The sequence below is a fragment of the Sinohyriopsis cumingii genome, unplaced genomic scaffold (assembly GCF_028554795.1).
Source record: "Sinohyriopsis cumingii isolate HCF-2022 unplaced genomic scaffold, ASM2855479v2 utg000695l, whole genome shotgun sequence".
Classification (NCBI taxonomy): Eukaryota; Metazoa; Mollusca; class Bivalvia; order Unionida; family Unionidae; genus Sinohyriopsis; species Sinohyriopsis cumingii.
In genome coordinates, this window is record NW_028315924.1 from 5,691,790 (window position 1) to 5,835,968 (window position 144,179).

Consider the following 144,179-nt stretch of genomic DNA (forward strand, 5'->3'; position numbering starts at 1 on the left):
TGGTGTAAAGTTCTGTTATACCGTTCCACCATCCCATTGTATTGTGAATGATACGGAGACGTTCTTGATCCCTAATATTGCACAGAGCTCTTTGAATAAAGCACATTCAAATTGTCTGTTTGGTCAGATAATAGTACACGTGGCATTCCAAATCTAGAAATAAATTATCCAGCCTCGCTCTTGCAACCTTATTAAGCAGAGGCACTGCATCAATCCACTTAGTTAAATGATTGCCAGTTACAAGGATGTATGCACTGCCTTCCTCCGTCTTCGTAAGAGGTCCCAAAATATCGAGGGCACCAGCTCTCCTGCTTCCCCAGCCGTTTTGCCCTGAAGTTTCGCTCGGCGCTTCTGCTTAGGAGTTTTGTACTGAGCGCAAACGAAGCACGTCGAACAGTAGTCACGAATATTATCGCTCATACCGGGCCAATAGAAACGTTGGCGCACTTTGCTGAGGGTTTTGTCGACACCTAAATGTTCCCCGGTGACTCCATCATGGCATTGTGTTAGGACTTCTAACCACCAGCTAATTTGTACGATGATGCATCTTTTAACTGGCCTGCCGGAACGATCTAGCCAAACATCTCGTCTGACATGTCTGAAATGTTGTATGTCAACCATAACGCCTTAATATCTGTATTATTCCCAGATACGTCGTCCCAAGCACGGTGTTGCTGTGCCTCAACCCAACTAATAATTCGTGATAAAGTAGCATCTTGTTTCTGTATCTCTCTAAAATGTATTCAACTGTCTAGCCGTATAGCAGAGAACTCCAGAGTACGTTTGCTACAGTGTGTGCAACCATTGCAAGTTAAGCGACTAAAACCATCAGCATTGGCATGTCGAGTTCCAGGGCGAAATTCTATCACAAAATCATATTCTGACAACTGCTCCAACCAACAGGCCAACTGTCCCTTGGGCTCTTTGAAGTTCATGAACACCACAGGCTATTGTGATCAGTTAGTACCTTGAAATTTCTTCCATATAGCTTGGTCTTAAAATAGCGAATAAAATGAACAACGGCCAACAGCTCACGACAAGTGACTGACACAGTAATGGCGTCCTATCCTGTCCAGACATCAACTAGCGGAAGCTAATACTCTTTCTTTCCCATCTATGTTCTGAGACTGGACAGCTTCCATGGCTTCACCACTCGCATGTGTGTCCAGTATAAAGGGGCGATTGATGTCCGGTATAGAGAACCCTGGTGCAGAGGCAAGCGTTTTGCATAGTTTTTCGAATGCCTCCTAATGTTCTTCTGTCCAGCGAAAAAAAAGAGTTCTTTGCCATTAGCTGGTGTAAGGGTGCTGCGGTTTCAGCAAGGTGTCCTGCATACCGCCAATAATAACTACAAAACATAAGGAATCACTACAGTAACTGATTTTGGAGTGGGCCAGTTCATAACAGCAGCTACTTTTTCAGGATAAGTGTTAACTCTAGCCGCTGTATTATTATGACCAAGATACTGAACCTCTCGCGCACAGAATGTACATTTGCTGGGTTTCAATTTTGACCAGCCCCTAGCAGACAGTTAAAGACACGTGCTTGTATTTCAAGAAACTGCTCAAAGGTGCTTCGGAACACTATCACGCCGTCGAGATAAATCAGGCAAACTTTATATTGCAACCCCGCTAGAACGGTTTTAATTATTCGTTCAAAGGTCCCTGGTGCGTTGCATAAACCGAACGACATGACTATAAATTGATAGATACCCCTTCTCGTTGCAATCGCTGTGTTAGGCATATCAGCCTGCTCAATTTCTACTTGCCAGTACCCCGACATCAAATCTAATGTCGAGAACCAGTTCATGCCAGACAGTGACTTGAGACTATCATCAATTCTAGGAAGAGGGTACGCATAATTCTGTAACTGCATTTAGCACCCTATAGTCCAGGCAAAACCTCTTCTTTCCATCTTTTTTAGCCACTAATACTTCTGCGGCAGCCCAAGAGCTTACGGACGATTCTATGACATCCTTTTTCAGCATGTCGTCTACTTGTATGTCAATCTTCTGTTGGAGCTGGAACGGTAATCTTCTGGGTGGGACTCAAATTGGCGCAGCATTCACTGTCTTGACAGTATGCTTGATAAAGTTTGTTCTTCCCATGTCGTCATTATCTTTAGCAAATACTATGCAAAATTCACATAACTGTTTATTTGGAGCGCTGCTTGATCAGTAGTCAAATGGACGCTTGATCTCTCAAATAATTCAGACAAATATAAAGGTAGACAGCTGTTCAAACCCTGTCTGGAACGGTCGAAATGTTGTGTCGATATGACTGCACTGGCCTTAGCACAACAAACACCAACCTGCAAGTTTACGACCTCTTTAGTCGGGCTTAGCAACCGTATGATGACTCGCATGACAAGGATTTTTGTTTCATGTCTAAACAATGATAGGGGCTTGGTAGCTAGCTTCCTACAACCAGCATTCGCCATCCAACCGCGTGTGATAACTTCCGTTTCTGCCGGAACAATGATGTTTTCAGCCAAGGTGATATGATGACAGCCCTAAGACGCCACAAAGTAGCAACGGAGCTTTAGTCCATGCATTTGCAGCATACACTGTCTAATACTAATGTCGCACTTATGCAGAGGGAAAAAATATAACCCAAGTATTCCCTCGGGCCTAATGTCAGCTATGACGAAAACATTTCGCCTTCTGACGCCTTCCCAAGCAATACAAAATTCAGCCTGGCCATAAATTTCAATTTTGTTACTGGAGGCACAGATTAGTTGGCTATCCACAGTGCTGACTTTTGGCTTTCGATGATGAAGTGGTTCATACCGCCTCTTACTGATAATAGAAACATCAGCATCTGTGTCTACTAGTAAAGCGAGTTCCACTCCATTAACAAGACATTGCGTGTACAGTCCCAGATCTTTGTTTACATAATGTACAGGTTTGGGATTTTCTGTACTTCTTATATCTTGTTAGAGACTCCCTTTCACTGATCTCTTTTTCTCCAATGTTAATTGTATTTGTTTAAAGGCTTGGTGTATTCGCTTTGCTAATGATCCCAGCCATTACAATTCCGACTGGTGCCAATGATCTAATCTTTCCTGACGTTCTTCATTCAGCGTAGTATTTCGTTCCATTATTTGTTCTACCTTTGCTTCAACCTGTTCGATTAATGTTTTATCTGTTCTCTCCTCACACTTATCTGCAGCCTCCTCATAATCTTTACAAGTAGAACATATTGGTTTCTGCCTTACATCAGTACGCATAAAAGCCTCCCACCTGACCCCTATTCTGATAGATTCTTCCAAACTGTTAGGGCGATGACGACAACGGCGGGAGTAATGTCAAATAAGATTTGTTTATCAATGGTCGCAATTCACAAGTATGCAGACCAATGAATGAATTTTCCAGCTCGCTGAGAAAGGAACAGTTCTGTAAAACCCGAGATTATGAGACTTTAATAAAATGAAAATATAACGAGATGAACGATTATCTTGGTCAAATCTGTGTCTATATAAGTTATGCTATTTTCGGGGGGGGGGGGGGAAGGACGTTGTTAAACACACAATCTTTATTATCTGTTTTTCTTTTGTTAATTAAAAAATATGCATCCAAATTCATGAATATCTCAGGACTTCATGGCCAATAATTCTGATATTGTTACATCGTTCCAGCTTAGTTATCTTAGGGTTCGAGTTAATTAACAAAGACCAACCAGTGTTCAAATATCAAAACTATTTAGTTGAACGGCTGTTTGGTGAGCATTACATACTCATAGCAGCAGTACGCACTTCAGATGTTGTCTTGCATGGTGCAATAGAGTACATATCCTATAACCTGCTGTTAACATAAGGAATTTGACATGTCATGGAAGATACACTGGCCTTGTTTCATCAAGATCGGACTATCGGACTATTGCTATATGTATTTGATAACATGAGGTCAATAACTAAGCCAATCCTGCTTATTATGTTGAGTTATGGGCCAGCTTACATTGATCAATATCCTGTATGTCTTCCAGACATCAGTGAATTGGCACTCATACGGCTTAATCCACCCATAGTGACAGAGCTCATTCAATGGATAGTTATGCCATAGTAGCTTAGTTTTTGTGCTTCTGGGAGGAACAGTCCTGAAAATTCATTACAAGTTAAAAGCCAAAGTGCTCAAAAATCAATGTGGATTAGAGCAAAGAGAAGGGGATTGTTCTACCCTTATTTGTCTTCGTGTCATCAGATACAGATCACTGATGATTAACATCAAAACCCAATCCGTATCATGATATTATGTATAGCAGCAGAGAGGGCGAACAGGCCCTTATTGGTTCACTCTCCATTTCGCAAAATAAGCCTTCCTGGAAAATCGCAACAACAAAAAATTCGCGATTGTCTCAGAACCCGGTATGAGACAACCTTGTCAACGAACTTAATAAGCTCTAATTGACTTACCCGGCCTATCACTGATAAGTTTTTCTGATCGCGAAAAATCGCAGCGATCGCGTCGGTGTCAAGTTGGAGGCAGCGCCCTCTCTGCTGATATAAATTAAATCCTTATTATTTCAATAATGGCAAACATCGGAGAACATGTTCCGCTAGATTAGCACGAGAGCGACTAGAATCAATCAAAAAATTTCTTCCTGTTCGTGATTCTGTAAGACAAAAACTTTAAGAACATCAATAAGCACAAGTTGAATTTGCTACCGGTACAGAACAGTTATTTAAACCCATTACAGCGGTTACTGAAAAAGCTATATGCGGAGCAATTAAGGATGAGGAGGAGAGGAAGAAGGGTATTCTTCCAGTATTAAAACAAACCACTGCGCACACTAAAAAAATAGCAGAGAGAACTAAAAAAACAAAACAAAAATGATTTTACGAGAACTTCCAACTGATATAGCTGCAACTCAACTCCACCCGTCGGCGAAGAAATACTTGAAGGTATTGGACAAATTTGTACTCAAGTTGCCGCCGTGAAAAAAGAACTTGCATCTAAATCAATAAGAGAAAATATTGAACTGATTGCAAGATTTAGGGAAGGTTTTGTCGAAGTTGTTAGAAATACTAAAAGAGAAAAATTACCTGAAAAGATAATAATTAGTATAGATAATAAATCTAGTATTTCAAACCCCAGTTCTGAAAAAAGTAAATGATGATAATTTTATCAAATGGATATAATAATAATAATAATAATAATAATAATAATAATAATAATGATAATAATAATAATAATAATAATGAAGACTTTGTATAGCTTCTAATCTTTAGAAGCTCTAAGCGCTTTGCAACATTACACAATACCTATAAGATAAAAAATATATAATAATATTATTACAAAAACAAACTCCATGAAGTTAGAAAAACATTAAAAAATAAAAAATATGCTTAGCATATTTCAGGTAGGAAACATTATTAGGTCTTTAAGTTTGTTCTTGCAGTCGAAATAAGTGAGTTTTGAGAACCCTCTTGAATGTGATCACTGTGTCTTTGCGTCTAAGTTCAGTGAGCAATTCATTCCACGTTTCTGGGCTCTGGTATGCAAAATAACGCTGTCCATATGACATTGTTTTCATAGTGGGAATAATGAGTATACGATTGTCAGAAGAGGAGCGTAAGTTTCTTGCTGGTGTGTATACATGGGTGAGGTCGAATAGGTATGTTGGACTAGAGTCCGACAGTGAAAAGTAGCACAGAGAACAAATGTTGCGCTTGATTCTGGATCGAATGGATAGCCAGTGTAGGGTACAGAGCAGTGGGGATGTGTACTCTGATCGTGGTACTTTAAGTATGATCAGAGCAGCTGTGATTTGAACTTTTTGAAGTTTCTGGAGTAGATATTGAGATGAACCAGACAGAATTGAGTTACAATAGTCCAGTCTTGAAAGTACTAATGAACACACAAGTGTTTTAGTGGCATCAACTGAAAGATATTTGCGAATTGAGCTGATGCGTCTCAGCTCAAGATATGCAGCCTTGCATATGTTCATGACATGTTGGTGCAATGTGAGAGTACTGTCCAGAGAACCACGTAGGTTTCGTACTGATTGTGTGAATTTAATGTTGGCGTTGCTGATATTTATTGTTTGAGGTAAAGGATGTGAATGAGAAAGTCTTTGTGTTGTGATCAGAATAGCCTCATTTTTTATCATCATTCATCTGCAGCTTGTTACATGTCATCCATGATTTCACATCAGAAATGCACCTCTCTACACCTTGGATGGTAGCATCAATTTCAGTTGGGTGGCTAGATTTGAATATTTGGGTGTCATCAGCGTACAGTTGGTGAGACACTGGATGATGATCTATGACACTTGAGAGCGACTGAGTGTACAGAATGAAGAGAACAGGTCCAAGAACAGACCCCTGTGGAACACCACAACATAGATCAACTGGGCTGGAGTGTATTCCATTTGCAGATACAATTTGTGTCCTGTTGACCAAGTAGGACTTGAACTACAGTAAGGGTGTATCATGAATGCCAAATACATGCTGAAGATGGTGAAGTAATATATCATGGTCTATTGTGTCAAATGCTGCAGACAAATCAAGGAGGGTGAGGACTGTAATCTTTCCGCTATCCAACGCAGAGAGAATGTCATTAACTACTTTTAGAAGAGTAGTTTTAGTACTGTGGCAAGGGCGATATGCAGATTGTTCATTGCTATAAAGACTGTTTGAATTTAGATGAGATACAAGCTGGGATAGAACAACCTTTTCTAAAATTTTTATATGAATGGAAGATTAGAATATATCGCATATATAAAAATAAAAATCAAGCCAGAGATGATGATTTGGAATACAGAAGCCTTTTTGAAGAAGTACAGGTACTTTATAAAGAGACACCGAAACAAATAGTCCAACAACAATCTTCTCCACCACATCAACAGATAGAACAAGAACAATCTTCTCCACCGCAGCAAAGGTTGATGTCGGGTCATAAAAGGTCTGAGGAGCTACTTATAAAAGCAAAAGAAGAAAGATCACCTTTAAGATTATTTAAGAAAAACTCGGAAACAACAGAAGAAGGAACAAGCGGAAGTGGTTTGGGAAGTGGTCTTATTTGTTCTAACAATATCCTCGATGACGTGCAATGGTTAGAAGTTCTCATAGGAGGAAAACGAGCTGGAAATAACTCACCAGAAATAATCAATGAAGGAGCTGATATCTGTCGACGATTATTTCAAGGCGATATCATGGATACTGATATTTACCGAGAACTTATTGATGAGCTCGTTGATGATTATGGAAGTGACTAATTGTCATAGTGATTAGATAAATAAATAATTAAATAAAAATGATTGTACACAATTCTCATCGTAGACCCATCATGGTCAGGGTGGTAAATTCACGATTACCAGTTTATGGGATGACTTACGGAAACGGGCTTGGTGATGTTGTTCAGGTTTTTTTTTATGAGGATAGCCCCCAAAGCAATTGCAATTGCAAAACAATTATCGATGAAAGCCATGGACATTATTCGTGATAAAGCTCCTGGTGCTATTGGTAACGTTGCCAGTAAAGCGTTCTTGGCAATCAAGGACAAACTAGCACGATTAATACGCAGACCAAAAGCGGTTCAACCACAACCAGTCAAATTAACCAGTACTGAAGTTATGCCCGCAAATGTCAGCAAAATAATAAATCAAGCCACAAATCAAAAACTAGTAGCCTTGATGAATCAGGGTACTGAACAAATAAATACAAGTCTGATATCAGGAAGTGGTCTTCGTTTTAGAAGATAACAAATTATAATAAAATGTTTAAACGTGAATCCGACACGGCATTTGACATAGATGAACCAGTTCTTAAAAATGAATCAGTGCGTGATTTTTAGTTTTATTCTGATGACGCCCGAAGTCTAGAACAATTTGGACGAATTGAATTACAAGTTCATGATACAAGCATATAGTTTTTACCCGCTGAAGCATTTATTGAAGTAGAAGGTGAAATTGTAAAAATAGATGGTACAGAATATGGATATAATGTTAAAGTCGGTTTTGTTAATAATGAAGTTATGGCCTTGTTTGAAAGTGCTACATTTATGATTGACGGAAGTAAAATATTGAATCAGTTGAAAACAATGTTGATGTAGCTATAACAATAATAGGTTTGGCAAGATATTCCGATGATTATACAAGATCAGCTGGTCCATCAATGATATTTGCTAAAGACACTTCTGATTTTCCTAACAATGATCAATACAATAGAAGACGGCCAAGAAACAATGCCAAATACGCTGACGATGATGTATGGCGGGTGGTTCATGGTGCTAATATGTTGAGTGGTGATCGTAGAAGATTTTCATGTGCATTTCCGTTATCACATATATTTGGATTTTGTAGAGATGCTAGAAGAGTAATGTTTGGAGCAAAACATACAGTTGTATTTTTTAAAAATCTGATGACAGTGATGCTTTATTGCGACCTGTGGATGATGTTGGTAAAGTCATACTAACAAAACTTTCATTATGGATACTGGTAATGACTCCGGCAGTTGCTGTAGAACAGCGATTACTTTATTTTATGAATCAAGGTGGTAAATCGTTGTTATCACGTCTTAAAGTAACCACAGATAGTGCTCAAAGTGGAATTAATGGTTTATTTACATGGCATATAGCATCGCAGCAGGGAGTTTCTGCACCACGACATATTTTCATTGCTTTTCAAGATATTACACGATTAAACTCACAAACACGGAGTCATATGATATTTGATAAACTCGACGTTTCTGAAGTTTCCTTAAGAATAAACGGACATAAAGAACCATCCGAGAATATACTGTTAGATTTTAATACTAATCATGTTGCACGTGTATACCATCGTTTTACGAAATATCTAGGACATGATTTAGATATAGATATTGGCTTACAAATATCACAATTAGATTTTACAACATATAATCCAATCTATTAATTTTCACTGGAACATCTTGATTTAGCTAGACAATATGTCGTTGATATACACTTTCGAGCTGGTGTGATAAAATGAGCTATAGATAATTACAGAGCAATCGCAGTTATCCTCAGCGATAAAGTAATGTTACTTGAAAGTGTTAGTGGGCGAATGAGAGTTATTGATGTACCAGTGGAAAACATGTAATGCTTTCAAAAACATGTAGACAATTAGAGGAACCGTGTTATTATAAAAATGTCATATAGTCATGTTAATGTCACTCTGACTCCCGGTCAGGTGAAAAAAATACAATCGAAGAATGCGAGTGCATGCAGGACAAAAATAACATTGAAGCGAGATCAAATTGCTAGTGGTGGTCCAAACAAGTTATCATTGACTAATACTCAACTAAAACATTTCAATAAAGCGCAAAAAGCAAAAACCGGAGTTCAACTTGATTTCGCTCCAAGTGCCATCAAAAGCATGATTTAAACCGGTGGTATATTTCCACTTCTCGCAGCAATACCAGCATTAATTGCTGCTGCTGCCCCAGCTGTTGCAAAAGCAGCCGCGTTAGGTGCTGTTGGAACCACTGCTGGAATGGCATTAAAGAAAGCAACTGGAAAACTATATAAAAAAAGGAGCAGGTCTAACACTTTCAGGAACTCCTTCTTCATGGTATCCAAAACGTTTTTAACGAAAACACTGAGTGTTTCACCGATGTCAAATTTTGATTTACTCGATGCTGCTAAGCAGCTTAAAATAACAATTTTAGAGGTGTTTTTATGCGAGATCAGTTAACTAGCCAACTAAGTACCCAAGAAGCAGGAATTATTAATGTTGATAACAGCGATGGTCCAGGAACTCACTGGGTTGCTTACCCGATTGATCCACGTGGAATTGTTTATTTCGATTCGTATGGGTTAGCACCGTCTGTTAAATTTCTAAAATACTTACAAAGTACCCCCACGAAAATTCCAGTTTGGTACTCAACGCTACCAACACAAACGTTAACCGATCCACCAATATGCGGCCGTGAAGTAATTACTGTACTTGACGTGTTATCAAAATCAACCAAACCACCTTACAAAGTCGTGCATGAATATACCACGGATAAATTTAACATTTTAAACAATCCCTAGGATAATGATGGTTGATATCTCAGCACAAGTAAAAGCGAAAAACGCGATGATATTGATTTATCAAAATATGCGACCAAAGATGAAATCGATAATCTTTTAACGTTGTCCGGGATAGACCCCGATGAGGTTGTTATTTTTCAGGACCGATATGGCAAGCTAAAAACCGACATGGAATATATTAACCAGCAAGCAATTCAAGCAATAATTAATACTCAAATGATGGACCACAAACAACGATTTTTAAACGCGTATTCGATAACAGAAGCCGATCTACCAAATTTTAAACTTCCCGGGTATAACGCAACTGAATTCAGTATTAATTTTCCAACAGCGATTCCGGTAAGCGAGATCGCGCTGGCGCAGTTGCGAGTATATCACAGCTGGCCAAATATTAGATCAAAATAATTGGTGGATTACCAGCGAATAATTCGTTTGTGTTTGCAAATAAAACTAAGCCAGATGGTACACCCGACTGGAACGTTGTTGGAATACCAACTGGGTGCTATCAAATCGAAGAAATTAATGAGGAGTTAGCGTGCAGAATAAAAAATATCACCGGGAAGGAATCCAAAATAGCAATAACCGCTCATGAACCAACTCTGTCTTCCGCGATCGAGATAAACTGTCCCTATTACGCCGTGGATATATCTCAGTCATCGATCAGAACAATATTAGAATGGCCTGATATTCCATCCAAGGCATCACCGCTGACTCTTCCACTACTTGAACCAAAAAAGTCATCACAGACAAACAATCATACCACGATGTTACTCCATCATACATACGACAGTTAATTAATATAAAAAATGCAACATTGAGTAGTGACTTTATCTTCATAAGTAAAGACGATATGAGGTGGCATTTTGATTATGAACTACCCGCAGCTGAACGTGTTATTATGCTTATTCTCCTAAATGAAATTTTTGAAATTTTTGAAACCATTAATCGAGAACATAAAACACAACTACAGCGAATACAGCAAAGTTTTCAGGAATATGATTACAGCAAAATCATTAAACAAATTGAGATATTAAATCAGCTTGTATCCGACATGGAATATATTAACCAACAAATAATTCAGGCCATAATTAATCCTAAAAGATATAGGCCACAAACAATTATTTTTAACTCCATATTCGATAACAGAGGCGGATCTATCAAATTTTAAATTTCCCGGGCATGAACCAACCGAGTTAAAAAAATCAGTCATTGATGCAATCGATGAAAACGTTTCTGATATACTTACACAGTACAAAGAAACAACCGTTACCAACTATTCTCCGGCAAAACAATAATTCACAAGGGCAAGGACGACATGTATCCCAGGAAATCGTAAATATAACCCCGGTGGTCGCGGTCAATCTTGTGTGTGATGTAATTCATGGAAGTTGCAGCACGGACACAACAATGTCAAATCAAGCGCAGCAAGGATTTATTCTTTATTCATTCACACCGATAGAACCACCCAGATTTCTGATTGTACAAGAAATGATCAATCCGGTCTATACATGATGTCATAATCCACTGTTATCAAGAATAAATTTCAAACTAACTGACCAATCCGGCTACTTGCTGGGTTTGAGGAATGGGACTGTAAATATTAATTTACTTGTAAAATCCTAAGGATTTCCAAGAGTAAAAATCTACGATTCCAATCATGAAAATTCTAGCAAATTTCAGTAAAAAATAAGTCCCCATTCTTGATAAAGTCAACAGGTGGATTGACAATAACACTTCAACTTTCACAAATATTATAAGAAAATTATTTTTACTGAAATTTGCTAGATTTACACGATTTTGACTAGCTACTACCCTATCAGAATTGAAAAATCAGTCGATCTACACGATTTTGACTAGCTGCTACCCTATCAGAATTGAGAAATCAGTCAATCTACACGACTTTGTCTACCTTTGTACTTTCCGAATTGAAAAATTCAACAGATTTTCAGTAAAAAATAAATTTCTTATAATATTTTACTGAAATCTGTAAGTAGTGAAGGACAAGGAAACAAAAAATCCTCCTGACAAAGTCAGGGACATGCTTTCACTTTTATTTCCACGAATGTGTCTACGTGATGAGAGAGATGTACATGAATTTGTTTTCATTAGACAGAATTTTTCTCAGTTGCTTCACGCGAGAATTAATTATCTTCTTTGCTTCATATTCAAGAGATAATTCTGATCTAAATTTTTCGATTGCACGAGAGAGACTGACACATTCCCTTACTAGCTCTTCTTCTGTTGTAGCCAGCGATTAACACAGCCGTCTGAATATTCTTTATAAATCTATACTGAGATGGCAGCGTATATGCTTCTCCCTGGTTTCGCTATTACAGTGCTTCAAAATCAGAAATAATATTTTCAGGATTTCATTCATTGGATATACGTATATATTTGTCCCATGTGGTTAGAGGCCATTAGAATTAGAACCCCTGTATTACAGTGACGTGATTGTATTAAGTGGTTAAATGTGTATGAATGCTTACACCAGCTGCGGAATTCCAGCATGTGTGATGGTTTGGGTATTTTATTTCATATTTTTATATTCATGTGCATAAGATATGAAACCAGAATATGTGATCCTCTTTGTCACCGTGACATGGAATAAGGCAAGAAAATAATTCAGTTTTGCATTAAACGATGACAATGTATATTTGACTTTGTCGACGCGTACATCATTAACTAGATTAGCTTGCTTTTTAGTTACTGAATGAGTACATCTCGTTGTAGGTCTCTAGTAGCGTGATGCCCATGTTTCTGGACATGCACGGGTACTTTACCTTTGGGTCTTGAACGTCTTTTTTTTGCATAGTATAAATAGTAAGGTTTTACTGCAAGCGGTACATCATTGCTTGGATCTTGTCCCGGAGTGTCGGTTTGGAACCACGAAACTACAGCCATGGCGTAAGTGACAACTGTTAAAATAATTTTGATTCCCTTGTACATTCATGCTTTTCAATGTGTTCGTGACATACCTATATTATTATTATCGTAAATTTGATAAAGTTTCGATAGATAAAATAACCACGTTTAACAGACAATTCCTTGTTAGAATTTATTCCCTTTCAAGTGTAGGACGCGGAGTAGAATGTCACACGTAGAGTGCGGGTTTAGTGTATGTTTTGTATGTACCATTAGAGACCTTGATATTATGTAATGGACTATAGGCATTTGTTGAGTGGATATTTATTCATATTTTGAATAATTTTTTTGTGATAGCGTATTTCGCATTATACGCTACCATTTTCATATGTTTGTTGCTGGAACTAGTGGAGGGGGAGGTGTAGGTGAACCAGACTGGAACTGGTGGGAGGTGTAGGTGAACCAGACTGGAACTGGTGGGAGGTGTTGTTGCGCCAGACTGAAACTGGTGTGAGGTGTAGTTGCAACAGACTGAAACTGGTGGAGGGTGAAGTTGAGCCAGTATGAATCTGGAAAGTTGAGCCAAAGTGGAACTGTCTTGTTGTTGTTTTCATTCAAAGTGGGAAGCTGAACCAGAGTGCACCCGGCGTGGGTCGGAACTATATTTTGTTTTGTTATATTTTATATAGCATATATGTTATATGAACCGTTGTCATCGGTATCATAGATATATAGATTATTTATTTCTTGTTGTAAAATTTAACACCATTTTTCAGCACACGATAGGCTATACATGGCGGTGAATATTAATGGTGGATGAAGAACCAGGGAAAACCCCCGGAAAGAACCACCGACCCACGAGAAGCTACTGGCAGGCTTTCTCACATACCCACATTGGCTGAATCCGAGACTCGAACCCACGCAGACAGAGGTGAGATGGCAGTGATACGTAACGGAGAGCGCTTTCGACCACTTGGCGACTCGGGGCCTCTAGATAGATAGAGAAAGAGAAATAGATAGATATATAAAGACAAATATGTAGATAGAAAAAGAGAAATAGATAGATAAAGAAAAATAGATGGATCGATAAAGAGAAATAGATAGAGAGATAAAGAAAAAAGATATAGAAATAGAGAAATATATAGAGATAGAGAAATAGGTAGATAGAGAAATAGATTTATGAAGATATATATTTTGTGAATGTGTTTAGGGTGTGTGCGAGAATCAGGTATTGCATAAATTGTTTCATTTATTATTTTTGTGCCATCATCTTATCGTACAATACAAAAGTCTTCATTCACTCACATTGTATTTGTGTAATTCATTTAGTCCGAAGCACACTCGGTTTCAGTTCTGTTACACACCATGTTACCTGGGCTGACATGGTACACTGTAAAGGCCATATAAATCAACATTAAGTAAATTGTGAAGTAAATTTCTTGACTTGTTAATTGTTGTGGTAATGACAAACATTATTTATTTTAATAAACTGCAAAAATAAGTTCTGAATAAATCTAAAATCTAAAGTGCACAATCAAAACAGATGGAGTCTATTTTATAGCTAAACAATGACCTAAGTCTACATTTCTGAGCTATGTACAAGCTAAACAATTACTAAGTTATTTCCAAGAATTTTCTGAGCCAAAAATAAAACTAAGTTCTTATGTCCAAGGCGTTTTCCAAGGTATTTACTAGTTTTTTTTAATTACGAGATAATGTCCTAGGGTTGCTTATAAATCTTTTGACAACATATTAGCATTATCCGAGGCTTCCCAGGTTTTCCTACGAAAACCATTGAAAATCCTGTTTTAGGTAAAACTTCCAAGTATAACCTCAGACACTTTCTAACTGGGAATCTTTGAGTTGATAGTGTAAGGAAGCAAGCACAATTTGTGGGGTGCATGTCTTCTTCCATCGTTCTATGAGACTAGTGGGGAGTGCATCACTCAGGATCATATATTACATATCAATATTTTATATATTAGAGCTATATGGAAAGCATTCTGTTGGTGGTAGGAGAATCTATACAAAAGGGCATTCTCACAATGGTACCTCCACTGTGGTAATTCAGAAGTAAAGGGGGAATGAAGTTCGCAGACCTTTGCGTTCTTCTTTGCGAATTTTTTTAACAACAAATCAATGAACAGGTTCGTCATATTCCAGGTCAGTTACAGGTATTATCAGATTTGCAGTTCCAGAAGAATCAAATAATAATAGCAAAATGAACACTTCATCCCTTGTTTTTCACTCGTTTATGTGCCTGCTGGAATTGACCAATCTGGTGAATCTGTTGGTGACTAGGGGATTCCAACATTCCCATATCTCTTTCCAGTTTCTTATTTGAAGGCATCTGCAGTTGATGCTCTTCAAATAGTTTAGAACAGTTTCGATTCATAGCCTCATCCTCCAAAACACCTGTTTCCAGACATGATGTAGAAAGCTTCATGTTGTTTGCTTCGCATAATTAGGAACAATCATGAATTCATGATCTCTTCAATATAGTGGGCAAAATCAAAAAGCCTCATAAAGAAACAGTTCTCTCAGCTAATGGTATGACTTTGAACATATTGCATCACAATTCACATCAATAGCTCAGTAGCTAACTTCCTACATTTAGCACGAATCATCATAAAAAGCTACCATTACACAATCGCAGACATAATGAAACATTATGGAATATGAATATCAAATAAGACCTCTCCGATTTCTGTCAAATGTGAGTTCACATGTGCAAAGGCGTCGTCTTTGGGCCCATAATGGATCTATTATTGGTGATATTAGATGGTTGAATAAAACAGCTGAAGCTGCTCTCGATGAGCATCAGAGGTGGCGAACAGACCTTTTTCTGAAACGTCATTTATGAAAACTAAAACCTCATCAGAAAATGTCTTTAAAAAATAACGTCACTGACGCTAAAACAAAGCCTCTAACTTTATGAGAGTTTCTCTAATTGGGTTACTTTTTTTGTCGAAATTTGTATGTATTTTTGTTTACCCACCGGACGTCTCATTGAGGTCGCGCCTCCTCTGATGCTATAATTAGATCATTGTTATATCATACATATATTTTATCAAGACCTACTAGATATAGTGTTCTAGGAGCATGTAAATTTATTGTTATAGATCCGTGTTGAACAAAGTGTGCTTTTGAAAAGGTTTTTTTGAGCTTAATCATGTCCATATCCCCACTACTCCAAGTCTGATGAAAAATTCGCAGAGAATGTGTATCAGCTCCGTTAAATACAACTAAAATATTAAGTTATCTCTGATCACTTTAGGTATTTGTGTATATCGTTGAGTGACATAAATTATATCTGTATTTTTATGTATGCCTCTGGAAAATATTCGAGCTGGATTTTATTTTTTATTCAGTATCACATCATCGTATACTAAGAGATTATTAATAAATCTATCTAATTCATCTACGGCCGGTGCTTCATCAATATCAGTTATACAATTAATAATATCATCGCCATCTTCATTTAACAATTTTGCATTTTCATTAAAAATTGTAAGTACTTCGTAGCATCTCTAATCATCAGCTGATGGTGCAACTAAATATAACTTGTCCCACTTGAGCCATCTCATTATCAAATTAAGTAATAATTGCATTTTACCGTACCCAGATGGACCAATTATAATCATTCTGATAGAATTCGGTAGCCTTGGATAATGTTTTACTGTCTCTTGCTTTCGTATTGCTGAGAAATCAATTACATTCATATTATGGATATACTTGAATCTATATTGTTTCCTTTGCGGAGTAAAAACTCAAATTACTGATTTAGCCACGGTTACAACACAAAATGGAAAAATGGCATATGGTGAAAAATGTGCAATATGTAACATACTTTTTTGTCGTTTTTGCCTAAAATTTAACGTAAGGATTGTGGTGATATTGCTACAATAATGTCAAAATTTCCAGGAACACCATGGGCTAAATACCCAGGAGAAAAAATATTCCTGTTTGTAATTATTGTGGTCCTGGTGCCCGACTTGATATCCGACTTGATAACAGAGATCAACCTAAACCTGTAGAATATCTGATAAATATAATTGATAAAGCGTTTCATATTCATATGTTGCGTATAAAAGCAATGATTTACAAAAGCGACGTATTGCAGACGTGGAATTATTTCGTGCCTTAAATTCCATAAAATATTTATCTTTAAAAGAGAAATTAGCTAGATTGATAATACAATCTTCAAGGAAAAGTAAACTAGTATTTGGAGCCGGTAATTAATCAATTATTAAAATAATGGAATCAATTTATTATAGCCCAAGGGGATATTGGAGAGGTAGATCAGCAATTAGCAAACTTGCTAATGCCACAAATGTTACACGTTCTGCTGCTGAAAAATGGTTAGCACGACAGACAATATGGCAAATTAACTACCACCACCTAAACAAATTCAGTATGCACATTCTGATGTCAGCATTCCTAATGAAGTTCATCAGGCTGATATTTTATTTTTACCACATGACTTTATCAAAATTGGTAGATGTCAAATAGCATGCATATAAACGTTGACTGTCGCAGTATTTTTTGTTTATGTTTCTAACGACACTGTACATATTTCATCTCAAACGATAATCTTTGGAATTTATTTTTCGCCCATTCGATCAGGAGTTCATTTCTCTCCTTTCCATCGGAAGAATTTATGATAAGTACATGATTTAATATTTCTTTCTCTCATTTCTCTTGCCAGTCCGTGTGTAGGGTTTAAAACGACCGTATCAAAATTCGTAAATAGTTCAATCACACGAGTTTTTACCAGACCCCCTGGTTCATTAAGATAAATTGTTTTATGTCTAGCTACGGGATCATACACTGATGGTGCTGATGACAATTTTTATATTTGATTATTTTTACGATAAATATATTTGATTTCAATGTCGTCGGTTTCAGAATAATCAAATATATTTTCTTGTTTTATTTTCGATTCGCCCCATGATGCATAAGTGCCGATATTTAATTTTTCCAACAATCCTGAATATTTCGCATTGATATAAAACGAATCCGTAGCGACTCTGACAGCAAACTTAGAAACCCTATTCATCATGATAATAGATTTATCGAAACCTACGCAAGCATTGCAGATATACTGCGGTGACTCGCCATCCATATAACCCACAATTATACCTAATTTGATCCCGTCAGAGAAGTTAACATTGCTTCGACTTATAAATCTATTTTTTTGTTGTTGTCGTATTAGCAATTATAAAATCTAACTCAGCATCCATCCATCTATAATCAATCATGTACAATATTGTTTATGGTCATATGATCCTCACTGGGTGAATTTACCAATTATTTTTCTGCCGAGATCTTTTCGAATTTGTTTTCGTAATCGGCTATATCAGGATTTTCATCATCAGAATATGTCTTTTGTTGTGGTAACCAAACCGCTTTCTGAGGACGATATGATATAATTACTTCATTTACTATCAGAAATATCAGTATGTTTACATCGAACATATATCGTAATAATACTGTTGGTACCCACATGTTTTCTGAAAAATGTTTGCCAAACCAGACATAACAAATTGGGTGAAGATTTTCGGCAAACTTAAATGACTTGATACAAGCGAATCCAGTCAGGTCCAAATCCGGTAATGGTCCGTTTATCGATACTCTGGTCATTTCGTGGGTGGGGTGACCAAATCTTTTAAAATATACAGAAAACTATCCTATTCCAAGAAAACTTCCAGGATAACATGCAACCATATCAACTGAAATAACATCTCTGTGATCGTATTTACTATTCCACAATCCACCCTGTTCATATTCGACACAACTCGATATTATATCATTTGTTTCCACGAATTTTTCTCTCAAGCAGAATGAGCTTCAACTGACGGAACAATAAAATAATTACTGTGCAATTGCTCAGCATCATCGGTATATGTCAACGCAAGATCTTTCATGTCTTTGTGGAGAGATTCTGTGCGATAAATAACACCATTAGGTCGTACAAACTGGACATAGCTTCCATTATCTGAACTCTGAAATTACCATACTGATACAGGATCGTTTTTAGTTATTTCGTTAATAAAATCAAATATATCATCGTTATAGAATTTAACAGTTTGATTTTGTGGAAATATTGTTACTGCATTAGTCCGCGCATGCACATTATGATCAATAATTTCAATCGAAGCTCCTTTTGATTTATATTTTGATTCATACAGAATCTCTTCGGTTCCCCTGTCTACTATTATTGGGAATTTTAGTTTCTTTCATAGCTAAGCGACATCTTTGACAGACGCACTTGTATCTTAAACTATTTCTCCCTCCCAATTCTCCATACTCATTTATTATTTTATGCTTTTATCCATTAGACCGTTTCCACAAATCGAAACGGTAAAATGTTCCGTTACTCGTTTGGCTACACAATTCAGTCTTGAAAATTTAATTGGTTTCAGATTATTAATGCTGGGTTTATCAGTTATCGGATAAATTCCATAAATAACCATGCTTACAGGATATGTTATTTCATAATACGGTTTGTCAGTCAACATCCCTGGTTTGGAAACTTTACTCAGTATGCCATTTGTTTCGTTATGAAGCTAGGATCATATATGTTATGGATAATCCAGGTACTGTCTGTTTCTGCTAATATAAAAATCTTTACTCTGAAAAAATATTTTCGATTGTCGAGTTTATTAATGATGGTCGCTGCTCGTTCCTTGTTCATCGTAGCATCGACACCTTCGGTGATTTTGAATGTTGACCACACATGAGTTGTGCCATCTTTGTTAATTTCTTTCTTGATGTCGTGATGATTATTAATCAAGGTTTTATTCTTCGGATCAACCGAAGCTTTTTTGATAAGTCAGGGGATATTCTGTCAAGATTAAATTTATGTTCAGAAGGCTTAATTATAGATAATCTTTCGAATTCATCCATATTATAATTATAGGTTCTACGAATCCTTGTAACAAAGCCTGCGTAAACGAATTATGCGGCCATCATTTGCAAAGCGTTCGTAATGGAAGTCAAGGACCAAAACCGTGTTTGAAATGCGGTGTTGGGGTTAGAGGGGAAATGTAATTGTGTGTGCAATGTGGTGGTAAAAAAAGCAGAGAAATGAAAAGATATTATGTTTAAAAAATAATGACAGAGAGAAAGTTATGAAAGGTGTGGAGGATTATCTGACAAGATTTTCAAAGCAATGATTTAGACAATCAATTTAAACATATGATATTATATCTAAATGAGCCAAGAATTTTTAAGACATCCCATTATCATAAATTATGAAGCAAATCGCGATGGTGTAATCAGACACTGTCGACTAAAAAACTATATGTTTTTGTATGGGTATCTCATATTTGATGGCAGGGAAAATAAAATGAAAACATCATTGCCATATGTTCATATTTGAATGTTTCAATGGATTAATCGAAGACGGTCTTGTGATCGATTATATCAACAGTATAAAAAACAATAATAATTTATCTAATGTGAGGGCTTAAACACATAGCCAGAATTCTGCTTGTGGTGTTACTGTTAAATATGAAAGAACAATTGCAAAGAGATTGGTTATATCTATAAATACAGTGAATGGCGTATAAATCAATTAATGCAGCAGCAAAATATTTCGATATTCAGTAAAACTCAGTTCATATTGTCACAGAAAATATTACCAGATCTTCTGTCTCTAAGAAATATTATCAAAAAATCATTTTCCATTATTGCTAAGAGAGATAACTGTCAAGCTAAAATCTCTGGTAGAGTAATCAAGTTGTTATCGTATTATATATTACTGACTATTTATTTAATTGATTTAATTTTTTTGCCATCGTTCAGTCATTAATTAATTATACAAAATTTATCTTATTACTATGAAACCTTCAGTATGGGGAGTGATCTAATGCGCTGTCCGTTACGGATCACTACCATCTCACCTCTGTCTGCGTGGGTTCCAGTCTGGGATTCGGCTAATATGGGTATGTGAGAAAGCTTCCAATGAGCTTATCATGGGTCGGTGGTTCTTTCCAGGGTTTTCCCGGGTTTTTCCTCCACCATTAATGCTGGCGACCATGTATGGCATATCGTGTGCTGAAAAATGGTGTTAAACCCTACAACAACAACAACCTTCGGCACGATAAGGCAATCAAAACCCCCATTTATATACTACTGCTTCCTTTCTTAAGGTCAGTGACCTGAAGGAAGAAAGATAATTATGTAGTATATATTTCGGCGTAGATCGTAATTTGTTTTGTCCTAGTGATTAATTAATTAACCATCTGTGTCATAATTAATATCATTGAAGAAACATAATTGAATAATAGTTCAAATTAGTAGAAGGATAATTTATCGTTTCTAACTTACAAACAAAATCAAGGCAGAAGAACACACGGTACATGTAATAGATCTTTTATGTATACATAAACCTTATATATATATATATATATATATATATATATATATATATATATATATATATATATATATATACAATTATTTTATGAGGCGAGTTTCTAAACGGAAATAAATTCACGTGTACTTTTTGTCATTACTGTAGCATAGGTAACTTTAATATGTAAAATTGGAACTGGTCGCAATGCTAAAGCATAGAAATGTGATACTCAAGGTCTGGCGATCGAATCCCATGACTGACAACTGTTGATGGTGGTGAATATTGCGCGACTTTTCTATATACAATTGGGGACCCATCCTCACCTCAAACTTCAACAGAAAAACACACACACCCCACCATGTCACCACGTGTTGGCTGATCTTTTGCACTCTTTTGGAGTTGATCATTAGGTGGGTGTATGCAAAAATCTGTTAAACGTAGAGAAGGCCCCCATATATGTACTGTCTATGCTAGAATGTTGTTTGGCATTCAAGGGATTCAAATGGTTGATTTGTTGTGTAATTTCGTGGCCTATGAATGTGATAGAATGTCGTTTGACAATATGGGGTGAAAATGGGTTTTGTTATGCAATTTCGTCACTCTGAGTATGATATAATGTCGTTTGGCAATCTAGACTTCCAAATGGTTGTTGTTTTGTGTAATTTCTTGTCCCCTGCATCTGCTAGAATAACGTTTGGCAATCTAAGGATTCAAATGGGAGTTGTTTTGTGTAATTTCCTGCCCTCTGTAACTGCTAGAATGTCATTTGGCTGTCTAAAGATTAATATGGGGGTTGTGTTGTGTAATGTTGCGTAAATATTGTTTTATTTTAAATGAAAGATAAACTATTTACGAAAATATTAATAATATTATTTCTGCAATAAATGTTTTTAAAAAAGATGGCATAAAAATTCAAGTTGATCCATAGAAAATTAATTCTGAATTTGAATCTTTACAAAATCGTTAATTTGAAGATAAATATACGCAACCAGCTGAATATAGGTTCATGAAAATAATACAGCAGGCTATGTTCCGATCTTTGGCTAGTGTAAAAGATACGGAAGTAAAAAGTTCGTATTCCTCTCAATCGTGATAGAAAAAATTAGATCAGAATGAGCTCACGAATACGAAACGAAGACAAGTATTGACACGCGCGTGAGACAGTTAAGAAAGATTGTCAGATCGTGAAAGCAAAGATAGTAAGAAGAATTTTAAAATTGAAAGTGAAAACAGTGAAAGTGAGAACGTCACTGATGAAAATGAAAGTTATGGCGATGTCATGGTTAATTATCCCCTGACGTTTATTCTGTCCGAGAATCAGGAAAAAGTATTCTGTTATAATGTACTTATTTTTATTATTTTGTAATTTTTTAGAATAAATGGAATTAGATTGTATATTCCGAAACAGACAATATTTTTTTTAAGCTGATCGAGTTTAATGCATCAATGTTTATAATTCAGAATCTGATCTCTATCACAAGTAATCATAAATATATGTTCTCGCCACAGTTGATGCAATTGTTCCTGCGTCAATAAAACGTTTTCGTTGCCGTATTCATCAATAATTATATCAGCACTAAATTGTTCTGTGTTGACTGGAGACTGTCATTATTGTTCTAATGTCGTTTTCAAGTACCTCGTCCTTGTCTTGTATAAAACCCCTCATATGCTGGTACATTATATAATATACCTCCTGATTTTAATTAATTGTATACCACTCTGCATAAATGTCTTCATGATCGAAAAAATCTATGGTCATTATTTGTATTATAATATTTCTTTTATTATTTCTGAAAAAAAATTTCTTCTGAATTTTGTTAAATTTCTTATTTTTGCATTTTTTCATCCCTTTTGGGCATTTGGTCAAGCAAAATCTATCATATTTCATAATTCTTGAGGGTGAAAACCCCAGCGATTCTCTAACTGGTTTTGACTAATTTTATTTAATAAATTCTCGTCTTTCACTCAAAAACCAGTGAAAACACTGGCAAAAAACACATGAAAAACATCATTTTTAGGTGTGTTATACAATAATTTATCGATTTATCAATAAATCAAGTAGAGATTCGCTGTTTTTTTACCAATAAGATTTACGAAAACTGATAGATTTTCCTCGACAATTTTATACAGAAAAATAATTTTGTCATCAGAATAAAATGAATCTGATATCACGCAAAGGTTGAAAATCGTTTAGATTTTACATATACATTTATATTTAAAAATTCTCCACGCAGGTCACTTAAGTGTCATCTTTGGTTAATAAGTATGAAATTTGTTCTTCATAATAAGTTATTTTGACATCGTAGGATTAATAGGTTCTTGTGCAATCAAATATCCATAAGGTACTTGCTGTGTAAATGAATGAAAAATATATCCTTGTTGAGCCTATTCTATTTTTCAAGATATATTTGATTGCTGCCATCAGATACATCACATACAAGATTGACTGCAATCGTTGAGGTTATATTTACAATTCCTTGTGAAATAATACGCCCGCCACCATATGGATCATTGTTATGTCTTAGAAGAGATGTTGGTGGAGATATTTTTCTCCATGACTTGAGCATTTTGGGAACATTTTCATTAATATTTTTTTTAGCTCCTCTTTATTAAATGTTGGTACTACAAATGTAAAATCACCTTGATTAGTAAATAGTTTTCTAGGGCAGGAGAAAGAAATAGCATAGTTAAATACTTCTTTAACGAAAATGTCATTAACATGATAATAACCTGATTCTAATTGATTTAGATGTACTATTTCAATGATTTGTTGTTTTATATCATCATTATAATGTTATGATAACAATAAAGACAGATTTTGTATTTTGTTGATTGATTGTTTGACCTCAGAATTAATGGGGTCGGAATACATTTTATAAACATCCAAGTATCTTAGTTCGCCACAAAAAGCATAAATATTATATGCACCATCAGTTCCATTCCACTGAAAAATATTTTGATATTTTGGAGTTATAATTTTTGTCTCATCTGTGATAAAATAAATGAGTGTTGGTTCTGGTGGTCCATGATACTCTGGTGTAATTTCTGGCCAACCTAAAACAGATCTGATTAATGATTGATACATATGTACAACATAAGCTGTCGAATATATTTCAATTGCAACTCATAACGTTGGTTCGTGAACTGAAATAGTTACTTTTGCTACCTTTTCGGTTATATATTTTATTTTGCGCTGAAATCATCATTGATTTGTTCGATCTGATAACTTGCTGTAGGAGTAGAAACAATTTGCCAATCAGGTGTTCCATCATCTTTATTTTTATTAGCAAATACAAGCGAATTATTCGCCTGTAATCCAACAAATGATTTTTATCTGACATTTGGCCAGCTGTAATATACTTGCAATTGTGCAAGAGCTATTTATGTCACTGGAATTGCAGTTGGAAAGTTAACACTAAATCCTGGATTAGTTGAGCTTACCGATATCATCCTAGATTTTGATGGAGTCATGTTCGTTACGATTTGTTGAAGTAGCTCGCCTGATGACATCAGTGGAGTTGACATTGTTATTTAAATCCTGATTTTCTTAATTTTTTTAAAATTTTGTTTGCCATTCACGTGCTCGATTATATTTATAATGTTGTGTGAATATTCATTATAATTTAATCAGGTGGGAACTTAGCTACTATTTTGAAGACACCAATAATAAATCAAGCCAAGTTTTTTTTCTTCAGATACCCTATTAAATGTTACCTCGTCGTTTTGATCTAACATCACTGACATGGATCCACCTGACGAAAAACGCCGTGAAATCGTGGTAGATATAGACGTTACAACAACAATTACTGAGAGCCTTTATATACCGGCAACCTCAGCCCGATGTTTAATGGTTGTATTGAGTGTTGACCATAATGCTTGGTCATACGCTACTGTATATACGATGTTGTTAATTTGATTGTGAGGAATTTTAATCACATTAATTTGTTCAACGATATCAGGAGTTCCACTTATAACATCTTCTAGTTTTTCTTTCTAACCATTTCAATAGCTGATATAGCTGTATTAATATTACCAAGTTTTGTGTTAATATCAACGACTTTTACGTCAGCAGTCGATGGGGTGCCAAAGAAATAGTCTGCGATTTCAAATTTTTGAAAGTTTATACGAAGTCTTGTAAACGCGCTTACGTGAGAATCATACTCAGCTCGTGGCGTGGGTAACTTAGTTACTACTATGTGTGTATACATAATCTTTGCTGCAGCATCCTCATCAAATGATGGATCTCTTAAAACAACTATCGTATTGTCATTCACGTTAAGTTCACCTGTCGTATCGCCCGGTTTCCGCAAACGATTAGCAACACTTTTTGTAATTTCATTTCTAATATTTGCGATTGATATACTCAAGTCTCTGATTTTACCCTCATTGGTAAATACTGGACTATTTTCTGTAGTAGCACTGAGAACGATAAAAACTACGTCATTCCAGTTGATATTACTCGTCTTTAAAACACCGTGTTTATCTTGAAAAATAATAAATTCATCTTGGTCAACTCCAGAGAGTTTCATAATATCAGCGAGATCATCTTTAGTCGCGTTATTTTACAGATCAATGTCATCTTTGTTCTTGTCCTTAGTGGTACAACTAAGAGAAGATCTTCCATAAATATCAACCATTATACTTTAAGATCTGTTTAAAACGATGCGGTTACTTGTATAATCATGCACAATCTTATGAGGTGGTAATGCTGATTTTGATATAGTACTGAGCACATTAATAACTTCACGACCACATATTGGTGGATCAGTTAGTGTATGTGTTGGCAATGATGAATACCAAAGTGGAATGTTTCTGGCGTATTTTAAACATTATATTGGCAGAGGAAGCCTGTATGAATCAAAATAGAAAGAACCACGTGGATCAAATGCGTATGCAACCCAATTAGTTCCTGGATCAGAATTATCATCAAGATTTATAATTCCCGTCTCAGTATCATGCGATTGTTTTAGTAATTTATCGCGCAGAAAACACCTCTGAAATTTTGTATATTTAATTTTTTAGCAGCATCAAGTAAATCAAAATTTGACACAGGCATAATTAGCGAAGTGTTCCTGAAAGTCTCAAAACTTTTCCGTACCGATAAGGGGTTCCTGGTAATCTTAGCCCCATTCCCGTTTTTTTATATCCCTGTCCTGTTGCTTTCTTTAATGCCATTCAAGCGGCAGTTACAACAGCACCAATTGCAACTGATTTTGCTACAGCTGGAGTTTCAGCGATTATTTACGCTGGTATAGCCGCAAGAAGTGGAAATATACCGCCTGTTTTAATCGAGTAATTAATGGAACTCGGGCAAAGATGAAGTTGAATTCTGATTTTTAATTATAAAGCCTTATTAAAGTGTTTAAGCTCAGTCCTGGTTAATGATAGTTTATTTAGACTACCACTAGAAATTTGATCTTTTTTAGTGATATTTTTTGTTCCGCATTTACTTGCAAGTTTTGAATGTAATTGTTTCACCTGACTGGAAGTCAGAGTGATATTAATGTGACTGTACAACATTTTTGTAATATAACATATTTGATTACATATTTTCTACTGGAGCGTCAACAACGCTCATTTTCCACCAGCACCTTCAAGTAACATTGATTTGTCTGGAAGAATAACTGTGATTGCTCTGTTACCACCAGCTCCAAATATAACGTTTCTAATATTTCAATAAAATCCAAAGATATGTGATAATTGAATCGCACATGAAAAATTGTCTTTGTCATTTAACATTGATCTGCATGCTGCGAATCTAAGTGTGTAATTGTCGTTCATTGATGCAACTGCGTCCCCAGTTGCATTTAGCGTTACGTTTCTATCCCCAGGCTGATCAACGGTATCCTTTGCAAACATAAATGACGGACCAGCTGACATAGAATAATCATCTGAATATCTTGTAAGACCCAATAACTTCATAGCAATATCAACATTTTCGAGACACGATTCAAAATTTTTTCCGTCAATCATGTATATATTTAATATATTAAATAATGCCATAATATCATTGTTAACAAAACCAGGCCGATCTAAAATACTGTATCATCTGCCTTTAAAAGTCTATCTTCTACTTCGATAAATGCTCCAGCAGGTAAGAAATATCTGCTTGTATCTTAAACTTGTAATTCAATTCAACCACGCTGAGTTGCTACACGTGCGTCATAAGAATACAGTTGATAATCGCGTATAGATTCATCTTTAAGAACCGGTGCGTCCAAATCGAGCGCTGGGTCGGATATACGATTGAACATCTTTTATTATAATTGTTATTGTCTAACACGAAGACCACTTCCTGCTATTAAACTTGCCGTAATATTATTCTCTTTACTTTTTCTGATATGGGAACACCAGCCAACTCTAATAGATTTTGTTTTACAGCTTGATTTATTATTTTAATGATATCGGCATGCATAACTTCAGTACTGGGCAATTTTACTGATTGTGGTTTTCTTCGTACTAATCGAGCTAGTCTATCCTTGATTGTATTAAACGCTTTACTGGCAAGATTACCAATAAAACTGATGCTTTTATCATGAACAACCCCAATAGCCTGCATTCCTAATTGTTTTGCAATCGTCATTGCTTTTGTAGCCATCCTTTTGAATAAACCCATAACAACATCACAGAGTCCATCTCCGTAAATCGCTTTTTAAGTTGGTAATCGTGAGTTTACAACCCTGACCATTACGGGTCCACGTTGTGCATTGTGCATAATCATTTTTTTAATTTACATGATGATTAATTGTTTAGTCGCTGTGATAATCATCAGCTATTTATTTAATGAGAGAACGATGAACATTGATATCCATAATACCGCCAGTAAATAATCTCCAACAAATATCAGAGATTTCATTAATTATTTCCGGCAAACTATTTCCAGCACATTTTCCTCAAATCAAAACTTATAATATATCCACGTCAGAAAGCATACTGTCAGGACAGGTAATAAGACCGCTTCCTCTCCGGGAGAATCTTCTGGATCATTAAATTCCTCTTCTTCCTATTCTTCAGCTTCCATTTGTTTTCTATTATTCACAGCCCGTCCAAAACTCTTAAAATTGTTGTCATCATCCCTAATATAATCAATACCTCTTTTAACAAGACAAACATCTTTTATCCATGTATCTTCACTCTTCCAAGAGTTCACATATCTAGGACTTGAAAATTTTCCACGTTGTGGAAATCTGTGTGCAGCAATATCTACATGTTTCGCTAATTCTATAATTTCTTTAATAGACTTGGAGGAACATTTTTTCGCAATATTCGAAAATTGTGCTTGTTTAGGAGACTGTGGTTTCTGTTGAGGAGGTTGTGGTTGTGGTTCTTCTTGTGACCGAGGAATTCGTGACCTGTGGTTGTTTTTGTTGTCGTTCTATTTGTTGCTGCAGTGGAGGAAGTCAAAAAGTAGGTTCTTGCTGAGGAGGTTGCGGAAGTTAAAGTTTTTGTTGGGGAAATTGTTTTAGTGTATTATAGTCTTTTTATTTCACTAACAAAACTTACATATTTTAGCTCATCATCTCTTGTTTTTTTTGCAATAATATATGTCATATACCCACTTGATGCAATTATCATCATTTACAGTATCATAATCAGGTTTTACATGTGTAGACTTTTCAAAAATACCATCCAATGTTACACGAGGTAAATCTATCTCTTTAATATTGTTAAGTTCTTCAACAACACTTTATCTAAACTTTTAATCAGTTCAATATGTTCTTTGTTTACTTTAGGTTTAAGTCAAGATCTTTATTATTTCACTAATAACCTCAAGCATTTCTTCACCCACAGAGGGAGCATGAGCAGCAGCTATATCAGTTGGAAGATTTTTCAAAATCCTTTTTGGTTTTTTTTAGTTCTTTCTGCAATGTTTCTAGTATCTGCAGCATTCTGTTCTAAAGTTGGGCAAAGACCTTCAGTTTCTTCTGCAACTCTGTCAGTAAACTTTGTAATAGGTTTGAATAGTTTGCATGTTCCTTCTGCATGTTCAACCTGAGATTCTTGACGTTCTTGAAATATTTATTTAAGAGACTCACGAACAGGCAATACTGTTTGATTGCTTCAAATCTTTCTCTCGCTAATCTGAATGTATAAAATTGCGTACCCGGAGTCATTATTGATATATAAATAATGATCTAATTATAGCAACAGAGCAGGTGTGACCCCAAAATGAGACGTCCGGTGGGTAAACGAAAACACATACAAATTTCGACAAAAATAAGTTAACCTAGTTAGAGAAACTCTCGGTAATGTTAAAGGCTTTGGTTTAGTGTCAGTGACTTTTTTTTATTCGTACGAGGTTTTAATTTTTATAAATGACGTTACAGCACAATGTCTGTTCGCCTCCTCTACTGCTCGATGACTTAATTGGTTCAACTCTCATATAAGACCTGCTTCATATTCGAACTAGTGACACATGCATTTTTAGTTGTTGTGAACTACTTTTAGTTCTGACAGGATGGGATAGTTTGTCTCGTGACAGCCAAAATGATTTCCTTGCCAACATCTGGCCCCAGTTTATGGGGATCATTTTTGTAGTGAAATACCTGTCTACTCTGGATACTTCATCTCAAGATCATTTATAGCACCCTGTCTGAGATCTGAAGTGATACTTAAAAACAAATGTATCATGCATCACATGTCAACAATTGCTTGTTACTATTCTGGAGTCTATGTTTCTCATCTGATTTAATTGAGGCTTGAATATGGGTTTTACAGCATACACAGTAATGAGGTGATCTTGCATTTGATTGGGCAGCCTTGCTAACACTACGGAAACCATATTTCTGATCTGATTTGTATCAAACTCTGAATATTTGCGTTTATTATTAGAGTCCTAAATGGTTGCAGTAGTGTGCAAAATCCACCATTATGCTTCATTGGATTTGTTGGGCTAGTAACGACTTTGGAACCCATATTTCTGATCCACAAAACATGTAATACGAGTTTATACTGATAATCGTATACTCATTAATCCCAAGATGAAAACGAAGTCATATGGATAAAGTTCGTTTGCATACCAGGGCCCAGCCACGTGGAACGAATTGCCCACTGATCTTAGACACAAAGGCAATGATATCATTCAAGAGTGCTCGTAAAATGCACCTATTTCGACTGCAAGAACAAACTTAAAGACCTAATATTGTTTCCTACCTTAAATATTTTCAGCACATTTTATATTTTCTAATTTCTTGGTGTTTGTTTTCTGAATTATATCATTATATATTTTTTTGTGTATTTTATGTGTTGTCTTATGTCGTAAAATGCTTAGAGCTTCTAAATATTAGGCCCCATACAAAGTCATTATTATTATCATCATTGTTATTGTTGTTATTTTTATCATAAAGCAGGGCTCAGGAAAAACACTTGCCTTCTCATCTTGATAGCAATCAACTTGGTTGGCCCAAATAAAAGTTCAATATGTACGCATGCATGATTTTTGAGAATTAATCTGAATGCATTTTCTAGCCACATTAGGTATACCAGTGAAAGAGGATATGCAATCAGACAGTCTTTTCCCTTGATGTGCCTAATATCAGTGTTGTATATCTGCAGAATCAAACTTCATCATAACAGTCTCTGATTTTTAGTTTTCATTTTGTTGATGAAAGTAAACGTAGAGATCTTTTCACAAAAAAGGTTCTTTTCGAAATGGATGGAAACATTAGAATGAAGTCATTGAAAGCTTTTATAGCCAGTAACTATTATTCATGCTGACCAGTAAATATGTACCCATATTAATCCAAATCAACTCGGGTTAAGTACACAAGTACTGAATAAAAGATCTCTATGAGCAGTTTGTACAGTATTCATATCATTTTTAAAATGTATTCACTTTTATTTATCTGTCACAGTAATGTGAGGAAGTTTGTATAATGCATTTTCCTGTACATTTCATGATTATAATGGCATGGCATGGAAATGTCATAAACATTTTCAAAATAGATTCTTTAGTGTTGCATCAAAGTACTTAAATTATTCATGAACCAAGATCATGACACTGGAACTTTTAAGTTTTAAGTTATTATAATAGTTTATAAATGTTCATCAGTGTGTTCATGAACTTCATGTAAGATGCATCAAAATTCATGAAGTGTTCACGAACTTTTGTTGTGGAACTTACACGAACATTTGTTATTGAATCAAATGATGAACTGATCACGAACATTTGAAGAACAGTTCATGCACATTCATGAATTCGTTCTCGAAGGAATCTTGCATGCTGACCTTTTTCCTGCTGCCTTGTTCAACTTCCTGAAGGAGGAGTCTTCTTCATCAATGTCTCTCCTCTGTTGGTACGATGCAGTGGTAACAACATCTTGTCATGCATCATCTTTGCCCATGGTTTTGTCAGCAGAGCTCCACCACTGCAGGGATGTGGCACCGTATACGTTCAGGGTCCTACTAGAGACCATCAAGAACCTTCTGAGGGCTTCTCTATCAATCCTCAGAAGACTGATTCTCTCTTCACAGGGCTCATCCCCTCTGTGGCAACTCAGGATCTGGCAGACCATCAACACCAGTCCCTTCCATTCACTTCTCGATTTTTGAACCAGGCAAGAAGCGGAATCATACTGACCACTCTCAGGGCTCACCCAGTACTTGCTTAAAAACCATGCAGCCCCAGTCAAAACAGCAGCCCCATTTCATAACTTCCACTTTGCAGGCGGGTCCTATAAAGGTGTGCTGCAAAGGGCCAGTGAAGAAGTTCGCAGGCCTTTCCCCTTTATGGACAAGGTCAGAAAGCCCAAGGTACTCGCTCCCTCACCAGTATACCATACCTCTATACTCGCTTCTTGTTAGTAGTAACATGGACGATATAGGATCATATGAGTTATATAAGGAAAAAGTGGCCCAGCACTATGGGATGAACATTTGTTGGGTCAATATGTATTGGGACTGTATATGGTCAAATAAATATTTATGGAGTCTATATTGGGTTAATGGTTGCATAGGGACAAACAAAATACAGCATATATATACATATACATGTACACAGACAAACCAAGAAATATGCGAAGAAACAAACAAACAAAACATGGTAAGAGAGTAGAATCTTTTCGAGGCAATGGAATGGTCCTGAAAAGTGCTGAGAGGGGTGTGTTAACACCACTGAGTTAACAGCGCACTGGTATCCTTGCCTTTCCACAATGGCCATATATTTGAACCTCGAGATAACCCATGATCATTTAACATAAGAGGGTTAGTCCGGGTTGAACAGCTTCCCCTATACAACGGCAGACGACTCTACGTTAGTACACATCTTGTCGTGAGAAAAGGTGAATGAAATGATGCCAGTGATGGATATTTATAGCAGATGAGCGGATATTAACTGATCAAACCAATCCAAATGCGCCTTACAAAATTTAGTCAAGAGTGCGGAATCTCTCTTCCAATCAGAAGAGCTACATGTAATGTCACATTCCCTAGATAGGTGCACTTGCGTCTGTGCCCTGTGAATCAATCCGACAGTTTGAATATGACGGAAACTAAGAAGTAGATGTATTGCGGTGCAACTGCCATGGAAAAATGGAGTGATGGTATAGCAGCGGCTACCAAAGCAAATACAGTTAAGCCTCCAGAAGAGAATGACTTTAATTGGGATTTAGTGTATTTTCTCTCCTCTTTGGAGGAATTTGTACCAGTATCTTTGACACAGTATCATTGCATACCTTAAGTCTTGACTTTAAAGAGATCTAGAAAGAAGAATTGGATAAATGTTTGCTACAGCAGAGAGAAGCAGATTAAGCCTTTCTCATACATTAGCAACAGCGAGAAGAAGAGGCAAGAAGAAAATAAGAGGAAGAAGAAGCAGAGAAGTTAAGATGGATGGTTAAAGTCAAACGGATGCGGTACAGACTTCTTTAACTCGATCCAAAAGACAAAGATCTTCCCGATCCAAAAGTTCCAACCCACTCAATACCCCCACTACTCGTGAGATACTAAAAGTAGTGATCTCTACGAAAGTATCGACAGTGGCTGTAGATGATGTAGGCCTTGGCCGTGGTAAAGGTATAAGGGATGTAAAGCTCATTACCTCCCATTACTGAGTTTGGTAAACAAAACACTCAACGGTCCTTTTCAGGGTCACCCACCTCTCTTAAAAAGAGTGACTAACAAAGATTGCCAAATTAAGTAAAACTTAAATCCCTTTTTTCCCGATGATGTATGTGAGTCCATGAATGTAGGTCCTTATTATTATCAAAAATCAAAACCAAGAAACATTTTTAATTTTTTCTTTCTGGTATATTCTCTTATTGAAGTGACAATGACATTTCACAACACATCACCACAACTATTCATCTGCTTTTTTCTCTTTTTTTTCACTTTCTCCATTTGAATTTCTTCACAGTCACAGCTTTTCCTCATCTTCTTCCTTACTTTCTTCTTGGTTCGAGTCAAAGGCTCTATGTGGGTTGGTGGTTCTTCCCTGTGTTTTCCAGGTTCTTCCTCCACCAGTTATATTGGCCACCATGTATAGCCTATCTTGTGCTGCAAAATGGCGTTAAACCCTAGAACAACAATAACAACAACTTTCTTGTCTTCTTTTATTATGTTTGTTGACTGTTATGAGATCTTCTTCCTTTTGGGAGGGTACATCTTCATGTTCGGAATTCCTCTCGTCCTCATGTATTTTTGATCAGTTGCCCGTTTTCTTAGGACAATCTGAATACCACTGTCTTTTCTCCTCACAATGATAACAGGTATGTTGACATTTGTCTCTCTTGACGCCCGTTATAATTTCAAGTTGTGGACATTCTGAGGACCAATATCTTTTCTTCTGACAGATATGGCAAGTGTCTCTACTTTTATCTTGTAAGGAGGGGGAGTAGTCTGTTGCCTTTTCTGGATTAAACCTTCGTATGATGCCTCTCAAAGCTTTGATCAGAAGTTCAATCTATATTGGCTCTTTCATTGTCTTGAATGATTGAGAGTGAAATGAATACTCTGAGGGAAGACACTCCCCCATATATATATAGTCACCCTCTACACTTAAAATCTATTCATTTGACAATTTGCAATCAGTATGAAACAATCATACGATTAGAAAAAAGCAACAGGCAGAGAGATGATACATCGCCTCACACACAAGCTGAAGTCTTGGCTCAAATTCAAGCCAGCAATTCTAAAGATGATGATTGAGCCTGAAAACACATATTCCACATCTGAGACCAAACTGAGAGAGTCTATGTCTACCTAAGTCCACCACCACTATCAACCGAAAAGTATTACCAAACTCCAGAAAAAGGATAAATGCTCCTCCAGAAAATGTATAACTATGGCCTACACGTAAGCAATGAACTTGAAAGATTTTAAATCAGATGTACCACTGGAGAAAGTGGAAGGGTTCATCACCGATTTGTGGAATTCTTTGTTATCCACACTGAAAAGACAATATGAAGCCAAAGAAGACAATCAATTGCCAGTCTCCGTTTATCACGAGTTTGAAGTCACCTGCTTTGATCAAGTTATGTAGACCGACAAAAATGACACTATCCAAAGTCATCGACAATATTCAACACATGTAGCAATCCAACGACAAGTTTCAAATCACCGATGAATAGCGACACTGTACATGGCTCACATTTCTCTTACCGAAGGGATGGGACAATGCAAACAAGTCTTATTGGTGGACAACTTTCATAACAAAAAAACATTCATTTGTATCATAAGGATGAACATTTCAACGCCATTACTTGCATCACAGCATTCTTCGGATATGGTTATTACTTAGATAAATGTGACTATGGGTAAAACAGTCAAGAGCAACACAAGTAATACGGATCGAAATGTCAGTGATGTTTGACCTATAAACCCTGTCTTGTCGAAGGACAAGAACTAGTGCATTGCCCTGCTTGTCAGCCCTACCTGTTACCAACAACATCTGAAGATGCATGGTTCACAATAGAAACGTGCTTATCAACTGACGAGATTATGCACTACATGGAGATAAGTTATCATACCAGTTGTGCCAAGGCACGTTTTTGTTCAGGAAAGAAAAGATATATCATTTGGTGCCAAATCTTGGACTTGGAACATGAATGATACATTCAAAAAAAACAATCCATTCATGTGAAGGAGGAGGAAGACACAAATGAGAACGGTAATATCATCTCTTTTGATTGCGAATGCATACAAGAGACTGTCATTCGCATTCCTAATTTATGCATGGGTCATCATGCATACAAAATTTGCATCCAAGAACCGATATTTTGTCACTGCCCCGCACTGTCGCAAGATTCCTGGAGGACGTGAATAGATCATTTGGGAACCTAACATGTTGGCTAATTTTGCTCGATGGATCTTAAAGTCTATTGCTATGCTACGATGATGGCTACAATATCTCAGGGTACAATGGACAACGTTTTCTACCTTGGTTAAGGTGAAGGAGGTGTTACTTAAAGTGGATGACGACATCAGTCACTCTTTGAGTTGAACGACCATCAAGTATCCTATACGAGTGGATGTGAATACCATCATCATTGCCGCTGGTCTCTCCAAGATCGAAGATCGTCTGTTCGAAGGACATTTACTCAAACATTTAATCATTGGTATCGTCAGCAATGAAGGTCTCAATGGAGCCATCACTGCCAATCATTTCCAGTTTAAACATTACAAAGTGTCCACGATCGAAGTCAATCGAGATATAAAGAATATATGTACCTTACCCTTCAAACCTAAGTTTGCAATGAAGAATTACTGGAGATCAGACTTCTCCCTGTGCGAAGCTATGGGACAGATATGGATCAACACCAGCCGTGGCATTTCACACAACGAGTATGCATGAAGTTGCGTTTTGTGGGTTTTCTATTTCACTCCAGAACCAAAGCAGCGATAAAGGACATTTCTACCCTATAAATCCGGCCAGATTCGTGTGGAACTTCAGTTTGCAGAAGCTCTACTCAACATGCTGAACATCATTTTGTATGTAGAATTCAACAATACTCTAGAAGTCAACAGTTTGAGAGAAGTGATTCCTGATTAGTAGAAGCTATGGAAGACTTATCCCTCTTTGGACTCTGGAGCATCTTTGGAGGTGAGAGACGATGATGTCTTTGAAGCAAAACCAAAGGACAATGTCAAAGAGGACATGGATGATGTCGACAGTGCTAGTACATAAAGAACATTTAGTCTCCTGTTGTGCTAAGCACCTGGTGGAAAAATTACAGGGTTGGCCCACAGTCGTCATTACAAATGTCAAAATAATCACCCCAGTAATGTTCAACATTATAAATGCCTGATTAGCCAAGAAAAGAAATTGGACTAGTATCTGGATGATGCTTGTGTGTGTGTGTGTGGGGGGGGGGGGGGCTCATTTCAGAAGAATAATTGTTGCATCAGTAGTACAAAGATTTGCATGACAATTCCTCCACTCCATTGTCCTCTCTAGGTATATGTACTATCCAAGGTCTTTCTGCTTAGGATGGAGACGAAGCCAAGAACCGTTTACTTTACCAACATTATATATATAACTCATTAGACCATGTATCGTCCCCTACTACTACTCCAATTGGAGCCAGACTAAACCTCTTTTTGAAGGCTTGGTAAGGCATGACAGTTGATATCTGTGTCCTTCCTATCATAATAGATAGTGTACAGGCACCATGCCAAGAAGCTGAACCATTTATATACATCATACCTGAGGAAACTGATGAGGATAAGATGGCAGGACAGGATCCCAGACAAAGAGATTGTCAAACGGGCAGGCATTTTAAGCATCTACACTGTGCTGATGAAATCCGAGGAAACGAGTGCACCATGTTTCCTGGATGTCAGAATAGTGACTACCAAGAAAGATCTTTTGTGGCAAGCTGAAGGAGGGAAAGCTGTCTCAGAGTGGACAGAAGGAATGTTTCAAAGATTCCCTCAGGCCATCAGTAAAACACTTCAGCATTGTCCTTTTCACTTGGAAAGATCTTGCGAAGAATAATTCCACCTAACTCTGAAGATCCCTATTGGAGCTACATACTGTGAACTGAGGAGAATTGCAAAGCCTAAGTGGCAGCTCCTGTCTTTGACCAAAACATACATCTGAAATTTGTAATTGTTCGTTTTGTTGTGGAATCAATTACCTGGTTGTCAGCTATAGTTCAATCAGTTATTAATACATATATTATTTCTAAGCAAAATATTTGCAGTGAGAAGGCAGTTGGAACCTCAAGAAGATTTATAAAACCTTACATAGCCTCAATACTATTGTTCCAATTAAAAGTATCATATGCCTGATGAGAATTATCTTTACAGTTCAGAAAGGTAATGTGTCAGATGAACAATATTAAGTGATATATCAGGTCGATTGGACCTCTTGTTAAGGTGTATGATTTCCTTTGTACATTTGAATAACGATACATATCAATCATTTAACTAATAATGAATAATAATAATAATAATAATAATAATAATAATTATTATTATTATTATTATTATTATTATTATTATTATTATTATTATCATTATTTTTATTATAATGATTCCAATTTTACGTACTGACCACACTTTCTACAGTTTGATCGGATTTAGGCGGTCACATGATAATAATCAACAATTTTTTACACATAAATAAATTGTGTGCACTACTTTTGGTTTCTTGTTTCCATGTAATTAATTGTATGTGAAGTTTTATCTATATCAGTGCCTTACACCATGATAATAACAACAAGAACCCCCCAACCACCGAACCCTCAGATTTCCGATCAAATTTACAAACCCCAGATTAAAATTGCCCATTTGAATTTTAAAAAAAATACCTTCCACATACCTTCCTGCACCTCAATACTCTCTCCTTTTCCTGAAGAAGGTATACAGCATGCTTTACAAGCTATTCGTGAGAATGTATTGCATTTCGCTTCAATAACATGCTCCAGCAGTTCTTACAGGTCAGGGTGATATGACAAGCAAGGGATATACTAAAATGGACACGAGTTTGCTTTTGGAAGATCACAATGGGCAGAGAGCAGGAGCAACGTATGATATACCAGCATGTGCGATACACAAACATAATATTGACAACATGAATAGCCTGGTTTAAATAGCATCAACCATTTTTTTTTTTTAAGTTACGAAAAATCATTACAAACGTCTTAATAACTGCCATGACCCACTCTGACACTCCTCCCTATATTGTAACTTAACAATTGACCAGTTGTGGCTAATGAAAATGGGGCTATTTATTCTGTCACAGTTAAGAGGCTAATGAAAGAAAACTTCACACAACCTGAAAGTAAATGCTTTGTTAATAAAATCTGCTGATATGATGTCAGAAAGTAAATTGGAATTATTAGGATTAAATGATGGTGGTTGGGCATTTATTGATTTGTAAATTGTTATCTAATCACTCAAACAGTTAACTTAAAGTTATTCGAGTTTATTTGCTTTGTGAATGATTATGAAACATTTACTCATCGATACATACCCAGCCATGATCATTTAATCTTATACTGAATGCTTGACTAATAACGAATATTTAATGCTTTTCAGATGCACAGTCCATAACTTTGGTGAACGACACAGTTCTGCCCCTGAAGGGTTCTAGCTTTGGAATGTCATGCATATTGTCAGTGCCATTCACCTCCAATGGAATTGCTTTGCTTAGGAATGGCATTTCTCTGGTCAGTTGTGTACCAAGGGGTTGTTCCTTCATCGAAGGGTACACATTTAAGATAAACCAGACTGGTGTCTTTATGACCATCAGCAGCCTAGACAGAGACAGTCATGAAGGAAGTTGGACTTGTTTATATAATGGGCGTACAGCTAGTAAGCCTGTAAATCTTATCGTGTACAGTAAGTAAAGCATTGTATCTTGAAGTTATATTTTTATACTAGACTTGTGAATGAAAGTTATTGTGTATTAAAATAATATTTGTATGCAGTTTCTGTTCTGAGATGTGGTGCTATAGTTCATTATATTTCTAGTACAGTGTGAAAAATAAGACAAGACTATTTAGATACTTTCCAGCTCATAGTATTCAAAATCAATATGTTGTATGCTAACTAGATGTAATGAAGGAAATTAAGTTTGTATTAAAATTATATGAATTCATTACATAGTGACACCTGATGACCAAAACCTCACTAAGCCAATATCCTCTTGAAACCAAACTTGTTTACATGGTAACTCAGGGTTTCATTCTTGAAGGTTTCATTATACCTACCACACCAATATTATTGTAATTTTGTGGACTTAATTCCTATGGGACATAAGGTGTCTAGATTTATGGCATACTGTCATTAAAGTGGCATGGTTGTTGCTCTCTAAATGCCTCCGGCAGAACAAGTTCATTCCTGCAACTTTCTTGCAGAAAGAACTGCTCTTTTCTGTGCTTAGTTTTAAGTGATTCCAAAGAATTATGGCAAAATATAGACAATGGAAAATATATACATTTTAAGCCTTAATCTGACAAAGGCATCAGTTTAGTTTGGTTTTGTTCGGTGCTACCTGACACATCAAAACAAGTAGGTTGTTTAATACCAAGTTAATTGGAGTAAAGTGCCATGCCCAATGATATGGTAGCTCTTCTAGACAGATCTGATTTTTGGATTTGAACCCACACCCTTTCATCATGAGTCTGATATACTAACCAGCTCTTGAATACTTTACTCCCTTCTTACAACATGCAGTAGGCCATTTTGGTTGGATTCTACATTCCAGTGAAAAACAAATCCCTGAGAATGTTGAACAAGGAGCAGTTGGTATTAATGACATTCTTGTTAAACCCGACTCAAGCATGACTTGCAGAGAGGTATGCCAAGTAAGATTTGTCCTGTTAAGTAAAAATGTATCTGTTATATAACTTATTCTCTGCGGCAAGAACTAGAAAATAAGTCCCGGTTATGTAGTAATAATTTATCGTGTTTATTATGCAAAAGGTTCATGATATCATATAAAAATGACTAATGACAATGTTTATTTCTCTTGCATAATTTTAGCCTTATCATATGGGATAAAGGTCAAGGTCATTTTTCCTGAAAATAGATCAGACAATCTTCTCACTGTGATCCTAGCAAGCACAAATAAGAAACGATAAATCATTCAGACTGTTTATCACTAACATGCTGCTCATACCTTATTGCTTATGCTAAAATTTTGTAAACTGATGAATATGAATGTTACTTATTACTTGTTCTATAATTAGAACAAAACAGCATGAATTGTAATCATGGTAGGCAAGGTGCTCAGAGTAAACAAAACATGAAAAGCTAATCCTGGATCATGGTTGCCTAATTGACTAAAGTATGCAATATTTGGTGATAAGATATTATAACACAATATAAGAAAACTGGTAATTTTAATTTAGCTAGCAATGAATAGTAATTATATAAAATGATAAAATATCTAATGCTGCCATATGAAAATACGAATATTATATAAAAATCTAAAATATATGATTCTGTCACCACAGCTGCCATCTTGAAATTTTGTTTTGTCTTCGCCTTTGGAAGATATGGTCGTATGAACATCGGGTTTTCAATAAATTACTTCTTAATCATCTAATTGGTCCTAAATGAAAACATTACCTGTCTGACAACCATTATGACTGACATAGTAGCCACTTTGGACATCTTGTTATCACTACTTCAAAATGGAAAGCCACATTGGTATATTGGTTTTCACAAGAAGATTTCGTATTTTGTTTAGTTGGGTCAGTATAAAAACGGTTTTGCTTAGATTTCTGATATGGACTACACATTTGTCAACTTGAAAATCTTGTGATTGCTACTTCTCGGGAATGGATGTTTATATCAGGATGGTGGTTTGACTAAAAGACTTTATGATGCCAGCTTGGTCAATAATGCAGATAGTGCCAATATGGTGTCTAATATAGCTGATATGGAGGCCATCTTGCAAATCTTGTTCCTGAGATTGTCACACAGACCCGTCAAATGAACAGTTCGAGCATAACATTTTAACTCAAAAGTGCAAATAGGATATACTTAATGAGCAAGACTGACATTGTGATTTTAAAGAATATCATTTGTACCTGCACAAATACCCATGCTGCATGGAAAGAAAACTGTCTTTCATACATTGATGTGTTTTGGGAATATAAGGCAGTCAAGATAAAGAAGTTGGGGAGTTCGCGAGTTGCATCATTGAGTATATGGAACATTGAATAATGTTCAGTCGTGGCGATAGATGTTTTTTTTAAAGAATACATTATATATATATATATATATATATATATATATATATATATATATATATATATATATATATATATATATATATATATATATATATATATATATATATATATATATATACATACATACATACATACATACATACATACATGTATGAGTGAATGCCTAACCATATAACAGTGTCAAAGTCAGCAAGGTATTGAGCCTGCATTCCACTGAGGAACTTTTTTGTGGACAGTTGTTCATAATGTGTGACATGATCCAAAGAGCACCACAAATACAGGAAGAACCAGTTTACTGTCCCCATTTGAAAAGGATGACTGCACAACGACCTTGATTTGTCTGGAAACAGTTCATCGTGGTTCACATATGTTGTGGAAGGTTGAAGCTACAAGGGCAAAAAGTTGGCTAAGCTGCGAGGGAGTGGTTTACAACATAAGTTGAAGACCACTCATATTTCCATGCTGAAATAGCTGTCATATCCTCTGGCAATGGACCTAATCAGATTGGATGTCTCAAAACGAAGCAGACTGCTGGATGTGAAGTGATGTCCATGTACAATGGAAGTTTCTCACTGGCATAAACCTTATCCAGTAGTTTTGTAGTGGCTTCCTGACGACATAAACGTGGAGGAGGAATGTTGTTGCTTACCGGCAGCCGTGTTAAAGGAGCAGAATACAGTGTTCGAGAGTTTATGGGCATTGTTGCATTGAGCTGGCCGTCAGTTAGTTTGGTATGGGACAATTGAGCCATGACAGGAGCGCAATACTCAGCTGTTGAATTGCAGAATGCCAGTTTGATGTCTTGAGTGTCTGAGTACTAGTGCCCCAGGTTGAACCAGCCAGTTTGTGTACAAGGTTGTTTTGAGTGCTCAGTTTTGCTGCAGTTTTCTTCAGGTGGTTATATAAAGTCAGTGATCTGTCCAGAGTCACACCAAGGTATGTTGGTGTCGGGTCGTTTTTATGTGCTGTCCATAAAGGAGGGTGCAAAGTTAATGGTTTGCATTTGCACTATTAAGGTGGCAGGCACTGGAAACTGTTTTTGTGCTTGGCTGTAGGCACCATTTGTTGATTAGGTCCGTTATTTAATCCAGGTCTTTGTTCAGTACCTCCCCAACCTCAGTAAACGAGTCTTGGTAATGGCACGTAATCCGGGATTCAGTTCACAAGAAGAAAATGCTACCAATTTGGCAAATTATCGTCACAATGGCAGCCAGCTTGAAAATCTTGCTATTGCTATAATTTTACCGAATGTACATATTGAAAGCCGTTTCACTAATTCTCCTGAATAGATGTTCATATCAACAAGGGGATTTGCCTAAAGTCTTCTGAAGGTGTCTCGTTTTGTTGTAAATGAAATAATACCAATCCTACTATAAATATGGCTGCCAGACAGAGAAATAAGCTCCGTAACTTTAAAAAGTTTGACTAGTGTCCAGTAAAATTCAAACGCCGAATGAACTTTGTCGAACAGGTTACGTATTAGAAAACGTATTATCGAGGTTTCACCCCTCCCCCATTTCCAATGAGTACGTACATTATCAGTAGACCCCCCATATGCAAGAGAATGCATTTGATGTTTACTTGTATTAAAATATTTATCATGTAAACCAGAGTTCAGTACCTAACATCTGGAATAACTCTATTACCCCCTCATACACATGTGTATGTGTGGAGTATACAGAGATATTCCTGTTGTTATTGTACTCAGTTCTGGTTTATATGTTAAATATTTGTTGTTGTTTTTAAATTTGTACCTTTCATTAAAATAAAATTAAGAATATTTTGTTCATTCGAGATCTTTAATTCAAGACTATTAAACACCAATTTTATTTCAACAAAAATCTTTCTTTCTTGAAAGATCGTATGCATTTTCCTTGGCACAACGTTTCAAAATATTTCATTGGCAGAGCCTGATTTATAGTCTTTGTTTATTTTATAACGCAGCTTACATTTCACAAAGTAGAACAACAATATACTTTGTGGTTAGCTTCCTCTTGTGTAATAAAGAACCATACTGATTATGGGGCTAAAGGTCAAACATCAGGGTCATTACTGAAAGAAGACCAGTATTTTCTGTACATTATAGAGCCTGATCAGACATTATTGATGGCTTGCACTTTGGGAATATCGTGGTAAAACATTAAAGGTTAAGGTCACTTGCTTGGAGAAACAAATGTTCTCCGCAAAAAATTAATTTTTTGTACATGTACAACTGCAAGTGTTTGTGGCTAACTTGTATTCGTTGTAAGAAAAAGCCTTTTGGATTTTGTTCAGAGGTCAAGTCAAGGACCCTATGACTGAAGAAAGAAATTTGTTTTCATTATTCATAATAATTTCATTTACGGATAAGCTATTTGACCAAAGTTAGTGGAATGCTTGCACCCAAGGCATGGGGATGGCCTGTTTAAGATATGACATCAGAAAGGCACATTCATTGTCATTGTTACTCTCAGTGAAATTGTTCTTTTAGAATGACAGTAAGTTCCTTGACTTAACTATTTTGATGACTTGCACTTGGGGTAATAAAGAAACAAATGGATTTAATGGTCTCAAGGTAAGAGGTCAATCATAGTAATGGTTTCAAGAGTTAAATTTAAGACCATATACCTTGACAAAAGGTCATGATCATTGAAACACAATGAATAATCTTGCAAATAGCCATACCCAAGCAGTGCTTATTTAGACGACTATTAAAGATGGGGATGGCTTATAAAGTAATGTTGCTAAACCTCGAGTGATAAAGAAACATATGGATTCTGAGTTCTAAAGGATAGAGCTTTTGATTACAGTTTCTAGTGTTAATTTACTCTAAGACCAAAAGTTTAAGTCATCAAGGTGTGTTGAATAATCTTGTTATTTTGTTCTTTTTTATTTATACACTCAATTAGAAGTTGAACACACTATTTTGCTTCTTTTCAGCTTTGCCCACAGGAATCCGCTTCACACAGGAACCAAGTGAAAATGTTGATCTAAGCATGATATCAGCCACATTCCAGTGTAGTACAGTTGGTTGTAGCTACCCAGATCCTGTCATACAGTGGATGTATGAGGTATGCTATGACGTTAATATCACACTGTTTTGTAGTGTTATTGGTTCATACAAGTAAGTGTTCTGTCAATAATCCCCTACTGTTTTGAATTAAACCATGCAAGTTAAATATTCTAGAAAGATTTTCAGCACACTCAGTTGTATGCTAAACCTGGTACCCTCAGTCATTTGCAATACTCACTTTATTGTGAAAAGCATATGACAGTCTTCATATCCCATCTCACCTGCCATTTGTCGGTGTATCCACATTTCTTTATGTTCTGACATCCATCATCAATCTACACTTCCATCTATACTGCCATCCATCATCTATCCACACTCAGGGTTCACATGGACATTAAAAGTCATTGTGAAATGAACACCTCAATTAAAAGCCCTGAAAGTCATTGATATTTCACTTAGGTCATTGAAAGTCATCAACTTTTAGAGCTTTTGCTTAAGAGCTGTTCGATTAAAACATATATAGAACCTGGGAACGGCACTTTTAAAAAACATATATGCCAGGGTGGTTTGGATTCAACATTGCTTTTGTCCCAAGTTGTTTATTCAATTTCGATGTGTGCTGCCAAAAGAACCGAATGTAGCCATATTGTGGCCGTAATGGCGGTGAAACATGTTTTCAGCAGGGGAAGAAGTCGGTATTTATTTGAGAAAGCAATGCATTAAGAAGTAATTGACAACCGTAGAGGTAAGTTCTGTTATTTTTTCAGCAGTCTAATCTCAAAGTGTGAAAAGAGTTTGTGAAATTCCGTTTATTCAGTCGTTACAAACATTGCTGTCATAGACTCGTTTCTGACAGTCAAAAGCTTTTGTAACACATACTTATCTTCATCCAATTAACTCAAGACGACAGACATGCACAGAATCAACGAGGTTCAGATTTCACGTTAGTTACCTTGTGTTAATTTGATTGAAGATCAGAAATGATTTCTTGTGTGTATTGGAGTCTCCATTGGAGATTTTAATTCCAACATGTAATCAATCAAGGTCACGTTCCAATAGCTAATTCCAATATTTTAGAATACAGCTTCACAAAAAGTGACTATTTAACGGTTCTCATAGGAAAGATCTGATTGATGGCACTTTAAAGTTGGAATGAAAGAAGTGTATAGCATAATACCATTGGCATTACTGTTGTATGCTTGTAAGAGTTATCTTATGTGACACTTTAAATAACTAGTTTCATGGATTTTGTTTAATTGCTGTGACGGTTTAAAAGAAACATTGCAACTATTGTAATAAATGGCAATATATGGAAAGAAAGTTGTTGCTGTAGGGTGTAACGCCATTTGTCAGCGCAAGATAGTCTATACATGGCAGCCAGTATTATTGGTGGGGGAAGAACCTGGGAAAGTCATGGAAAGAACCATCAAGCCACGAGAAGCTACTGGCAAGCTTTCTCACATACCCACGTTAGCTGAATCTGAGACTTGAACCCACGCAGACAGATGTGAGATGGCAGTCATCAGTAACGGATAACACTTTAGACCACTCAGCCACTCGGGACTCCCCTGGAAAGGAAGTTAAAGTTTTAAACAAATATGAGAAACTTATCTTGAAACCAATGAGTTGGTGAGTAATAGATCATTATTCACCCAATCTTCCAGTTATTTTGCATAGATATGATACTATCTGTACCTAATTAAAATATAACTTTTGGTAATCTAAGTCAAAATGTGTTTGTGGTTTTCATTGATACTTCAGATTTTTAATAGATATTTCACTCCACCTTAAAAGTGCCTCATGATCCCATGAAATGTCACATGGATGTGTACAGTTTGAGAGAAAATTAAAGAAGAAAACATGAAAAAGTAACAGCTTAATTTTCAACTTCGGTAGAAATTTTTGCAGTCATCGATTTTTTGCATTTCAGAGCACTAATTTCCACAAATTGGGTTTTACCTTTGCAGAGGCATTGTGTTGCAGATAATTTCCCAAGTTTTGCAAGTTGTCACTGAACTTCATCTTCAGTAATGGAGGGTGTGAACCACCTAAGACAGATCCCAGAGGGGACAGGGTTAATGAGTGAAATACTCAGAAATTGTTGAAAACGCAAAGGAAACATCACAGATGATGTAAGTGCGGTTTCCAGAACGATTTTTGATTTGCAACATGTGCATTTGCCATCCAGAGATGTGAGGTCTGGCGATCCACAGGGAAAGCTACATTACATGGACCATTGCAACAAGAAGATGTGACATCATTGTCTGCTACTGGCACAAGTAATATCCTCTCTGGTCAATCAATCAATATGGCTACCCTGGATAAAGAATTAGCTATACAGTGTCAGTTGTGGACACAAAACGTATATGTTGTATTCAAAATACATGTGCACATGACAAAAATGGAAGATTTATTGGTTATTTGTGCTAGTAAAACCCAAATGCCAAGGACATCAGCTGCGGTTTCTGCAGGATCGGCACACATTGGTCATTTTGAAAAGGGTTTGGACACTATGCACATAAAAGGGGACGTCGACTCGGATGTGGATGTTGCAGGGCTAATTATGCCAGATACAGATTCCGCCAAGGTCAATGTAAATTTGATGATTATTTGTTTGCTGCGTTGGAAAGATTTGTGCTGGAATACCAAAATGCGGACCCAAATGTGAATGAAAAATTAGCGTTAGTTCTCAGTAAAGGACTTCTTTAGTGTTAAAGGTTACACCATTACAGAACAAATCTCAGACCAGGAAATTGTGACAATTTAAAGGTGCCAGAGTCAATATTGAGGTCAAATGTCAAAACAGCCATGGAGTATTGATATATTGCTGCAAAAGTTTTAACTCAGTTGTGGCAAATGTTGGTTCCTACCTTAATGGTAATGGAATTGTTTAAGAAGCATATAAACAATGTGCGAGAATTACTGCTGGATTCAAAAGGGACTTAAGATCTGTTCAGGCTATTAGTATACAGATTCATGTAAGTACATACGTCTGACAATTTTGTTGCTGGGAAAATTTGAGACTGATTTGAAGAATGGCAGAATATTACTTCTGATCCTTGGATTCTGAATACTGTGAAATGTTGTGAAATTGAGTTTGAACAGCGACCGGTGGAAACATATACCAAACCAAATTAAATTCTCAATTACTGAAGAGAGACAGATAAACGCTGAAATTAAACATTTTCTTGCAAAAGGTGTTATTTGTAAAGCTATTTCAAGACCCTAGACAATATTTTTCAAACATTTTCATTTGATCTAAAACATGGGTCTGTGAGACTTATTTTGAAGTTAAAACAATTGAATACAAATGTTGAGAATAAACACTATAAAATAGAAACTTTGAAAACAGCTGTTAATGCAATGAGAAAGAAATTGTTTATTGCATCTGTTAACTTGAAGGATGCTTGCAGTTATGTTCCTGTGGCTAAGATACTTAGGAAGTATTTGCGTTTTCTGTGGCTTGGGAATATATATGAATGTACCTGTTTGCCAAATGGTTTGGCATCTGCACCATGCGCTTTCACTAAGCTATTGAAGTTAGATTTTGCATTATTGAGACAAAAAGGAACACAAATGTGGCATACCTTGACGATAGTTGTTTGTTGGGGGAATCTTATGATCATTGTAGGCAAAATGTGAAGGAAACAGTTCGTACATTTCATGGATTGGGCTTATTTTCATTGGTGGTGGTCAGAACCATGCAATTATTTATTAACAATTGGTCGGTTGTGGATTTTATACAATTAGATGATTATTACAACTTTCTGCATAGTATCCGGTAATCTCATTTTCTCAAAAAAGTTAAGCACAATAATACCATAGTTGCAAGTTGAATTAAACATTGTTGACTTTATGTTTAGATTTTGCTATGTGCATGTCTAGTTGTTAAACATTTGGACAGTACACCATTTTTGGTATGTTTATCTTCTCCAAAAGATACATAGTATATTACATAACTGCTGCTTTACACTCCATGCCTATTTTTTATTCACTTTAATAATTTCATAATGCACTAGTGGTCATTTGTGAGTGTAAACGTGTTAGTTTCAATGTGAATCTTTTACTTTTGGGGGTCAAAACATACTTATCTCCCTTTGATTTTCTGTCAGTGAACTACATTTTCCTTATGTAGTGGTTGTTTTCTTATTAATAATCCCTGTCTGTTATCCTTGAACCTTGTAGTTTGTTATTCTGGAAATATAATTTTGATCAATCTGATGTGGAACTAATTTTGTGCGCAGGTACACATAGCACAGGATAACATGTATGGTAAACAGCCGACATTTCCATAAGAAATCTGCTAATTCGCTGTGTCACAAACTTTATGTAGCCAACTTATGTGAGAATAAAATAAAAAGAATATTTTCTTGAAACGAATGAATAACGGATATGTTTCATCTCATGGGTTAAAATCTCTAGTATTTTCAATCGTGGTTTGACCACTCGTGAAAATACTGAGTTTTTCATCCACTCGACGAAATATATCCGTTATTCACTCGTTTAAAGCAAATATCCTCTATCTCTTGCTTGAAAACATGGACTTGATCATGCAAATATGGAGACAGTGCTACTAAAGAAACTCCCGTGTGCCTCGCATATTTAAAAACCTTGTTCACTTCTGCTGAAATGTTGGGTCACATTTTGGTATCACAACATGAAACATAGTTACACCACTGGTAACCATTACAGACCACTGACTGATTATGTTCAGGATTTAAGTATGTGTGTCTGTTAGGGGTCATCTCATATATTTCACATTTTTAATAGTGCTTATTAATTCTTTTCTTATTTTACAGGCATCTATAATTGTGAGCCCAATGCATTAAGATGTATGAAAGAGATTTCCTGAAACATTTGCCAGTTTTAAAAAGATCTTACTTTCTATTTAGAAACAATAAAGTCCTTAAGGTTGTCAAGATAAAAATGTTGAAAGAGAAAAGGTTTCCTGGTTCTCTTCTTATTTAAGTTATTTTTGTTTCAGCAGTTTAAATTACAAGAGTACATGTTCAGAGATGAAATTATGCCATTTATAGATGCTGTTTATTGATATTTAAGGAATTTCAGATTGAACATTTGTCATTGTTATACATATTAATGTCAAATATGTAACTGAAGTACCAACATGTCAGTTATCCTGACCATTCACTTTTCTAACTCACATTTGCTGTCATGAGCCTGTTGCTATGATCTGGGTAGATGTACTTGTAGTTGTCATCTGTAAATTTGGATTTAGATACAAGGGTTAGGATTAACACTGCTTGCGTTAACTTTGTTTCAGATGGAGTTGTCTTGAACTGCATCATTTGTTCAAAGTTTGTTGGTTAACTTTACTGGGTCTCAAATTGCAACTGGTCATTCATATTCTTAACAAAATTGAATTTCTTAAGTGAAGTTTGGTGGCTGGATGACCTATCCATAAGTATTGATGTACTTGGGACATCATCTATTGACAAATTCGAAAGTTTTTTGCAAGAAGATATCTCAAAACAACACAATGCTTTAGATATTTCAGTGGCAGATGAATGTGTCACTTTGCAAGATGATAACATAGCCAAGAAAGATAATGATGATGCATTGGAGTATCAATAACTCCTATGATGACAGCTGATTCAAGCAGTTGCTTTCTGGATATAAAATCAATAGAGATGGTATGTGTGTCTGTGTATCTTTTGGCTTTTTAATTTAGCTTCAACGATTTGTCAGTCATATCGCTATGATGCCTGCAGTGGGTCAGTTTATGGTGATGTCAAGTACTGGGGTATGATGCTGCATATCTGTAACATCATGTCCCACCCGGTCACATTATCCTGACATCAGATCAATCAGTCTTAACATAAACCTCCTTTGTGCTGAGCATCAAGCAAGGCAGCTGCATGTACCATTTTTATAAGTCTTTGGTATGACTTGGCGAGTGTTCAAATCCGCGACCTTCTGCATCCGAGGCAGATGCTCTAACCACTAGGCCACGAAAGACATCCATTACAGATGGAAAATCTGCCATTGATAAAAATGATCAAGGTTCTGTATCTGCACACTTATAAGTCGAGTGAATCTGCAAACAACAATTATCTTGGTATGCCATATAATAATGCACCTGCATATCGGGGTCTTTGATGTTTGTTCCATTGATTACTCCTAGCAAACTGCACAAAGATCTGCTGGTACATTGTATTATAGTTCATCAGAGTCTGTGCAGTAAACATTGGGACTCATAAGTGAAAATATATGGTGCATATTATGACCAAAAAATGTCGAAACCTTAAATGCCGTGCATGTTGAGAATTCTGTCTTTTCTAATTGTAATTAATTGTAATATATCTAATACTTGATTTCATCTGTAGCAATTCTATTATTTATCATGACTCTATGATATCATACCTCTGATTCAAATTTGTTAGCATTTGCTATTTGACCAGGATGATGAACTCAAAGGTCATGTGAAATAATGAGTTTTATTTATATAGGTGTGTGTGGATTGTTTAAGGTTCTTCTTGTATCAATATTTTCTGCACCAAATCGCAGAGAGACATCAAAACTAATCAGATTTTTTTATAATAGTTTGTACGTTTCAATTCTAGCATTCATTTTAACCCTTAAAAATGAGTAGTATGGACACAACATAATGCACATGATACATTTTTACCAGACTTAGAAGGCCAGAAGAAATAGTAATAACAATAATAATAATAATAATAATAATAATAATAATACTGGTAATGTGGATTTAGTACAGTGCCTACTATTTTTAAGATTTAGACTAATAGATAGCACATAAAGGTGTATACAACAAACTTCTTACCAAAAAATGCCATAAATGTACAATAAAAAACATGCTGATGATAATTAAGGAAGTAAATATTAAGTCTTCAGGTCTGTTTTAGTAGTCAAAATATGTGAGTTTTAAGAACACGTATGAACAAGAACACAGTGTTCTTATGTATAAGGTCTATGGGAAATTCGTTTCACATAGCATGGCACTGGTACACAAAAGAACATTGTCTATATCACTTCATTTTACGAAGGGGGAACAATGGGGATGCAATTGTACGATAGAAACCCCATGTCGCAGAGTGGTCTAAACCATTCACCATTACGGATCACTGCCATCTCACCTCTGTGTTCATGATTTCGATCTCCGGGTTCAGCCAATGTGGGTATGTGAGAAAGCTTGCAGGTAGAATATCATGGGATGGTGGTTCTTTATGGGTTTTCTCGGGTTCTACCTTCACCATTTATACTGTCCCGTGAGTGATTTTGAGTCTAAAATTGATGTCGACCAGGAGTCTGATGCAAATGACAGCTGGACAAGAAAAGATGTCCTGCCTGACAGTCACCCCTACCCACCACCATTCAATGGTATTTCCTAATCGATTATAGATATGGCAAATTCCAAACCTATTTAAGGCTTTTTAAGGCTTTTTATGATGAGTCATTGTAAATCAAACCAATCATTATGTAGATCAGATAGTAAATGGGGCAGACTTGAATGAGAATACTGAGATGAAAACCAACAGCTGACCAGATGAAACTCTATTTTACATTGCTTATTGCCGTGCATATAGTACATACATTTGACATAGATTCTTACTGGTTAACTGGTGATCTGATATCAGCCCTATAATTAAAAAAGTGAGTAGGTATACATTTCTTGCTTTTATAAGCAATTTATACCTGTCATTTATTGAGAACACTCAAGGTGTACCTTTGCACGAGCTCCAGCCAATGATTATAAAAAGAAACATTTGCTGAGGTTTATTCAGCTGATATCAACCTCCGTTTTGACGAGGCTTCCTGCCCATGGAAATTGTGTCTGAAATTAAAGGTTTTAACCCTGCCAAACCTAAGGACTGTTTCAGTAAAACATACGTGGGGACTGACAACGGTTAGTGTTATATTTCCATTCTGCTCAGCTATTTAGCATTTTTAGTGGCTTTGGCTCTCATAGTTTCAAAATCTGTTGCAACTGCATTGGGGATGATTGTGAACAAATAGTGGTGGGAGGCAGTGCAACTTGAGACCACATAAAAATGAAAAGGTCTTGCATTATCAAAGCTCAGAAGCCAAAATGTCCTAAGCAGATGTGATTTTCAGTTTTGGCTTTGCTGTTGACATTTTGATATACCTGCAATGACAAGGTCAGCCAAAACCTTTCCAGGTGATTTTATGTGGGATGAATTTGTAGTGATGATTCCATGCACAAAGGAAACTGTCATGATCAGGGTGTAATTGACAACAGAACCTTGAATGCATTGGGTGATATACAGTATAGCCCCTTGACATCAATTGTATCTAGTCTCATGTGGGCTTGCATTGTCACTTAAAACAACCAAATTTATTCACCTCTGCCAGTGCAACTTTGGCTGAATCGGGACATCTTGTTTCTAAAGCACTTCATGCACTTACACGTTCTCCAGCCCTACAAATATGTATTGATTTTATATTATCTTGTAAGAAGTACACTTATACAAATTGCCTATTAACATTTGTGGACACTCAGCCACCGTGTGATGCACCATTGTTGATCTAACAAGTTTTGCAACCAAATTGGATTTGAATGAGTGTACAAGCTGGGTTGTTGTTGACGTTGACATGGGCTATCATGTGATTTTCCAAGCTCAAACTGGAACACGTAATATGTCTAACATCGACATTCAAAATGTTGTTATCAAGCTGCAGGGTGCAATAGAAAAACCTGCGGGAAAAATCAATAATATTAGGAAAATCAAAAACGCATATTTGTCTGATTTGTTTACCAAAGACTGTAAGACTGTGTCATTACAAATGTGATATTGGCAGTTAAAATGTGTGATGATGAAATGAACAGAGAACATTATCAATGAAAATAGAATTCAGCTGATTTGTAATCCCATTGTTGAAAATCGAAATAATCTTGAAGATGATGTGTCATACAGTAAAATATGTTTTAATTAATTCTCACTGGTAGTTATTGCTTGTTCCGATCCAGGTAAAACAATAACCACCGATTAGAAATTAATGAAGCTTATTCACTGAGTGACAAACCTGATGAATCGGCAAAGTAGCAAATAAACTTCACTCAGAAGTCATTGATTGATATGTAAAGTAGGAAAGATAATGACTGTTTGGATGTGGAGGCATGGTCATATTTCACTGTGTGTGACACTCGTAGTGTAGCTTTTAAATAAATCCAAGTAGACAGTTGTTATTAAACGATGAGTAATGTATAGCATTGTACGTTATGGAACATGCTTCGAATGTATAGTATATGATGAAGATGCTGATGGGTTATGATAATTAGCATGGAATGGGGGGAATTACAAAATACGTCACTTTGTGTTAATTTATCAATGGCAAGCGAATTTTCTCATTAGTCCTTTTAGATTTTTATTAATAAATATAGTGCGCGTGACTGCAGATGATATTACTAATGAATTATAATTTTAAAGAATAATAAAGCAAACTTATAATAATTATTCATGATTCCTGAGGGGTAAAATAAATTGCATATGGTAAGTATATTTTTGTATCGATTCTCCATCTCTTAAATCGATTTGTGTCGTTACAGGAAAATAGAAGGGAAAATAATGCCTGTTTAAACATAAATGCTCTCAGTGTGTGCGATTGCGTGAAGCATGCAATATTCGTACCAATTTGTGAACATCAATACACGAGAAGACCCTCATATCAAAATGTGCACAGAGAAGTTTAAATTTGTTTTACGTTAACCGTTTTTATAGCAAAATGTTTTTTGGGTTGGCAACAGTTTACACAGCTGGGTCCTTGAAACATGACATAAATGGTAGTTAGCTAAATTTGATTGACACATGGTGCCCAGGAATAAGTATTAGTATGGTATAGTTTGAACCTTCCATGAAATAAGTTTTACAAATATATTTTTAAAGTATCTAGAACTCACAAAATGTTTGATTCCTGGCGTTGTTCTTGATGATTTCGTTGATAATTATCCAATACCTCTTTCTGCACAACCAGAATAAGGCACTTATATCTATAGACTAAAGCCGCAATACAATATTACGGAACAAATAAGAAATATGGCATAGTAGTCAGTACACAACTGATTCAACAAAGTTTATATTAGTGAAACATCATATGTTGGAGCAGATTTATCCTAAAGATAATATCTGTGAGCTCTGGAAACAAATATACATAACAATCATAAAGATCAGTTCCCCAGCATATTCAAGCTATGTATATGCCCTTTAAGAAGGAAGCGCAAAACAATATTTATACACAGATAAGGAATAGAGTATGCTCAAAAATAATTAACAGATTAATACATATGCAATAGAGGTGACATTTTGTAAAGATGTTGTAACCAGCAGAGCTCTAAGAAAGTGCAGCATGAAGAGGAACTGATATTCAAGTGTTAGGTAAATAATTAACTATGGCCATTTCTTCTCTTCTCCTCCTTTTTTCCCGCTCCCCCTTTTTTTTGTTGGTGACTAAGGGGAAGGTCCTCCCTGTCATAAAATCCTGACAGCATCTCTCCATAAATTGTACATTGGGAGCACAGTTGGAATTTCTCTTTGTATGCAGAGATATTTAACCTGTGAATGAAGGTGCTGATGGAATAAATACAATTAGCACAGAATCAGCATTGGAACATATTTGAAACCGCTCAAGTTTATCAACTTGTGTAAGTTTAAAAAAGTATAGAATAGGATTTGATGTTGTCAGTAGTTTTCTTCTTCACCAACAAATGCATGTCTACAGCAGTCTGTTACATAAATATGAAGTACAATGTGATATATTTAGCTAGTATTCATCTTAAACCCCATTCTTAGTGATGAGCTTCTTTTTGCACGAGGAAATTACTTTATTTCTTTTGTTTTGAAGATAACATCGTAATGTCTTCTAAGTTGAAGTGAGACATGATATTGCTAATATGTTTCCAAAGCATTCAAGCTTTGCAACACAAAGGGCCTGGTGGTTAAAGTGAGTTGAATGGAGTCACTATTAAATGGCTGAAACCGTTGAATGAAACTCACTGACAATCAGCAGGTTGTGTGAATGAAAGTACATTTGTTATCTTGCCAATATGTAATATGCATATTGGAAATAAAACCAAGAATGTCAACATACATACAAGGACACCACCAACATTCCAAAGATGGAAAGACATCAAGTTTGTATGTGTATCGCCATGTATCATATCACAAGCTGAATCAGGAATCGTATTCATACATGGCACACCCTTACACCCCTATAAGTCACTTAACACGTTTATGGTTTCAGACTATTTTGAGATCCATAAGGACGAAATAATATAGGTACATTGGTTAAATATTGTGGATACAGTGGTATTAAACATATTTGGTGTATGAAATTAATATTTCTTATTACATACAAGTGATGGATTCTGACTGCTGTGATGATGTTGAGGAGTTTCCTTGCCAGGTGTTGGACAGACTAGCCAGTGATACCAACATTGATAATGATTTTGTTCCACTTCTTTGATTAGATCTGCATGACAATCATGTTAACAAGCCCTCTCATATATTGAAATATAATATTGCTACGTGCCAAAATAGAAATCAAAAGTTTGTGTACCAGTGTCCACTCAACGCCAGTGTCCAGAACAAATCTAGTTTCAGAAATGTATTGTTCTATGAGAAGTCCATCTCACTGTTATGTATATTTAATTTGCATTGCTTGTTGACTTTTCTCCGTGATTATATGTTATGTATATCTGCATGTTTTAATTGACCTTTGTCCAAAATCAAGATAAGGGTCTACCTGACAAGTGATATTTATTTTGTAAGCAAAATAATACATAGCTAATATTCTCTAGAGACTAGATATTTAGATTATTAAATGGAGGTAAACATATTTATTTATATTTGAGTCAAGGACACCAGTTTTGCACTTCAAAATTCCTAAACATTTTGACAACTTAGAATGTTTTAGAAAGGAAACTTACTTAAATCTATTATGTCTTGGCTTTTTATGTTAATGTTATTTACTTCCAATTTACTCATCTCTACCTTAAAATCCAAACTGGAATCACTCTTATTGTGTTCAGTATTTAAATTGGGGTTGATTTATTTATTTAAATTGTTTGCTGGAAGTATAAAGGACTCTTTAATACTTCTTGGACTAAATCATTTTTTCAATTTTAAATATTAACTTGTTATTTCTTGCTCTTTCTCTGTCTTAGCAGCAGGGAGGGCGAATCGGACATTTTGTCCAATCGTCATTTGGCTTAATTAATACTTTCTGCACTCAGCGGATCCGGCATCGTCAGCGCCTGGTAAAAAAAAAACGACGTCGTTGTCGGGGGGGGGGGGGGGGATCGTCCAATCGTCATTTGGTTTAATTAATACCTTCTGCGCGCCGATCCCAGCGTCGTCAGCGTCCGGTAAAAAAGCGCGACGACCGCGTCGATGTCATCGCCCTCCCTGCTGCTAAGTGGCTACTTACAATTTAACCGAATATTTGGTCAAGTCCGATACGATATCGTGTCCGAGGATCATGTAAATTTATCGTTACAAATCCATGTGGGGTCGACTGAGCATGACTAAAAAAGTTTCGAAAAACATTGAAGTCCATGTCACCGCCGCACCATGTCTGCCAAATATTTCGTAGCGTGTGTGTATCAACGCCGTTGAATACAGCAAGAATATTACAGTTGTCTCTGATTACTTTTGGAATCTGAGTGTATCGTCGAGTGACATATATCACGTCAGTGTTTTTATGCCTGCCTCTGGAAAATATCCTAGCTGGGTTTTTTGATTGTCTAACATAACATCATCGTACACGACTAAATTGTTAACGTCGCCATCAATATCATCGATACCTGGTGCATCATTGATATCTGTAATAAACTCAATAACATTTTTTTCAGCGATCGCTGATGCATTCTCGTTGAAATCTTTTAACACCTCGTAGCATCGTTGATCATCTACGCTAGGGGCGATTAAATACAACTTATCCCACTTCATCCATCTCATTATTAAATTAAGTAACAATTGCGTCTTGCCGGATCCAGATGGTCCGATGATAATCATCCGGATCGAGTTTGGTAACGCTGCAACATGCTTAACTGGTTCTCTTGTTTTAGTCGCCGAAAAATCAATTATATTCATATCTCTATACATAAATTATGGATCTATATTGTGTAAAGTGTAGAGTGCGTACTGGCACAAATGATATGACAACCGTTGCAACAAGAACTAATAGATCGGCACTTACTGGTAAGTGTGTACAATGCGGTATAAAGAAATTTAGATTTATTTCTATTAAACCCGGGGACGCTTTAAAAAAAAGCGAGGAGGTGATATTGCAGCCAAGTTATCAAAACTCCCCGGAACCCCGTGGGCAAAGTATCCAGGAGAAAAGCACCTTCCAGGATATAGCTACTGTGGCCCCGGAACACGATTAGATATCAGACTCGATGATCAAAATCAGCCCAAACCCGGTGAGTATCCAATAAATGCTATCGATAAGGCGTGTCATGCTCATGATGTTGCTTACTACAAAAGTAGCGATCTGCAACAGCGTCATATCGCGGACGTAAAATTAATTCACGCGTTAAATGCTATTCCTGATAAATCCTTCAAAGAAAAATTGGCCTCATGGTTGGTAAAATCGGCTATGAAAGGTAAATTAATGATGGGCGCTGGTAATTAATAACAACATGGAATCCATCTATTATTCTCCGAGAGGATACTGGAAGGGGAAGGCCGCAATTGGTAAGCTTGCAAGCGCTGCAAAAGTAACGAGGGCCACTGCGGCTAATTGGTTATCCAAACAGGCTATATGGCAAATCTATCTACCACCGCCTAAACAAATCAACTTCTCGCGCTTTGATGTCAGCGTACTTAATGAAGTTCATCAGGCTGATATACTATTGTTGCCGCATGACAACGGTTACAAATACGCGCTAACCGTAGTTGATGCTGCGAGTCGATACAAACAAGCGGAGCCGTTAAAAACAAAGTCAGCAACTGAAGTAGCCGATGCGTTTGAGCGGATTTATCGAAGAGGTCCTCTGCGCTGGCCAAATCTATTACAAGTTGATCCTGGTAGTGAATTTCGCGGCGCTGTTTTATCAACGCTGAAACATCATAGCGTCGCGGTACGACGAGGTCATACTGCGCTACATCGTGATCAGGCAATTGTTGAACGATTCAATCGGACTCTTGCTGAACGGTTATTTTGATATCAATACGCGAAGGAATTCATCCAAGAAAAACGATCTCGTGAATGGGTCAAAAGGTTGCCAGGCGTAATTTCCGCGTTAAATAACGAAATTACCCGAGCAATCGACATGAAGCCCAGCGACGCGATTAAATACGAGTATATACCCGGAAGATCAAAAATAGATAGCGTTTCCAAGCCGATTCTCGGCGATGTCACTGTTAGATATCTGTATGAACCAGGAGAGCTTGAAGGCGGTAAAAAAAGAGCTACTGATCCTATTTGGAGTGTTACCACACATAACATATCAACGATAACACGATCAACTAATAGACCACCGATCTATAGACTGGATTCAACTGCCCCACAGCGGGGGTTTACACGCGAGCAACTACAAGTGATACCTGACGATCCTCAATTGCCCCCGCGTGGTCTTAACTAGCGCCGTTGCGTCTATTGCACTCAAGACAGGTCAACCTCACATTGTTTTTGACATGACCGAGACTGTTATCGATCCTGTCCACGGTAAATTGGCGAGCGTCTTTATCCGAATAACGCCAACGCATTACACAATTACAACTCGCGCAGTGATTATTCTGTTGTTGTCGTAACGCAATTATTAATTCGGCATCAATATCAAAACGCCGCTGTTTTTTTTTATCCTGTTGGCGGTAACCCGAGAGTTTTCTATCAATGACGCTTGCATCGATGATGTCGTTGTCGTTGGTGACTCCGTCACTGACTCCGTCAATAACAATTCTTCGAAGCTGATTTATCCTCCGTACTCTGGACACTGCAAGATAGACTAGATTTGACCATTCGATGCGATTATCAACCATCCAAACAATTGTTTCCGTGATAGTCAGTCCCTGCGAGGAATGTTTTGTCGTTGCGTATCCTAGCGTCCACGGGGATTTATCAGCACGTAGCGCGTCCTCGACGACGCTGATATCAACGAGCACGATATCATTCAGCACGAGAATTTGTTTTTTTGTCCCTGACGCTGTCGGGCCTGGAATCTCAACTTCAATGTTCTGCCGCCGTGTGTCCGCGGGTCTATAACATAACGGCACTGGACGCGTTGGAAACTTTTCCTTATGCAACGTAAACAACCTACGCTGAAGTGTGTCTCTGACTATCTTTCTGCTCGCTACAATCAAATCGTTTGGTCTCCATGTTTCCCAGAATTCATTTAACGGCGTTTCCGGAATCACCTCGCGGATTATTTCACACTGAATTCTATCCGGCTGTAATCTGATTAATTTTTTAACCTCGCGCAGTTGTTCATCAAGTGCTCGGTAATCAGTATCGGTTTCTTCATAATAGTCCACAAAACCCTTTAACCAATCATGTGGGCCCTCGCCGACAAATGGTGGTGGTTGACCATGATCTCCGCACATTATCACCGCTGTATTCGCGAGCAGCAACCAATCAAGAAACATTTGTAAAACATCTAACGAAACAGTACATATCTCATCCCAGATGATAACCTCAGGAATAAATTTTTCGCCCATTCGATAAGGAGTCCACTCACCGACGCTGTATCGAAAAAAGCTGTGATAAGTAACGGCGTCAACATTTCGTTGTTTTATCTCTCGCGCTAGTCTATGGGTCGGTGTAAGCACGATTATACTTGCCCGCGTTCGAAATAATTCAATTGCCCGAGTCGTCTTTCCTGACCCGCCACAGCCGCTTAAATAAACTGTTTTGTGTCTACAAATTGGATCAGAACACGGTGGTGCATTAGACCATTCTGATAGATTATCACCGCATAAGTAGTTGTTTTCAACGGTGACATCTGCTGACGGGGAATGATCGCGTCGTATTTCTTTTTTAATTCTCCATGTACCCCAACTCTCGTCCGGACTAGTAAACTCGGCTACGTTTTCCTTATACTTTACGTCTATGTAAAATGAATCAATCGCAACTCTAACCGCGGTGTCGGGAAATCTATTTATCATTGAGAATAAATTGATGCAAGCATAACCCAGCATAGACGCCCTCAAATGCGGGTATGCTGGGCTGTCTCCATCGCTGTAAGTAACAACTGTACCCAACTTTGTTCCATTGGACAAGAAAGCTGTTTTACAGTTCACGTATTTATTTTTCGCCACTGCGTCCTTCATTACGAAATCATATTCTGCGTCATCTATAATCAGCCGTGAGCAATATCGTTTGTAGTCGCAGTTTTTTCCACCTTGTGTGAACTTACCAATTATTCTTCTACCGAGATCTTTTGCCTCTCTGTTTCGTTGGTTGAATATCTTTTTGGACCATTCGACGATATATTCCTCGTCGGCATCAATGTGTTTTTTGGACTCGTCAATTATGCTATCTAGACGCTCCGGTTCTGGTAACCAGACTTCAGTCTGCGCCCGGTATGATATAATGGCGTCACTGACAATCAACGAAACTAGCATTTTACAATCAATCATATACCGTAGCAGCGCTATTGGCAGCCACTTCTTTTCAGACATGTGTCTACTGATCCAAATATAGCAACAGCGATGAAGTCCTGCCGCGAACTCAAATGATACTATGCGAGCGAATCCGGTTAAATCAAAATCAGGCAGTGGTCCATTAATAGCAACACAAGTCATTTCATGTCTGGGGTGTCCAAATCGTTTAAAGTACTCAGCGGCGGATCCATACCCGAGAAAACTCGCTGGATAACAGGCAACCATATCAACGGAAATCATAGCGTCGCGGTTGTATCCAGTGTTCCATAGTCCACCGTGATAGTATTCCAAACAACTGGATTGTACATCCGGTAGAAATTCCTTGCGTGTTGGACTCCACGCATTTTTCCTTGCTGCAACATGAGCCGCAACCGATGGAATCGTAAAACAATTTGTTAGCAGTTGTTCATCATGCTCCTCAAATTCCATGGCGGTTTTTTTCATCTTGTTGTGAAACGCTTCAGTGCGATATAATTCACCGTTTGGTCTTACAAACTGATCAAAGGTATCCGCATCGTTTTCAGCGCTGCGAAGTAACCACACTGATACAGGGTCGTTTTTACACAAACAAGCAATAGCATCAAATAGTTTCCTCTCCGCGAGAAAACCATCCCGGGAGAATTCTTCTCCCAAAAATTCTCCCGGGATATACTTTACTGTTCTATCCCGTGGAAATATTGTGATCGCGGGCGTCCACGCGTGTTCGTTATGATCAATAATTTTAATTGGGGCTCCCTTCGATTTGTACTTTGATTCGTGTAATACTTCACCGGTTATCGTTGTAACGGTTATTGGAAATCTCAGCGATGTTTCTAATCTCGCTATGTCGCTGATGGTTGCTCCTCGCTCGCGCACTGTCTCCTCCCACTGGTTGATTTTGCTACGTCGTAAATCAGTCAATTTGTTTCCTCGACACGCATTTGTAAAATGCTCTATTATTCGTTCTGCTACACAATTTATCCCCGTTGACTGTTTCATCGGCGCTAGTTTTCCGATATCAGGTTTCTTATTTAACGGGTATATTCCATAAACAACTGCTGTTTCAGGATACGCTCGTTCATAGTATGGTCTGTCAATTCCGGTTAACAACCCCGGCTTGGAGACGTGGCTAACAATAACTGTTTTTTTGTCACTGAGAACTGGTTCAAATTTATCACGTATGATCCAATTACCTGATTCCACCCGGACAATGAATTTGACTCTGAATAAATACTTTTTACCGTCAAGTTGTGATATTATCGTTGCTGCGCGGTTGTCGTTCATGGTAGCATCAACAACGCCATCAATTCGAAATGTTGACCAACTATGAGATGCACCATCACGCTTGAATTCATTGATACAATCGCGTATTTTATTCAACAGGGTTCTATCGTTTATTAACGCTTTTGGTGTGTCCTTGAGGGCTCTATCGAGATTGAACTTAATATTTTTTCCAGGGCTTAATTGCTGCTAATTTCTTGAACTCCTCCTCCATATAATTAAAACAAGTATTTAAATGAAAGAATATAGTATAATGAATAAATGCAAATGGTTGATGATTGGGTCGACAACCCCGTGCAATAAATCATGTAGAGGTGAATTCTGCGGGTAGCATTTACAAAGCGTTCGTAATGGTTCTCTTGGCCCCCTCCCGTGCTTGGTTTGCCACGTTGGTGTAAGAGGAAAATCGCAGTTGTGTATCAATTGTGGCGGAAAGCGATACAGAGAGTTAAAGCGTTATTACGATAAACGAATAAAAAACGCCGTCATTGACCCCACCGCTGACTCCGTCAAGGACAAAATCATCAAAACTCCTCAAGACTACATTGAAAGGTTTATAATTAAACCAAATAATGAATTAGACAAGTAGTATTATTATACAAATGGACCAAGAGTTCAGACCTCACCCTGTGTTTGTTAATTACGAGGCATCTCGCGACGGCGTTGTTAGAAACCGCAGACTGAAGAAGCCGGTTGGTACCGTAAATAATCACGGATACTTGCGATTTAATGCTGGGAAAAAAATCTTCTTATTCACATGATGGTATATGAAGCGTTTAACGGACTGATCAACGACGGTCTCGTTATTGATCACATTGATGGATGTCCTCAAAATAACAGACTGTGTAATCTAAGAGCTGTTACACCGAGTCAAAATTCCAAATTTGGAAAGACAGGAGGGATGAGAAAGGCAAAACCCGTAAAGTCATTTGATACAATAACGCACGAAGAAAAAATATTTCGCTCTATGAATGCGGCTGGTAAATACTTCGATATTTGTAGTAAATCAGTTCGAGATGTTGCAGAGAATATAACTAAAACAGCGATCTCAAAAAAGACCGGACACAAAATTCGATTTTCATATTATCTGAATGGGCATCAAGGGAGATAACTCGTTTTGTGATAGCGTCGCATGACAAGAGTTACGTCCCTTGAAGTCCAATTAATGTTACGATTAATTAATCATTTTACGATGAAAACTAATGAAATACACGCTGTTATCTAACAGCTGTATTCTTTTTTTTAATGTTTTATTCAAATATTTGGTTTCATTTAAACGCTGTGAAACACCATTAATAAGTATTTAAGGATTTAACGATTCAAGGGAATTCAAATTAACACACACCTTGTGACTGACGCGGTTGTACTAGTCACCTTATATATAGGATGACTCGTTATAAGCCTGGGGCTTTCTAAAGCCAATTCAACTAATCAAAACTAACCCACGCTCTTGACCCGGGCGTGTGGTTGTCTTTTGTTCACAATCATGCAACCGGGTTAATTTAATTGGGTTGCTTTTGATTGGTTGAATTGGCCGTAGAGTTCCGCCCCGCCGTTTTATGTTTGTGCTGTCTTGTGCCGTCCCATCATCCATCAATCATTTCATTGTAAATATATCCATCCTTAATTAAGTACATGTAGTGATGTCCCCCAAGCATATCTTCTGGGCGGTCTACGATGACGTTTGTCACCCTAGGCCTCCCTCCCGGAGATGTATGTTTTGGGGTTCCCTTGGGCTCAGATGGATGCGAAGGCACCCAAGGGGTTCCAAGATGTGTTCTTGATGAATGTCCTTAATTAAGTAACCGATGGGCCTCTCTGACGTCATAGGGCGCCAGCGGGGTTGCCAAACGGGTCTTTTATGTATTTGCCGTCCAATCATAATACTCTCTGTTAACACGAAGATGCGGTGGCAACTTTATGTTATACAAGTCCATAATCACGCACATATTTCTCTAGGCAGTAAAGATGTTAACAGCACCTTTATGTGCCTAGAGTTCATTTTGTAAAACATTTTTTTTATATTAGAAATAAAGATGTTTATAAGAATATGAACATCGAAGACATCAATAACATTTTAACCGAGATTTCAAAATTAAAAAATCAAGGAATTGAATTATCTGATGGTCTCAACAGCGAAAGAATATTATCCGATTATGAGATTATTAACGAACAATCGAAACGGGGGCGTTTTACCCTGGCCCGCGAGTACTTTTTTATAAAACGATTACAACATACGATTAATGAGAACCTGTACCACAATGACGTAAATGCATTCATTGGACTATTTACTGACGTTGAAATAATACGAAAAAAACTTGGACGTGTTTATGAACGACGCCGGGAGATTTCTAGTAAGATCAAAAACATTAGAAGGATTATAGACGAAAACTCCGTGGAGCCCCCGATGGCACATTAAATGTATACATACCCCCCCCCCCATTCCTGCCACACTCGGCGGGAAATTAGAAATTGCGGAGCAATTGCAATAATGGTAGGCGAATCACTTGCTACTCGGCTAGCCAGAGAGCGGCTAGCAGCGCTTAAAAAGTTCATACCGTTACGAGACAGGGTCCGAGAACAACTTCAAACGCGGCAGCAACTACAAACTGATTTTACCGTTGGAAGCGAACAACTGTTTGCCCCGGTAACTAAAGCGACTAGGGATGTTACAGCGGCAACAGAACGAGCAAGATATGGAGATATTCCTAAGGAAGGCGAACGGAAAGAGGCGCCTCTTCTTCCTGTACTTGAAAAGATAGCAGCAGAGACAGAACAAACACAGCAACGGATAAAACAACTTTCCAGTGATATAAAAACCCAACGAGAGTATCAACGATTAGCTGATATTGATGATTCTGAACCCGTTGTTGAACAGGGTGATGTTGGTGAACTTCAAAAAATTTCCACTCAAAGAGGGGTTTCCTTTATAGATAAACTCACTAAAACGGCTATAACACAAATAAAACGATTTCAATTACTGAAATCCGGCGATTATAAGATTTTTGGTAGGTTTGCCGCTCAAAGCTATCATTCAAGAAAAGACCTTTTAAAAGACGAGTATAAAAATAGTAATATAAAACGAGATGACTGGGTTAATTGGTTGTATAAAACGAATAAAGGGATTGATCGCTTGGATACAAAAGAATTGAGATATAAAGAATTTAAAAAAGGAATTGATGATTATGATATACAACAACAACAAGAAATACTATAACAGCAAGAACAGCGAAAAGGAGAAGTCCAAAAAAAAGCTGGTTCTAAAAAAACAAGCGGAGAGGGGTATCCAAGTGGTAGTGGCCTAGTTGAAAACGCTTGTCCTGGTAGTGTTCTCAGTGATATATCACGGCTGGAAGTACTAATCGGAGGAAAACGAGCCGGAAATAACTCTCCGGAAATAATCAATGAGGCCGCTGATATTTGCAGGCGTTTATTCGCATGCGGTATCATGGACATTAATGCATATCGAACGCTCATAGACGAGCTCGTGGATGATTAATTGGAAAACTGGTGTTTTTATAATAAAGATGATCATACACTACAACCATGATAAACCAGTACTCGTCTACGTGGTAAACTCGCGATTGCCTGTTTACCGCGCGTACTATGGAGATGGTCTCGGTAGCACCATTGCGGGGTTATTTACAAGAATGGCTCCAAAAGTGGCGCCGTTAGCCAAACAATTAGGAATGAAGGCTATTGATGTTATTCATGATAAGGGAATCAGCGCTATTGGAGATGTTGCCGGAAAGGCGTTTTCTGCAGCAAAGGACAAACTAATGTCGTTGGTGAGAAGAAAAAAACAGAAACCACCGGTGATGCCATCAACGACAGTGATGCCTGCAAATGTCAGTAAAGTAATAAATAACGCCGTGGAAGAAAAATTAGAGTCGTTGGCGGCTCAGTCATTGATGACGAATCCGTCGTTGGCGGCTCAGTCATCCGCCGATGCGGCAACCAACGCGCTCATGAACGCGATAGCGGGAAGTGGCCTTAAACAGAATTCAAAGAATTTACGACGAAAACGACGTTGATGGATTTCAATTGAAAACACCAACATGAATAATAATAAAAATGTTTGCGCGAACCGCTGATCCCGCGTTTGATATGGATGCCCCAGTGCGCAGGGATGATTCTGTCCGTGATTATCAATTTTATTCCTATCAACCACCACAAGCCGACCTACGATCGCGAATTGAACTTCAAGTCCAAGATACCAGTAAATACTTTTTGCCGTGTGAAGCGTTTATCGAAATCGAGGGAGAACTCGTAACAAATGTTGCCGCTAATACACCGTACGCAAATGACAATCGTGTTCGAGTTGGTTTCGTCAACAACGGTATCATGGCGTTATTTGAGAGTGCCAGATATCTTATTGACGGGCGAGAAATTGAATCAATAGAACGCGAGGTTGATGTTGCAACAACGATAATTGGGTTAGCGAGATACTCGGATGATTATACAAGATCGGCGGGCCCATCTATGATGTTCGCAAAGGACACCACTAATAACGCTGATCATCTTCAGTACATTAACGTGCTGACACCACAAGATACTTCAGCTGCTAATCAAGCTGAAGCAGCTAACCCAGACCGCAGGACAAGACCAGGCGCTGATTTCACTGTTATAAAAAGTACTAACGATAATTACAATATGGGCTTTGCAACACGAGTAGGGATGTAGCAAGGACAACACCGACAGTTTTCATGCGCGATTCCACTCCATCACATATTCGGATTTTGCAGAAATGTCAGAAAAGTTATCTATGGGGCTAAGCATACAATCGCGCTAACGCGAAGGGGCGATGATAACAATGCAATATGGCGTGCTGCTGGCGTCGATAACGGTAAAGTCGTTTTAACTAAAATAGCATTGTGGATGCCGGTGTTGACTCCATCAGTTACCACGGAAGCACGATTGCTATCATTTATGGAACGGGGAGGGAAATCGTTGTTGAGTTGGCTAGCGGTAACAACTGATGCTAAAGAGGATAATGTCGCTGATACATTTACATGGCACTTGGCATCAAAACAGGGTGTTTCAGCCCCGCGTCATATATTCATAGCGCTACAGAATAGCGAACGATTGGGTAATCAAGAACGCAGCCATATGATATTTGTTCAATTAGGAGTCAGGGATGTTTCGCTGAGAATAAACGGACAACAGGAACCATCCGAGGATATACAGCTTAATTACGGCGACAATCATATCGCACGTGTGTATCATCGATTGCTGTCATATATGGGTCGTGATCAAAACGTCGACACTGGTTTGCAAATATCACAACTTGATTTTAAAAAACTGTATCCGATTTATTATTTTTCATTGGAACATCTTGATTTAACGAGACAATCCGTCGTTGATATACACTTCCGAGCTCGTATAGCCCCGGGTGGTGCCGATTATAGAGCGGTTGCTGTCATTCTCAGCGATAAATCAATGCTGCTAGAAGGTGTTGGTGGACGAATGAGAATCGTTGATGCGCCAGTGGAAAACATGTAATTGAAAACACAAACGCGTTTACAATAAAATGTCGTATAGTGTTGTCAGTGTAGAGTTGACTGATGGTCAAGTCAAGAAATTACGATCAAAGTCGGCTAAACAATGCGGAACCACAATAACGCTGAAGCCGTCGCAGATGGCGGGTGGTAATCATAAGATATCGTTGACGGCGCGTCAAATAAAACATTTCAGTGATGCGATGAAGAATAAAAAGGGTATTCAAATAGATTTCTCGGCCGCAGCGATTAAAAACATGGAAAAGACCGGTGGGATATTTCCGCTGTTAGCTGCGATTCCGGCATTGATTGCCGCGGCCGCACCAGCAGTGGCTAAGGCGGCGGCGTTAGGAGCCGTTGGTACCGCGGCGGGGATGGCATTGAAGAAAGCAACCGGGAAAGGCTATAAAAAAAAACGATCCGTAGCCGGAAAGGGTCTAAGACTACCGGGAACCCCGTATTCATGGTATTCGGGAAAGGGTCTAAGACTACCGTGAACCGTTTAATGACTCCTATGTCTAATTTTGATTTAATAGATGCCGCCGACGCGTTAGCGATAAAAAACTTCAGGGGTGTTTTTATGAGGGATCAATTACCGGCGGCACCAAGGAATATTGAAACCGGCATAATTAACCTCGATGGGTCCTCCGGAGCGGGTACTCATTGGGTTGCGTACGCGATTGATCCGCGTGCGATCGTCTATTTTGATTCATACGGGTTAGCCCCGCCGAACGAGTTCATGCGGTATATCCGGGCGTGTTCAGCCCCGGTTTTTTATTCCACGCTGCCAACACAGCAATTAAGTGACCCACCGATATGTGGCCGTGAGGTATTGAACGTACTCGCGGCGATTTCATCATCGCGAAAACCACCTCATGTGGTTGTAAACGAATACACTAGTGGGGTCGTAGAGGCCCGGCGGGTTAATTAAAAACACCGTTTTTTTTACAATAACGATGATTGATATTTGGGGACGACCCATTTCGGCGCTGAAATCCACGGAAACGTCCGCCACCGATAACATAAAAAAACTAATCGAGGATGAAATCGCCGATACGTTAAACCTAACCAGTGTTGACCCAGGTGAAATAGTTGTATTTCAAGACCGCCAGGGTAAATTGAAATCCAGTAATGTGTCGCTGGATGACGTTTTAACACGACAGCGTGACGCCGCCGAGAACGCTATCGCGCTGTATACCGGCGACGGACGACTCAAACCGGGTGAACATCTATCGACGATAACATTAATCCAAGACGGTTTTATAAGGTTGGATAGATCGGTGACCGAACTTGACGCGCAGGTGAATAAATCTGTCACCGAGGTGAAAAAATCTGTCACCGATATACAACTCACTACCGCTAGTTTTTTTGGGACCCCGACGGTAACCGAACCGAATATGACAGCAATAAAAAATACTATTTCGGAGTTTACAACGCTGTCGGGCCAATTTTACACGTTACGAAAAAATGTTAACAGGATCGATGACAACTTTGATAAATTCTTTGGTAAAAAAAATACCAAGCTGGATGAGATTACAACAACTATAAATGATATCACTGCGCATGGACAGGAAATAAAAACAATCAAAGCTGATGTTACAGCGAACAAGAATAATGTAGACGCGAATGGACAGGAAATAAAAACAATCAAAACTGATGTTGAAGCGAACAAAAAAAATGTAGACGCGAATGGACAGGAAATAGTAACGCTCAAAACTGATGTTGAAGCGAACAAAAAAAAAATGTAGACGCGTATGGAGGGGAAATAAGAACAATCAAAACTGATGTTGCAGCAAACAAAAAAAGTATGGACGCGTATGGAGGGGAAATAAAAACAATCAAAACTGATGTTGAAGCGAGCAAAAAAAATGTAGACGCGTATAGAGGGGAAATAAGAACAATCAAAACTGATGTTGCAGCGAACAAAAAAAGTATAGACGCGTATGGAGGGGAAATAGGAACGATCAAAACTGATATTACAGCGAACAAAAAGAGTATAGACGCGTATGGAGGGGAAATAGGAACGATCAAAACTGATATTACAGCGATCAGAACTAGTATAGACGTGCATGAACGGAGAATAGGAACGATCAAAACTGATATTGTAGCGAACAAGAATAATATAGACGCGCATGGATGGAGAATAGAAACAATCAAAACTGATGTTGCAGCGAACAAAAAAAGTATAGACGCGTATGGAGGGGAAATAGGAACGATCAAAACTGATATTACAGCGATCAGAACTAGTATAGACGTGCATGGAGGGGAAATAGGAACGATCAAAACTGATATTGCAGCGAACAAAAGGAATATAGACGCGCATGGAGGGGAAATAGGAACGATCAAAACTGATGTTGCAGCGAACAAAAAAAGTATAGACGCGAATGGACGGGAAATAAAAACAATCAAAACTGATGTTGCAGCGAACAAAAAAAGTATAGACGCGTATGGAGGGGAATTAAAAGCAGTCGACAATAATATTACAGCTATCAGGACTAATATGGACGTGCATGAACGGGGAATAAAAGCGGTCAAAACTGATGTTGCAGCGATTAAAGACAAACTACCGGGAATAACAGAGCAACTCGAAAAAATGAAAACACCTCATGGGAGCATCGGCAATAGCGTATACACGGTTCAACACGGATCATTCGATTGGACTCCTACGCATGATACAGTAAATATCACCGCAACTGTTAAGGGCATTTATCGATTGACATTGATTTCAGCGATGCAGTTTAATATATCATCGTCGAGTTCATCCGGGGTTAACAATACAATATCAACAATCGTTGACAAGAATGCAACCGAACGGTTTATAATTAGAGCCGTTGATAACAGTCTATTTTGGACAAACATTACATGGTATGTGGAATTTGTAGTGGATCTAAGTAAGTAATTGAAAACACTAACTCTCTTAAAATAAAAATGACCACCAAGGCAATTGAATCAGAGGTATCACCGACGTCACATCAATATCGATTCGATACCGCAAAAGAATTCTCCGCGAGCTTAAAAACGCTTTCCGAACAATACCGCGCAAAAATAAAAAAAATACCGTCGTAAAATAACCGCCATCGACGTGGCCGTGTACTCGGTGTCCGGTATAGTAGCCGGTACCGGTGTCATTTTATCCACGGTGACCATGATAGCCCCGATCGCCGTTCCAATCGCTATCTCCGCGGCGACAACAATTGCTGGAGTCGCCAACGCAATCACTAAAAAGATATCATCGTGTTCTCAGAAAAAACTCAACGAGTATACAGTAAAACATCAAATAGTATCCGACGCGTACTCGAAATTATCCGGGTTGATCTCGTTGTCGATTGATAATTCGTTCATATCCGATGTTGAATTCTCCACGATAGTCCAGTTGTATGGCTCCGCGATGTCAAAAATCGAAAATTTTCAACTGGAAGCCGGAAACCACTTCAATGGGCTTAAAACACCCCCCTGAAAACAAGCAGGTTGTTAATATTCGGTGTCGAAATTAAACACTAAAAACAGCAAATAATAATAATGTCGCTGAACCCCGAAGGGTTTCAATTACTTCAACGGATCGCGGAGAACACCACTCCGGTACAAACAAGTATGATATCGATAACGTCAACGAAACCCGAATTCAGTGTGAACTTCCCATCACCGGTTCCAGTGAAGGAAATAGCGCTGGCAAAATTGCGAGTATATCACAGTTGGCCTAATATCCGAGCGGACGCATTTAACGGACAACAACCTAATAACTCGCTGGTTTTTGCATGGACAAATAAACCCGATGAAACCCCAGACTGGAAGGAGGTTACAATACCAACTGGGTCATGCCAAATAGAACAAATCAATAAAGAATTTCAACGCAGGATAAAATCGATCACAGGAAAAGAATCAAAAATCGCTATTACGGTTCATGAACCCACGTTATCGTCGACGATTGAAATAAGCACACCGGGGTATATGGTTGATATTTATAACAGTTCAATAAGAACCATACTAGGATGGCCCAAGAATCCACCTCATGAAATCTCCGCGGACTTGCACACGAGTGCGCAATCGTATCACGAGATTACCCCCCAGTATCGAGATGATTTGTCTATTATAGAAAGCACGTTATTACCCAGTAGGTTTATATTTCAAAACAGGATTACCATGCAATGGTATTTTCCGTATAAGGAAACTCCTGAATCATCCGCCGTGGTCACAGTTAGTTTAAATGATATCACTGATGCTTTTATCGAGATTAATCGTAATTACCAATTACAACTAGAACAGCTACGGAAAACAAAAGCACGAAAACACGTTGAGGTGTTAAATCAACTTATATCAGACATGGACTATATTAATAAACGAATCGTTAAAACAATATCCGCTAACAGCGATGATAATAAACAAAAATTCCTAACCGAGTATAATATCACAGAAGCCAATTTACCCGATTTCAAGTTTCCAGGATACAACGCACCAGAACTAAGAAAATCTCTTAATGATTTTCTCGCCCCATCAACTATCCTCAGACACGATAACGGAGAGGATGGTAGGCATATTGCTCCATACAACGTAAATATTACGTCTGTGATAGCAATCAATCTAGTGTGTGATGTTATCGAAGGGAGTTACCAGGTGAATACCAAGCAATCAAATCAGGCTCAACAGGGGTATATCCTTTATTCATTTTCACCAACAGCCCCTCCGGGATTTTTAATCGTTGAGAGTCCGATTAATCCGGTCTATATGCGATGCCATAATCGGTTTTTAACGAGAATTAATTTTAAACTTACCGATCAGTCAAATAACCTAATTGATCTACAAGAGGAGGAGTTAGTGATCACTCTGTTTGTAAGATCATTGTAAGTAGCCACTTAGCAGCAGGGAGGGCGATGACATCGACGCGGTCGTCGCGCTTTTTTACCGGACGCTGACGACGCTGGGATCGGCGCGCAGAAGGTATTAATTAAACCAAATGACGATTGGACGATCCCCCCCGACGACGACGTCGTTTTTTTTTTACCAGGCGCTGACGATGCCGGATCCGCTGAGTGCAGAAAGTATTAATTAAGCCAAATGACGATTGGACAAAATGTCCGATTCGCCCTCCCTGCTGCTGTCTTAGTTTAAGACCATAGAGACATAGCGTCAGTGAGTCTGTTAAATTACATTAAATACAAGACTTTTTCCTGACATCATGAAAGTCGAGTTAAGGACTTGGTCTTGGTATATTTACACTACTGATTAGGAAATAATTGGACATTTATCCTTAGTGATGACCTCCTGTATAACTAATCCTTCAAGCATCTGTATCTTTTTCCTTTTAAAAAGTTGATTGTAAAAAGATGAAAGTAAAGCATTCATTATGAAATTAGTGTATTTAAATTTCAGAATCAGGACATTGCAACTGGTGTCCTGACATCTACATCAGATGGTTGCACATCAACAGAAAAGATCTATATCAGCACCTTGTTTCTCCAGAGAAACAGCATACTGAGCGACAACAGTGATAAGACAGTTATCTTCTCCTGTAAGATTGGCTCTCCTGATCCCCTTATAAACATCAGAGCAAGTGCAACAAAGTCTGTCAGGTTTGCTGGTAAGGATAAAAAATTTCAGTATACAAAGTATTGCTTTGCATAAACTTGTGGCATGCCTCTTTTGCTACAGTATGCACATCGTGAATTATGGATTGTCCACACAGTTTGATGGCTGTGGTCAGAGAGGGAAGGGATTAATTGCCCACTATGAACAGTGAATTCCACTCAGTGTATTAGAAATCTATCACTGATTTCATTGCAGCCGTAGTGGGTTTTATAGCACCACATGTTGACTCTGTTGTAGGTCAGGTGCACATTTTATACCTTTATATGTACAAATTATACAGTGGTAACATTTCCTCTGGTGTTTGTTTGTGGCCTAGCTAAGGAAACATAAAGATGTATGTGTTAATGTAGAAAAAAAATATGAGGTTTTCATTTCTTGGCTATCGTCCCACAATTGTCCATGGCAGATCACATATCAGAAATATTGTATGAGTACAACATACGTTGCTGTTGATTATGTGTGGATGTACATATTAAGATATGGCAGAAATTTATATGCTGTTCTGCGTCCATTGAAAACTTCATTGTTCTTTCTGAAAGATATTACATAAAAGAGCTGTGTACTTGGTTTTACTTTGTCATAGCTTTCCTTTTATTTCCATAATATTTCCAAGCTGATTCTCTTTCCAAAATATGTTTGTTTAAAGCTGTATCCCATCCATTCCATCTCCTTCCAAGCGTACATCAGCATAGCTGGATAAACATATAGGGTAGCAGTCTTCAATGGTTTAAATTAGGACAGTTTTGCAGTTCAGTATTTCCATATAAACACTGTTGAATTAAAATGTTTCTTCTTGTCACAAACCAAACATAATAATTATAAAAGTATATTAGTTTGTGAAATGCAAATTTAGTTAAAGAGATACATAGCCATATGTTATATGTGATGCAATTATCATCATTTTGGAATTCAGGTACTGCCAAAAATTTAGAAATAAAATTTTAATTTCATTCCTTATTCAAAATAAGTAAATAAATACATTGCTAGCTAGGGAATTCATTTTGCATCAACGAGAATGTATACATAGAGGTGAAATGATTCGTCAGTATATCAAAGCATGACTACTTTTGCTGTACTGATACAGATATTGATATGAGACGTGGAAAATTGTAATAAAATGATTCTTACTGAATGTCAGTTATTTTAATCTTCTGCAGTCATGAATAATTATTAGTCATTTGTCATGTTATTCATTAAATTGAGAATTCATCTGAGACAGCTGTTGCAGGCACAGGTGCTCATTTTTGTTAGTTAAAAACTTGTCATACCCACCCACCCCACAACACTGCCAATTCCATGCTAATTATTTTATCCCAATAGCATGTCCAGCAGAGAAACTTTGCACAGAAGTGTTTAATAATTGTTTGGTAAAATACTTAAAATGCTTAAAAAGAGATGCTGCCATGGTGCATGATGGTTGGAATTGTGCAACACTGGTATGAATTGGCACACTTTGAGACCAATTATGTGCGAGAACTACCACATAGTTGTTGAAAGTGGGGCATATGAAAATGCAGTCTGTACATTATACAAAATTTATGTAACTTTTCTATTTTAAAGTGCTTGTTTTGACATAAGTCACGCCAGTAGAGCTATCATAGCACTTTTCACAACGTATTTCAGGTAGGCAACTGTTATATGTCTGGGTTCTATGGTTGTTAAAGTAAATTTGATTGTCACATTGTGCCCTGGAACAAGCATTATGTCATAGTTTGGACCTTGCATTAATGAAATTTTACAAATACGCGTTGAAAATATGGAATACTTAGGAAAACATATGTCTGATTCACAATGTTGTTTATCTTCGCATGATTTCTTTCAGCAAAACTGGCAGATGACAGTGATACTTTTTTAAACATAAAGAGGTGTATCATATTACTGGATCTGGGAAAATGTTAATGGAGATATCACTGAGCGGATTTGAGACCACAAATGGTGTTATATACAAGTCCGATGTACATGCTCAATGGACAAAAATGGATCACACTCTGGTCAGTCTCCATTTCGGTTTAAAATGAAATAATACGAATGAAAAAAAAAATGAAATTAATAGGTAATGATCTGTATTTGTTCAAAATACATCTTTCTGAACAAGCAGAATAAGGTATTTATGGACTTAAAACCCAATACAGCATTTTGAAACAGACAATACGTCTGATTCTAAAAAGTGAAAATCCTTTTTGGATCAGACGTATCCAAAAGATAATACATGTGAGCTCTGGAAAAACCATAAAGCACTATTCAAGAACGTGATACTTAGGCAGAGCATATATTAGTGAAAAATCCCATTTGGAGCAGAAGTATCCAAAATATAATATATGTGAGCTCTGGAAAATTGTAATAACAACCATTAAGAACAGTTTCCCGGTTTGCTCAAGTTGACTAAGCTAGGTAAGTATATACATCTACAGAGAGAAACACAGAGAACAGTATTCATACACAGATAAGGCACAGAGTACACTCAGAAAAAAATCAACATACTAATTCTTATGCTACCGGAAATGACATGGTTTAAAAATTTCGATTTCAATGGAGATCTAATGGAGCTGAGCAAAAAATAGTTTTATTACAGAGGAGTGATCAAAATGAAGCTGGAGATGACATTCAGATAACATTATACATTTTCTTTCACGTTAAATCCTATTGTCATGTATACTTGGTCATGTGATTGCATTAACCAATACACATGAAGCAATGGTGCTAATGTTAATGAAGAGTGAAGGAGCACAACTCCATTGGAATGGTACATTATCATAGTTTTCTAGCTGTATAGAGAAGCAATTATACAGTGTTGATGCTTCCCGCAACATCGAAGAAGAGGCTTGTTTCTCACACAGCTTGAACAGTATGGATTTAACAGTTAGTAATGTGATGTAGGCTTCTGCAGCTGCATAGACTAAAATAGTTGTTGTTTTTGTTGTTGGAGTTCTTTGTTTCTGTTGATATAGGCTTTGACACCATTTTTCAGCACACGATGGGCTATACATGGCGGCCAGTATTAATGGCGGAGGAAGAACCCGGGAAACCCCTGGAAATAACCACTGACCTACAATAAGTTACTGGCAAGCTTTCTCACATACCTACATTGGCTGAATCCGAGACTAGATCCCACGCAGACAGAGGTGAGATGGCATTGATCTGTAACAAAGAGCGCTTTAGACTACTCGGCCACTCAGGGCCCCAGTCTAAAATAGTAACAGTTCTAATATTGATAGGGGAGTGTGATGGAGGTTTGCTAAGTTGGTGTTGCTGTGGTCATTCACCACAAGTTTTGTTAAAACTGAACTTTTGTGGAAATCACTTTGAGTGATTATTACTAATTAAGATTTATATCCATAAGACAAGTTTTTCTGTGCAAATGTTTTCATGCAGATGTCACATGTTAACAGTATCCGTATTAGTATACTAATAATGAGATGTGCAGTTCTTGTCTGTACCAGTTGTAGAAATAAGACATTTTCTGTATCACTACAGTGAGAGTCACAGAGGTAGTTCTACAACAGAACAATCAGAACATCACCGATATACTGACTGTAAACTTAGGTGAACCAGTGGCCTTGACCTGCATAACAGGATTAAGTCGACCTGACCCCAATATAGATTGGTACATTGGATCACAGAAGAGAGGCAGTGGACCAAGTCTGAATTTCACCCCAAGTAATCCAGACAACAATGAGATACTCTACTGCCAAGCTTTCAACACTGATCCTAATAGAATAGTTTATTCCTTAAAACCAATTCTGTTGGTACAAGGTGAGTTTAGTCAGTTTGATAACATTAGTATTCAAGCTGTTTTACTTTTTTAATTAAATGGGTAAGTAAACTTAACGTAATGTAGTCTTAGATTTGCACATCCAAGCATCTAAGCATGTTCTTTATAACATACTTCTCTTAGGTGGATGCAGCATTACGACCTCACTGGAAGAGAGTAAAACCTTGCTGCACGACTTCACCAATCATATATATCTAGACCACAAAGTTTCAATAAAATCGTCAAAGCAGTGTGATGATGGGTTGAATTGTCATATTACCGTCTGTTTTTATACATTTTCAATGAAGTTCTGCACATGTTGGTCAGAGCAGAAAAGTAAAATCTTATTATATATGAAGCACCGTCTACATATATTGACTGCAAAGTTCATATTAAAATCTTGCAAATAGTGAAGAAGAAGCAATGCTGAACTGAATTCACAAAACACTCTTCTTTGTGATACTTTTCTGTGAAGTCTCCCCCTCCACCAAGAGGAAAGTAAAAGCTTATTGCACATACATATACTAAATAGTTCCAGTAAAATCATTAGCAAATGAATAAGTGAAGATGAATTCACACAATGCACTATTTTTGTACGTTTTTCTAAAAATGTCCTATTCCCACTCACAGCACCACTCCCACAGAAGAAAAAAATCTCATTGCACATCTGCACTTTTGACGTATCCAACAATCAGAGCTTCATTAAAATCACCCATATAGTGTGGGAAGTTATTTGATAATGTATTGAATTCCTAAAAGAGTTAGGTGGTGGAGCTTTATTTCAAGAAATGTGCCTAATAAGTTAATCTTAGTGTACATCTATATCAACCATTTAGTCAACAAGATTTTAGTAAAATCATCCAATCAGTAGCAGAAGTGTTGGTAAGCTGAATCTTCAAAATTTCTTTTTGTTTTTTGATAATTTGCAAGAGAAAGAAAAAAGTAAGACCTTATCTGCATCAGTCATATTTTTAGTATAAAAGTTGCAGTAAAATCATATTGATGTGTGAAGAGAAGAGATTACAAGCTGATTTCCTCAAGCATGAACCCTCTTCAAGGTTATTTTCCATTAGGTAATAGTTTTGTTTTTATAAAATTTTAATTGTGACCTATGGACGATATAATCTGTTTTTCAAAGAAATTGTTCATTCATGCTTTATCATTTAGCTGTAGTTCTAGGGTTATTTAGGGGTTTAATTTGCAATACTGCAAGTCCTGTTTTTATAACATTTTTGTTGAATTTTACAATGCTTATTGCTTCTCACTCTTTTCTGTTACTCTTTTAAGACCATAGATTCACAATTGAATGAAAACTACTATTGAGAAGTACTCACTTTCCTTCAGTAAATATCACAAAGTGACTAGGTTTGTAATCTGCTCCCTCTCCCATCCCATTTCCATGCTAATCATCTTAGCCTAACAAGAAGTTCAGAGTAATAGAGATATTCCGCATGTGCTCAGCATGTATAATGAAGTACTTTTTTCAACTTTTAATAACCACTTTTAAAAGAAGTTTCTCTGTTGATTTGTATCTTGATAACTTTGAATTGTAATGCTACAATACCTGTTTTTTCTCAAACAGTGAAATATGTGTTCTTGATTTCTCATGTGTGGTTATTGTTCGTTCCTGTTCAGGGTAAGCAACAACCACCAATGATAACTTAAGGTAGCTTATTCACTGTGTGACAGACATGAAGTTTTGGTTAAGCAACATAAACTTTAAAATCAACTGGTCATTGATTGATCTGTAAGTAATTAAATAGAGATGCTGCTAAGGTGGCTATTGCATGAATCATGCAAAATTTATTTGAATTTGCTCAATTCAAGATTAGTTATACAAAAGAACTCCATCAAATTAGTTGGAAGTTTGCATATGAAAATGTGGTTGGTAAAGTATACAATTTTTATTTAACATTTACCTGTAAAGTGCTTACGGCGACATACGTCATGCCATTAGGGGCATCATAAGTAGCACTTTTGCGACACCTTTTTGAGGATGTCAACTGTTGATATTTCTGGTTTCTTCAGCTTGACATGAATGGTTGTGAAACTAAACTTGTTTGTCATATTGTGCCCTGGAACAAACACTATGCTGTAGTTTGAAACATGAAAGAAGTTTTACAAATGCTTCTTTAAAATTTGGACTACCTAGAAAAACTAAAGTCGTTGATTCTCAGTGTATTTCATCTTCAGATGACAATTACATTCTCCAAATTCAGGCTGATGATGACAAAGTAATGATTTACGTCAGATTATTTGAGCTGGGAAATTGTTATAAATATACCAGTGAGTGATTTTAAGCCCGCAAATGATGTTAAATATGAGTCTGACTTATATGCTGGATTGACAAATATAGATGGTATGCAAGCCAATCCCCCTTTTCATCTGTATGACGAAATTAAATGTAGTAAAGGCAGAATACTGAGCCAAATTAAAGTACAGAAAATTAGAATGCCATTTTCATTTCTTTCTTACCAAGAGTTTAGCCCTGCAGTATCACATTAGTTCAAAATCTTACTTTGGAGCAGAAGGATCCAACAGATAATACATGTGAGCTCTGGAATATTGTACATAATAACCATATAGATCAGTTCCCCAACTTATTTAAGCTGGCTAAGCTAGCTGTGTGTATGTCCCTTCAGTTGGAAGCAAAGAACACAATTCATGCACAGAAAGGGAATAGAATACTATCAGAAATAATCAACATAATGTGAATCTTTTAAAGGTTTTTATTTTAGAGTGGAGTAGGAAGAAAGATGGATATTGAAGTGTTAGGTAAATATTAAAATATGGCTATTTCTTTCTCCTCTTCTTTTGTTCTACACCCGAAAACATTGTTGGTGACAATCGGAGATTTTTTAGATAAATTCCTGGCAGCATTAATGCTTAAATTGTACATGTTGTAAGAATTTGAATGTCCCTTTTTTGTCGCAGAGATAGTCTATCAGTGATTAAACATGCTGATGGATAAATAATATTAGCACACAACTGGTGAGAGGGCAGATTTCAAACCGCACGAGTTTGTTACCTTGTGTAAATTTTAAAATTTCCTTTTTATAGATTGGGAGTGGATGTAAATAGTTTTCTTGCTTCACCAACCAACAAAAAGTACCTGGAGCCATGGTGTTATTTTGCATAAGCAGGAAGTACAGTGTGATACATTTTGTTGGTATTCACTTCCAATGTCTGCTGGACTTGTTCTAGATGAGATTTTCTTTGCACAATTAAATGCATTATTTCTTCAGTTTTGAGGATAACATCACAATTTTTTCCAAGTTGAAATAAGACATGAAATTGGTAATACAATGTTCTTAAAGCAGTAATTCAGTGCAATACGCAGAGTTTGGTGGCTGAAGCGATTCTAGCATCTGATCAAAAGGAGCCTGCCATTAATAGCCTAAAACATTGAGTAAAACTCATTGACAACTAACATACAGTCTGTTTGAAAGTATTTTTGTTGTCTTGTCAATGATAAGAATGATTTATTAGTAGATGCTAAATCTATATATGTCTTATAATCAGCATACAGAAAAAACAAGCAACACACATGAAAGGCCACTACTAACCATTGTCAGACCTTCTAAAGAAGGAAAGACCATGAAGTTCATATTTCTATCAACAATGTGTTGTATCATAGGTTGTGTATTTTGAATTGTATAAACATGTGACACAGTTATAGCGTCTCACCCCTAAATGGAATATGCCAGAATGGTTTGACTTGCTTTAGTCATTTTGCTCATATAGTTAATCTCTTAGAAATTAAAGTGGTTTGATGACATTTACAATAATTAAATTCACTTTGATGAACCAAACTGGTTACAGATTGTATGTGCTATGTTGTATTAACTTTTTATAATTACAAAAGAACTTTCATATTACTTCATCTTCATAAACAATGAAAATTGTGCACACAAGTACTGGAATAAACAGGTAAGCTGTTTAAATTTGATACACATGTACGCATGTATTAAGCAAACCTTATTACAGTGCAGCTGATGTTCATTATTAGAACCCTACGTGTTGTGGTGGGGACTTAATATCCTTCACTATCGCTCTGCGCTAAAATAAGCAATAAAGTAATCAATAAAATACATAGAAAACACTACCTTGCATTAGCTGACACGCTGATGGAATTTCCTTCATGGAGTGACTGATCAGTGTTATTAATTGACAATTCAACAGCCGATCAGTGAAGACCACCCATGGAAAGACTGAGACGTCATGAGTGATTAACAATCAAATACCATTTCAGCAATCAGTTATCTTTATTTAAATCATATATATGGACAATAGAAATTAATTTTAAAAGTCTTGTATGTTTTTCGTATATTTAGAAACCTTGTACGATGACTTGATGAGAGGCCCACCTTGATGAGCTTCTCTTGAACGGTGTTAATGTATCCTACTGTTTAAACACGAAATATAATCCTTTGAGGTATTGACAATTAAATTCCAGATAGCAGCATCTTCATTTTAAATACATAAACAAGAAAAGAAAATCCCTCTGAATTTACACTTAAATGTGAACCATGTGTTTTTAATGATCCAGTTACGAGATTGAATATGCATGTACACAGCAATTCTCTTGTACAGTTCTGAATGACTGTGTACTGTAAATTTCATGGGGTTAAATCATTATTTCGGAATTTGGTATTTTTTATTATTTCATTCATCACAAGATAAGTTTGTTTCAAAAGTAAAGCAATGACACTTATACAATGTTATCATCATCGTCATCATCAGATGTCACTTTTGATCTTTGGAAAGGTACATTTCTATCGCATGAATGACTTGCCGCATTGCACTTGATACATTTAGCTCAAATTATGGTCCAATCATAACCTATGGAAGATACATGATTTACAAACATATACCATTTTAAGAATCAAGTGATCTTAATTTCTATCACATAAATTGGGACAACAAAAAAGAAAAGAAAAAAACTTTGTCTAATTAATGCATTTAGAGAAGGTTGATTGATTTCTTTTACAGTATGTTTACACTTTTACATTATTCAAAGAAAGCTGTAAAAACATATGCAAAGACTTGATAAGAGGCACACCATATTGATATTGTCTTGAACAATATAAATTTATCTTGCTGTTTGAACATGAAAAGTAATCCTTGTTCTTTCCACCCAGGATATTTATGTTTTGTTTCATTCAGCACAAGATCAGTGTATTTCAAATAAAGAATAGCACAAAGTCTTTTTTACAATACAGATGTCAAGTTAAATCATCCCTCTATAATCCAGTGATCGGATGTCAGAAGAAATAGTGCAAGAGATTACTGAGAATTCATCAGGACTGGATCAAGCCCCCACCCCCACCCCCTCAAGAAAAACCCGTATTCAGACACAAACGTACAGTCAATTGTTTATTGGGAATTATGCACAAATTGAGTAAATAGAAACATATACTTTTGCTTTGGCGCCCTTTTGAGGAAAGTTATGGCCCTTTTGAAAATTTGGATACCCCCATAAACATTTGAGCTGATTGGGCCTTGCTCAGGCATGGGGTAACTAGTGGAACTTGTGCAATAATTTTTCACACCAGTCAAGAATGTATGTGATTTTTTTGAACAATATTTGATGTCTGACTTTTTACATATCTCTTTTCACTGCATGGAGTCTAATAATACTGAATTTCATATGATACTTAACACATTATATTGCACGAAATACAACAGAAATAAGAAAATAAATGTGTCTGTATATTCTGCAACACAGAATTAAGAAATATATTAAAATAAAATTCATTGTGCAAAATGTGCTTGAAATAAATACATTAGCACTTTCTGAAGTTTTTGTTTTAAGTAGATGATTCTGTAATATGCAGCAGAAAGCACTAAGCCTATTTGAGCTTAATGTGTAAACAGAACTTGATCTTATGGCTACTGATAGGTCTTTTATTTCCGTTAAGTCATTACATCATGCTAGAAAAATTTTTGTCGATTGCTCGATCCACTGATTGACTGAGAGAGATGAGGAATTAATCCAGTGTCATGCACTGAATAGATTTTAATTGCAAAGCAGTATACCAAATAGAGAAGTTGGCTAAATGCTGTTGAAAGAAATTGGTTTGCATGTTTTAATTATTTGGTCTCATGCTCCAACAGTTGCAAACATGAAACTGCATTGAAATAATTAAACATCTTAGGTCTGCATTATAAATAGGTTACTGATGCATCATTTCAATATGACTGACTAGATTTTTCTATCATGATAACAGTTTTGTTTTTATATTTTTCTGTACAAGAATAAATAAATAGGTTGCATGGATACAACCGTGCAAAATGCTCTAAATTTGTTCAACTTTTAAGATCTGACAATGTTCCACATTATTAATCATTTCAGCAATACTTGGAGGTCACATTAACTAACAACAATTACCAGACTTCCACTGTTAATGATGGGATCATAATTTGAGCTGTAAACTACAGTGTAGCAAGTCAGATGCTTCATATTAGAAACGCACCATTCCCAGGGTGAAATTGACATCTGATGCTAAAATTTTATAACAGTGTTTACAATGGTCACAATCTTTTTTAACAGTGTTTACAATGGTCACTATCTTTATTTCTGTAGAATATCTGCTCAAACTAATTCTTTATTAGGGAGAGACCATTAAAGTTTCCAAAGGGTTATATTATTTGAAACAATTTTATCTTGTAATGAATGAAGGAATTAAATCAATGCCCAATCAGATAGAACAATAAATTAAATAACCAGACCCATACAGTATAAATTCAATCAGAATTGAACAAAAGTTTGTAGTTATGCACATGTGTATTCAACCTCATTTCTGGGTCATTACTTTTCAAGGACTAAGCATGTGGTTTGCATTTAGGCATAAATTCAATGGTTTTATTTTTATCATTGGGAACTTAAATTTACATACGTGAGAGGATTACTTTTGATGTTTAAACAGTATCATAACTTAGCACTGTTCAAGAGAAGATCAACAAGGTCTCGTCAAGTCAGTGCGCAAGTTTGTTTAGATTTCTTTAAATAAAGTGAAAGGATTAACTTATTGCAAATGGTGTCAATTAGCCTTTTGTATATTAATAAAGTACAGTGGTAATAGTACAGTTTTTGAGGTATTCCAACTATGTCAGTGTTATCTAAAATATAATCTTCATTAGAGCTAGGAAATGTGTATAATCATCTGATATTGATATAGATAAATTATTGCCCCTATCTCTCTCTCTCTCTCTCTCAACCTCTAAAAAGCATGCTTGCAGGAGTCATACCCAGTAAACGATGCCTATGTCCATTTGATAGAGACGATGTCCACTAACATGTTTCATGTCAGTTGAATATCACATTCAGTCAGAATCTTTAAACCCAAATAATCCAACATGACTTTTTAAAAAAGCCAAAATGTCTCTGGCTTAAGCCAATAAAGAATGAAATGCATTCTCAGTATTGTGCAAAACAAGAATTATTCTTTGACTTGTAGTACTAATAACTTCTATACCATTACAGTAGAAAGACATGCAGCCTAAGCTGATTAATATACAATTATGGAAGTGAGTTTTGTTCTGCAGCGAATATAATTATGTAAGAAAATTGGTAAAGGTACACAGACAAATACAATGTGACTACAGCCCAATAGTTTGTGAAAGAGTCATCCTGAACAGCTGAATTACTGCGATGAGATGTGATAATGTATCCAATAGTTATAAACAGTGTGACAGTTATTACTAACAAACAAGGAACAAGTGTAACAACTTTACCAACAGTTCAATATCTGAAACCTATCAGAAAGTATTATTCCAAGACCAATCAAAACTTTACCAACAGTTCATTATCTGAAACCTATCAGAAAGCATTATTCCAAGACCAATCAAAATATATTGTGATCAGTTTAATCTTCAATTTTGATAATACAAATAAATTAGATTCATTTATACTCTGTGGACAAAATACAATTCTGTATTTAGGTGTTTGAGGAATATTTCACATTTTTAAGCACAAGTTTCAAAACTCTAATTTTCATGTAGCAAAAATGAATTTTTGAGAAATGTAGTGGCCAGTATCAGATTCTCCCTTTTTGAAGATGCTGATGAATCAGACCAGTCAGGCTGAATCCTAGATTGAACCCTGCAAGTTTTGGATACCATATTTGCAGTATGTTTGTCGTTTCTTTTCAACAACTGGAAAATATAAATATGGGCATATCAGTTCATGCCAAAGTTCTTTAAATGCCACTAATTGAAAGGATAGATGGCTATAAACATGTTGTTAAATTTTTTCATGTATATCTTTACAGTGAGAGTTACAGGGGCAGTTCTGCAACAGAATAATCAGAATGTCTCGGATATACTGATGGTTATCTCAGGGAAACCAATAACATTGACCTGCATGACAGGAATAAGTCACCCTGATCCCACTATAGACTGGTACATTGGATCACAGAAGAGAGGAAATGGACCCAGTCTGAACTTCATCGCCAGTAATGCAGACCATGATGAGATAATCTACTGCCAAGCTTACAACACTGATCCTAACAGAATAGTTTATTCCTTAAAATCAAGGCTGTCAGTGCAAGGTGAGTTTATATTAACAATTGTGATAACATTACCAATGAGGCAACTACTAAATGATAATTAATGATAATAATAAGGAGAACAAACACAAAGCTGAATATGCAGTAGTATCATTAATTTTATTTAATTTCATGGATTAACCTCTACAAATACTCATATAATACAAAAGAACAAAACTATGATCACAAGACGTATCGGTCACTTCGGTGGTAAAAACGATGGTATCGCTTGTATGAGCATAACTCAAACAGATGAACAGCAGGAGTGTGTTGACCGACCCAAACAATGGCATCGACTTTTGGGGTTACCCCCTGCCCACACACAAAATAAGCCCCGTTTTCGTAATCTGATATGAAAAAAGTGCTGTTTTTAACCATGCAACATTAGCTCAATGATTATCTAAAAGGTTTGTAAGATTGTTTAATTTACCTGTGGCAATGCTGATTTATTAATCCGATGAACCGAACTCACCATTTCGAAATAAGATATGGTATACATAAACCGTCCTTGGGTAACGCTGTATACACAGAAACGAAACCACGAGTACGTGTATTTAATAATAATCAAAATATTAAATATATGATAGATATATACAATTCCGTGATAATACATACCCCCCTTAAAAAGTGTCAACACTTTTGGAAAATCGCGGAATGTGAATACAAATATTTATGGAAACATCCGATTTCAAATAATGAAAGAAAATGATCTGCTAATTACACCAGACTTAAAAAATATCAGCACCCATATTTTCCTATCCTTGAATCACATTGATTCGGAAACTATTTGGCTGCAGAGACAATGTCCAACTTATCAATCTTGTATTCGTGACCTTTGCTTTGGTCAAGTATAAGAGCGACTGATAGTCTGCTTGTATGATAAATCCCTCCCGAAAAGGTGTGTAGAATTTTCCTGTTCCACCATGCTAAGGCTAAACACTCTTTTTCAATCACGGAGTAGGTTGTTCTCCTGAGGGAGCAGTTTCCTACTTGCGTAAGCAATGGACAATTTCATCCCATCTTGCTACTGTAGCAAAACAGCTCCTAGTCCCGTATCGGACACATCAGTCCTCAGCACAAAAGTTTTACTCAGTTCTAGCAGCTGTAGGATTGACGCGTGTGTCAGTTTCCCTTTTAAAGAGTTAAATTCTCGTTCCCGGCACACACACCCCAGGAATCTTTATTTGTTTGCTCTTTCCTGGACACTTCTTAATGGGCTGGCTATAGCCACAAAATTGTTAACACATTTCATAATAAACCATATCAAACGCATTAAACATCTTACTTGTTTCTTAATATCTGGTCTGGGGGCATCACTGATTGATTCTATTTAGTCTCGGTGAGGTTTCATCTGACCGAAAATATTTGCAAGATGACTCAAGCATTCCAAATTAGAATAGGCTATGCTACATTTGGCGGATCTAGCTGTGAGATTAGCCACGTAACACCTTAACCGTTGTTTTATTCATACGCAAATGGCCTCCCATACTCGACTCGTGCACCACCTTGAGTACATGTGACCGGAATTTCTGGGGTACAACTAGCTAGAAAAACTTACTACCTTCAGGCAAAGAATATTCTCTATACATTAAACCTTTTCGATGTAGAAATCTATAGGACCCCGTTCTTACAATGCTTCACAGTACCGGATACATCTTTCCCTGCGTTCGCGCTTAAAGATTTCCTTTAAGACCATCTTTTGAGAATCCTAGCATGAACGACGAAATCGTTCCACGTCACTGTTGACGCTGGGCTGATATCATTCTCGTAACACCTTAACCGTTGTTTCATTCATGCCTAAATGGCCTCCCATACTCGACTCGTGCGCTAAATTAAGTACATGCGACCTGAATTTCTGGGGAACAGCTAGCTACAAGAACTTCCTACTATCAGACGTATAATTTTATCTTTACATTAAACATTTTCAATGCTTCACAGTACTGGATAAAACTTTCTCCAAGGTCGCGCTTTAAGATGCGTCACGTTCCTACTCATCCTACATTTCTTCACGGGAGATATGATATATGGCTTCCGGTAATTTTAATTTATGCAGAGGCTGATTATTCTTCTCCACCTGTCATCTAGTCTATATTGCTTGAACGATTGGGAATCGGAAGTCCGACATGGCTGGGAGTCTAGAGCCCTGAACATCACCAGTCATGAGCTCATATATAGGGTTGTCTATGCACAACAGTTCAGATCAAGAAAGGCATCTCGATTCCTGTCATTGTGACGGAAACATGGTCGATTATTTTGGTGTAGAAACATACAAGGAGATTTACAATAGTACACCCTGTGTCTCGTAAAATGGTGACTTCATGTCCATTGACATTATCACCGCCCTACTGTACCCTTGCTCTGGAAAAATACATCTGCTGATCGATTGAATAGCATCACAACCAATCTCTGCACGCACCTCAGACTTGTATATTGTATCCATGTTCCATAGCTGGAAAAAGCATGTTCTCCGTTTACTGACTGTCAGCCTTCAATGGCAACATCGACTCTCTGGATTAATCCATTCTCTTTTAGGACATTCGGGGAAATAATCACCCGACAGTTTTCAAGTGAAACATTGCTTGCCCTTGTGATTTATATTGTTATCCTTACCAGGTTTTTTGTGGACCCAAGGTTTTTGGTCTTTAGCCTGATTTCCACCTGTATTATCTTGTGAAATTACATTCTGAGACACCCCCAAGCTTCTTTGAATAAATTGGCCTGTGTTGCCATGTCATATATATTCATGAGGGACTTTTCACTCTAGATCAGATATACCTCCTTGCCACAAGTTGTCAATAGCTGGTGTCAAATGTCTCAACGACTTTGCCACAGTCTATCATTGCAAATAATTGCTCATCCTACCGACCAACTGGGTGAATGTATCGCCTCTCTCGGGGTTGCTATACTTAAACTTCTTGCGAAGTCCTTCCTCGGTTAGCTCGTTGCTATTCAGAAGTGACTCCTTCAACACGAGGTAGTTACTCCCTTTGGGAGCAATTTGGGACCACTCAGTTAATAATAATAATAATAATAATAATAATAATAATAATAATAATAATAATAATAATAATGACTTCATTTAAAGAGGGTAACACAATTAGCTAATAACTAATCTACCTTGAGGCCCTCATACAAAGGAATTTATTTATTGTAGCTGCATCTCTGAAGCTACTGGATATATTGGGTTTGGAAGAAGGAAATAGAGTAGGGATTTTTTAATCTCAACTGGAGTGAATACTATTGCAGAGCAAAGTTCCAGGGTACATGCATTGGAAACTTGTCTTGAATAATTCCTTATTTGGATTAGGAATTTTATCATGTTTGGCAGACATAGACTGCAGGTGGGGAGTATTACAATGTAGGCTATACTGGAACAGTGATTGTAAATATTCAGGAGCACTATTATTGGATATCCTTACATTAATTTGGTTTTCTCAACCAGATTCGGTCTTTAATAGGCAATAGTGTTAACTTACCTGCTAAATTTACCTTGTTTTGTTTATGGATTGATATTAGGCTAAGTGCTCCTTTTAGAAGATATGCCTGCTTAGGTATGTTTTTATCGTTTGGATTACCCCATGCTGTATTACAATACAAATATAGTTGTATGCAACTGTTATAAACTAGTAGTCTGTACCTTTTAGGTAGAAAATGTCTTATCCTAATAAGAAGCCATAAACTTGAATTGACTTTTTTACTAATATGTTTCATATGTTCATTCCATGATAGGTTTTTATCTACCAGAACACCAAGTAATCTATCATGACAGACCATTTTCACATTTTTATCCTTCTATGTCAGACATAGTTCATCACTATCATAATTTGTTCATGCTTTGTGGTTTGGATGTCTGATAATGTTGAGAGATCTTTGTATGATATTGAGTCCCTGGGTAAATGTGGAAGGTCATTAATAAATAAAATAAATAGAAATGAACCTAATTGTTCCATGTTCAGAGAACATTAATTATTCATACATGTTGTATTCTCTCACTTCATGATCCAACATGTCAAAAGCATTCCTGAAATCTACAAATACAGATCCTATTATTCAAGCATAATCAAGTTAGGAAGATAAAGGCAATCTCGCATGAATTTTTCTGATTAAGCATCGTTGATTATGGTGTAACAGCAAGTGCTTGGTTAAATATGACATGAAGGAGCCCTTGACATGCTTTTCAATCAATTATTACAAGTTTGGCAGATTTGAGATTGGCCGGTAGTTATCAGCATCATGCTTAGAACCAGATTTGTGAATCAGAGTTACTTTTGCAGTTTTCCATATTTTGGGTATAGTTGAGGTTGCATTACTTTCATTGATTATGAATGTTATGCTATCTTAAATAGCAGAGGCAGAAATTTTAATGAGTCGTATACCGATCTGATCAAGTCCTGTAGGTTTCTTGATACCACGTTCACTGAAACATTTTTGAGTAAAGCATTTTCATACTGGTGGGATTGAGAACCATACCTCCTTAGTGATTTTGCTGCTGCATAACTTTTTCAGTTCATTAAAGTTGTTTTCTATCAGTTGTTCTTTTAACTTGCTGGTAATGTTGGTGAAAAATATCGTTGAAAACATTTGCAATGTCAATGTCATCAGTGACTATGGTGTCATTTACAAGAAGTGAGTGAACTTTATTTGTCTGATCTTTGTGTGGTCCTCCACTGAGTTTAGTGAAGACGTTCAAAATGGAGTTTGTGTCGCTCTTTTTGTTTTCAACGTACGATTGATAATAAGTTTTTTTAGCTTTTATCATCATGCCTGTTATTTTATGTATCCATATATTGTGCATGGTTTCCCATAACGTTGAATCGGTCTTGTGTTTTCATAGCGTCTAGAATTTCAGTAGTATATCAATAAGTTTGTATTTGATTTTTGCTCGAGGTTCTTTCAGTGGTGCATGCTTAGAGACTACATCTAAAACTGATCTGCAATCAAAAGATCCTTAAATAGTAAGAGGATAAAATAATGATTCAAAATGATTCCACACAAACAACAGAATAAAAAAAATGATTCACATAAACATTGATAATATAGGATCTATAAATGTATGTTTATGTATGTGTTGCTTGTTATTAATAACAAGATTTAATGCTGTCATTGGATTCAAAACAATAATTCAAGTATATCTAAATAATAATCTGAGTACATCTGCTTTTCTCCTACAACTTGGTTTGTATATGCCACGCTCCTGTGTGAAATGTCTTAAATGTGGACTGTAGGCATGTTTATACTAATTGGACATGTCGAAGATGGTTTTGTTTTATGTTTGCTGTTTTGTCTAGACACAATGTCAGTTCTAGGTCCAATGCTTGTTGATAATAAATGAACACTAAATTAAAATGATGGCAAGCTCCAAAATGGAAAATTCGGTATTCCAGCTCTTTTCAGGTTAACCAGATATTCAACCATGTTGAAGTTTTTATGAGATACTAGAGCACATTATAACACATTTATTACAGTATTATAAATGTCCAAGAAAACTAAGGTAACAGTACAGTTGAGATAACAATGTTAAGGGAAAAACTATTAAAGATTTTAAGATTGTCTCATTTGTTATTACTATTATTGCAGTATATACAACTATTATACCTTAAAAATATTGTGTCCCAAGAATTTAGAGGTTGGTTGACAGAGTGTCACATGCCTTCGGCATCCTAGGTACAACACATATGCAGTTTGTTTTATGTTTGCTTTTTATGAAGTGATTTAAAAAGGGTCCTGCATTTATGGTGCAGGAGCCCTATAGTATTCACTTTTTCTGTACGTCATTCAATCCATTCACACTTGATCCAAAGCCAAATCATGGCACTCCTTATTCATAATTTGATATTAGTTTAATAATAAAAATAATGATAACAATAATTATGTGAACTTAGCAAAGCACCCACTCTTTATAAGTTCTAATTCCTTTACAATATTTGTTAATACATAGAAACAAAGAACAATATTAAAAAACAAACACAATGAAATTACAAAACAAGAACATGCTGACAATAATTTAGGAAGTAAACTTTATTAAGTCTTTAAGCCTGCACTTCTAGTTGAAAAAGGAAAGTTGTAAGATTAATCTTGAATGAGATCACAGTGCCCTTGTCTCTAAGATCTACGGGCAAATCGTTCCACAAAGCTGGGACCTTTCTGTTCAAAAGAATGTTGTCCATATGACCTTGTTTTAACAGTGGGAACAACGAGAATGCAAGTGCTAAAAGAGTATCGTAAAATTTCTTTGTTCATCGGTGATGTGCGATAGGCATATTGGACTGGACCAAATCAAATAAATATACTACACATATCTGATTTTTTTAATTCTAGATCCTGTGGCTAATGGGTGGGTAGCATGCAGGATTCGTGACTGAAAGCGTGTTGATTAAAATCCTACCATCAGATCAGCCAGTGTCAGTTACTCTAATATGTCCTTAACGGAGGCACCTGGTTCCAATATATTTGGTTCTACATAACCCACTTGTGTTGCTGTGCAATATAACACCAAACCAGACCATTTGTATTCTCAATTAAATTTTCAGCATATGACTGTCTTTGACATTCTTTAGCAGGTTACTACCTGGAATATTTATTGGTAAACAACAAGGACAAACTAAAAATAGCACTTTTTAACAGCAGTAGACAGTTTAAATCGGGCAGTAAGTCATAATCTTTTGTATAGTAAGGTATCAGCAAATGTTAAAGTCCTATTTTATGCATTTCTACAATATGGATAAAATTATTATCAACTATCGCATGTTTAATATTATATGATGTTCTTGATCCACCAAATATCACCATTATAGACAGCTGTCCTTTATACAAATTTAATTCAAAGTTAAAATGAAATAAAATAAAATCCATGTTTGGATATGTTTATGAAGTCAATTTCACTCTACATTTTCCTGTCTATTATATTAGGAGCTACATGATTAATTCAAGTGCTTCTACTAGCAATAATACATTTCTTGATATACACTCAACAGTTTCACCGTTACTGCAATTGATTTTCGTATTTTTCAGTTTATGTTAGCAACATTACTCTGGATCCTCCAGGGGAAATTATTACCTTCCTTGATGGAACTGACAAAAGCCTTAGATGTAATGCAGGTCCCAGTAGACCACAACCTGTCATAAGATGGTGGCTAGACGGTAATGAGGTGACACATCTCTCCATTACAAAGGTCACAGGAACTAGCACGCTATTCATTGCCTCTAGTGAACTTCAGCTCATTGTAGGCAAAGCACAACAAGGCAAGAATGTGTACTGTGATGCTAAAGTGAATGATCAAGCACATGTCATTGAATCAGTGAAGCCAGCAATAAATGTTTGGTGTAAGTAGCCTGCTTAGGAATCTACTTTAAGAATTGTGTTGTTTGTATATACATTACAGACGTAATATTTTTGAAACAGGTTTTGCTGACTTTCATTCCTTTAGAAAACTTGATTTACTTTAGAAGAGTGAGTCAGGTGGTCCCCAGTTGCTTCATAGAGGTTTCATTGCTTAAATATTTTGATCAGCGATAAAACTAGGCTTTGAGACAAGTAGCAGCACACCATCACTCAGTAAAGTATTGTCAAATATTTGTTAAATCTTCCAAAAAATAGGATCTAAATTGGCTCCTTCAGTCATAGCGACTAAAATTAATCTTCTCAAATCAAGCACTTGTATCTTTCCAACCGAACTCTTAACAAGATAGCATTCTAGGGGACAATTTCGTTTACCAAAAACAGATCCTACATTTTCACAATCATGAAGAAACTGAGTGTGAACATTGTGGTAAAGATTGCGCGATATGTAAATATGCAGTGACATCAGCTGAGGCTTCTTTAAAGGGCAGAGGGAAAGAAACACAAAATACAAAGCTGTGGATTATATAGTGTGGAACATTGTACCTATTCTTATGAGAAATTGGACAAAATTCACAGTAGTGACCTCAGAATTTTATTCCATTTGGATGGGGACTTCTTCCCTAGAAAAACCAGAAGATTTGTCATCTGATGGGAAAAAAGACAAAATATCATGTATCTAAAATGGACTAGAATCTGGTTAACGGCTGCCCTTATTAGACATTGTTTGATGTCTACTACGTTTGATATTTAGTGGTTGTAGTCTAGTAAATAGAGAATTTTCAACGCGTGAAAAAGCATATTACCACCTGGTACATTGTACTGATGTCAAGCTCTCTAAAAGTGGTAACAGTTGCACAGGTTTTATAAGTATAGGTTACATGGTCATGTGGTAAAACTGGTTTTGTCTTATGATCTATAAATAGAGCCAGATAGTCGATGCATTCAGAAATGTGCAACTTAAGTCTGACAGGCTTTTGGTGTAATATGGGAAAAGAATGGGTTCTGACTCCTTAGCTTTCATCCTTGTCACAAGGCTTTCATTAGAGGAATGATTTCTGGACTGACGTCAGGTCATCAACTAAATGTTGACCAGAACACAACAGCCTTCTATATGTTGGCAGATGTTCACCAAAAGTTAAGTTCATTGCTACTCAAATGGCATGGGACAAAGATAGAGAAGATCAATACAGATTTGTACAACTGTATTTTTCCCACTAGTGAAGAGGTGCCACATTTGTATGTACTAAAAAGAACATAAGATGAACACACCCCAGTGTTCTATTTCGTGTGGGGTTAGGTTATATTACCTTTCCTGCGTAAAAATAGCAAAAGTGTTGGTTCATTTAGTTGCTCATCATGTATGTTACATAAAAATGTGCAGATTTTGTCCAGAAATTTCAAAATTTGGAAGTCACTGCAGTGTAAAAGCTAGTATCCTATTAAGTGAAAACCCTTTTTACCAGCATACATGTTGACAAGACCTTATTAGTCATTCAGAATAGACTTTCGAAAGAAGTGCACTACCTTGGTGTTAGAATAAATATTTACTCTGTTGAAATGGGTTTTGAACACTACTTATTTTGTCTATCAGGGAGAATTTTCTCTACAGAAGTCTGAGGTAGCAATGGGCTCACCAGTGTCTCCTACTGCGTCGAATTTGGATATGGAAGTCTTTGAACTCTGTGCCACTTCCGCTGCAGCCCATCTTTCAGATGTGTGGTTTCATTATATCGATGACACTTTCACCATGATGCATGAATTCAATATTGAAGAAATCACAGAACAGCTCAATTCCATTTTCATCAAGAAAATATCCAGTTCATTTATGAAGTGGAAGAGGATGGGATGTTGCCATGTTTGGATACTTGTGTCCACATTTTAAATAGTGGGGAAACAAATGTTACCATTTATCGCAAACCTACCACGCAGACCAGTATCTGAACTCCAGTTTTGACCACCATCTTGAACATAAGAGATCAGTTTAATAACTCTGCTGCATAAGGTGAACAGTATTGTATGTAGTGAGGAAGACCGGGTATCATAGCTTGATCGTATTAGGGAAGCTTTTGAGAGTCAACAGTTATATTGACTAGATGTTTTCATTTCCTGAAAAAGAACAGAGAAGGGAATAACATCTGAAGGAGAAAGGAGACACATATGTAATTGTCACTTTAATATCTATTGGTAGACTCCAAAAGATTACAAAATGTCATCCAAAAGCAATGAGCTAATGTAATCCACAAACCATATTACACCATCCGCTCAATCTTGGTAAATCCCAAAGACCACACTCCTTTGAATAAAAAGTGCTCAATCATCTTTAAATAACAATGTGATAATTGTGAACAAGATGATATGGAGGAGTCTTCTACAAGCCTTGAACCAAGAGTTAAAGAAAACTTGTACTTGAACAGAGACTCACTGGCAGCAGTTAGTGAACATTGCAAATAATCAGGGTATCCAATTTCTTGGAACAACATCAAAGTTCTCGGTAGAGACAACAATACTGTGAGGAGAAAACGAAGAGAAGATATTTAAATCATGCAGGGGGAGCCAGTGTTGAACCGTAATTCCAGATTAGAACATCTGCCATTGTTCAGAAGGGTGTTGTCAGATGGTCAACATTTAGTTGATCACATGACTTCAGTTCAGAAATCATCCCTCTGAAGACCTTGTGATAAGGTTGAAAGCTTATACAGAGTCATAACCTATTATGCTACAGAAAGGTTTCTATTCTTAGTTTCCTTATAGTTCATATGTCAAGCTATCTTATACTCTCAGGTGCATATAAAATCCAAACACAGGAATGATAAATTAATTTATTGTTGTGGAGAATAATTATTTCATTCTTTGTTTAAGCTGTAATTATTTAATTTTTAATAACTTGATTTACAGAGCAATATATAAAGGAAATATTCATGTTGGTTATTGGGATACGGATTTTGAGTCACAAGTTGAATATTTTATTTATAAAGAATAACAAATGTTGTTTAAGGGTTTAAATCCATTTTCAGCACAAGATAGTCTATACATGGGGAAAGTATAAACTGTGGAGGAAGAACCCGGGAAAACCCCGGAAAGAACTACCGACCCATGAGAAGCAGATGGCAATCTTTCTCACATACGCACATTGGCAGAATCCTAGGCTTGAACCGACACAGTCATAGATGAGAAGGCAACGATCTGTAACGGTGAATGCTTTAGACCACTCAGCCACTCGGCGCCCCCAAAAAACAAATGACTATTAAATATTTGTTACCATGTTTCTATACAACCTGAACATCCTGTGTAAGAAATGCTGTATCTGCTTTTATGGCCTATGATTTATCTTTAATTCACTTGATCATGGTTATTTTTGTGATGTATTTATTCTCAATTCTTATTTATACCCTGTACAGACCAGCCCTCCTTACCATCAGTCCAAGCATTTCAAGGTAATTTTCCTTGGTTAGAAAACCAAACTGGTACACTGCAATGTGTAATGGTAGACTCCGGCAATCCAAAGGCTTCAGTAATTTGGACAAGTTCTAGGGGCACATTGGACATGGATGGTAACCTAGTGGTCAGAAATCTCAGCAGTGATGATCATGGACGGTCTGTTTATTGTCAAGTCCAGAACAACTTCACAGACATCAAGGGTTTAACGGTTGTGTCGTCGACAATAGCACTGAATGTGGAATGTAAGATCTTATGTTCAGCTTCTCTTATGTAACGATTGCTACGTTTCATCAGACTTAGTAAGAATGTTCCTTCAGACTTGTTTGAACAAATGCTCCCATTATCTTGCGCTGGCAACATTAAAAATGTACAAGGGGTGATCTCTTTCAAGCTTTATCACATGACTACATTTACTACCCATATCAACACATACAGTAACACATCATGACATCACAGATAACATAATTTTAAGCAAAGGAAAAGTATAACAACCAAGGCATCTATATATAATTCAAAGAAACTTCACTAAATATTATATGGCTTGGTTGAATAAAATAAGTAATTTTTGTTACGCTATAGTCAGAATCGTTCATTAGTGTTCTTTTCAACCTGTTGAATAATTTGAATATTTTGGTCACCGAGGCTCCAAAAGAATAACAAATTTTGCAATTATTTTCATATATTTTTTTTTTGAATTCAGCACTCATTTATGACCCTCTATATGACATTAAACCCAATGAGAGCTTACTGGAACGATGTGGCATAACATTAATCTTCAGAAACAAGAGTGCTCTAACAAATTTGTGAAACAAACAACGCTTTTCATCTGTCACAGATGCTTATCAAATGAAGTAGTTGGTTGCATGAGGTGCATACAATTCTTCAAGAAACCACAAGTTTTACTACAAGAGAGAATGGAGACAAATGTAAAACCCTTAAGTAGATCATGAACATATGATTATCAGGAGTAATAAGTAATAATACTAATAATAATGATTTTACTTAAAGAGGGTAACACAGATAGCTGAAGAACTAAGCTACCTTGAGGCCCTCATACAAAGGATTGTATTTAGATACAAATACACATTAGCATACACACACATGCATACCTATACGTAGTATCATGTACACGTATATGCACAATATATTTACCTTCTTTCCTATTTACAATAAAAATACTCGCTCATATATATTGAAGTCACATAGTCGGTGTACATGCAATATGTAATTAGTGACAAAATAGATAAGTAGTATATCTAATGATGCACATATGCATTTAATACAAATACATTTGATTTCAATCTCATTTTAACTGCTGCTCTGAAGCCTACTGGATATATTGAGTTTGGAAGAAGGTAATAGGGTGGGAGTTTCCAATCTCAACTGGAATGCTATTCGAAAGAAAACTTACAGAGTATTGGAAACTCTTTTGGACAATCCCTTATTTGGTTTGGGAATTTAATCCTGTTTGGTAGAGATGGACTGCAGGTGGGGAGTATTACCATGTAGCCTATACTGGAATAGTGATTGTAAATATTCAGGAGCACTATTATTGGATATCCTGTACATCAATTTGTCTTTTCTCAACCAAAGTTTGTCTTTAATAGGTAATATTTCTAACTTATCAGCTAAATTTATCTTGCTTTCTTTTTTGATTGATATTAGCCCAAATGTTATTTTATGAATATGTGCTATCTTTGCTATGATTTTATCATTTGAATTACCCCATACTGTATTACAGTAGTCTAAATAGGGTTGCATGTAACTGTTATAAAATAGTTTTCTGTGCCCTTCAGGGAGAAAATGTCTTATCCTACTGAGAAGCCATACAAGTGAATTAACTTTTTAATGATATGTTTGATATGGTTCAGTCTGTGATAGTTTATTATCTACCAAGACATATTTTATCCAGTATTTACCACCATGCCATTGCACGTGCACAAATTGCTGAATTTGTTTAGGATATCCTGTTAAGAAACTCGAGTTTGCTTTGTGTTTTGGATGTCTGACAATGTTATGTCATCAGCATGGAGATCTGAAATTGAGTCATCCAGTACAAACGGTAGGTCACAGTAAAAGTAGTTGGTCATTAATAAATAATTTAAATAGTAATTGACCTAGAATTGAGCCTTGTGGTACTCTATATATAATTGTCACATGCTCAGACAGAACACTATTCACATAAAGATGGTGTGTTCTCTCACTTACTATGAAATAAACCATCTAATTGTGATTTCATCACATTGTAAAATGTTCAGTTCTTCTAAAGGATTTCATGATCCATCATGTCCAAAGCTTTCCTGAAATCTACAAATACAGATCCTATATTATTATACCTTGACCAAGTGCTTGAAACCATTTATCAGTTAGGGAGATCAAAAGAATCTCACATGAATGCTTCTGTCAAAAACATGATTGTTTAGGGTGTAACAGCAAATGTTTGGTTAAATATGACATGAATGAGCCATGGACATGTTTTCCAATCAATTTCGACAAGTTTGGTAGCATCAAGATTGGATGGATGATTTCAGTATCACCCTTAGAATTAGATTTGTAAATAGCAGTTACGTTTCCAGTTTTCCATATTTTGTGGACAGATGAGGCTGCAATGCAGGTAAAGCCTGTTATAACATGATTCCCAGAGTCCAAAGAATAACATCGCAATATCAGTTTGATCGCGTAAAATATTTTTTCGAAAAATGTTTCCATTGAAAATGTTAATAGAAATTGCAGTGTCATTAGTTTTAACTAACCTTTTGATTATATATCACTTGTTTTGTTCACTTGGTTAACTTCCTCCAAATATTAAACTGTGCGGAATGTATTAGAAAATCTTATCTGAACTTGATAGCTTTTCTTTACTTTGGTTAACGAATTTAAGAGTAGGCTGTTCTAGAAAATTTCCAAAGCTTAGTCAATGTTAAACGTACTGCTGGGATTAAAAATCTGCTCGAGACATACAAATTATCAGCTTTTCCGAGAACATGTATTCAGAATGTTAAAAAGCGAGGTCCCCTTAAATTAAAAAATTTGAGCCGTTCTGCCATCGCGTTATAAGCGGAATCGCGTTCCAACGAATCATGGTATAACAGGTTATACCTGTACTTAAATTGATTATAAATGTTATGCTATCAGAAATAGCTGAGGCAGAAATTTTAATCAATTGTTTACCAATGTGATCAGGTCTTGTAGCTTTCTTGGTATCAGATTCAATTGTTCAATTTTTAACATTTTTTTTTATACTGGTGGGATAGAGAAACATACCTCGTTAGATTTTGCTACTGAACTTTTTCAGTTTATTAAGATTGTTTTCAGTCACTGGTTCCTCTAACTTTGTGATAATGTTGATGAAAAAATAATTGAAAGCATTGGCAATGTTAGTGCCATCATTGACAATGTTATCAGTTACCAGAAGGGGTGATTTGTAATGATCGTGGTCTGTTCCCACAATGAGTACACTGAAAACTTTCCAAACAGAATTTGAGTTCCTCTTTTGTGTTCAAGCATTAATTGATAATATAATTTTATAGCTTTTTAATTATACTTGTTATTTTTTTCTCCATAGATTATATTGTGCATGGTTTCCCATAGCCTTGAATTGGTCTCGAGTTTTTATGGCATTTAAGAATTCAGTAGTAAGCCACATATATTGGATTATATGCTTTACTTAATGTTCTTTCAACGGTGCATGTTTAGAGACTACACCCATAAACAGTTTAGTCCACACTCTCAGAGCTTCATCTGTCACCAAAATTGTGAATTATCTTCCATGGAAATGTGTATAGGTCATCGATAACTTGTTCTTCATTAAAACTGTTAAACGATATCTAATTAATAGTAATGTGTGTCTTTTGTCTATTTCATGCATTTGACAATGCTTGTAAAAACAAGTAAAATAGTTGTCACCAAGAACATTAGCATATGCCACATTCTCTGGTAGGTTGGTATAAATGTGGTCAGTAAGAGTGCTTGATATTTATGTTACCCATTTCGGTTCATTTTCCAGCTGGACATGGCCTAATGATTTAGTAAATTCCATCCAGTTGTTCCTTATTTGAATATTAAGTTCCTATTTACACTGACTTGTATATATGTTTCTTTCTCCTGTATAACAGTTTCCATTTGTTTAAACAAGTTATGATTCCAAATTGTTTGGAGGAACGTGGCCTATAAATAAAACCAACTAGGAAAGATTTTATTTTATTTTGAGAACTTTACATCCTAATATTCTCAACTCCAAGTCAGCTCAACTTTCTGCACTTACAGCTTCCCCAATATATACAAGACCGCGTCCTGCTCTATGTCTGTCCCTGGATAATATTTATTGTATCCTCGACAGTGAAATATATTATCATTGAGGTTAGCATTTAATTTGGTTTCATTGAGTCTTAAAACAAGTATATTATTCTCATATGAAGACAACATGAAATTAATCTGGCCTATTGTTCCCGCTATACCTTGTGACTGTCACGTGCCCCATACGGAATTAATATTAGCACTGGGGAAGGACAGAAAATTAAAATATTTAACAGCTCCAAGCCCCCAATCAACATGGCAGATGGGATAGGTGTATGAAGTATGAAATATAAGGTGAAAGGTATAACAATAAACTATATCACAATACTCAACAATAACAGGACAATTTTTCAGTGCAATTGTTGCTAATCAATACAAAATCTATTCAAATTGCCAGTTATTTCATCATGTAAAATTAAAGGTGAGAGTGTTTCCTTCCCATGTCTCTTCTATGTTACCCATCTGTAACATCCACCTTGTCGGTACTTCTGGTACCATTGTTTCCGTTCTACGGCCCTGTGTCATTGCAGAACTGCCTATTCTGTCGGCCCTGCTCCATTGCACAACTGCATATTCTCTCGTGCTCTCCACATCTTCTACTCTCTTTAATCTTCAAGTGGCATCCTATCCCACCCTGAAAGCATCCACATAAGCCTTTGTTCCAAGTCTCCCTCTTTCCGACTGCCACATGTGATGGGAAAACATATCACCTCCTTTTCCTGCAATAACAATGCTCCAAGACTTGTATTACACGCATCAGTGCATTAATTGTTCGGAAAAATCTGTTACACTGACAACAAAGTCGGAGGTCAATCTATCTTTCAAAGTTTGGAAGGCATACCCACATGCATCCGTATAAATATCATTGTTTCGGTCCTGTTTCATGTTAAGATCAGACAAGGGTCCTGCAGTTGCGCTGAAAGTGTCGACATATCTGCTGTAGTAACACACCAATCCCAAGAATGACCTCAACTTGGTCTTTGTTCTCGGCGCGTGGTGTTTTGCAGCTGCTCTACCTTAAATGTCTCTGGTGGCAGAATGGCCTGGGTCTGGGTTTGTCCTAAATAGTCCATGAACCGAAATCCGATATGGCATTTTGATGTACGAGCCATCCATCCAGTTTGACATAACCATTCTAAGACATCCGCTAGTATAGTTAGGTGTTCACTCCACATCTCCATGGCTAATGGGAGAACATCCATAAAGTTGTAAACACCCTTATCACTCAAGGGTTCCAATAACTTTCTTATCATCCTCTTGAAGATAATCGGTGCGTTCAGGACTCAAGTTTTGGCCTATCTTCTTCTCTTCCAGCGATTTTCCAATAGCCCTTGGACAAATCCGTCTTTGAAAAATATTTCGCCCTAGACACAGTGGTGAAAATAAGGTCAGGTAGCATTTTCACCTGAAATTTCGTCACCTGATTCAGTTTGCTATAGTCAAAGCAGAATCGATGGGTGCCATCTTTTGTCTGTACTAGGACAACTGGGAGCTGTTCGGGCAGTCGACGGGTTCGATTACTCCCAGGGCAGTTTCAATTTCTTCTCTTACCAATTATTCCTTCATTTGGGGTAAATTGTAGGGTTTCCTTTGACCTGGCTTTATAGCTTTATACTGAACTTGATGAACAACGTTCTCCCTGGTAGCAGGGTAAGTACATCATAATTTCCTGTCAGCTGCTCCCTATTCAGCATAAGGTCACACTCCACGTCTTAGTGTGTCTCAGCCTTCGTCAATGACAGCTTGGAACGGTGTTTGCCTTTTTGGGTCGTGTTTGGTGTCTATGGTGATTATTGTGGCAGTAACTGAATTGCTAGTGGAATCTCGTTCTCTGTATTTATTAAGGGTGTTGGAGTCGTACAGTTTCTTCTTAGTAGCCGTATCCGGTAGGTCTTATTCCGGCCTTCTCGGTTACGACGTACAGTACACTGTACAAAACTTGTAGCTTGTTGTGTTCTTTGGTCAACAACAGCAACACCTCATCTCCTACCTCGTTCTGGCGTGGTTCTGCTCGACTGTACCTGTCCTTTCTAAGAGCATTGAACATTGCTACCACCTTGGTGATGTTAGAACGTCTCATCAGAGTTCAGCATTTTCCGGACAAGAGGAATGTTTTGGTGGACAGACTCTGCAGAAATGTCACTGCCATCCTCACAGAATGGACTCTTTGGTGCTCTGTTACATAGTCCTCCTTTTTGTTATGGGGAAGGCTCCTAGTGGATCTGTTTACACCCAGGTTCAACAACAGACTCACATTTACAAGGTTCCTGTCCTGGATCAAGCAGCTTGGACATCGGATGCACTTAGTCTCCAGTGGGATCACCTCTTCGCTTATGCCTTCCCACCCTTCTGACTGATTCCTCAAGTGCTGCTGAAAGTCAGAACTTTCACTGATCAGATCATTCTCATAGCCCCTATGTGGCCTCAGTGCTCATGGATCAGTGATCTTCTAGACCTGTTGATCTGTCGACCCAGGTCTCTTCCTCTCAAAAGGAATATTCTGTTTCAATACCGGAAATCCTTCTCCCACTACAGTCCACAAATTCTCCGCCTTCACGATTGACCCATCACAACCGATCTCTGTGCCATGACATCGTTTTGGGTTGCATTGCCAGTTGCATCATTTAGGCAAGGAGAGCTTCTACATCCAAGGCCTATTATGCCAGACGGAGAATCTTCTGTGATTGGTGCAGCAGGAGACGTGTTGATCCTAGCTTCCTCTATAAAGCCACTGTTGCTGAATTCTTTTTGTTTTCTCGGAGAAAAAACAAATGCCCTGTATCGACTATCAAGGGCTGTCCAATTCCCATTTGTAACCCACTAAAATTCTCTCAAAGCAGGTTAATTGTTTCGGATTCACACCTTGCCAATGTTATTAAGTATTTTGAGCTGCAGAGACCAGTTCCATGGTCTCTTACATCTAGATGGAATCTTTCTTGTGTGTTACGGTCATTAACCAAAACCTCCTATAAACCATTGAGCGAGGCTTCTTTTTATGTCATCACACTCTAGACTGTGCTTCTACTTGCCCTCGCCTCTGTACAACGACATAGTGAGATTCATGCCTTATCTATCGACACTGGCTGTCTCCGGTTTAATGGGAATTGTGAGTTGGTTTCCCTCCTTTGTCAACCAGGAAGTTTATCCAAAGAAAAAATACCTTATATAGCTCCATTACCAATATAAATCCCCAGTCTTAGTTGAATCTGTGCTGTAGCTGATACAGATAGATTTGTATGTCCAATGAGGGCACTCCGTTTCTATCTTAAAGCATCCGAAAGACAACGAAAAGGTAAGAAACGTCTTTTCCTCCCTCTCAAGGGCTTTGTAGACATTTAAGCTACCTTTGTTCACAATGTATTGTCACCACGATCAAAAGAACGTACCAGTCTTTTACTGATCGATACCTTTTATGAATTTAAACCCCAAGAGGTTCGAGCCATTGCTACCTCCTGAGCCTACCTTAATCATATCCTCCTTTGAGGACACCATGAAGGCAGCATTTTGGCGTTCCCATACTACATTTTCCTCCTTTGAGCTCCGTTCATTGTTACAACAAACCGCTGACATATTTTCTCTGGGTCCCATCATTATATTACATGTCGCCTAGAGAAATACCATCCTTCCAAAGCATGGACCTCTTCTATAGTGGTGTGTATGTTCCAGTTTTTGCCTTTGATCAGATTAAAGAAGCACCAGCCAACACTCCTTACTGCCAAATTCAGCTAAATAATAGCCATGGGTAAGACATTGATGATACTAAAATGTAGTTTTATGGGGGTGTAACTAATTTTAATTATTCAATACTTAACAATGGCTATTGTCAAATGCCCTCCTCCCACCCAGTTCTGAAGTCATGATGTAGTAGCAGGCGATAAAAAAATGAGATAGTTGTATTTGTTTTGCACTTTTCATACTAAGGACAAGCAGAAGTTTTGTTGCTGTTGGTCTGTACATCTCTCCCAAATTTATTTTGGGGATAGTATACTAAATTGCCACCAACACTCCATGCCAGCTAATTTCATTGTGCACTAGGGCCAAATATAAGTAGCCTTTATGTATAACTAATTTGATTTTTAAACCAAATAATGGAAAGCAAGTGAAAAAGTAATAAAATCTGAATTATTTCTGATGATCACTTGTAAAAGTGGTTGAGATGAGATGAGCAATAAGTCATGTGTAGTCTTGAATTAGAAGAGGATTTTAACTCCACTTAAAAACTAAACAACTCGTCAATATCTATGTCATGTATGATTTCACATGCTGCTTCTATTTCCAATTTTACTTAATATTGTAATACGTTAATTTATTGCATGGGAAGTGAGGCTGATGACGTTTTGTCTTCCTCCTGCCTGACAGAGGAAGATCAAAAGAAGTGGAAACCCATGAAAATATATTCGAGCAATATTTCATTCCAAAGAGGAATGTAGTTTTTGAAAGAGCAACATTTAATGAATGAAAACAGGAGGAGGGAGAAATAGTTGACAGTTATGTTACAGTTCTTCATGTGTTAGCAAATAATTTTAATTTCAGGCCACTAATTCATGAAATGATTAGAGATCGACTTGTACTTGAACTGCGAGATTCAAAACGGTCGGAAACAATGCCGCTAGCTGCAAATCTAACTGTAGAGTCTGCCATTAATCAAAATCCAAAAATGGGGCCGTGAAACGCAAAATTAAATTGTACGAGAAACTGGACAACAAATGAATGTAATGGATGCAGTAAAATCGTCTTTGCTGAAATATGGGAAGCAGAAACATAAAATCACCAAAGTTCAACAGAAAAGGATGCATGAATTGTTAATCGTTCTCGGGACCAATGTCCAGCAGAAGAAGCAGAATGCCACATACGTATGTAAAGAAGACACTAAGCAAAATGCTGTCAAAATCAACAGTTCGCACAATATAATCAAGAGTGGACTATTATCACAAAGAAGGGTCAGCTGTGAATAACGCGGGTGAGGTTGAACAACGCTACATTTTTATTCAAGATTGATACTGGAGCTGATGTGACTGTAGTTCCTGAGAGGGATTTATGAAAAATCGGAGACCAGAAAGTATGGTCTGATCGAAATCTGTATGGACCTGGAAACTCTGAGCTTAAAGCGCTAGGAAAATGTACATGTGAACTGGAATCGAACTATGCATTCAGTATACAAGACATATTTGTTGTAAATGAATTGAATCAGGCACACTTGGGCAGGCCCATGATTCAGGCTCTTACGATTATTGAACAGGTAAATATATCTTCAGTAAATCCCTGAGATAAAAACCCACAAATGCAAGCAAAATTCATGTTAAATCCATATATTTGAGATAAGGATTACCACGAGAAATTCCAAAATTTGTTTTAAGTCCTAGAGAAAGCAAAATGGTGCTATAAGATAACTCTGGACAAAAGCAACAAAGTTTATGCCTTATCTACCCCAAGAAAGGTTCTTATCCCTTTATTCAATAACGATTAAGAGGAGTTGGGTAGAATGAAAACATGGGTGTTATTTCAAATGCAGATGAAGTCAGTGTTGCGCGGGAATGATGGATGTTCCTACAGTAAAGGGTGTCGTAAGAATTTGAGTTGACCTCACTAAACTGAATGAATCAGAAAAAAGAGAACCACCCACTACCATCAATTGAAAAGTCCCTTGCAGAACTTGCAAGTGCAAAGTTTTGTTGCCAAACTTGATGCAAACTCAGTCATTTGGCAGAAAAACCTGGCAGCAAATTTACGCCGCCATACAACTTTTGTTACGCGTATTGGTAGATTTTATTTCAATCTACTTACATTCGGAATCAGTTCCGTGTCTGAATATTTTCAAAAAAGAGTGTCAGAAACTCTAGAACGACATGGCGGAACATTTTGCCACACGAGCAATGTTCTTGGTTTTGAGCATGACGAAAGACTATGAATGTCATGAAATTAATTTTTAATGCAGGCGTAAATGTGAACACTGAAACGTAAATTTTGAGATCATCCAAAAGGTTTCTTGGGTTTTGGGGAAAAAAATGGTCGCCGACCTGATCCGGAAATTGTTAAAACAATCACTAAAATGGAAACACCGAAAGGCGTAAAAGATATAAACCAATTTATCGGTGTGGCGAATCAGTTTGGCAAAATAAGGCCAAATTTGGTAATACAAATCAAAACCATTACGTGATCTTTTGAAAGGAGAAAGCTCGTGGACTTGAGGTCCAGATCAAGAACAAGCTTTTAGAGATATCAAGCAAGAAACTATTTCGTCACAACTTGAGCACATTATGATTCGAATAGGGAAACTGGTATAGCTGCAGATGCATCTTCGTTGGACTAGGTGATGTGCTACAGCAAAAGCATGGTAGCAGTCTGGAACTGGTGGGGTTCACATCGCGAGGATTGTCAGGAACTGAACATCACTGTGCTCAAATAGAACAAGAGGCCCTTGCAATCGCTTGGGTATGTGAACGCTTCAGTAATATTTAATTGGGTCACAATTCAAGCTTGAAACTGACCATACGTTATTAGTACCACTAATGGTCGCAATAATCATAGGAGATTCACCACCTGGAATTCAATGCTTTAGAATGCATTGGATGAGATTCAACTTTTATATAATTCATGTTGCTGGCAAAGATACATTAACTGCTGATGCTCTATCCAGAACACCTTTAACTTATTACTCTGAGAGTGTCAGAGAACTTAAGGCAGAAACCAACACCAATGTTCATTTCGGAGTTATTAACTTGCCTGCATCAATTACTCGATTTGAACAAATAAGTCTAAATATCAAAATGGTTCGATTTGCAAACAACTTGTACAATTCTGTGAAAAGAAGTGGCCAGAGAAATCTGCTATTGATGGAAAACTTCAATTATACTGGGATTATAGAGGTAAATTTACAGTTCAGAATGGTTTCTTAATGAAAGGTACATGACAGGTTGTACCAGAATAACTTCAAAAAGAGGTCCTAGAGACAATTCACGATGGTCACTAAGGCATAGTTAAATGCCGAGAATGCACCAATTTCTCAGTTTGGTGAAAAGGACTAAGTACTCGGCTAGAACACCTGGTGAAATATTCCCAAAAGTGCATCGCAAACTCAAGAGATCAAGCTAAACCGATGATACCAAATGAATTTCCACGTCGACCTTGGCAAAGAGTGTCATCACACTTGTTTGAACTGAATGGTAAAAAGTATCAATTGGTGCTTGATTATTTTTCATGATACATCTAAAAAGCTAAATTACAAGGCACTTGTTCAAAAACAATTGTCAGTCATCTCAAATCAATCTTTTGCATGACACGGTATACCAGAAGTATTAGTTTCAGATAATGCTCCGCAATACATATATGCAGTATTCAAAGAATTTGAGACAAATTATGGATAAAGGCATATTACAAGAAGTACAAAATATCCACAGAGCAATGGCCTCGCCAAAGAGCTGTTCAAGCAATTAAAAGAATACTTAAAAAGCAAACTATCCTTACATAGCTCTTTTGACATATCGCGCAACATCATAACGGAATGGATACAGCCCTGTCGAATTACTGATGGTAAGAAAATTACAAAATACTTTGCCAGTGTCGCCAGAAAACTTACAACTGAAATGGCCAAATTTAACAAAAGTGAAGAACTCTGAAAACTATCAAACACAAACTCAAAAGATAAATTATGATCGTCGACATTGTGCACGAAATATGAAAACAATTAAGGTAGGGAATCAAGTATGGAAAATATCATTTTTCTTCAGGCATTGTTAAATCTGAGGCAATCACGCATCGTTCATACATGGTGGTAACTAACGAGGGAGAGATACAGCCTAATAATATAAATTTAATTCTCATGCGTACCACATTATTGGATTCTCTCAAAGTGATTTTTTCAGACCCTGATATTTTGTCTGATTGAGATGAAAGCAAAGCAGTGCCGAACAGTAAAAAACTGATATTTTACATGTTCGGGAAGATTGTCAAAACCACCCCAGAGACCGATCATTTGAAAAAGAAGCTTAGGTAGCTTGTCATTTCGTTTTAATGTTAGCATACTCAAGAGAGGAGATGTAGTGTGAACCTTAATCTAATTAGTTTTGCAATATCACTTGACAGTGAAAGTAATCATGCGTTCCGCGCTGGATTAGAACTGGTATACACCTACAGCTGGTTTATGTTATATGTTCACTAAGGTTTAAGCTCCATGGGAAAAATGCTTTCTGGGCAGTCTCTTCTCCACTTCCTAACTGTACTGATGTCTTGTCTATAATCTATAGTATATAACACTTTCTGCAGCTTTTCTTCAATAACAAATAACATTACAGGGCTACCCATCTCAGGGTCATTATCCCTTTACAGTAGAGGTAATGATGCCTACTTTTGACCTGCCATTACCTTCTCACCAGGTCACATCAAATGGTAAGGATAGGGGTGTCGCAACATATAGGGCAGGCAAACAGAATATATGGTGGGGTTTGCACAAGCACTAGGAAATCCCAGTCAAGGGTTTACATTATTCATTATTAAACTATTAATGTAACCCCTTAACTGAGATTTCCTTGTCTCAGTGGAAACCCAAGCCTAGAATATTGTTCTTACCCAATATGTTCCTTTATACTTAAAATAACTTTTTATCTTTGAAATATAGTTTAGCACATTCAGCACATACTCATCATTGACTATTATGTCATCACATTTATCTGTACATCATTTGTCTTATAAAATTTTAGGAAAATCAGAATAATCATCTCAGTAGAATCCACCTATATTTACAGCTCATACACCCTCACCCGCAAAGAGCTATAACAGTTATAAATGGTACATATCGTAAGCAATGAGAAGAGGTCTAATGAAATGTGCAAATGTTGTTATGGTGTTTTAAGATGAATATGTTGATGAGGGCTGTGGCATGACCTGTCTGTCCGAAGTATACAATTTAGGTGAGAGCAAATAGCAATATTCAATGTTTGATTGTATTGAGGTATTATCACACTGAGTAGATGGATTTTACATGAAATTAACAATAAATAATGAATATTTATTACAAAGAAACAACCTCCATCGATTTAAGCAGAAGACAACAGTTGTTGCGTCCATTGAGAATTTAGTTCCACACACATGGACACCATGACTGAAACAAACTGACTCTGACAACCAGACAAAGATACGAAAAGTAAGATTAACGTAAAAGCAAGATTTTTGCAGACGCATTTGGGTGAGAAAATACTGTCCCACCCTTAGAACCACTGTGCATTACAGGTCATTGCACAGAGTGCACTCATGCCCTCTGTAATGCCATACAATCACCAGTTAAAAGTATTCTAGTCGATGATGATGTCTTCTAACACATCTGAAGTAGAAACAGCGCCACTGACACCTTCTACAAGGCACATGCCTTCCTCTCAGCTGGATGATGAGGATAAATTCTGGTCTTTTTATAAGGCAGTAAATGAAATCTACTGCCTATCATCCTTGAACTTGTGTCAGAAACCATTGAGCACACGGTCCAGGAAAATACTCTCCGTTTCGGAGAAAATCTCTTGTGCTCAACCTCAGCCAGACCTATTACTTCTTCCTCCTTCCTCCACAGTTGAGGAAATTATTCAGTGGCTTGTGGCATGCCAACATGTCACTCAGTAATATCTAGGCTGTTCAGTCCTTTCTTCAACTTTGAGATGCCTATTCTCTAGTACCACTTACCAGTGTAACAACCAATTATTTTCCCAATGCTGAAAGTTTCACCGGGGAAATAATCAGCTTGTTTATTACTTCCCCCTCTTGCTATTTCTTTCCTCCCCTACAAAAAGTTAGTTTCCCCCTCTTATTATGTCTTCCCCCTCTCCCTGACAAACAATTAGATTCTTTTCATTAATGATGTCTGTGGTAGTAAGCCTAATGTCCACATGTGAAATGTTGTACATGCAATGAGTCACATAATAAATGATGGTAGGGGACAGAATCAGCTAGATGATTCTTTCCTCCTACTATCAAATAATTTATTTTCATTGGTGGGCTCTTTGGTAATTCTCTCAAGGCCTGGAAGTAAGTGAAATATACAAAAAATGGATCACGTAACAAATGGGGGAAAGCATCAGCTAGTCGATTCTTTCCCCACTACGACCAATTTGTTTCCTTTCATTAATTAACTCTTTCCTAATTTGCTTCAGGCCCACTTGCGAAATATAATTCATGTAATGGTTCACTTAACGAACTCTCACATAGGATTTATTTCATAGCCTTTACATTGATTCAGATTACAATAACAGACCAATACACTTTCAAACATCACTTACACTGGATAAGACAACTTTTAATTGATGTTCATGCTTCTTCTTAACAACCTTAGGCTAGATTAAAATGGTTAATTGCATGGTTTTATAAATAAATTCCAGACTGAAAGAAAGTGTCTAAGGAAAAGGATGCTGGGTACCTCAACCAATCACACTGCTTTACTCCTTTGGAATTTGATCCACTAGCACAGTACACATAAATGTATGTTGATAACAGCGATGATGCCCCCATAATCTCAGTATTAGTTGTTCATGCAGTATTTGACTCCATTACTACTCCTGTAAATACTTATTAACATTTTTGTTGAGGCAATTGTTACGCTTTATAGTAAGCATCGTGGAGCGCATATGCCTGACATTACTATCAGGTCAAACGTTATAGCTCTCTTCGCTTCCTGAAATAGCAAAGTTGATATCTCTAAACATACAATTATCGCTACCGTGTACAATTCGCAGTTTTGTATGTAAAGTATACGTTGGTTGCTACATAAAGATAATCTGTATTTTCCTGCAACTATCTTTGCATAATGTTTTTATGTAGGTGGAATGAAGATATTATGAATGTATCTGTTTTCTTCGTGTACCTGGGGCCTCGTTGAAAGTCCTGTTAGCAATCTTTTCAATTGTTGACTCATATGTCTTTTCGATAGTTCCTTCAGTTTTTTCTTGGAGTTTTTGGCATATTTCGTGGTGATGGATTTTGTCATTACATAACTAATTCTATATAGTTTCAAATAGCCACAGTGAATGTTAGACAGCGGCTTGCCACTATATTCATTTTGCAGTCTTACCTTGCCCTTTGTAAGATCATCTTTTCTACTTAAGGGCTGACTCATCGTGGTGCCAGTTTGCAGACAAATCTTTTTTTTTATTTGCGTTCTTCATAAGAACAAGAGCTTCCTTTTGGAAGGTTTTAAATGACATTTCTTTTATAACAATGCTGCTTCTGGCAGATATGTGAAGGTTTCTTGTTTTCTGTTAACACTTTGATCTATAAACTCTTCTTAATATTTGCCAATACGTCACGAGATAAATCGTTGCAATCTCTTCTTTCTCTAGGTGCAGAAATGATACCAGCCTTCCTACCGTACATAATCTCAAACTGTGTGACCTTGGTAGATGCTTGTATACTCGTCCTATACGAAGACAGTGTACTGGGGAACCAGACATCCCATTTTATTGCTTGGTTATTGGCTACCTTGGCTAACATTTCTTTCAGGGTTCTATTGTCATGTTCTATCTGCCCATTTGTTTGTGGATGGTATGCAGAGCAAATCATGTGGTCTATAAACTCGCTTATTAGTTTTATATGTGAGCTTGTTTGTGAACTCTTTTTCTGTGATCAGTTATGGCAACATATGATACTACTTTATCAGCACTTTTGTTGGGGAGTCCTTCAGCCTCAGACCACTTTGAAAAATGACATGTGGTGCACAATGTATTTGTTCCCGTTGTCTTTCATTGGAAGAGTACCTGTAATATTGATTGCAAACTAGACTCCACTCTTTGGATAGCACTGGTATAGGATTCAGAGGAGGTGCTGCTCGTATTAGCCCTAGATTCACTACTAACTTTTTCGCAGTTACTGACATATTTTGTTACATCTTTTTTCATCCCCTTCCAGTAACTCACTGGCATTTCTCTAGGCTTACATATCCACCAGCATATTAGAGTCAATGAAATATTAGAGTAAGAGAGAGATTGCGTGAGAGAGGAAGACAGAAAGAAAGAGAGAGGGTAAGAGTGAGACTGACGAAGAGAAAATAAGAGGGAGAATAAGGAGAGAAATAGAGATGGTAAAAATCGACGGGCCAAGAGAGGGAGAGAGAGCGAAAGGAATGAGTAGAGACCGAGAGAAAGAGAAAGAGAGAGGAAGACAGAAAGAAAGAGAAGAATAGAGATAGGAGAAAGAGGATTGGAGATAGAAGGCAGAGGATGAGAGAGAGAGAGAGAGAGAGAGGTAGAGAGAGGAAAACAGGACAAGAAAAAGATGGGGAAGGGAGTGAGAGGACAAGAGGGAAGACAAGAGAAAAAGACAGGGAAGAGAGAGAGAGGCAGAGAGGAGTGAGTGCAGGTGAGTGATGAAAGAGGAGGACAGAAGAAGACAGGAGGATAAAACATTAGGAAGAAGACAGAGGATGAGAGAGAAGAATAGAGGATGAGACAAAAGAGGAAGGCAAAGACACAGAGGAAGAGAGGGAGAGGTAGAGAGAGAAAAATAGGACAAGAGAGAGAGAGACTGGGAAGGGAGTGAAAGGATAATGGAGAAGACGACAGGGAAGAGAGAAAGAAAAGAGGAGAGAGTGAAGGCGAGAGAGATGAAAGAGAGGAAGCCAGACAATGACAGGAGGATAGAGATGAAGAAAGAAGAAAACATAAGGAATATAGAGAGAGCAAGAGAGGAAGACAGGGAAGAAGAGAGAATACAGAGGGGTTACATACAGAGAGAGGAATACATATGTGAAGATACATACAAACAACGACATAGACAGAGCGCAGAGAAAACTTGAGTGGAAAAGAGAGAAAAGCAGGAAGACAGGGAAAAAGAGGAAGACGGTGAGAATATAAAAGAGTGGAAGACACAGAGAGAGAGACAGATGCGAGAGTGGATGAGAGACGAAGATATGACAGGTTTCAAAGACAACTGATACCTTTAACGGAAAATATATCCAATCTTACATCCTAATAAGGAGGAATTTTGATTCATTTAATTGCAGAAAGGGTCATTAAATTAACCAGTCAATATTCAGTTCTTCTAATTAAATCTAATCACTCCCTGGAATAATTATGCATAATTGATCTTGTTAGAGTATGAACTAATCAATATCTTAGCAAAAAATGTAACATTGTTTCGTTTTTGTTCTGCTTTATGGGCAATAGTCCCAGACTCTACAATTAATATGATTAACTTAGAATTTTGCATTAATATTAAATTACGATTGCCAATATTTAAATTTTCACTTACCAGAATAAAGGATTGCTAGGACTGTTGATACTTCATTTCTTCTTTAAACACGGCGGTTATCTTTATAAAGTTCACCATTGCATGCAGTAAAACTTTTAGTCTTAATACGAATGCTGAGCTTTTCGCTATTAAGAATTTTGGTAGATGCCAGATTTGCAGGGTAGGTGCCATCATTAACACATGATACTATATTAATGTGTGACTTATCATCCATGATTGTGAGTCAAGAAGTAATACTATTAAGGATATTCAACTTTATTTACTTCTAAATTATTTTGCCCATCTTGATTCTTCCAAGTGAGACCTTAAAATAATGATATTTCTGCATTTCATTTTATAATTATATATAAAATCCAAACAAAATAATAGAAACGTAAAAACCGATCAGTTAGGTAGGGGCAATAATATATTTGTTTGTTATATGGTAAGTTGTGACAAATATTTATTTTAGTACGGTTGGTTTGTAAAATAAATATTCATTTTTGGGTAGAATTTGTTCTTGTAAAATTGTTTAAGCAAGTTAGCGTCTGTTTTTATAAATTGAGTTTTGCTAAGTAGTTGTTCTAATGTATAAAATGTGTGATTGGAAGGTGGAAAAGATTCACCTAGCCAATTCTTTTGTTAAGGGGAACATTTTTATATGTAGGGGGAATAACTTGCTAGCTAGTTGTTCTTTTCCCAGGGGAAAAGTCGGCTAGCCAATTTTTTCCCTGGGGAAACTTTAAGAAGGGGATAAATTTGACTACTACGCCAGGTACGTCCCAAAAGTGGCCTACTAAACCCTCTCACTTTGGATGAACTAGATTAAACAGGAGCCCGACTTGTCTTCCAATTAAAACAATTGAAGCCATGGAACTAAAAAGCATGTTACTTGTCACCATTGTTTCACATCCTGACATCTTCTCAGCTACATCATTTAGTATGCTGAATGATCCATCACTGAATCCAGATGCCACACAATGCATGCTGTTAGTGGTGCCCAAGATGAATAGACATCCACTTTCTATTGCATGGCATTATCAATTGAATTTCTTCATATCTTCCATGACATTGCTTCGGATTCTTCAAAGGTCTGGCTTATCCTTAGTAAAGAATTTTTGAAGGCTGCCACATTTGAATCAGCGGCCCCCACTGGGGCACCCATCCATACAGTGGCTTCCCAAGACTTTTTGGAATATTAACATCTGTTTTTATCAACCACTCCTGGACCATCACTTTTTATCCAGCAGGAAATACAAATCGCCCTCAAGGGCAGTTTACCATGTTTTTCAAACATATCCAATCCAACAGACAACTCAAACTGGACCTCCCCGTACGTCAGGTTCATGGTGCTTGGGAAGATGCTGAATACCCCCAAATAGGAAGTAATCCAACCCTCCTTCCATTCCTCCTGAAGGATATTGAGTACATCCTTTAGGACCGGACCTTTTTTACTGCAATATGTCCCTCTCAAAAACATCCCCATAGGTGATTAGCTGGCCTTTTTTAGATGTCTGGTCAAGCATAACAGATGATGGTTGCATCCTTTATATAATGACTGAATGTTACCGACTCAGGAAAGGGTCATAAAACAACCAGCCTCTTACTTTCTATCTTTTTATTAATCTGTTTGCAATAAAAGGTGGAACGTGTAATACCTGTAATTATACCAGAAAGATAGCTTTGTTATTATACCCCCCCAAAAAAACTACAATTGCTTATAGATTTAACAAAACGCGGCGCTAATTATTATGTGGATGGGGTTTTCACTGAAAAAAATTGTTACAATATCTAGTTTGTTCTAAATGAAATTGATGCTGAATAATGACGATTAATGTCAACCATATTTACATTACACATCTTGAAGGAATGTATATATTTTCACTAACACATTTTTCAGCACATATAGTTTGTATCAAAGAAAAATGATGCCTTTGTGACCTCCCCGTATGTGTTAGATCAGGTATTACCTGTAGTTTCTTATTCTAAATGGATGACTACACCAATGCTTTTGTATTTCATTCAGTTGTCAGATGTCTTAGATGCTCAACATGTTCACCAAAAGAGTCTTTTGGCATTTTGATATCCACTAATCACTTTTGTGCTGTTATTGACATTTTCTCAGTCTTTTTTCATGTTTCATTTACATTTGTATGTCTTTGTTGAATTTGATGGTTTTTAATACATTACCAGTTATGCTGTGATTCTATTAACATTTTTGTGAAATATTTCTGCTTAAAATACAGTTAAAGGCCATTTACCAAATTGGAATTGACCATTTTGAGTATTTTTCATCTTTCATTGGAAATAATGAAGAAAACGAAATTACACATTTTTCGTTTCCTGGTCAAGTGAAAACCTTTTGATGTATTTAAGCTATACCTGATATACCTTTTTAACTGCATTAAACTGAATTGAAGCATGTTTATTTGGTTTCTAAGTGCATTTAGATATTGTGCCTGATTGTTACAATTGCTTGAATCATATTCTAGCACTCAATTTAATAACACCTTATAACTATGAATAAATCACATTTTAAGCCAGGCTGACTTTTCATTAACAGACAGGCCAATTATTACTCTGAACCCATCAGTACAGCCTTTGAGGATTAGGGAGGGGAGCAATCTGACAGTGACTTGCATGGCATCAGGGAACCCCCAGCCCGTTGTACAATGGAAGGACAGGAATCCCCCTAGCAATACTCTTCATATTCCTAGTATACTAAGAAACAGCACAGGATCCTATACTTGTGTGGCCAGCAGCACCAGCACAAATTATAATCGTGTTCTACTACAGAGAGAAGAATCAACCAGAGTAATTGTGGAACGTAAGTATATGTATGCCAATCCCCCCCACCATGTTTTATATATGGGTTTGTTCTGGCCCATTTTTGTTTTATTTAGACTATGAATCAATATGCAAAAGACTGAAACCAGATGCTTATTGCAGTCACCATTAACAACTCACTGGATAAACAAATTGGTTATTCTGTGTCTCCTCATTGATCTTTATCTCCTCACATTTTCTATCTTTGATTTCTTCTCAAACAAAACTTGACAGATTTTCACCAAATTGTACAAAGATCATTTTTGCATTAATACATTCATACTTGTCTTTTACGTATTTCCGTGCAAATAAGTGAAATTCCGTAGATAATACATAATTCCAAAGCCTTTGAACTTTACACATGTTATTAATGTCATCAGAAATGGTTGCTATTACTTTAAAATAATTACTTCTCATCAAAACACTAACATATTAGGAAATTTAGCAACTCGACTTTATCATTTCTAACATGAATTATGCAGATTTGCCATCAGATAAGGCAGCTGTAAACTCGTAAATAGCCTATTCTTACAAATTCTGCAGTGGATCTGCAACACATTTAAATATCTAAATTCATACATATCATACCAATCTGCCATTGAAATTGAGAAAACTTGAAGAACATAGCTTCTTTAAAACCATTTTGATGTGATTTAATTATATTTGAAAGCATTTACCAAGTTTGGCAAGTGGTAGATGCAGAGGACTGCTATTTAGATATCTACCATCAATTCAGAAACATTATAATTTGTCAATAAAATCTGTTTGACTTTTCTGTCTTTATTCCTGGCATTATACTCAAAAAGGTGTGTATTGATAGATTAAATATTTGCAACATCTCTTATTTAATTACCAAAATAAAATAGTTTCCATTGAGTCACAGATTGAGTTGGAAGATGAATTTCAAATTCTTTCAGGAATTAAACTGCACTTCATGCTGTAATATCAGTAGGGTTTTACGTCAAGAATCATTATTTAACATCAAATTAAATAATCGTATAATTATGTCTGACTACCTGTTTAGTGTCACTCAATGCAATAAATTCCTTCAATATAGGTAAAGTTAAACAAATGTAACTTTTGTCAATGAAAGTCCAGTTGATGTATATTGTGAATAAAAAAGTAATATTGCCATGGGCTTTTTGCTTAAAGACTTTCTATGATGCATTGTGACCGTCACAGAATTGTAACCGAGTGGGTTTTTGGACGAATTGAGCAAGCCAAACACAATGTAAGAAAGATGGAAATTAATGAATGAGGTAATAATGACAAATATATGTAAAAATACAATTGAAAATAAACAAAACAAATATTTAATAAAATGAAGTGCAGATCCAAGAACCCTCATGGTCTGCACTTACCCCTTAAACAGGATGTTGTTCAACAAGAACAAAATTATAAAGATTAAAAATTAGTCTTTGAAACAACTTAAGATTCAAAATAATCTTTGACACACCTAAAGATTCAAAACAATCTTATCATGACTAAGATTCACAATAATCTTATCACGACTAAGATTCACAATAATGCTACAACAGACAGCGTTGTTCTGGAAGCTCCAGATGACTCCATGAAACTTTAGACGGCGTCGTACAGCTTCGGACCGCTCTAGTTATATTCACTATAACCTTTCATATACATTCACGGCTACAGACACGGTCAGCTACCATAATAGTCAGATACTATAACAGTCAACTACGAACACAGTCAGAATCATCTTCAAACACAGTCAGAAACAGCTTCCAACACAGTCAGAAACAGCTTGAAACACAGTCAGAAACAGCTGCCAACACAGATACACAGACGCAGCTACAGATTCACATACGCAGCTATAATAAAACCAAATGGGACATAATAGTTTATGCATAATTTGTATATATATATGATATTACTTTTAAAAATATGCGGTGTAATAAACATTACGCGATAACACAGTACAAACCAAATAAGCTTCGCCTATCAAATAAATGGAATGTAAATTTAACACTTACCCCTATGGCTGGAGAATAAAGGAGAGTGTATATTCCTTGACGTGATCCAAAAAAATGACCAGTGTGGTTTTTCGTGATTCGTCTTACTTAAATCCATAGGAGAGTGAGTACAAGTCGGGGTAGAATACCCGTGCACCTCATGTTAGTCATGATACCTGACACGAGTAATATGTGGCTAGGTACATGTTAATACAGTCGCTTACCTGGAAAAACACATTCACCCTATATATCGTTGTACGCATGTACAACGAGAAATAGTCTAATTGTTTTCAGACAAAACCAAGTTATTTATTTGCCTAATTCTGTGACAGACTCGATGGTCTTAAAATAAGTAATATATAAGAGTGAGAAGCAACAAGTTTTGTAAAGTTCAACAAATAATTTATTTCCTTATAATATTAGCGAAAATGTTAAAGAAAGAAGTTATGGCATTACGAATTAAATCACATAGAAATCATAGAATTACAGACAAAGGTCCTAATGAATTAAGGTTGAATAAAATTATGTGAAAATCCAAATTAAATCCAAGTTGAAAGTGGTGATATACCAGTGGTGACCCATGTCGTGTCACGTTTTCAGTAGCATATGTTGAAGTAAAAACCCCAAAAGAACCCCATCAAAAACAGCATAAATTAAATATACATATATCAAGTTCATCCTGTTGTATTTTTCTGTATATCTTGAGATGTTCCCACCTTGATACCAAGCATGTTAAAATAAAATAAATAAATAAAACACTTATTTGGTACAAAAATGAAAAGATTAACCTAGCATTGTTATCATTTATTCATCTTTTTCCTCGTCATGAGGACTTTATTAAAGAAATAATATATCCATGAACACTGCAAATATAGCATATGCATCCATATTATGTCAGGTAACACATGAAACATTGCTCACTTATGAGATTATAGAGAAACAAATCATTTGTTATTGTACTCAAAGGTTTAAATATGTTATTAGATTGAAAACTGTATAAAACAAAATTGCAAATTAGAATGAGAGGGAGAGAGAGAGTGAGATATCAACCAATTGGTTGAAGGCACTTTCCATTCATACATGACATGGTGTAAGGTGCAAAGCACATGTAACAAGGTTGTAATATATCCAAGTTAGCTAAATGACAGTACCTTGCAAAATAAGTCATTATTTGAAAATATATTCACAATGATAACACAATGATTATATTATTGAAACCTAAACAAATCGTTGATGATTGATGCCTGACTAGGGTAATGAATAAAATAAATGTATCAATGCCATTTCTGAACTCGCGCGGAAGAGAAAATACTGAGGCAACTACGTCAATCTGTCAAGCGATGCCCTCGTCGCCTAGAAACATCTTTCCTACTTTGCATGTGCACAAATAAGAACAAAGAACACAGCAAGTGATTTCCTCATCTTTGTTGTAAACAGCAAGACGTACATCCGCTGTCGGAATTACCCTATGGGTCGAAATATGACCTTGTTGCCCTTGAGTTTGTAAACCAGTCTGCTGACCGTAAACAGGGGGAAGTAATCGCCATTAAAGACTCGATGCCGAATTAAGTCTCTTTCGCGGAAAACCATATTTCATATTGCATGCTTTTAACTGGTTTCTTGTTAAACAAGCAAAATTCACAAAGCTCAATTCTTTATAGAATGTATGCATTCTGAGATTCATCTCTCTCTCTCTCTCAACGAAAAACGAAAATTGTAAATGGTTTTAAATTTGTATTTGGTAAATAAATAACTGACAATATTTTTTTCCCTCCTATCAGCAGATTGTTATTTAAATAAATATGTCACAATTCTTTCAAAAACTTAATACCAGAAGTTAATATTAAAAGATTTACTGAGACTATATTTGATGCTCCATATATTGTCAGTAAGTAGCATTTACAAGTACTTGACATCAAATATCTTGCTATATTAAGTTAGCGTGTAAATAACTTTGCAATCAGCAATTACTATATATTTTACAGGACTTTACAAAACGGAATTCTTTATCCAGTCTTCCATTCTCTGATAAAATGACTGCATAGCTCATTTAGTGCACAATCACTTTAAAGATTTCCTTTCTGCAAAAAAAAAACTCACTTGTTTCTCTAACATGTATGATATATGTAAAAATATGAACATGAGAAAAAGGACATTTGTAGAAAAAAGTAACATCTCATATTTTGCCTTAGTCAGTTTATTTTGAAATGTATTAATAATGTTCATGGTTAAGTTAAACATAAAAATTTTGCATAGTATATTTTATTTAAGAGTCAGCTAAGCACATTTAATTCGAATTCCTAGCATTTTGCAATACTGAAAATGTATATTTTTTGACACAGATTCAGAAATCATCCAAATCATAAAAAAGAGTAAGTCACATGGTATTTCCTTCATAATTAATAGATCCCACATCGTGTGCCTGGATCAGAAAGATTTACTGTGTGTTACATTTTATTTCCTGAAATACATGTGTAACAAATGCATATGTAATACCTAATGAAATTAAGTGCTTAATGATATTTATATACATCGACGCAAACTTTATCTGTGTTCGATTTATTTCAGATATTGTTTGTACTATCAAAGATTAACATTATGAATCATATACAAATAAATAAATAAATAAATAAATAAATAAATAAATAGCAAACTTTGTTGTATTGTAAAGTCGAAAAGGAAATTATTTATAAACACCTGGTTAAACCTATGTTCAAAGATATTATATGTGGAATTAATACATGTGGCATGACCCAGTTTTTTCTTAAATAGAAAGATGTGTAATACTTATATCACAGTGGCTAATTGTGACACTTAAGCTGTGAAATACATATATCACATTGGCTATTTGCGACACGTAAGCTGTGAAATACTTAAATAATATTGGCTAGTTGCGACACAAGCTGTGAAATACGTATATCACATTAGCTAGTTGCAACACGTAAGCTGTGAAATACTTATAGCACATTGGTTAGTTGCGACACGTAAGCTGTGAAATACTTACATCACACTGACTAGTTGTAACACATAAGATATGTACAACTTATATCACATCAAAGAAGAAAGGACAACAAAATTTAAATAAACATATTAAGAATTTTATAAGCAATGCAGAGAAATGATGCTATATCAAAATAATGATATTGTTACTGACAATTTGTAGAGGAAAGTGAATAGTACATGGAAATATTTAAACTTAACTTTTGAGCTTTGCTATCTTGTGTTGGGGTAGTGTGGCTATTGAAATTATTGAAAAAGATGTGGTGATGTTTATTGTTTTCTTAGGCAAACAGCAGTAAAACAAAATTGATAAAGAAAACTCGAAATTAATAGTTTGCGATATATCACTTTTTTCTTGTACATTTTTAATAAGAAGATAATGTTGTTCTGACTGCCTAAAAGTCCCATTAAGGTGCTATGTAATATTATATGGTGTTCCATTTTCTGTTTATAAATTTGCATGGCATTGCATTTCAGTTACACCAGAGAAGCCAGTAAATTTCCATGTTACCAACGTACAAGAAAAACAACTGTCACTGAAATGGCTATCTGGATATCGTTGGGGATTCGGGCAAATGTTTGTTGTTGAGGCCAGTATTGATAACATAACATGGATTAATGTGTCTCAGGTCGACTCTGGAAACAGAGATGGATGGTTTTCTACAACTGTTGGAAACCTTACGCCAGGGTCTGAATATTATTTTAGATTGTATGCATACAATATACATGGAAGAGGAGACTTTGCTGATGTACAACTTGAAGTCAGAACGCTGAAAGGTTCAAGTATTTTCCATATTTTCATTCTGAAAGCATAGTATTCTATCTATTCTCCACTAAACCCACCAAGAATGAGGCCAGGAATTACATTCATCATTATATTTACAAAATAAAGCCCGCCAAGAATAAAGCCATGAATTACATTAATCGCTATGTTTACATAATGAAGCCCAACAGACATGAAGCCATGCATTACATTAATTGCAAAATTTACATCATGAAGCCCACCAGGAAAGATGCCGTGCATAATATTATTTACTATATTTACATAATGGACCTCACCGGGAATGCAGCCATGCATTACGTTAATTGCTATGTTTACGTAATGAATACCAACAGATATGAAGATATTGTTACACGCACAGGGGTATTTACTTGACCGAGCAGTTGTCAAACCCTGGCGCGATTCTTGCTAAAAGTGAAAAGTTTGCCCCCGGCTTTCCAAAGACTTCCATACAACTTCAGTTGTAAATCAGAAATTCCGAGGTGTCCATTCTATACTTAAATTTTCCTCTAATTAATGTAAGACAACTGATAAAACAACCTGCCCAATATCTATCAATCGCACATCTGCATAGTTTATCTTCATCATGTTTCCGTACCGCCAACTGTAGATGCCTTAGAAAATATAAAAATATACCCTAACACTGGGAACTATTTTAACTCCACCACCGTAGGCCAGTCAATGTATTCTTTCCAGGCACATTTCACAAGTATAACTGCATCACATTTGCCCCCATGGCGACATAAATGGTATCTGCCAAATCCCATCGTATTTATTCCCTTGTGTAATTTACCGGTTTCCTACCGTAAATACTGCCACTGCAGTCCACCACCAATGTACACCAATAGATTGTAATATGGACTATCTTACGGCAGGGACATTCATTCGGTTTTGGCCTGAATGCACTACTAGTGAACCATGTCATCATGGAAACTCATTAACACTTCACTCCGTGACGTTTGCTCCTAATAATTGGCTTAGTACTTCGGGCTAGGAATATTTCCATTGCGCTGAATTCCATTAATCACACAAGTAATCACACAAATCTAAGAATTCCTTAAAACAGGGCGCTATAATCAAACGCGCATACTCCATATTTATTACAATATAAATAACATTAATCGCTTCGGTTACATAATGTAGCCCACCAGCAATGAAGCGATGCACTACGTTAATCGCTGTGTTTAAATAATAGCCCTCCAGGACAGAAACCATGCATTATGTTAATCGATATATTTACATAATGTAGCTTACCAGGAATGACAGTTGTTGTTGTAGGGTTTAACGCCATTTTTCAGCAATCGATAGGCTATACATGCAGCCAGAATTAATGGTGGAGGAAGAACCCGGGGAAAACCCCGGAAAGAACCACCGACCCACGAGAAGCTACTGCAAGGCAAGCTTTCTCATATACCCACATTGGCTGAATCCGAGACTCGAACTCACGCAGACAGAGGTGAGATAGCAGTGATCCGTAACGGAGAGCGCTTTGGACCACTCGGCCACTCGGCCCCCCCCCCACCAGGAATGAACCATGCATTATATTTACATAATGAGGTAATGAGGAATGAAACCATGGATTACATTAATCGCTATTATTACATGACTAAGCCGACCAGGCATGAAACCAGACATTGTATTAATCACTGTGTGTACATAATTGAGTAAACCAGGCATGATACCATGAATTACATTAATTAATATTATTACAAGACTGAACCCTCAAGACATGAAATAATGAGTTACATTAATCACTATGCTGACATGATTCAGCCTACCAAACATGAAAACATTACTATATTTTATTGTATAAGTTTTCTCTTGTTGTCAGTCAACATTATTTACTAGTTTCAACAGGCTGAAAAAATTCAGAGTTCGAATAAAAAGAAAATAATGCTAATTCTAATAATATACATATATATTTCTGAAGTACCAGAACTTAACGGTTAATTAGTAAATTTGTGCATGAAATAATCATATGTATATATGATAATATTAAAATAAAAACACTAACGTTTAGAAACATGTATAAGTCAGGTAACATAACAGTCTGCCTGATAGTTCTGTCTGCCTATATTTATACCTCGACAGCAGCAGGGAGGGCGAACAGACTCTAATTGGTTCACCCGTATTTTCGCAAAATATGACTTCCTAGGGGATCACAAAAATCATTATAAAAAAATACGCGATAGTGTCGGTGACGCGTTGAGAGCGTCGCCCTCCCTGCTGCTATGAATTAAAAATGTATGTTATTGATAATGGCTAACATCGGAGAAGCACATTCCGCTAGACTAAAGAGCGACTAGAAGTAATAAAAAAAATTATTCCTGTGAGAGATACTGTAAGACAAAAATTACAAGCGCGGCAACAAGCACAAGTTGAATACGCTACAGGCACGGAACAGTTGTCTAAACCCGCTACAACAGCTACTGAAAAAGCTGCTGCGGTCACCGAAAGAGCTTTATTGGGGGACATTAAGGATGAGGAGGAAAGAAGAAAGGGTATTCTTCCAATATTAAAATAGACCGCTGAGCAAGCTGAAAAAAATTGCGAGGAGAACTAAAAAAGCAAGAAGATTTTACGAGATCTTCCAACTGATATAGCTGCAACTCAACCTCAACCCGGTGAAGAAATGCTTTGAGGAATCAGTGAATTCGTACTGAAGTTGCCGATGTGAAAAAAGAACTTGCGCCCAAACCTTTAAAGGAAAATATTAAACTGATTGCAAAATTTAGGGAGGGTTTTTGTCAAAGATATTAAAAACATTAAAATAGAAGAATTACCTGAAAAAATATTAATTAGTATATTTAATAAATCTAATATCTTAAAACCCGGTTTTGAAAGAGTAACTGATTATAATCTTATTAAATGGATATATCGTATATATAAAAACAAAAGAACAAGCCAGAGATGATGATTTAGAATATAAAAGTCTTGATGAAGAAGTAAAGAGACTTTATAAAGAGAGTGTGAAACAAATAGAACAACGACAACTCTCCCAGCAGGAACCTTCATATCAACTTCCTCCACCTCTGCAACAGACAGAACAACAATCTTCTTCACCGCAGCAAAGCCTTTCACCCCCGCGGCGATTATATACCTAACAACGAGTTATATCGGGGAGTCCAATAGAAATAAAACGAATGTTAACAGGAAGGGATGATGATCCTCCTGACACTATTGGCAGTGGTTTTGGAATTGGTTTTATTGCCTGTCCTAACAATATCATCAATGATGTGCAACGGCTAGAAGTTCTCATAGGAGGAAAGCGAGCTGGAAAGAACTCACCAGAAATAATTAATGAAGCAACTGATATTTGTAGACGATTATTTCAAGGTGGTATCATGGAGACTGGTATCTACCGAGAACTTATCAATGAGCTCGTTGATGACTATCACAGTGACTAGTTGTTAGATAAATGAATAATTATATAAAATGATCATACACGAATCTCTTCGTAGGCCAGTTAGGGTCAGGGTGGTAAATTCACGATTGCCAGTATACAAAATAACTTACGGAGATGGATTTGGTGATGTTGTTCAGGGTATATTTGCGGGAATGGCTCCTAAAGCAATACTGATCGCAAAACAATTATCAATGAAAGTTATTGGCTTTATTCGTGATAAAGCTACTGGTGCTGTTGGTAACGTTGCCAGTAAAGTATTCTTGGCAATCAAGGACAGACTAGCACGATTAATACGCAGGCCAAAAGCGGTCCAGCCACCGCCGGTGAAATTACCAAGCACCGAAGTGATGCCGGCAAATGTTAGTAAAATAATAAATCAAGCTGAAAATCAAAAACTAGCAGAGTTGATAAATCAAGGGGCTGAACAAATAAATACAAGTCTGGTGGTGGGAAGTGGTCTTCGTTTTAGATGATCACTTTTATAATAAAATGTTTAAACGGGAATCCGACCCAGCATTCGACATGGATGCACCAGTACCAGAGGACGAATCAGTGCGTGATTTTCAGTATTATTCTTATGGCATAGAACATCCAAATCAACGAGGACGAATTGAATTGCAGGTTCAAGACACAAGTAGATATTTCTTGCCTGCTAAGCGTTTATCGAAATAGAGGGTGAGATTTCAAGAACAAATAATACAAAACATGACACGGGATTTAAAATTGGTTTTGTCAATAACGGAATTATGGCCTTGTTTGAAAGCGCTGCATATCTCATTGACGGAAAAAATTGAGTCAGTTGAGAACAATGTTGATGTGGCTACAATAATAATAGTTTTAGCAAGATACTCTGATGATTATACAATATCAGCTGGTCCATCAATGATGTTTGCCAAGGACACTTCTAATCATCCTGACAATAATCAGTACTATATGAGACGACCAAGAAACTTTGCTGACGGTGCCGATGCTGATGTGTGGCCGGTGGTTCACGATGCTAATAATAATTTTAATCTAGGATTTCATGCACGTCAACAAATGTTAAGTGGAACTGATAGAAATTTTTTTTGTGCATATTCCGCTGTCGCATATATTTGGATTTTGTAAAGATACTAAAAAGGTAATTTATGGAGCAAAACACACGGTTGTGCTTTCTAGAATAAATGATGACAAAGATGCCCTATGGCGAGAAGCTGGCCTTGATGTTGATGCTGGTAAAATATTAATAATAAACATTTTGTTGTGGATGCCGGTAATGACTCCGACAATTGCTGAAAACAGCGACTACTTTCTTTTATGGATCAAGGTGGTAAAAGGTTGTTATCATGGCTTACAACAACCACAGATAGTGCTCAGAGTACCGCTAACGGTTTATTTACATGGCATGTAGCATCACAGCAGGGGGTTTCTGCACTGCGACATATTTGCATTGCTCTTCAAAATAGTACACGAATAAACTCACAAACACAGAGTCACATGATATTTGATCCACTTGGTGTTACTGATGTTTCTTTAAGAATAAGCGGGCATCAAGAACCATCAGAAAATATACACTTAAATTTTGCTAATTATCATGTTGCACGTGTATATCATCGTTTGATGAAATATCTAGCGCGTGATATAAATATCGATACTGGTTTGCAAATATCACAATTGGATTTTATGGCACGTTATCCAGTCTATTACTTCTCACTGGAGCATGTTGATTTAACTAGACAGTCTGTCGTTGATGTGCATTTCAGAGCTCAAGTGAATAGAGGTGCTATAGCTGAGTACAGAGCAATTACTGTTATACTCAGTGATAAGGCGATGTTACTTCAAGGTGTTGGTGGCCGAATGAGAGTTATTGATGCACCAGTAGAAAACATGTATTTTTCAAAGACAATTAGATCAATCGCATTTATTATAAAATGTCATATAGTCACGTTAATGTCACTTTGACTTCTGGTCAGATAAAGAAATTACAACCGAAAAACGCAAAAGTATGTGGGGCGGCGATAACACTAAAAAATGATTAAATCGCTAGTGGCGGTCCAAACAAGTTATCGCTGACTAAAACCCAACTAAAACGTTTCAATAAAGCAACACAGGCAAAAACCCGAGTTCAAATTGATTTCGCTCCAAAAGCTATCAAGGATATAATTAAAACCGGTGGTATATTTCCACTTCTCGCAGCAATACCAGCACTGATAGCTGCTGCTGCCCCAGCTGTCGCTAAAGCAGCAGCGTTGGGAACTGTTGGAACAGCTGCTGGAATGGCATTAAAGAAAGCAACTGGAAAAGGATACAAAAAAAAAATGACGGCGTCTCAGACTTCCAGGAACTCCGCCTTCATGGTACCCAAAACGGTTCTGAAAACCGCTGGTTTTCTACCAATGTCAAATTTTGATTTGCTCGATGCTGCTAAACAATTAAATATAAAAAAATTTCAAAGGCGTATTTATGGGAGATCAATTACCACAACAACCGAATAATCCAGAAACCGGAATTATTAATCTCGATAACAGTAACGGTCCAGGAACTCACTGGGTTGCTTATGCGATCGATCCACGTGGAATTATCTATTTCGATTCGTATGGGTTAGCACCGCCAGTTGAATTTCTAAAATATACAAAAGACATTCCCCTGACAAAGTCAGGGTCAAAGACAGGGACGAAAGTCTGGTACTCAATGTTACCAACACAAACACTTACCGATCCTCCGATATGTGGTCGTAAAGTATTAAATGTCCTCGATGCGATATCAAAATCAACCAAACCGCCTCATAAAGTCGTGCATGAGTATACCGCGGGTCAATTTAAACAGTCTCTTCTCAACAGAAAAGTGAAGCGCACTGATAAAGATTTATCAAAATATGCAACCAAAGATGAAATCAATAATCTTTTATCGTTATCCAGGATAGACCCAGATGAGGTTGTTATTTTCAGGACCGACATTGCAAGCTAAAAACCAGTAATATCAAATTAAATGACATAGTTCTCAGGGTTCTCGGAGCTACCCAGTACAACATTCCTATGTTCACTGACAGCGGAAAAATCAGAGACTCAAGTATATCGTTTACAGACATCAGAGATCAAATCGCAGCAAGTGTGACTAATCGCTTAAAAATACCGGTGACACAATGACAGGAGAATTCAACATGAACGGGAACAAGATAACAGCGTTAGTGGATCTAACATCTCCCGAAGATGCAGTGTCAAAAAGATACGTAGACATTAACCACGGCACCATTAACCATAAAATATTATGTTGCAGAGCGAGCATAACGATCACGTAACTGTGATTTCAAAATTTCATAGAAACTCTCAAAATAGCCTGGATACAGTCAGAAAAACACTTGAGGATGTTATAATTGGAATTCCTGAGATTATTAATAAAACTAATCTGATCAAAACTCCATCTGGGGTTATCCCTGCGCAGATTAAAAACATTGTATACACGATATCATCCGGAAGAGCAACATGGACCCCGGAAAATGATAATATCAATTATACCGCAACAGTCACTGGTGTGCACAGACTGTCTGTGTTTTTCCATGGAGGAGTTTGAGATTTTCACAAATTATCCCTGGCGACATTCCACCGACAGGTTTTCCGGGGTTGTAACTGTAATATTAAATAAAGGAAACAAAGAAATGTTTATACTGGAAGCCGTCGATAATTCATTAAACTCAGCATCTTACTGGTCGTGTTTGAAATTCGTAGCTGAAACACCTGAATTGGTTACTGCGTAAGATAATAAATGACCCTCTTGACGAAGTCAACGACGACATCATCAACAACAACATTGGATGCGCAACAATATATACAAATACAACCTAAAGGTAAAAAAGTATAAACGACGAGCAATCATCCTGGATGCGCTAGTGTACTCGGTATCCGCGTTAGTTGCAACCACCGGAGTAGTATTATCAGCACTAACACCAGTAGCAATCGTAGTAACAATTGTCTCTTCATCAGCTGCCATCGCAGGTTTTTTAATATAATCGCAAAAAAATATCCTCGTGCACGAGCACAAAATTGCACGATTACGTCATGCAAGTAAACACAGCCATAGCCGCATACTCAAAATTATCGTCGCTGATATCATCAAGCATTGATGATACAACAATATCAGATTCCGAATTCGTGTTAATGGTTAAGATATACGAAGACTGCACTCGCCATTTAAAAACAACCAAGATAGATAATGACAGAATTACTTCATCGAGATCTCCTCGACATAATCGAAAATACAACCCCGAAGTGAATTTCGATGATAACGGTAAGTTCGACTAACCCTGAATTTAGTTTACTTTTAATTTTCCAACTGCGATTCCCGTAAAAGAAATCGCACTAGCACAATTATGAGTATATCACAGTTGGCCCAATATCAGATCAAAATCGTTCGGTGGATTACCAGCAAATAATTTGTTCGTGTTTGCACATAAAAATAAACCCGATGCTACTCCCGACTGAAACGTCATTGGGATACCAACCGGTCTTATCAAATTGAAGAAATCGATGAGGAATTACAACGGAGAATAAAAAAATATCACAGGAAAAGAATCCAAAATTAAAATAACTGTTCATGAACCAACCCTGTCTTCTGCGATCGAAATAAGCACTCCAGACTACGCTGTGGATATATATTAGATATATCGATCAGAACAGTGTTAGGATGGCCTGAAATCCCACCACCGATACCGCCAGAACCGAAAAAGTCTGATTATGTCACGGACACACAGTCATACCACGACATTGAACCATTGTACAGAAATAAATCACTCAAGATAAGAAGTGAAGTGTTGGGCAATGATTTTTCATGCAATAAGGGTGACATACAATGGTTTGTTTATGAACAAACCGACAATGTGAAATCTGGTTTAATTATTAAACCAGATTTTATCACTGAATATATTAAAATCATTAATCAAGAGCATAAAACACAAGTATAACGACTACGGCAGAGTTTTCATGAACATGTTTTTGATTTATCATTAAAAGTCTCAGTTATCGAGCAAATAGAAATATTAAATCAAATTGCATATGACATGGACTTTTTTAACCTGCGACTTATTCAAGGGGTGTTAGCTGCCTGAGATGGTTCTGCCAGAGTAGATTTTGCAAATAGGTATAAAATACGCATAGATGATATTCCAAGATTTAAATTTCCCGGGTATTTTCCACCAAGCGAGTTAAGAAAATCAGTCATTGATGTCATTGATGAATATTTTCCTGACGTACTCGCTGTGTGGAGAAAAACACTACCACCAGCAACTATTCTCCGGCACAGAAATGACCCAGAAGGAACAGGCCGACCTGTATCCCCGGACATCGTAAATATAACCCCTGTGGACGCGGTCAATCTTGTGTGTGATGTAATCGATGGTAGCTACAGCATGGACACAACAGTACCAAATCAAGCCCAGGAAGGATTTGTGCTTTATTCATTCACCCAGAAAGACCCACCTGGATATCTGATTGTGCAAGAGCCGATCAATCAGGTTTATCTGCAGTGTTATAATCCACTGTTATCAAGAACAAATTTCAAACTAACAGACCAATCTAACCACCTTCTGGATTTAAGAAATGAAATTCGACATATTAATCTGCTTGTGAAATCTTAAGAATTTTGTCTTAAGACTGTCATCTTAAGGATTTTCAATCTTCAGACAGTCAGCTGCTCAGAATTATAAGAAATTTATTTTTTACTGAAAAACTGTCAAATTTCTCAATTCCGCAGGGTAATTACCCTGACAGAATCATTAAAATTGTTTGATTTTATTGCAAAAACAGGGTACTTTACCCTCCCAAAATCAACGAAAATCGTCCGATTTTATTGCAAAATCACGGTAATATACCCGAAAAATCAACGAAAAATCAGCGAAAAATCAGCATTTTCCATGCACAATTAAATCCATTAATAACAAAAATATTTTTTATCTGACAGGGAATTTTTATTGATTTTGCCTGATTTGCAGGATTAACAACGATTTTTTACAAAAAGAGGGTACTTTACCCTCCCAAAATCAATAAAAATCATCCGATTTTATTGCAAAAAAAGGGCAATATACCCGAAAAATCAACGAAAAGGCAGCATTTTCCATGCACAATAAAATCCATTAATAACAATAATATTGATTATCTGACAGGGATTCTTTACTGAAAAACTGTCAAATTTCTCAATTCTGCAGGGTTAATATGTCTGACAGAATCATGAAAATCGTCCGATTTGCTAACTCTGCAGAGTTAATATGCTTTCAGAATCATGAAAATCGTCCGATTTGTTAATTCTGCACAAATTCAGTAAAATATACTGTGAAGAATTTTATTCCTGACAGACCCTGATTTCTGATTAATCAAACGAGTATCATATCTGTATCAGCATGTGAAAGTTTTTATACACGACACGCAAGCACTTTAAAAATATATCAGGGAGGTGTTTATGCAGTCCTCGGTCAGCACGGTTGATTTGGTTATTGATGAATTTGGTAATGAACAGCTAGATGAACTGCAGCAAAAACGTATCCGTGTGATCACATGTGATAGAGATCAAATTTTAAATTACGCGTACTCTTGCATTACACTTAATCAACTTAAGGAAACAATATTTAACCCTGCAGATGCAGATGCATATGATACAAGTGAAAATAACTTATCAGATTGATGCAGGTCAGATTGATATGGGTAAAAACAAATGTGGGTACGAGACTTCTACTTTCGATTTCTTTTCCACGTACTTGACTTCATTTCCCAGTAATTTCATCAAGGAGATCTAACTCACGATCTGATATAATTTTTCTCAGCTGTCTTCCACGCATACTAATTACCTTCTTGGCTTCATATTCTCCCGATAGCGCTAACCTGATTTTTTCAATTGCAAGGGATAGGGGGACAAATTCATATAGTTGCTGTTCTTGTATTGTAGCTAGTGATTTATACAATGCTGACTGCATTCTCTTTATAAATTTATACTGAGCAGATAAAATATACCGACCTTCCAATTTAGACTCATAGAGTGCTTCAAAATCAGACATGATTTTTTTCAGGATTTAATTCATCAGATATATTAATTTTGTTTTCTTGTAACTTTTTCATAGCAACAAGTACGTCATTGATATGTTCGTAGTTTATATTTATATAATTATATCTTTAAAACAAAAAATAAACAGTTGTCTTGATGAGCGGTTATCAAATCATGGGTCTTTGCACAGGCCCTTTTCACGAGGTCCTTTCAGACTTTTTGTCTCAAGATTTTATCTTCGGAGACTTTTGTCTTACAGATCGTTTCTTGTCGATTCTCGGCATCCTTCGTGATCGTGGCTGCATTCTTTCTGAATGGGACCCATGTGACGTAGAGCTTTCTGCATCCAAGGCAACTGTTTATTTTTTTTGGGGGGGACGTATTCACAAACATACCTCTAGTGAAATCTCTAAACGAAAGCGAGGCGAAATGTTAGAGTATTGAGAAGGCTGTCTGTTTTCATGTACATACCCCCCGTGAATTAAATCCCGCGGTGATAAAACGACACCCCACGATTTAACGCGAGGAGGAGGATATGTACATGAAGGGCCTTTGCTGGGCCCCCCAACCTATATACAAAGCCATAATATATCGGCACCGTCGACATATGTCCGTGACGAGATTCGATCTGAGGACAGTGATAAGTCAGGGACCAAAGTCGGCCGCCATAGCACTGCACCACGATCGCATCCGAGAATATAAGATTTAAAAAACATCATATAGGTAGCTATTGACCAAGCTGCAGCTGAATTCTGTTCTGAACTGCATTTTAAGTTCTGAACTAGATTTTAAGTTCTGATTTTGTGAAAATAACATTTATTTGTACAGACAATTCTTGATTTTATCAAACGGGGAAGTGTTAATACGAAATTAGACTGCTGCTAGAGTGTATACAATAAGACGGTTACAGTTGGCTGTGAAAAACTGTATACAGTTCTGCCCGCCGCTGGATAATGCACCTTATCAGGTAATGATATGTGTTGTGCAATTTCCTTGACGAAATATTTACCTGGTGACAAACGCAAGGTGAATATAGACTGCTGCTACAATTGGCTGTGTAAAAAAAAACTATATATAGTTCTGCTCGCTGATTTAGAGGTAACGTCCTTGACTCATAAAGGGGATAACTGCATCATTGATTTTTACACAGCCGCTGCAGAGTTATCTCCGTTATCTGCATCTACATAACGAAATGAAATCCAGCTATTAATTTTGTATGAAAACGTTAACTTGATTGTATTTTCTGCAACACGTTGGATTGACATCGGGTGAATACCAAAATACTTGCTAGCTGCATACATAAATATTTTTTCTTCAAGGGTACTTATGTTGAAAGATCTGACAGCTCTGGGATTTTTTACAAATTTACCAGTACCCCCTCGTGCAGAATTTTCGCTCTGTGAGATGGCCTGCAGGTTAGATAAATTATTCTTAAATTTATTTTTATCTATATGATCGGTCACAAGACCATATTCGATCACTCCGTGATAAACCTCAAATACAAAACGATGATTATAACAGGTTGTATTTCCAACTTTGAACTTTAGATAACCAGAATTACTAACAGCACCAACTGTTTTTTCGACCTGCAATTTCTAATTGTGCCATCGCGTGACGCTTCGTAATTATTGATGATAGGGTGTCGGAGAACTTCCTGGTTCATTTTATATAATAATGTCATTTGTCTAATTTATGTTTGTCTGAAAACTTAGTTATATATTCGCGCTCACATTTCGCATATCATTTTTATTTTTTTTTTGTTATAATATCTTTTAAGTTCGCGGTATCGCTTACCCCCACAACCCGCTCATAATTGTGTTTTACCCCTGACTCCAATACCACATTGCAGACATGGTATTGGTCCTAAACACCCTCTTCGGATACTTTGGGAATGTTCTCCGCAGAATTCTTTTTTGCATGATTTGTTACAGACAGTCGCAGACCCCAATTTGAGCCACCTGTAATGGTTCATTATATATATATATATATATATGTATATATATATATATATATATATGTATATATATATATATATATATATATATATATATATATATATATATATATATATATATATATATATATATATATATATATATATATATATATATATATATATATATTCTTATTTAAATATTTGCCTTAAATATAATATGGAGGAGTTTGAGAGATTATCTGCAATCAAGCCCAGGAAAGCTTCTTGATTTGATCTCGACAGACTAACCCCTGATTCGCGAAGGCGAGCCTTGACTGATCTGTTTGATATTATCAGAGATGTCAAAAACGAATTTCGTAATGATGAAGCATCTCACGTGTGGTCCACATTCAAAATTATACCCGACACCGACGAAGGTGTCATTGATGAAGTCAATGTCGACAAAGTCATTGATGCTACAATAAACGATGCACGAGCGAAAACAATTATCAGTTACCTCAATCAGAAATACCATTTCAGAATAAAGTTTATTGTCGCTCGGATGATGATACTTGGATTATCCGTGACAAAGGTGACCCTGTCCTTGCTGGCGGAAAAAACGCTCTGTTAAGTAAAGATTCCAAACCGGGAATGCTGACTGGGATTGACAGACCATATTACGCTCGAGCGTATCCTGTGACCGCGGTCATTTATTGAATTTATCCGATAAAGAAACCTAACATAAATGATCTCGCCCCGATGAGATTTTCAAAGCTGAATTGTGTAGCCGAGCGAGTAATGGAATATTTTAAAAATGCGAAGCGTAGAAACGGTTTAACTGATTTGCGACGTGAAAAAGTAAACAGATGGGCTGAATTGGTTAATGACATAGGAGCGTCAATAAACGATGTTGCTGAATTATCAAGTAAATTAAAATTTCCAATAATAGTAAAAACATTAACGGGGGAGGTTTTATATGAATCAGATAGTAAATCAAGAGGAGCGCCAATTGAAATTATTGGCCATAACTCTCACGCTTGGACCAATGCAGTCACAATATTTCCACGAAATCGTGTTGTGAGATATTACTCGTCGGAGTGTATTTGGGGTGAAATGTTTGATGCTATCAGCCGAATAAGCAAAAACGACCCTGTGTCAGTGTGGTTGTTTAAAGGTTCAGAAGAAGGCGAGTATGATCAATTTTAAGACCTAACCGCGAATTATATCGTAAAGAATCTCTCCACGAAGAAATGAGAAAACTCGCACGGAAATATTCAGAAAATACTGAGCAATTATTAACTAACTGTTTTACAGTCTCGTCAGTTGCTGAGAAAGAAATTCATGGAGACCAAAACACGCTGAGTTCCTTGAAGATGTCCAGAATAGTAGTATCGAATACGGACACGGTGGTTTGTGGAACACCAAGTATAATATCAGCGAGATGATTTCCGTTGACATGACTGCGTGTTATCCTGGAAGTTTTCTTGGGATGGGCGAGTGTGCTGGATATTTTGCGAGATTTGGTCATCCTTGTCATGAGATGATAAGAGTATCAATTAATGGTCCATTACCCGATTTTTCCCTGACAGGATTTGCTCGTGTAACGTCGTTTGAATTCACTATGAATCTTCATCCGATTTGTTATGTTTTGTTTGGCAGACACTTCTCTGAGAAACGTTGGGCGCCAATAGTGTTATTACGATATATGCTTGACAGTAAAATACTGATATCGTTGACGGTCAGTGAAGCAATTACATCGTACCGAAAACAAACTTCGGTTTCGTTACCAACACCGGAGTGTATCAGTCTCTAAGAATGTGCACGAGAATATCCGGACTTGTCCACGGATGTCATTGTTAACATTCTTAAGATTAAACTCAACAACAGTGAAAAAACAGCAAAGGATCTCGGTAGAAGAATAATCGGTAAATTTACTCAAGGTGGTGCATATGATCATAAACGGCATCACTCACGATTGATTATGGATGATGCTGAATTAGATTTTATAATTAATGATGCCACTGCGAGAGATATACTTTGTAATCAGGAAGATGCTTAATTGTCCGACGGAACAAAGTTGGGTATAATTGTTAGTTACATCGAAGGAGAATCACCTCAGTACACCCATTTAAGATATTCAATGCTAGCTTATGTTTCTATAAATTTACTATCGCAAGTAAATAGTTTTCCGGACACTGCAGTTAGAGTTGCTACGGATTCAATTTATATCGATAAAAAGTATTCAGAATTACTGGCTCGTTTCACAAGCAATGATGAATCATGGAGTTCGTGAAGAATAAAAAAGGAAATGCTACATTGTTATTGTGAATCCGCTGATATTGCGGTTAAAGATAGTTATTATTGTAAATCAGAATTATCAGAAATGTCAAATGCACCAACTGTGTATGATCATGTATCCAGACACAAAACCATTTATTTGAACGGGGCGGGAAGATCTGGTAAGACAACTCGAGTAATCGAATTATTTCGTGGAAAATCTTCAGATATGATCATGTTAACACCAACACACAGACTCGCCAGGGAGATGAAACAACGAGGAGTCAATTCTAGTACTTATCACAGCTTTTTCAAATGCAGCGCTGGTGTGTGGACTTCAGATCGAATGGGCGAGAAATATATTCCAAAAGTTATTATCTGGGATGAAATATGTACGGTACCGTTAGAAACATTAAAAACCTTTCTCGATTCGTTATTAACAAAAAATACAGATGTGGTTATGTGCGGCGATCACGGTCAACCACATCCGTTTGTTGGACCATCTCCACACGATTGGTTGAAGAATTTTGTTGATTATTACGAAATAGTGTCTGATGATCGTAGATCTCTCGATGCAGAATTAAAGGAATTTAAGAAATTAATCAGACTGCAACCGAATAAAATTCAGTGTGAAATTATGCGCGAGGTGATTTCAGAAACTTCTTTGAACGACTTTTGGAAAACGCGGAGACCAAACGATTTGATAGTGGCAAGTAGAAAGATGGTCAGAGACACACTTGAATGGCTGTTTTTTTAATTACACAAAGAGAAATTCCCAACACTGCCAGTGCCATTGTGTTATAGACCAGCTGATACGCGGTTACAGAATATCGACATTGATATACCAGGACAGACCGAGAAACAGAATTTAGTATTAAATGATGCTGTTACAGTTGATGTCAATGTTGTTGAAGATGCACTGCGTGCCGAAAAATCCCCGTGGACGCTAGGATACACAATGACGATACATTCATCTCAAGGACTAACTATCTCTAATACGATTGTTTGATGATCGTATCGAGTGGTCAAATTTAGTTTACTTGGCTGTATCCAGAGTCAAAAGAATATCTCAACTGCGAAGGATTGTCTTGGATGAGTCAATGGCTGATGAAATTAATAATGAAAACAACAGTGACATAATTAGAAAAAAATTAGCTGGTTACAAACAAAGTGACAAAAAAAATAATAGAGATTTTGACCTTAATGTTGAATTTATCATGACACTGAAGCAACTGCAGAATAATCACTCTGCGAGCAACAGCAGAATAATCACTGTACGAGCTATAATTGTATAATGTTTTGGCAGTATTCGGATAAACATTCAAGACAATTCACCGTAGATAGAAAAGATAATCGTCTTGGTCATACACGAGAGAATATGATGCTGACATGTCTTGAGTGTAATCGAAGTCGTGGTGCTGGCACCCTTGGTGCTAGTTAAGTGATTTGGGCAGTAAATGTGTGTCCTCGGGAATTACTTGTAATTGCTCACGTGTAAATCCACGTTGAGGAGCAGTCGAATCCAACCTGTAGATTGCTGGTCTACCAGTAGATCTAGTTATGTTAGATATATTGTGTGTAGTGATACTCCAGATGGGACCAGTCGCTCTTTTTTAACCACCTTCAAGTTCACCTGGTTCATATAAATATCTCACAGTGACATCACCCAGTATCGGCTGTGGTAAAGAATCATGTCGTTGTGGTATATTTGTTTGGTAATTGCAATAATATGTTTCATATTGGTTGTTCGAGTAATTGCATTATTTAATGCATCTATCACGCTTGGTAATCTTACCTTTCATTGCGGATTTTATTAACCAACTAGCTTTCCTTGAGAGATTTATCGGTGATAGAATTTAACGCGTGAATTAATTTCACATCTGCTAGGTGCCTATCTTGTAGATTTTTACTTTTATAAGCTACATCATGAGCATGACACGCTTTATCAATAGCGTTTATCGGATACTCACCTGTTTTTGGTTGATCTTGGTCATCAAGTCTGATATCAAGTCGGGTTCCAGGGCCGCAGTAACTATATCCTGGAAGATGTTTTTCTCCTGGGTATTTAGCCCACGGAGTACCGGGTAATTTTGTTAATTTTGCTGCAATATCACCCCCGTGCTGCTTTTTTTAAACTTGATTTTGACTTTGTCTTTGGCTTTGACTTTGACTTTGGTTTTGGTTTTTCACCTGACTTGCCAGTGGAAATAAATTTAAATTTCTTTGTACCTCATCGCTCACACTTGCCCATAACCGCAGATCTGTTATATTTTGTTGTAATGGTTGTTAGATCACTTGTTGGTGTGCGCACCCTACATTTCACACAATATCAATCCATATTCTTTTTTTATATTTTCTAATGGAAATCACTGACTTTTCTGCTACAAAACGACGAGAACCAGTTAAGCATCACGCGGCGCTACCAATTTATGTTCGTATGATTAGTCCATCTGGAAGTGGCAAGACGCAGTTGTTACTTAATTTAATAATGAAATGGATGAAATGGGATAAGTTGTATTTGGTAGCTCCATCTGTGGACGATCAGCGTTGTTATGATGTAATAAAAGATATAATGAAAGCGCAAAATCATTAAGCGGAGATGATGTTGTTGAATTTATCACCGATATTAATGAAGCACCAAGTATCGATTCCATTGATGGGTCAATTAACAATTTGGTCGTATATGGTGACAAAATGTTGGACAAGTAATCAAACCCTGCTCGGATATTTTCCAGAGGTAGACATAAAAACACTGACATCATTTATGTAACTCAACGATACACACAAATACCAAAAGTAATCAGGGATAACTGTAATATTCTTGCTGTCTTTAACGGAGTTCATACGCATGCACTGAGAAATATTCATCAAACGTAGTACAGCGGTGATATGGATATAAATAAATTTAAATATTTCTTTAGTCGTGCTAAAACAACCCCGCACGGATTTATAACAATAAACTTACATGATCCTCGAACACGGTAACGAGTTGGTCTTGATAAAAAAATTTAACTGAGCAGCAGGGAGGGCGACGCTCTTAATGCGTCACCGACACTATCGCGTAATTTTTTATAAAGATTTTTGTGATCCCCTAGGAAGTCATATTTTGCGAAAATACGGGTGACCCAATTAGAGTCTGTTCGCCCTCCCTGCTGCTTCGACTGTTCATTTGTGTGCATGTTTATCTGGGAGTCTCTGTTGATGAAAAGGTAGAGCATTAACAATTTTAATAGAAGCATCATGGGTTCGAAAGCTGCTTAGGTCAGTAAAGGTCGACGGCCCAATGGTGTCTTTGGAAACTAAGCATATTTGGCTCCCACTTTTTCTTCATGATATCGTTAATAATGTACACACACACACACACACACACACACACACACACACACACACATATATATATAATTTATCTCTAAACCTTCATACCTGAATCATTGCAATTAAGTTAGATGCGCTTAGTAAATATGAAAATTTGTATGTATGTATGCATCTTCAGTGGAAGTCTGTTCAGCAGTTGGTGGTGCTGTAGGAATAGGTGTTGGTGGTGCTGTTGGAATAGGTGTTGGTGGAGCTGTTTTCGGATTTATTGGAGCCATCATTGCCTTCGCAATCAGAAGACGATTACATGGTATGTATATGGAGTGTAACTAAAGACAATGGTCAAAAGTATCACCCAAGTATATAATATAAAATCAAAGCCAGTACATATTATGTGTAATGGGTTAGATGATATCAATTTTGCAGCTTGGGGTAATCATCTCTGGATTTGTTGCTCTCTCTCTTTCTCTCTCTCTCTCTCGCTCTCTGCAAATATTGTACATGACCATTTAATTCTTTATGATGGAGCGGTGATACTTATACTCAGCAAACGTTTACCAAATGCTAGATTTTTGAAAGTTATTAAGCTGAACAGCCACAATATATTCCAATAAACAAACGCAATGATGATTTTCATGCTACATATATCTATTCAAGGCAAAGAGGTCAACACATTTATAGTCAAAGTACATTGCCTTTCTGTCAGCACATGCATTAAATGTGTACCACACGTGAAAAAAGAGCCCCATGACAATATTAAGATAATATTCGTGTTGGGGAGGTGCATACTGTGATAGGGAAAATTGTTTATCTCCAATGGCTTGAATTTCATCAAAGCTGATATTTTTAAATATAGTTTTAATTAAATAATTCTATGCTGCCTGATATATGGATATACTGTATATAAATCATTTTGTATGCCTTTATTTCTGTATTGCCTTAACTATTAACATTGTATTTGCTTATGTACCCAATCTAATCCTATCTGGAAAAGATTTCATAAGAATAAAATTCAGTAGTAACGAAGTAGACAAAGATGGCCAGTCAGTCACTTTAAACACTTCCAGGTCCCTGGATCAGTGTGATATTTCCGAGTTTAATCACTCTCTCATTTAAAACAAAAATACCCACAGGTCCATATAAAGTGCCAATTGACATCGTAACCAAGGCATCAATCCTAATATCAAGCTACAATGTGTATTCATTTAAGAGTTTACATGGGATAAATGTATGGTCAAAATTTGTGTATTCGTTTAAGAGTTTCCGTGGGGAAAAAATATGGTCAAAGTTGCTTGTGTAACTAAAAAGACATCCAAGGAATAAAAGTACTGACTTGTCAAATTTTCAAGCATCAAAAAGATGTCCTACAAAGATAAAATCTCGCAAATTTTCAAATTAGATACTATGAAACAAAAGTGTAATAGAGCAGTGATATTGCTTATAAATTGCTTGTTGTGGTAAATTCTTAATGAGAATCATCATTCTTACAGTTCCCCTACCCTATTATTTCTAAGTGGAGGACAATTTGCTTATGAAACACTAAACAGCACACGTGTTTTAGTGGCATCTATCGAAAGAAAATTGCGAATGAAGCCGATGATCCAGATATGCAGCCTGGTTTATGTTCATTACATGTTAGTGTAATGAAATTGTACTGTTGAGAGCGACACCTAGGTTTTGAGCTGTGTGAATTTAATTTGATATTGCTGATACTAATTATTTGAGGTAAAGGATATGAATGAGAAAGAGTTGGCATGGTGATCACTAGTGAGAATGTTTTCAGTTTTATGATGATTCATCTGCAACTTGATACAGGTTATCTATGTCTTCAGATCGGAAAGTCTCCTCTACACATCTTGGATGGTAGCATCAGCTTCAAATGGGCAGCCAGGTTGGATTGTTGTAGTCAGCGTACATTAGCTGAGACACAGGTTGTCGATCTATGGAGGGGTGATATGCAGAGTGTAAATTGCTAAAGAGACTTTTTGAATTAAAATGAGATAAAAATTGGAACAGAACAAGTTTTTCAAACATTCTCGACATGACTGAGAGGATAGAAACAGGGCGATGGTTCTTCATATCATTAGGGTCAAGTATTGGTTTCTTCAACAGAGGTTTTACAATGGCAGCTGTGAAAGATAATGGGACTTCCCCTGATGTGAGGAAAGTATTTATAAGAACGGTTAACTAGGGCAATGTTGACTATAAGCATATCAGCGGCAGTGATGATCGAATCGGACCGAGTTCACATGACTTTAGGGCACTGGTCATCACTATTGTATTTACCAAATCAATAGAGAGAGGTTAAAATGATGTTTAAGGTTACTGTGCATAATCTGTATCAACTTGTTGTGACAATGAGTCTATTGAATTTGTGTTGTTAGGCATAAATACAATGGATTGAACTTTGTCACGGAAATATTTGCAAACATATCTAGAAGGCTGACCAGAGAGAAGGTCGTTGGAATTGGTGTAATTGATTCCTCGACATTAGCTTGTTCGTAATATCAAAGAGCTCTTGGGAGATAGAAATTACAGTGATCTTAGTACTGTAGTAGGCTGACATATTTGTCCTTAACAGTTTCGTACCTCTGCTGATGCATAGTAAGGTTAGTGGAAAGCCAGATCCTCTCAGTCGTACATAGTCCTCTTTTAGCAGTTGTAAACTAGTCCCTAGTACTACTATACCATTGAGAAACCTTTTGAATCTACACCCTGCATTTGGTTGCTGCGAAATGTTTATCAAGTAACAAACTTAAACACGGCTTAAAGGAGGTAACGAAGTCGTTACATTGGCTTTAATGGCATGCGATATAACGCTATAGTCAATGGGCATGGTCATAACCAAGCATGTAATAAGGTGCTAGCATGTGACTACCAGCAACACAACAGAAGTTTAGACGCGCAGAGTCTAACATACTGTCAATGATCATGGCCAGACTAGGAACTAACACGTCAACTGAGATGATATGGGGACAAAAGCACGGTACAAAAGAAAATGCACTTTTCATGTTCTTGACATGTTAGAATTGCAGAGTAAGCACCGTGCCGCTCTCTGCATATGCAGAAACTGTGGAGGGAACATCAGGCCTCACCAACGCATGACAAGCTAGAAGGCAGTTTAGGACGGTCCTTAAAAAATTGCATAGCAAAGTTCACCCCAGTCCTTGATGGGGCAATGCGACAATCTCCTCTAATAGAGTATCGCTGGATCCGCATGAGATTCCCAACTTAACCCCACTGATAGTTATAAGCTTACATTGAGAGAAAGGCAAAGTTGTCATAGTATCATAGTCTACATGGCAGTGCTAATCAGTGTCTTCGGCAAGAGATGAACCAGTCAACAACGACTATCAAAATTTTGTATTTACAATTTGAGCGCATACTGTTGAATACCACAATCCATGCTACATGCTTAACATACCTAGCATGGGCAGAACGAGTGCCTTCTAAGGGGGCGGCTGATTACTGCAAGCAAATACGATGATATGCTGGAGCAAGGCGGCATACAACTAGGCATACAGATGTGTTATCCTTGTCGACGACATGGCCCCATAAACCTACACCGGTACCCATGTGCCAATTACCAGCATCGGTTCCCAGGCAGGAACCGTCCAAGCAAGCATCGAGACAGCTACCTAGGCGTGCTCCAATGCATCTCTATCAAACCCCGTGGATCCCAGCATGGCAAAAATCCTAAGAGAAGAGATCACAAAAGTGGGATACAGTTTAACCTTGGCATAATAACAATGATATAGAAAATAATGAATGAGGTAGTTAACTCTGTGAACGCCTACATATCAGTCAACTGAGCA

At 36.8% G+C, this 144,179-nt stretch overlaps 1 protein-coding gene across 1 annotated transcript; it reads left to right on the forward strand.

Annotated features, from left to right (window-relative positions):
- Positions 1–36,867: 36,867 nt before the first annotated feature.
- LOC149773315 (uncharacterized) lies at positions 36,868–97,180 on the forward strand. The gene is made up of 9 exons (XM_089946475.1): positions 36,868–37,093; positions 38,694–38,996; positions 44,279–44,409; positions 73,078–73,285; positions 76,768–77,046; positions 85,318–85,596; positions 92,605–92,916; positions 96,334–96,615; positions 97,074–97,180. Exons 1-9 carry the CDS (start codon positions 36,868–36,870, stop codon positions 97,178–97,180), a joined length of 2,127 nt encoding a protein of 708 aa, XP_089802601.1.
- Positions 97,181–144,179: the final 46,999 nt, after the last annotated feature.

What these genes read in the sequence shown, in the direction of transcription:
- LOC149773315 (XM_089946475.1), top strand. Translation starts at nt 36,868, where the DNA reads ATGAGGATAAGATGGCAGGACAGGATCCCAGACAAAGAGATTGTCAAA. An exon ending in AAGATTCCCTCAGGCCATCA is followed by an intron (nt 37,094 to 38,693) that starts GTAAAACACTTC and finishes AATGCTTTTCAG; the next exon opens with ATGCACAGTCCATAACTTTG. An exon ending in TCATACAGTGGATGTATGAG is followed by an intron (nt 44,410 to 73,077) that starts GTATGCTATGAC and finishes TTTAAATTTCAG; the next exon opens with AATCAGGACATTGCAACTGG.